Raw genomic sequence first — 144,179 nt, forward strand, 5'->3', positions numbered from 1 at the left:
TAACTCTGCGGGCATACATGCCTGAGCCCCGGGGCATCCTCTGAATCCGGTCAAACTGTCGGCCAACCCTGTCCACCAGCTGTCTCTCTAACACATAGGGCGTCCGCCCAATCAGGTACCTGCTCCGGAAGGTGTAGGGCAACTCAACTGCGTCATCCTCCCACTCCTCACAGCCCAGATATGGTCTCCATATGACCACATCAATGTCGTCCAACACTCGCCGCCAATGCTCTAACCTGCCAATCCGCGACTGTGATGTGATCATATCATACAAATGTACAAAGCTGTGTCCATGACCTCTGCCCCTGAAGTGTATCGGTCGGGTAACCGACAGATGCTCGTAGGCCCATACCTGCAACAATGTCACTCCACAGCCCAATCCCACTGATCCATGATAAACAAACTAATGAAGCTCATAATACAAATAGGCTAGCACACATGGTCCCCAAGTATATCTGGTGTGCTGCGTCACCAGTGTCTCCAGTGCTCCTCCCCAGCCCACAGCCAAACCCCATGTCACCCTATTCGGACACAGGAACCCACTGATAGCTCCTCCTATCACTGCCGACAGCGCTAGTCCTGTGGCTGTCATGGTGTCCCATGCCACATGTCCTGCCCTCATCTCCAGTCCTGGGTCCTGAAACACCCGTCTCAAGGCCTCTCTGTCTCCATCTCGATCGTATGGGATCAGCTCTCCATCGATCGGTACCCGCAGAATCTTGTAGACATCCTCCAGGGTGACTGTCATCTCACCCATCGGCAAATGAAACGTGCACGTCTCAGAGTGCCATCTCTCAACTAGCGTAGTCAGCAAACCCATGTTTGCCCGAAACTCAGGCACATACAGCACATGTCTCAATCCCATCTCCTCGATGGCAGCTCTGTCCTCAAACGACAACTCAGGTCACAACCTCTGCGTCGATGGGAATCTCTCCCATGACTCCAGCATCGACAAATACTCCTGCAGTCAAGCAAATCAAATCATGTCAGTCATAGTGGCATTCACTGTTTATCACAAAATGCTACTTTTTTATCTAAATGCATATGGCTATTTACCCTAGTGACATCACTGTTCATCACAAAGTGTTGTTATTTATCCTAGTGGTACTCCCTGTTCATCACAAAGTACTATGTGTGTGACTCCCTGTTCATCACAAAGTGTTACTCACATTTGCACTCCCTGTTTATCACAAAGTGTTACTCACATTTGCACTCCCTGTTTATCACAAAGTGTTACTCACATTTGCACTCCCTGTTCATCACAAAGTGCTGCTCATATTTTAGGTACTCCCTGTTCATCACAAATTACTCTCTATCTTGGTACTCACTATTCATCACAAAGTGCCTTGATCTATCCTAGTCTTCCTAGAGGACCTGCTTGAGTGTATCCTCTCAACAACTTATCTAATCGACAGCATATGTTCATCACAGAACTGTCGATTTGACCTAGAAGATGCAAATTCATACTTTTCAAACACAAACGCGCTTACATGACATAAACGCGCTCAAAGATTGCATAGACGCGCCTGAAAAACACAGACGCGCCTGCTTGACACAGACGTGCCTATGCTCTGCACAGACGCGCCTGGGAGACACATACGTGCCTTCTTGACACAAACGTGTCTGTCCATCACATACGCGACCGCAATTGACATAGACGCGGGTCCAGACATAGACGCGCCTGACACAAACATAGATGCGCCTAGCGAGCACAGACGCTCCTGGCACCAACGCAGACGCGCCTAAACGTTTTTTGCCACTTTTTGGACCCTAGTCTAAGCGCATTTATGACCTTATCTAGCATGCATTAATGACAAAATTAAATGCGTCAAAGTACGAGGAGGTTTGGTGGTACTTACCGGCTGTCCTGCCTCTACTGGCCTCTAGAGTTGGTGAACGCGGTCGAATCTGTGAGTGAAGGCCATCGCTGCTGACTGCTGCTGCTTTATTCTCACTCTGCAATTTGCTCTCGTGGATGTGTAGATGACAATGAGGATGTATTTTTCCCCGGTGGTCTATCTTATAGCCTACCCTAGCCCTAGCCTTCGTTTCCCGAGTCAGTCTTCATTATCCCGTGACTTTGTCACTTTATCCGGTCAGTCCATTCTAGCCTTTCTTTCTTATCGAGAGATTGTCTGCAATCTTTTTCAGACATTTTCATCCAATCTCTCGAGGGGGCATATCATTCCCATTCTGGGGCAATTCTGTATCAGTTCATCTTATCTTCTTTGGAACAACGCGACAAGCCACATTGTCTCAAAGAGGGGCAAAATGTAGACACCTAAAATTGTCATGTCTAATTAAATAAATATTTTATTTATTTAATTACTTTAGCCTAATTCTTCTATTAATTAAATAAATCTTTATTTATTTAATCCATTCATTTATCCTCTTCTAACCTTATTTCTCATTTAAATAAATACATTTATTTATTTAAATTATCATTTTCTTAAATTAAATAAATATTTTATTTATTTAATTATCCCACTTCTTCTATTAATTAAATAAATCTTTATTTATTTAATTAATTCATTAACCTTTTCTACCCATGACACATGTCATTCATCTCTTAATTCATACACTACCTACCCCTTTTATTATTTTATTATTTCTTTTACTTACCCTCTAATCATAGCCGACCTCCTTTTACATCTCTCAATCTTATCCCTCCATTTCATATTGTGTCTTCTATATAAGGAGATGCTTTCTTCATTATCAAACCTTAATGACCTAATCGTTCTAATGCATGCTAATCATCTTTTATGCAATTGACTACACTTCGATCCTACTTGCAACCACATTTCGTTCTTTGTTGAGCTCTTGTGCACATAAAATCTGAGAGCAAATATATCAAGCAAGATCAATGGAGATAGGAAGAATGGAGATCCAAACCCTATTGGACATGTGATGGTATAATCTTTGTGATTTCATTTGATTTGCATTGTCTTAGGTAATCTTCATATGTTATGGTGGATCTTTGTTGTTGTTAGGCTAGGGTTTTGTGGTTGAATCTATTTAGCCTTTCAATATCGTTATTATTGTTATCCATTTTCACCATATGCACTAGTAAATACTTTTCCCTTCAAATATCTCAAGTGTTATAACTATTATAACCTCTTATATTTATATGAAATCCAAAATAGATTAGTAGATCCTTTTCTCGTCCACTCTCCATTTACATTATAATTAGCTTGTCTTATTTTTTCAATGATAATTAAGTAGTTATTTTCATACCCATGTTATATTGAACACATGAATGTTCTCAATCTTTTCATTATATCTAAGTTTCAATTTTCTAAGGATTAACCTGGTACACTGTAGAAATGAAATAGGGTATTTTGTGCTCTAGGCTTTTCACCCATTGAACCAATGATCCTATAATCAAGGTTCCCTTACTTCACAATTTGTCTAAGAGGACGAGGATCAAATGCTTTAGTTTGATTGTCCCTCCTACCATTACTTGGTATCATATCTCTGGAGCAGACTTATGAGGAATTAGTTTCAGTGAGATTCATGTAGGAATTAAATTATTAATAGTCAAATATGACATTTAGTATATATATATAAACAAATATAAGTCACTTTGTTGTTGCATTTGCTGAAATGTTAATTAATATACAACATTTGGACACCAAAGATCATAAAGTCTTCATCTATACATTATAGTGTACAACCTCCACATAGCATAATTCAAATATAGTTGTTAATGTGCTATTCACCAAATATTTTATAATTATAGCCACATTAATGTTGCACTAAGAGAAGCCCTCATGTCACACAACAATGATCTAAAGTGGCCCAAACTTTGCATGTACTATGATAGAGTTTATAATAGACATAAAAAATACAACTCATGCATCTAATAGTAAAACTATTGGATGCTTGCACCATATAAATGCTATAAGACTTCTACGATTTGTAAAATAATCACTAATATATACCTACTCCCTAACAAAATGACATTGAACAACCAAATATTTGATCGTCGCATAGCAAGAAGGTTATCTACCAAAAAACTTATAATTTATCAAAGTCCAACACTATATTAGTTATATAATTAATAAAAAAATTCAATAACTATAACAAAAATTACTATTTCAACTACAAATCAAGAGGCAAGTACTGACCATGTCGCACTTTTTATTCTATTGAAATAAATATGCAAAATAATAAAATTCATGAAACCAAGAGAAAATTCATAACACCACCTCCTTTACAATATTCCTAAAAAATTTCAACAGCACTCACTAATACAAATTAACCGCATCCACATCCTTTTTTTTTTTTTTACACAAAGGAATACGGAGTATGTGCACCGATTTGGCCTATTATGTTCCAGAGACGTCAGTGGTAAACGAAGATGGAGTCCCGGGTGTACGCAGCACAATAATGCTTCCTACAGTAGGGTAGACACGTACAAGCCTGCACAAAGAAAACGGTGGTTATAGAACTTCACGCGTAGATGGCGGCTAGCTAAATGCAGCAAATTTCGCCATGTTTTGACGATGGACAACAGATATTCTAACTAGTGGTTTCCAAAACTTTTGAGCTGTACTAAATTTAGAAGTTTTCTGTACATTAATACATAATATAATATAAATTTTTACTGTAGATGCATTTTCTTATGGTTGCCTTCATTTTTTATTTGTTATGCTCACGATTCAGTTTTTTTGAAACTAGTACAGTTGAAGTAGGTTTTTTCTGTCATATATTATGTGATAGTGGATTTTGGAAATGGTATTTGGCCATTGATACGGAAGTCCATCTGTGTCAGTAAATATGGCTTACTCGTATCCTTGAATTAAAGGCTTAGCGCATATAAACAAGCATATATTCCAGTAATGGCAGAAAATGATTTCCTAGAAGGGTTCAAATCAAGACTTAATAACCAGATCAAAGCCAATTTGCTAATAATTTCATAATGTATTCATAAGTTCTATGAATCAAATGTTATTATGTTCTCTTATTTGCTTTAGTTAATTTGGTGTATTGTTGGGTGAGTACAAAAACACAGATATAATTCGTTTGATCTTTTTATTGTTTATTTAGAATAATTTGAAATATTAAAAAATACTACAAAAGATTTGTTTGACTGTCTTTTGTTCATGAAGGGCAATTAGTTTTTGACATTGCAGTCATCTGTATTTTTGATATCCCAAAATTCAGATCCTAGCCTGTCCCTATTTCCTAAAGATGGTATCCAGGCCTAATTTGGTTTTAGAAGACATCTAGGACTGCGATGCGGCTTAAATTGAGAGGAAAGATTTTAGTAAGTTCCACAATACCAAAAGCTGTACATACGATGTTTTATGATTCTTAATGGCAGTTCCAAAGGTACCAAGTACAGTTGTAGCATATCAAATGACCATGTATAAAACCAACTATAAGAACTGGCAGAAAATCTTGTACAGATGATTTATCTTCTATTCCATTTAATAGATCCATGTTTTACTATACAACTTTTGGGAGTTCGTTCTGAGTTTTACAATCATATTTTTTAAGCTTTGAGAAGAGGTTTCAAATCAGGACTAAGGCTGTGTCATGAACCTGTGCAACCATGGCAAATTTCCTAGAAAATACCACTGGGCCACAGCTATCAGGTTCATCTTAATCTCAAAGATACATGATACGCTGTTGCAAGGTTATTTATCCTTTTTACACGATTGTGGACTCAATTTCCAAATAGTCAGCAACTTCTTCATCATTGAGATTCTTTCTGTATTCGAAAGAGTTACTAGCCCACATCATCAACAGTGTTGCAACAAAACCTCCCATTGCAAATATCAGTGATCTGTTTGCTGTGGATAGCTTGTCACCAATGATACCGACAAGTACAATGGTTATGATATCACCTGTCAATATTCATATGGTTAGTAATAAATAGATACTGAATTCAATGATGTGTATAAACTTGGAAATTGCATTAATATACTTATGACACTAAGTGGGACAGAACAGAAACCTGCAGCTGATGTCAAAAGCCACACTGCCTGAACAACCGATTTCATGGAAACAGGGGCCTGTGAATAAGCAAATTCCAGTCCAGTGATACTAAATAATACTTCTGATGTTGTGAGCAATACGTACTGAGGTACCTGCCAAAGTATTGACAATTGCCTTGTGTTTCCATATGCATGTGTTGCATTAAACAATCCATAGTGAATTCTATTATCAAGCTTCGCATCTGTAATGGGGTTAGAATAATATCCAGTAGATCCAGATGTCGATATTTTATCAATTACTAACTGCAGTAATCCCGATGCAACAAATGCAAGAGAACATAAAAACATACCCAAAACCATTCTTTTCATTGGCTTCAGACCAATTCCATGTTTTTCTAAGAATGGGTAAATGATTTGGCTGAACAGTGGAATCAAAACGAGGATGAGGAGAGGATCCAATGCCTGTGAAAATCAATCCCAATCATATTAGACTTTATTTATGACTCATTCATGTTATTCTACATTTATATTGTATAATGAAAATGTCTTATGCTATATCGTCCTTTCAGTAAGATCCAATCAGACTGCTTTAAGGTGGTTTATGCTTATCAAGAGATTTGGCAGTGATTACAAAAGTAGATTCTGCCACATACAGTGATGGTGAACGTCTTTCAGCTGCTTCAAGGTTTCAAGCTAAGAAAATGAAAAGTTTGGAGCCCCGGAGGAATGGGGAACTTCTTAGTTCTCCCCATTGATCAGGATTCACTAGCTTAGACTTGGAAAAAGATTATAGTGCTAAGGACAGCTCAACGCTTATTTTTGTTATTTTAACATCTGAACTGAATTGCCTTTGTCTTGATATTGGTACTGTTGAAATCTAAGTATAGATGACGATAGAAAGAAGGTAGAGGATATGTAATCTAAATTCTGATTTGGTATGTATTAACTTTTAGTGGAAAAATGATAAACTAGGCAATTCTTGTCAGCTGTATTACATGAAGAATGATAGGTAGTAGGAAATAGAAATTCAAATATTATAAGTATTTACTATATAGGATATATCAGGAAACTGTGGGAATATGGAACCATGGGTGTACATCGATAGGAATAATGGGAAATGGGAACAACAGGAAACAACTTAAATGATATCAGAAAAACATTTGAAGCTTCAACAAATAAAAAGGAAATGAAAAAAATGGGAACACTAGGAAACAAAAATAATTCCCAAAATAGCATTCGAAGCTTCAGCAGAAGAACAATAAAACACAATTTCAAAGTTTTAGTTCTCTGTCACTTATAGAAATAGCATCATAAGCATCCTCTTCCCCTTACAAACTTCATGATCTAGTTAGAAATTATTTTGCTTGCTGAAGATGAAGCTTCAGAATATTTAGGATTGAAAGTGAAACAATTAGCCCATCTCCCTGCGCTGTTTCCAAGATTTATGGCATGTGCACCTAGCCCTTTACCTACATACAGCTGCAGCTAGATGCTAGAAAATTAAAAAATATATTACACGACCCCAGATGTGGACAGGCCTCGATAAACTTGTCAGCTGATGGGATGGATTATAAACATAATGCTTTGTCAATGAAGTAACTTTGAGACCATGTTAGAATCCTCCTGTCCAACAATAATCTCAAGTAGACCTGCATATCATATCATTTTTGTTTTTCTAACTCTTTCCTTGTGAATTTCTTGGTACACTAAATCTCACTGTGATAAATTCCTACCAAAACATTAGCAATAGGACAAACTACTTAGCTCCTCAGAAGAAAGTGCTAAGGTAATTTAAAATCTATGACAGAGTATTTAGAGGAGTTGGTTAAATAGTTAGTTCAACTTAGTTTCAACCTTCTAACAAGGTTTCATATCAGCTGTGGTAAGCCCAGAAAGCTTACTTCTGGGGATGTTTGTACTGATAGAAGGAGAACTGTCAGCAAAGAAATTGTACCCCAAAGACTGTTTGTAAATTGACGAAGGTTTTGGTGTGGGTAATGCCTCGTTGAAAATCTCTTTTTCATAATTGTTAAACAGCACACATCTGATTAGGAGGAGAATATTAATAAGAAATGAAATCTCATTTATGGATATGCCACCATACTATGTTGAGACTCTGTTTAAAGCTCCATGGTGTGAAAGGTTCTATATACAGTACACATCTCTCTGGCGTGAACAGCAAGTGTGATTATTCTTATGCATATCTTTATTTGAAAGTTTATGTAGTCAGATGTAACTGCAAATACGTGTAGTAAAATAAAAAAATTACCTGCATCTGGTCGGGCCTAATTATGAGGTCTCCAAGCCAGGACACGTGACCATTCATCTGCCTTGCCTGAAAAACCCACACGGAAGCCTTCTGACCAAATAAACATGTGAACATTGGAGCAGGCAGCAGGAAAACAATAAATCTCACCAAAGCCTTCACATCTTCAACTTCATGCTCACTGTTCCTGAGCTTAGCACAATCAAGCCAATGAGAAGCACTAGAATTTATTGGCGCATGATTATATTTACCCTTCCTCAACTTTACAGCATCTACTATAACTCTAACCACATTAGAAAAAACACTTCCTAGTGCTCCTCTGTCTATGTAACCTCCCCGCCCTGCCCAAAATATGAGCACAGAAAGCACCATGAGAATGGCGGGCATGCCAAAAGCAGCTGCGTAGGATACATTGGTCCTTAACAGTGGTGTAATAACCATGGATAGAAAGGACCCCACATTAATTGCAAAGTAAAACACTGAGAAAAACACCATTTGCAGCCTTTCTTTGCTTTGACTGGCAGGCATAGAGAATTCTATCTGATCCCCTCCAAATGCTGCCACACACGGTTTGATTCCTCCAGTGCCTATGGCAATTAATAAAAGTCCTGCTGTTGTGCCCAAAATTGCATGGTTTGAAGCTCTTTTAGTTACTGGGTCAAGGTCTGGTATTGCAGCCAAGGACATGATCCAGTTCCCTACTGCATATAAAAGTGATAGAGATAAAATTGTTCTGTATTTCCCCTGTCATACATCATGAAAAGTAGAGAATGTGACATACTACCATCTAACCCCATAACATTAGGCATTTGTACCCACAAATGTTTATAATTAAACATAATAACTTGAATCAAAACCATCAAGCCATGGAACAATTCCAGAGATGACATGACTTAGATGTTTGAAATCAAATTACAACTAAAAAATTACAGCAGTAGGAGAGATTAAACACGAATAATGCTGGAGCAATTTGGGACTGCAAATTTCATAATCAAATTGTGATCGTACTAATCTAAATAACAACTCTAGCACAGAAAAAACTACACACCAGCAGAACAGGAATAAACAATAAATTGATATTAATAAGACAGCAATTTATGGGAACAAGCTTCATATAGAAAGAAAAAATCTTTGATTTTCATATTAATAATGTAAAATGTATTTTTTCACGTGTATATATACAAAATATTCTAATAACTGAAATTAGTTCTATCAAGCTTTCCCTAATTTTTTATTTTTTTTTCCTATACATCATATTTTTCAATAGATTGGGTTTTCTGTATTTGAGATGCATCTTATAACATACTCTGGATAAAAGTTGTTACCTACTACAGTGGTTACCAAATAGGGTGGATATCAGTATATTTTTTCTCCTTTTTTATCCACAGCATAAAAGCATGTTTAAACTGTACAGCTATAGTTCCTTATTAAAAAAAAAACATTTAAAAGTGTACGTCAAAAACTATAGAATGTATTTTTATAAACTATGGTAAATAAATAGTTTTGATTATCTTGGAATGAGGTTCTCACAATCCATTAGATTAGAAAAAAGAGCTAAAACACAATGTATTGATTATGAATTATTATTTTCTCCTAAACCTTTCATATTTTCCCAATACATCTTTTTTCTTTTCTCCTATAGTTAGAATAAATCATACTAAACACTGTGTCAATGTTGCTATCTGCTACTACAATAATATGGTTGGACTCACCACCAAAATTTTAGACCAAAAAATACCTCTTGACGTGCGTTTTGTGACCACGCCCAACATAGAATAAAGTTTCCCAGGGGCTACCTTATCCTCTTTTGATCAAAGTCAAATGTATGCTAAGATTGCAGGAAGATCATACAATGACTCCAAGGTTCCGACTACGTACTAGCAACTTTATTGTGGATATAGACTCATTTTGCTTTGATGTTTGCTAGTAATCCAAGGAGACTTACGTTTGCATTCTTTCACTTCTTTTTTGTGGCTAGAACTTCAGCATCGGTAGCAATTCTGTGATGCTTTTGCTTCAAACAAGCTAAACTAGAATTAACTGAAATTAAAGGGGAAAGGGTTTAGGAAGACTAAGCTAAATCTAAGAACTCAATAGATAGCAATGATTCGGATGAGATCTACCACACTTCACTTCGACACCAGAAAACAACTACATGAAGTGGGTGCAATCTTCAGGGGTTGTGTTTAAAAGATTTTAAACTATTGATGAACACCATCAGACAACAATGTTCATCCAACAATTTAAATTAAGCGCACACATAAAATAGCTCAGTCCAACCTTGCACTATTGATAAAAATCATCTATCAACAAAAGGTATGAGCAATTGATTTTCACCTTAAAACATTGCAATCAACCTTGTTCATCTAAATGCTTGAAATAAAGCTACTTTAAGTGAGGAAAGCGAAACCATGCAAGCTATTAAATAACACAAGTGGATACCATCAGAGAACAATATATCACCGTTTATTACTCAATAGCTTATCACAACAATTTCATACAATTTCCTCCCTTTACAAATGAAGGGGTGAACCCCTTATATAGTCCTCCAAGAGGAAAATGGACGGCCTTGATTACAAACTGATCAACGGCTAAGATTCAACATGCAAACCCTAATTAGGGTTTGACCAATAAATTCCCAAATACATGACACCAAGTAGTGGGGAGAGTCATAAATGAGGAATCTCGCCCACTTTATATTAATTATCCATTACATTCAAAAAATCACCCATTATGTAATTAATGCACCATTGCCTCCAAATTCGCCCAATATGCATTAAATGCACCATCATGTCTAAAACTGCCCAATGTGCAATAAATGAGCTATCACTTCTTGGAATATGGTAACTGCCATGCATTAAGTATACCACTACTCGATCAGGATGTCCACTAGCAATAAATGTGCCATCATGCCGCCATGCACTCAATAGATTCTCGCCATGCAAATGGACCCTGCCATCATAGGAACCTTTATAATTTTCCGGGTTGTGCTTCACTAATATGGAATATCCTCTTTGCATGTCACCAACTCATCCTTTACAAGACTCTTTCCATTTCCGGCTCACAAAAGACATTTTGGAAGATTTTCTTGCCTTGGAAGAATTTTAACAATCTTTTCCACTTCTGAAGGTTTCTTGTACCTCTGGAATTCTAGGAGAGGAAATATTTGTAGAGAGATTTTTTGTCCTGAACGAATTTTTCTACATTCTAGTTCACATCTTGTTCTGTAGGAGATTTTTCCATCAACTAACCATCTCTTCCATGTCAGGGAAATTTTATCCCGTCTGGAGCTCTTGGAGAGAGAAAATCCTCTCTCTTAGCCAATTTTCCTTATGCCTTGAAATTCTTTACCTTGGGCACATTTCTGCCCCAAGGAAGGAATTTTTTGAAATTTTGAAATTTTCCTTCTTAGCCTTCAATTCCACGTTCTGTTTTGTCCTTGGGCGCTGTTTGAAGGTGGCAAATTTCTGGAAAATTAGACTTTTCTTCCTTGATGTCATTTTGACGCCCATTCCTTTACTAGAGCACATTTTCTCCACAATGGAAGAATTTTTGATGTGGAGGAAAAAATCCTCCTTAACCTCATTTTGGTGCCCAACCTTGACCTTGATTCTACTTTGCCCCTAAGGAAGGAATTTCTTCATGCCTTAGCCAAATTTCACATTTTCCAAGAATTCTATCCTAAAGGAAGGAATTTCCAACACAATCAATTTTTTCCTTTTTCCAAGAATTTTGTCTTGAAGGAAGGAATTTCCAACACTTAGTCAATTTTTCACTTCTTCCAAGAAGTCAATTTTCCACTTCTTCCAAAAATTTTGTCCTGAAGGAAGGAATTTCCACTGCTTAGTCAATTTTTCACTTTCTTGGAATTCTACATACTTGGCTGCACATGAAGAAAATTTTGAATTTTGAATTTTCCTCCTAAACCTTGATTTTCACGTTTTCCCCTGTCCTTGGGCGTAGCTTGAGTGAAGGAGATGAATTTTTTGAAATTAGGAATTTTCCTCCCTAACACCTCCTTGGTTCTCTTTACCTTACTTGGGCGCATTTCTTCATGAGGGAAGGAATTTTCACTTTGGAGGAAAATTCCTCCATGACACCATTCTAGCACTAGTCTTGAGCGGCATTTCCACCTTGTGGAGGAACTTTGGAATTTTCTTTCTTTTCCTCCACCCACTCACTTTGGCACCCCATCCTCTTCGGGAATGGGCTTTTATCTTGAGCTTGGAAATTCCTCTTACATCCTGTTTTGGCACCCATCTTCTTGCTAGGGTGGAATTTTGACCTTGTGGAGGATTTTTACACTTAAAGGAAAATTCCTCCTTCACCTCAATTTGGTGCCCTTCAATAGACTTGGGCGGAAATTTCACCATGCACAGGAATTTCTTGTTTGGAGGAAAATTCCTCCCTCATGCCAATCCAACACTCTAACCTCTGCTCGGGCAGCATTTTACCATGCAGGAGGAATTTGTCTTTGGGAGGAAATTCCTCCTTGACTCTTGTTTGGCACCTTGACCTAGATTTGGGCGGTATTTTCACTCTAAGCAGGAATTTGACCCTTGGAAGGAAATTCCTTCCTTAGCTTGATTTGGTGCCCAAATTTGACTTTGGGTGGAATTCTGCCTTGGTGGAGGAATTTGTTTCATGGAGGAAAATTCCTCTTGTACCTTAATTTGGCACCCACCATTCCTAATCCAGAGCACCATTTTGCCTTAGTGAAGGATTTTAGCAAATTTGGAAATTCCTTGTCTTTTTTCATTTTCCTGATTTGGATGCCATATTTGGATTTGAAGTGGATTTCTCTTGCGTTAGAAGATTTTTCATGCTTTTTCCACTTCAGGAAAGAACTTCATACCTAGCCATTTTTCTGACCACTTGTCTGCTTTTTCATTTTATTTAGATTTAGACTTAGATTTTCAGGAATGCTTTGCCTTCAAGTGTCCTAACCATTGCCCGAGATGGACCTGCCAAAAATAGATCTACTAAAAATAGTAAGTACTTCAAAACATCAAATTAGAGCAAACTGGGACAGGGTGACACTTACTAAAAATAGAAACTGCTAAAAATAGTAAGTTTGATTTTTTGCAAAATAAGGCCAATCCGGGACACAATAAAATTTACTAAAAATAGAAACTTACTAAAAATAGTAAGTGCTCAAAATTCGCTCAAATTTCATTGGTAGCTTCCTTGAAGGGTCCTGACTTCGTTGCACGTTCAGATTACCCAAAACCCTAAGGAAAAGACCTCAAACCTAAGTCTGAAGGGAAAAACCCTAAAATAGAGTATAGACAAAACAAGTTCCATACTTCGTCAATTTCGCTCAAAACACTTGTAGACCTGATCAGAATTCATCAAAAAAAACTGACAAACTTGTAGATCTGATCAAAATTCATCAAAAACACTGGGAAATTGGGGAGACCAAAGGGAATGCTGTAAAAAGACCCAAAGAAACAAAACCAAACGACCAAGAGGACCCAAAAAAGTAGGGGGTCCCCATTTGGAATGGGGTGATGTGTGAAACAACAATACCTAATATGGACATTAATGGGAACACTTATAACTAGATGATACCTTTGACAACTACTTAAAAAATTGACATTTGATAGAAAGGGACCTCAAAATTCATCTAGTTCATTGTTATGTAATATAATATTTTAATACAAGTGAGATGGTTTCTTGAGAACTGCTTCTCTGAAAGATTGGACTCATAGATTGAATCATACTATACATATAGTTGTGGTATAGACAGCAGTTGATTGTTGTCCTGTTCCCCTCCACTCAACCCAAGCTCAGTCTGCAAAAATATGTATCCAACTACAAAACAATGGGCAACAATTGTATGAGACTGAATTAGCAATTTCACGAAGTACATGCTCAACTTGTTTTGTGGGGAAGGAATTTTTTTTAAACTTAATTCATAACAACAGAAATAACAATATGAAAAATTACATACACCTAGAACACATGTATTGGTTTGAACAAAATTGGATCTGACTGATATAAGGATTAGTTTGTGATGGGTGTTCATTTTTATAGGGGAAACCATCACAGAAAGAGACATCATCAAACTCTAGACAAAATCAACATTTTCTTGTTTTGTACTGTTTAGACCTTTGCATGGACATCATAGAATTTTAATAATTGGAAGCTTTGGGATGTCTTATGGATGAACTTAAGTCATACTTTTTTGTATGGATGGGGGATCCACCTTCAGATTTTACACAGCAACATTTCTAGATGAGTTGTAACTATATTTAATACTGCAAAATGTGTCATTTCATCCTGCCTCTATGTGCTTGACCTATCATGCTCAACGTGGGAGATGAAAGCTCTACTGAATACTACCCACATTTATGCATTACAAAAGAGAACCAATGAGGAAATTGAAAACATTGTACTCTCCTCATTTTGTTTTAAAAAAAATGTGAAGAAGAATTAGAGAAGAAGGTAAGTTTGGAGGAGAAACAAAATATATATACCTTGTAATTTCATGATTAAAGAAAAAACAATACTCAAAAATTGAATAGCAGTTGATTGACTCCAGGAAATTGTAACTTTGTATTCATGTCAGGTCAATGTTAATAAGTCTGAAAGAGCAGTTTGGCAATGTTCCTTTTGTGGTTAGTGTAGAGCTATTTAATCTAATGTAGTAAACCAAATTCCCAAAGAGATATTTGCTCTATTGTCTTAATTTGTCAATGGAAAAAAATCAGAGTATTGTTTCTGCTCACTTTGATTGTCAAGGATTAAGAGCCTATGTGTTTTGAACTCTGTTGGTAGTGTAATCAATTAGTCTGTTAACAAAAGAATGGATATAACAAATGACCTACATGTTTGAAGTGCTTGAAAAATGACCTTCATGTTGCAGTGCTTGACAAATGACCTACATGTTTGCAGTGCCTGAATGAAAGATTCACATTGTCACTGGTTCAAATTGGACTAAATATAAAGATCAGAATTTAATATGTTGAAATCAAGTGAGTTTTACTTTTTCTAAGAGGGTTTAGCTATGCTGTAAGGATTAGGTGGCTCTCAATTGAAACCCCTTCCTTGACTGCATCAGTTTTGTGTGAAAGCAGGTTAAGCATTATATAAGAACAATGACCAAAGGGGATTTAATGTTGATGAGGTTATGGGAGGTAGAAGAGAGCCAAGGAGGGACCCCAATGAAGGATTTTTGAGATAAGAGGACTTGTGGGCTAGCCTACCACATGAAGAAATTGAGGATGAAATATAGGCACAAGGAATGCCCACTGTGGCTCAGCATCCCATGGAAAGATCGATTCATGTTATAGCCAAATAAGGGGCCAAGGTCAAGCCAACCACGACAAGATTAATGAAAGAATTAAACCCATGCCTCTTTGTAGATTGGGTAAGGAGCTTTATATATATTTCAACATGGAAAATTTAGAGGAAGATGATCCTACGAGAGTCAAGTATGCATCACCAAAATGAAGTCATGTGCTTCTTGTTTTGTGGCAACTTTCAGTTTCAACAATCCTAGTCAAGATAGAGTAAGGAGAAAGTAAGTAAACAGCCAAAAAATGATAAAGCATCTTATGCAAAGTTCATGCCCTCAGACCATGAACAAAAGATTGTTCAAGTGATTTCAAAATTTGAAATAAAAGGAGTTGTTTATGCAAGACTACATAGAAAAATTTTCATTCTTGCAAATTACAATAAGTATGCAGGAATAAGAGGAGCAAGAAGCTACAATATAGCTCAATGGACTAAGAATCCAAATCCAGGATTAACTAACTCCAATCATGATCATGATGAGTATTGTCGATGACTCATATCAATATGCCTTAAAGGCTAAGGAAAAGTTGTCTAGAATACAGTGAAGTAGAACAAGAGGTAGAGGAAGATTTAGCAAAGGGAGAATAAGCAAGGAACTAGGAGAGATCAATATTGGCAAGGAGGTGAATCTAGTTCTAAGAAGACAAATATCACCCATCTAGAGGAGGGGCATAGCCATCAAGAGGAAAATGGAGCTATAGTAGAGGACGAAAGAGACCATTTGGTGGTACTTATTTGAGATGCAGATGAGCATATCATAGGGCCTTTGTAATCTTTCCCACTCAAAAAGAGAAAATGCAGCAAACATACAAGTGGTAGAAGCTAAAGAGGCATCAATGTTATCTCTAAATAAAATTGAATAGCCCAAGCAAGGAGACAACCTCATGTTGAGGAAGATTGTTGATCCATAATCTCACCCTCAAGTAGTAGTAGAAATTAACAACCAGAACAAAAATGGATTGTTCTACTTATAATCAAAATATATGACAGTTAGGTAGGAAATAACATTGTGATGAGAGAAGTGAACACAGATTTTTATCCTTGAATATCCTCCACAAGGTAAAACCAATTTTGATAGTGGTAAATGCAATACTTCAAATTATTATTAGAAGCCAAACAAATGCAATGAGATGTGAAGTATTGTGGAATATAATCTACTCCTTGCTCCACTTGGTTATACACACTGTTAAATGTATGGCATGAAACACATTGGAATTTTACTTTGTGTTCTACAACACTCAAATCTAGTTCCCATGATACAATCCAACAACTTGTCATTATATAGATGTTGGTATGTCTTCATACACTACAAGGTCCCTGAGGTGAAACTAGGGGGATAATTGTTGCACTCTTCACTTCAAATTCTGCATTTCTAATATTGGGAAAAAACTGTTCCTTGCACAGACCAGTGGTTTTGAAATCATCATTTTAAGGAAACTGGCTATTTCAAAATCACATCTTGCTTGGACCAACAGTTTCCTCTTGTCAAAATCACATCTAAGAGTTGCAACTTGTAGAAGTGGTTCCTCTAATTAAGATTGCATCACACCTCCCTTCTTAAAAAGGCTTTTGGTTTCAAAAAAGCTTAATGTGATCTTTAAGTGAGGAAAGAGTTTCCCCACCTCTTCCTTCAAGTACAATTTGGCTTGTCTTGGTGTCTTCCCTTTTATTCCAACTTGCCAAGACATTTGATTTCCTCTAGCATTTTCCTTCAGCACCACATCCTTTGAAAGTATTCCTTGGTTTTCCACTACCAAGTCCTCTATTGAGGGAAGTAGCTACTTGTATCCTTCTACATAGTAAGCTTGGACACAAGATTCATCCAAGTTTTGTGGGTTGGTGGTGATTACCCTTGGTCTAATGTAGGTGCGAAGACCTTCGAAGTACCTTATGAGTTCATCCTCATCCCCCAAGTCCCCACACCTAATAATATGGCTTGTCTTCTTAACTTTGTGGTGTAATCTTGCACACTTTTCCCATTTTTCTGTTTGAGATACATCTACTTAATTTTCTTATTAGTCTTATGCCCAATACGATAGCAATTCTTGTGTAGAAATTCCTTAAATTCTTCCCCACTAGACACAACTAGTTTCTTTTTTCTTTCCAAAAGACATCAAATAATGCGCCCACCATACAAGAGCATGTGCTAACATTTTGAGACATAGAGAGATACCTTTAGTGTCAAACTAATATTGTGCATGGTGAAATAGACTTCCACTTGTTTGATCCAAGAGTAGAGAAATTCAGCTCACACTATACTTCAAATGATATAATCTCTACTTCTGTTTCAAGTTTTCAACCTTGAGTGGGGCATTTTTAGATTTTCCCTTCTTCGCTTGATTTTCCTTCAAGAAGGTTTCTTGGTCCTCTACGTCCCCACTAGCATTTCCAATACCTAATTTCTTGATGAGAGCTCATACTATGAGACACATAGAAGGCTGCTCCTGCATTATGTGCTTTTTTTGTTGACTCATATGTTCTTATTGTTGCTTTATCCCATTCTGATATTTCATTATTACCATGCTGCTCTCAAGGGTGACCATAGTTGTTTAGATTTTCAGGGTTTTGCATTCTCATCACTTTATTTCACCATTGTGTAGAGATGTTTGGGTTGCAAGGTAGCAATCCATTATTATCTACAAAGTTAGTCACTATCATACAATCACTCATAGTTTGCAGACTCAGACTCGGAGAGTACTCAGTAAGCCCAAAATTTTCAACTCAGCAAAAAACTTGACAACTTAGAAAGTAATAAAAATTAAAATCTCTTAAAGATATTTTTTTTGTAAAACTCAATTACAAAATGTATTAAATTGAAAATTGACATCTCGGAAGAGAATATGCATGGTTTTATAGCAAAAACATGTGAAAAACACATTTTAACCAGCATTTTACTTGGATCGACATTTTTACCCATTTTTTTTGCATCTATAAAAATACGAGAATTAAAATTGTGAAAACTCACCCAACAAAAAAAAAAGAATACTCGGCAACTCAAAGAGTACTCGCAAAGTTTGCAAACTATGCAATCACTACTATTTTCCACAAAACCCCAATGATTAGTATCTACTATGATACCAAATTAATCCATAATCTCATCCATAACTAGAAGTAAAAATTACTAACCAATTGAAAAATGGACTATGCTACTTATAACCAAAATAAATGACAGTCAGCCCTTGGATGTAGACCAAATGGTTGAGCCATTGAAAAACACAAACAATGGTCAAATTTGAAATGCAATTTTCTTGTGGTACAAAGAGGGGCAACATGTACCCAATAGGGGTTATAGGGTGCTTGTCCTTCTCTATTTGAGCCATTCCAAATTAAGGCAGCTCCAAGTTGCTAGGAATTCAATTCCCCTAACAAGACATGGCAAGAGTGAGTAGCAAGCAGGCTATCATGGTGGGTGACGAGCTGGAGGTGAGTGCAAGGAAGGAGAAGCAACATGTGATCACGAGACAAAGGAATGCACAGAGGAAACCTGTTGTGACCTTTATCACACATCACCCCATTGAGAATGCGGACTTCTTTTTAGGGTTTTGTTAGAGTCTTGCAACCTTCCCGGCATCAATTTTGTTAGTTTTGAAAGGTTCAAGTTTTGAAGAGTCATAAGTCAGTTTGTGCAAACCATGGTCAGATCAATGTCTCGACTTTGTCAGTGTGCCTAGAAAGTCCAAAGGATGAAGATTGCAATTGATTTGGGTCAATTTGGACAACTTTCTATTTTTGGAAAGTTTTTCTTTTTGTTTTTTCCTATTTTTTAGGAAGTTTCGTTTTACTTTGAGCACGATCCCCGAAATGGCTATTTTCAGAAAGTTTTTCCTATTTTTTAAGGAACCTTGTTTTTTCTATTTTTTGGAAAGAGGATCTAGGGTTTGCACTTGTGACTCTGACTTATATTGAAAATGATTGAGAATTTTACCCAAAATTCAAATTTTGTCTGAAAAAGCCAAGTTCCTAAATTTGTGGAGACCAAAGGAATCCAAAGGCATAATGGTGTGTGGTTTCAAAATTTCACAATGATCCGAGTAAAATTGGATAAGATATAAAGGTTTCAAATCTAACTTTCATGGAGAACGTTCTCTCCAAGTCCGCCGAGCAAGGATGGTCTTGATGCTCACGTGGTCAAGGTATCAATGAACTCCACCTTGGAGAAGATTTAGCATGGTCATGGTCCTAATCAAGTCTGCCCACCCTAGGAATACCTTCTATGAAGTCCGCTTGGCATGGTGCACAACTTTGATCAAGTTCACCATGTAGATTGAGAAGAAGTTCTATGAAGTCTGCCCCCAGAGCATGAGAAGAGGGAGGGAAGCAAGTGAAGTCTGCCCCCATGGGACGAGAAGAAGGAATGAAAGCTATGAAGTCCGCCCTAATTGGGGAGTGAATGTGACCAAGTCCACCCTCTCACTTGCAATATGGAATGAAAAGCATAAAGTCCGCCCAAGTTACAAGGGAATGAAAACTACCAAGTCCGCCCAAGGAAACATGCTAAAGTTTGAAGTGAAAGAATATTCTCATGAAATTTGCCTTGTTGTCAAAAGATTTGTCCAAGTTCGAACTAGGAAATCATCTTAGAAAGTTTTCAAATTGGAAGAAATTGAAGATTGAGTTCGATTCATGAATCAAATTAGAAACTTTCTGATTAGACTGAAATTCATAATCAGAACTTTCCTAAATGATTTCAACTCAACTAAAACTGAAAATAGTAACTTTCTTTTGGAATTCGAAGACTGAAGCATAATTGGAAACAAAACAAGTTCAAACTTGGAATGATTTGCTGTGTTTCTAAATTGAAAATTCGAACTTCTTGAAGTTTTGTACAAATAACCTTTCATTCTCTCATTTTTTTCATAATGAAGTTCGAACTTGAGAGAGAATTTGGAGAAGTTTTGAAGAGTTTTATGCAGGTTTTAAAATTTTTCAACAAGGTTTTGAAGAGTTTCACACAGATTTGAAGCGGATTTTGAACGTTTTGAAGAGTATTTCAACAATATTTCAAGTGCAATCACAGATTTTCTAAGACAAACAGCACCTTCTTTCTTCTTTCTTGTCTTATTTCTGAAGATGAAATGGGTTTCTAAGGCAGATTATCAGGGTTTTTGACCTGATTTTTCGAAGTTTTTAGAGAGAACTTATTTGTCTCAATTTTCTTCCTTTCTCTCTCATTTTCTGCCCTTTCAATTGGATTTTATTGCATACTTAGTGGAATTTGGGACTAGAATTTTCGTTTTCAGGGCTGATTTTGATTAAAATCAGTCCCAAAGTTCCCAAGTTGATCCACATTTTCAGTTTTCCTAAGAATTTTCAGAAAAATCTAAGTGTTGAGAACCTGTCCAAATCGCTAAGCATTGAAAAAGTTGAAAATCAGAATTTACTTAGTTGTCAAAACCCCTAGATACACATTTAAAACAAAGATTTTAACTTAATCTTTTTGATTTTTTTTGCAGATTTAGATGACCTTGGGGGCTGGATAACAAGAAAAAGTTCAGATGAAGTTCCAAGTAGACAAGGATTCCCCTTCGGAATCCAAGATGAACTCAAAGTGGAAGCAGGTTGGAGACAGCAACCTTGGACATATCAACCTCCGTGAATTCAAGAAGAGAATGCATGGCACAGACTCACAATTACCCACTCCGATTGCTCGAAGAATGATGAGGAACAAAATTGTGCAAGCTGCTGGTTTTCTTCCAGTAGTCCAGTGTAATGAGCTGATCGTTGAGTGTTCCAAACACTAAAACCCCGTGGAGAGAGAGATCGTAGCTCCGGATGGAAGAGTGTTGGCTAATATAGGAGAAGTAGCAATAAGAGAAGCCTTCCGTATCCCCGAATACCACAACATGGTCTATATGAGAAGGGAGGAGGCTGCTAAATTATATGAGGACAACACTGAAGAGTACAAAGCCAACATCAACCATTCATGGTTGGAGAAGCCAAGGAAGAGTGTGTCAAAAATGCCTAAGACCCTTCTCAGACCCTACTTCAAGGAAGACTATGGCGATCCAATTGTTTTGCTAAATAGAGTTATGGGCAGCCAGCAAGGTGCTCCATTTGAGCCATGGATGTACTACTTTATCCATGGGATTGCAGCAAGTGTGAAAATGATCAACTGGGCTAAGATCATCAGTGATAACCTCGATGATCAACTTCAAAACCTGGAGAGGAATAGGACCTTTTACATGAGTTCCTACCTGATATATTCCTTGGCTAGAACGTATAGATACAGAGGCCTAGTTTGCAGAGGAGAATTGGGGAACAAGGAGAACCAGTTCTATGTATATGACCACTACCCACAGTTGCAACTAGAAAAGAAGTTTCACTTCAAAAGGGTCAATGACGCCTTTCTTATGTACATCACAAGGATCCTTCAGGGAGGCATTCATCAAAGACTCTCTCAGGAGTCCAAGGATTTGATTAGCAGATTTGGATATTGGTATATCCAATACCCTAGATTACATATTTGTGAATCCAAAGATTTGCTGGACCCCCATACAAAGCTTCCCATGTTTCCCACAAACAAGATGATTTTGCTCGAAGTGATAAGGCAGTTGGAAACTTCCATGGTTGTGCAGAGAGGAAAGTAGAAGATAGGAGCATCTTTTCCCCTCAATATTTGAAAAGGTTTGGAGTCTTGTCTATCCGCTCAGGCTACCACACATGCAGATAAAGAGCTTCATTGGTACCCATTCCTGTAGTATCAAGCAAGGAGCTATTTTCATCCTTTTCACCAAATGGGAATGGTGAATGGAGTGAAGTTTGAGCATAGGTCGGACCTTGAAGAGTATTGGGCCAATGTTGTGGACAACTTCGAAGTGAGAAGGAGACTATGGTTCAGAATTCCACTCAGTTTGATCAAGTCATCTGAAGTCTTCTGTATAGCAGATCAACTTGAGGAAGATAATGAATATAAGCAGCCACACTATGCCAACCTGAAGAACGAGCCTCTTGCCCTAGTGGACTGGACAAATTCTAAGAGATCCAACTTGGGTGATTTAATGAGACCTGTGATTGAATACTCTAAGTGGTGGGCGGTGTTGTGACCTTTTCACACATCGCCCCGTTGCTAACGGGGACCCCCTTTTTTCCTGCTTTCTGTGTTGTTAGGTTAGGGTTTTAGCTGCTTAGTGGGCAATTTTGTGTTTCCCATGCCCGAGTCTCGGAGTTTTGATCATGCCTAGTGCCATTTAGGGTTTTGAGGTTATAGGATCAAGTTGCAAACGTTGGAATTTTAATGATCCTAATTTTGTCTTTGTTGACCCTTTTGAGTGTTAACATGTTTTAAACACGCACATCGGTGATTTTAAAGTGCCAAGGTAATTTTAGACCTTTTGGAGTTGTTTTCTCGCTCCTAGTGAATTATTCAAGTTGATTTGGCACTTTATCTCGACAAATTTCCTTGTGTTTCACTCAATTTTTTTATCAAGTTTTAGAGTTTTCTAGCGATTTTGAGTTGTTAAAATGTCAAATTCCTAAGGGAAATCCATATTCTAAGGGTTAAAAGGTCAAAATTTCATGCTAGAGGTGCTTTTCCCTTCATATTCTTGACTACCCATGGTTTTCCCCACTCAAAATCTGGACTACACATGGGTTTCCCTTGAAATCCATACTGGCTATGGTTTTCCACCACTGTTTATCCATGCCTGGGTCGTTTTTCCCCTGAAAGCATCAAATTTGACTAAGTGTCAGGCTTTTGTCCTGACTGCCTTCGTTTTTCCACCAGGAGTGCAGACTGGAGTGCGGACAAGAATGCAAATGAAGTTGAGGAGGATTCCATGCCTGGATCGATTTTCCACCAAGTATTTGTGACAAGTTAATGTGGATTTTTGTGCAGACTCTCAATCCATACCCAAGTCGATTTTCCACTGAGAGCAATATGATGAATTTTGAGTCCAGATTTTCATCCAGATTGAGGTCGTTTTTCCACCAGGGAGTGTTTTTTGCAAATGGAGTGAATTTGGAGTGTGGATTCTTTATCCATGCCCATATCGATTTTCCCCTGGCCTATTTTATGTGCATTTTGATGAATTTTAGCGTGGATTTTTATCCATACTGATATCAATTTTCCCTTGTGGGGAATATTTTGGTGTTTTAAGTGATTTTAATGTAATCCCTACCTATATCGATTTTCCCCCAAAGGCTCAATTTTGACTTAAATTGAAATATTTAATAAATGAGCCCCATTTTAATTGTTTTTAAATGATGATTGTTGATTATTTAAAATTTTAAAAACAAAATTAAATAACTTGCAGTGAGCATTTAATGTTTTTACCCTTCTAGAAGCAAGTTAGTTTTACCAAACAAGTGTTTTATCCCACATTGCTTGTGTGGTAAAAGTAAGAGGCAAAAGCAAGTATAAGAGAGGAGTCTCCAGCAATATTTTATTATTAAGTTTGCCAGGTGTCTCCATGTTTGGTGATTTTTCTCTCTTATTGGCGAGTTTTGGTGAAGTGTTGAAGTGAAGTGTTTGATTGAAGGCCTCCATTTTTTTTTCCAGCTTGGCAATTGTTAAGTTCTTTCAAAATTCTGTGATCAAAATAGAAGAGATGGAGATATGATCTAAAAGTTGTATTTTATCTGCTATAGTGTGTTTTAAAGATGCACCGCACTTATCAATTTCGGTGTGTACATCCTCCTCAATGTAAGCATGCTATATAAGTGGATGAGGGGTTACGTAGTGAAGAGATGTGTCTTCCCACATCTCTTCCCTACGTACCTCTCACCAAAGTATATAAACTAGTCACCGTTTACTTACCCGATCGGAAGGAGTGCGACTTGTTTGAGAATCGCTTTACCACCCGATACCATGAACGGTGTAACCGTTTGTCAAACGCGATAAGTTAACTTTGGTTTTATTTATCATTAGTTAACGTTAACATATTAGTATATGTAATCAAATATATATATATATATATATATATATATATATATATATATATATATATATATATATCGGAAGCATGAAATAGTACGACCGATATTACAAAATTAACACTCCCTCTTAACTAGGGAGGACACATTTCATGTTAGAGAAACCATCACAATTCATCCATTGATTGTGAAGAGAGGAGATATCACACCATAGTGATATTCAGAGATATGGTTCAACAATGAATATCAAGTCTCATGATACTCACCATAACTCATAGTTATCAAGTAAGGTATGTGCACTAGCATCAAGTCACATGATGCCTACCATATTTATAATGATTTCATGGCATGTCCATGAATATTATGTTCATAAAATTCACCATGAAGATCTCTATCATAATTAAGGTTTATTTAATGATATCAACCAACAGATATCTACCATAATGTCTCAGAGATATATATACTATCATGACATGTCCACAGATATCAAGTCACATGATATCCATCAAGATAGTTAAATTGATAATTGTAAAATCGTCACCTTACAATATCAATTTGAAAAAAGTGTTCATTATTGAAAAGTTGTCACCCTTCAATAATGTTCACAGAAGGCCCATGCAGTCATGGAGTCACACACATGACAAATAAAAGAGTTTACACACTAAACATCTTTAAATATATTAGTATATCAGAATAAATGAGACTCTATCTCAAAATTAAATAACATTTTCAACCATACCAAGTTTATCTCTAAAGTGTTCAATCTTGGTCCTGGAGAGAGGCTTGGTAAGAATGTCTGCAATCTGATCACCTGTACTAATACAATTCAATCGGATCACATTCTTTTCCACCATATCTCAAACATAGTGATAAGGAATCTCAATGTGTTTAGACCTGTCATGAAATACTAGATTCATTGAAAGCTTGATGCAACTCTGATTGTCACAGTAGATGATAGTAGGATTTAAGGGGTGACCAAACAGTCCTACAAGCAATTTCCGAAGCCATGCAGCTTCTCTTGCTCCCATGGAGGCTGCAATGTATTCAGCTTCTGTAGAACTTTGAGCAACTGAAGACTGTTTTCTACATATTCATGAGATCATTCCTGATCCTAAACTGAAGCAACATCCTGATGTGCTTTTCCTGTCAACTATGCTTCCAGCCCAATCAAAATCAGTGAATCCATGTAGGTCAAGTTCTACATGTTTATATTTCAAACCAAAACCAATAGTTCCTCGAAGATATCTCAGGATATGCTTTGCAGCAACAAGATGTATTTCCCTGGGTTCACACATGAACTAACTTAGTGCATTTACAGCATAACATATATCAGGTCTTGTGTTTACCAAATACATCACAGATCCAATAATTTGTCTGTAGAGTGTAGGATCTACAAACTTTGATTCTACATCTGTTTCCTTTAGCTTGTGCAGATTTGTCCCCATAGGTGTGGTCATGGATCTCCAATCCAACATTCTAAATCTCTTGAGTATATCAATGGTGTATTTTCCTTGATTAAGGATTATACCATCTGTCTGCTGCCAAACTTCCAATCCAAGGAAGTAGTGAAGAATTCCTAAATCTTTCATATCAAACTTAGAGGCTAATGCTTTCTTGCATTGAGAAATACAATTATCCTCTCCTGTGATTAGTAGATCATCAACATAAAGAATAAGAATTAATAATTCACCATTGATTACCTTGTAGTAGAGATTTGGATCTACTTCATTCTTGAAAAACCCTAATTCCAAGAGATAGTGATCAATTCTTTCATACCATGCTCTGGGGGCCTGTTTCAGTCCTGTTGTGACGTTTTCACACATCGCCCCATTGCAAATGGGGACCCATGTTTTTTGCTCGTTTTGTTCGTTTTTGCTTTGCTTTTTCTAGGGTTTTTTAGTTGTCTGGATTTAGGGTCAAGCCTTAGGGTTTTAATTACCGTCTTTTCGGACCAGAATCCAGTCGGTTTTGGGAGCTTTTTGATTTTCCTTTTCTAGAATGCAAATTTTGAATGCAATGAATTCGCCAGAATGGTCTAATTTTCAATTGGAATGTTGATGCAGAGCTTAAATTTGTCTAAGTGTTGAAGATGAAATGTGATTTTTTGTCCAATTGAATATTTTTGACCAAATTTTGACTTTTTTGAATTTTGATCCTAGGCATTTCAAATGATTTGTTTTCGCCTTGTGAAGTGATAAAATGTGTAAAATCATGATATTTTGGCCTGTAGGAGCAAAATCGCTCCTGTCCCTCAGTGAAGGACGGGAGCTCGTTTTCAAATATCTTACTATTCTTGCAGGGTCAAGATGAATTACGAATTGGAAGTGATGGAGAAAGGCGAGACCTTTCCATTGAATATAAATTGAAGATTTTCATGAGCACAGAAATGCCTCTAAGGGAAAAATCGCTCCTGTCCCTCAGTGAAGGACCGGAGCTTAAAATCAAATATTGCTTTGTCCTTGCAGGATTTTAACGTCTTGACGATGTGAAAAGGTCCAAGGAGGTACATTTTATCAAATGAATATAACTTGAAGTGCTGTCAGGGAGATCACATGGATAAGCAAGTCCGGCTTGAGTGAGGTCCTGATCCTGAAATTTGGCTAAGTCTGGAATGTCCTGACCCTGAAATTTGACTAAGTCTGGAAACTGAAAAAACCTCCAAAAACTAGATTTTGCAATATAACTCCTGGAGGTCTGAAACCACTCTCAAACATCCTGAAAGTATATATGGAATATAACATAAAGTATAAGAAAGAAGAAACATAGAAGGAATTGGCGCTAGAAGGAGGGCATGATCTCGATTGATGCTTAAGGAGCTAGACTTCAGTTTCTATCAATTTATGTTTGCAGGAGTCATCTTAAAGACTTTTTTTACCTTCCTCCACGCTCGACAAAATTGAAGGAGCGAACACGAACTCTTGAATCCAAGGAAGATCAGTGGAAAGCTTTTTCTCAAACAAAGAAGGAAGGTGATCGCTGGATCGTCAGTTGGACTTACGCAAGAAGGAATCAAGCTGGAACCAGTTGAACGTTCAAGTTGAATCCGAGATATTCAAGATCTCTCTTATTCCAGAAAATCAAAAAAAAAGTGAAAAATAGAAAATCCAAAAAAAGTGAAAAATAGAAAATCCAAAAAAATCAAAAAATCAAAAAAATCAAAAAAGAAAGATTTCTCCATGGAGCGGCAACAGTTTCACGAGGAGCAACAAGTTGATTTTCCTGAACTTTGGTGGAGGTTAGATACACAACTTTATCCACGCAGATTGTCCGAGTTTGCAAGACCAGGGCAGTGTCGAGTTCACGAGACAGAAAAACATGATGAGATGCATTGCTTGAAGTACTTATCAAGGATGGAATCGGCAGCGCAGGGAAAAATCTTCTTTTGGGATGTCCCCAGGCCAGAAACCGAAGAAGGCAACTTCAGTGTCCCAGAAACCAAAGATCCTCTTCTAAGCTTCATGTGGATGATCGAGAGTCAGCTCATTTTGGATGGCGAAATGCGTCTTGAAAACATATTACTACCATTGTGGTGTAGAATTCACAATTCACCTCACTCCGAATTTACTTGCTCAGTATGTGAAATGGCTATCAATCAAGTCAGAAACCAGTTTGGAATGCCAACTTTGTCCGAGGAAGAGTGTATTATGAACAAATCTTGGGGTGCTCATCTCGCAGTTGAATTTAGGAGAACTTATGAACAGGACATTGCTCCAACATCTGAATGTGAGAAGGATCAAGTGTACGTTGTCGATACTAGTGCACTTGATGATCAATGTATTACAATGGATAGCTTGCCATGCCTTGCACCTGAAAAAGAATACCATGAAACAAAAGTTGAAGAATCAATTGAGAATACTCAAACAGTAACAAAGGAAGATCTAGGAGTTGAACAAGCAATTAAAGAAGAGGACGACTCATTCCTTGAAGAATTCTCGCTTATGCTACAAAAGGAGATCCTTAAGATTGAATTGCAGGAGTTTTCAAATGGCCTCATTGAAGAGGACAATCAAGTTGACATATTGAATGAAGAATCACAGATCATCATAAGTGAGCCCAAGTATGAAGAACAATTCAAAGGGGCGCTTGAAGATTTCATCACCATTATGCTATTTGAGGAATCATTGAAGGATCTTATAGAGGAAACACAAATGGAATCACTGCCAAATTTTTTTCAAGATAAGCAAGTTACTATGAGTAATATGATCCATCATCAGCTCCGACCTCCCGAGACTATACTTGAAGAAGAAAGGCCACCTGAGATTATCTTTGATCGACTAGAGGAGATGTTTGAAGCTCAATCTATCAAGGAGACTCTCATTTTTGAGGATATGCTAACAAAATTTCATGAAGATGCTTGGTTTATGCAAGATATCTCAGTGAAAACAGAGAATCTTGAGCTATTCGAAGGGGCGCTGAGCTTGTTTCAAGAACTTCCTAATCAAGATCAACATATTGTGGATACTCGTGGAATGATTCATCATCAATGGCGACCTCCTGAAGCAGCTGGTGACCTCGCTTCCGACAATACAGTGTCGTCTGAACTTGAAATATGCCAGGTTGTCTCTTTCCTTAATCCTAGCTTTGAAAGTTATTATGATTTTGATTATGGGGATTTTGGGAAAACAACTTGCATCTGGATTGATCATGGTCCTAACGAATTACCTCAATTGATCATTTTGAGTGAAAGTTTGCTTGAGTATGAGAGATGCATGGTGAGAGTTTGCCTTTCTGTATTCAAGGATGAATTTGCCCGATTGAGAACCATCACGTTTGCCATGCTCCTGTTGCACAACCTGAGAAATCATGTAAAGTCATGTACATATTTTGCTTCTTTGAGTCGTGTCGAGTCTAGGACTCTTGTATATAGGTTTAGAGTAGGTTTTCTTTTTTTTAGGTTAGAGGTCTTTTGAGCCTTGTTCTTAATTTGCCTTGAGTCATTTGACTCATGATCTAGTGTGGCTCAGGTAGTTTAGTTGTTTGCTTTTGGTGTGCGTTTTAGTTTAGTTTGCTTTGGGTCGGTTTGTCGGTCGGTTTGCTTTAGTTTAGGTGTCTTGAGTGGGAGCCTCCATTTTGTGAGAAAGGTGTTTGTGTTGTTGCCCGCACGCTGGCAACATCCTGGATCTTATGTTAGACTCATTTCTTAGATATCTATTCATGAAGTGTTTGGAATCCGAGGTTGTTCCTCTTCAGCTTTATCATCTGATTAGGACCTGTATTTGACTTGGAAGGGAATCATTTTCTGTGTCTTGATGCTGACATCTGTTGATTACTATATCTTCACACATTAATAGACTCCGAGTCATTATGGTTTTCAGGCAAAGCTGTGATTGGTGAAAAATCTAAAATCTGGCTTCAGCGCCACCGCAACCCTCAAACCCTAGTAAGCTTCACTGCTTACGAGCCAAAGGAATTGACGGAGAGAAAAAGCAATATCAAAAGGGAAAAAATGAAAAAAAAGAGAAAACGAAAAAGAAAAATGAGGAGAAAAATGATGAAATGAAATATCAAAATTGGCTAAAGGGAATATGCGAATAACTCCATCGGGGCTATAGACGCCTGACTAGCAACGGAGCAATATTCGCGAGTTTGCGGCGATAACCTCGTCGGGACTATGGACGTCTGACTGGCAGCGAGGCTCTATCCAGGATGCTTTTGAAGTTTAGATAAACTACGTAGCTAATCACAGGGGAACCTGAAAGTTATAGTTGTCTTGTCGAGAGGAATGAATACACTTGCACACACCTGGGTAATCAAAGACTAAGTGTCTAGATATGGTTAAAGATTCTCCTTCTACTTTGAGTGCATTTTCTAATCTCTTGATGAGCTAGGTTGAATTTTCCAGAGGTTCTAGGTGTCGATTAAGTCTTTATCTCTGAAATGTTTTTCAACATTTATTCAAGGTGGCGCTAGATGTTGTGACGTTTTCACACATCGCCCCATTGCAAATGGGGACCCATGTTTTTTGCTCGTTTTGTTCGTTTTCGCTTTGCTTTTTCTAGGGTTTTTTAGTTGTCTGGATTTAGGGTCAAGCCTTAGGGTTTTAATTACCGTCTTTTCGGACCAGAATCCAGTCGGTTTTGGGAGCTTTTTGATTTTCCTTTTCTAGAATGCAAATTTTGAATGCAATGAATTCGCCAGAATGGTCTAATTTTCAATTGGAATGTTGATGCAGAGCTTAAATTTGTCTAAGTGTTGAAGATGAAATGTGATTTTTTGTCCAATTGAATATTTTTGACCAAATTTTGACTTTTTTGAATTTTGATCCTAGGCATTTCAAATGATTTGTTTTCGCCTTGTGAAGTGATAAAATGTGTAAAATCATGATATTTTGGCCTGTAGGAGCAAAATCGCTCCTGTCCCTCAGTGAAGGACGGGAGCTTGTTTTCAAATATCTTACTATTCTTGCAGGGTCAAGATGAATTACGAATTGGAAGTGATGGAGAAAGGCGAGACCTTTCCATTGAATATAAATTGAAGATTTTCATGAGCACAGAAATGCCTCTAAGGGAAAAATCGCTCCTGTCCCTCAGTGAAGGACCGGAGCTTAAAATCAAATATTGCTTTGTCCTTGCAGGATTTTAACGTCTTGACGATGTGAAAAGGTCCAAGGAGGTACATTTTATCAAATGAATATAACTTGAAGTGCTGTCGGGGAGATCACATGGATAAGCAAGTCCGGCTTGAGTGAGGTCCTGATCCTGAAATTTGGCTAAGTCTGGAATGTCCTGACCCTGAAATTTGACTAAGTCTGGAAACTGAAAAAACCTCCAAAAACTAGATTTTGCAATATAACTCCTGGAGGTCTGAAACCACTCTCAAACATCCTGAAAGTATATATGGAATATAACTTAAAGTATAAGAAAGAAGAAACATAGAAGGAAATGGCGCTAGAAGGAGGGCATGATCTCGATTGATGCTTAAGGAGCTAGACTTCAGTTTCTATCAATTTATGTTTGCAGGAGTCATCTTAAAGACTTTTTTTACCTTCCTCCACGCTCGACAAAATTGAAGGAGCGAACACGAACTCTTGAATCCAAGGAAGATCACTTATACTTAAATGTTATATTCCATTAAAATTGTCCTGATCGAGAGTGCGAAAAGTCAAATTTCGCTCGTGTCCTTCTCCAAGGGTCCAGAGCGAAATGCGCTCGTGTCCCTCTCCAAGGGACCAAGGCGAATCGCTCGTGTCCCTCACCAAGAGTCCAGAGCGAAAATGCTTAGTTGAGCCATTCTTGCCCTTGTTTGGACGAATCGAGACATCAAAGGCATGGTGAAGGACGAAATGAGCATGATAGAGCATCCAGACTTGATCAAAAACAATGAAATGATGAAGTTTTTGCCTAGAGGGTCAAATTCGCTCCTGTCCCTCACCAAGGGACCAGAGCGAAATTCTTCATAAGGTACGTCCTGAACAAAGACCAAGCAAATTTTATGTTCGAAGGCAAGAAAGGAGGTCAATCGAACCCGTTGAAGACAAATTGAAGATTATCAAACGTCAACAAAGGACCAAAATGCTTAAGTTCGCTCCTGTCCCTCAGGAAGGGACCAGAGCGATTTTTGTTGTAGATGATTTTCTCGCCAAATTTCAACCGATCTCAAGGCATGAATGAATGAAAGGAGGCATTGCGAATCCGTTGAACATAATTTTCGAAGGTGATGAAGTGAAATGAGGCCCACAAGAGCAAAATCGCTCCTGTCCCTCTCCAAGGGACCAGGACGAGGTACCTTGTAGCTCTCGTCCCTCTCCCAGGGACCAGAGCGATTTCCTTCATTAGACAGAATCCAGGCAAATGTCAAGACAAGTGTACGTTCAAAAGCAAGGAAGAACATGAGATGAACGCATTGAATACAAATGAAGATTTTTTGGACGTCCACAAAGGTCCTAAATGTCTAGTTCGCTCCTGTCCCTCAGGAAGGGACCAGAGCGATTTTTGATATAATTGATTTTCTTGCAAAGTTACAAACAATGTCAAGGCATGAACGAATGGAAGGACGCATTATGAACCCGTTGAATATAAATCTGGAAGCTAGCAAAGTGAAGTGAAGCATACAAAGCCAAGATCGCTCCTGTCCCTCTCCAAGGGACCAGGGCGATATGATGATTATATTGCTGTCCCTCCAAGATCAGGACACTCCAAGGCGAAGAACAAGGTACCAAGGACGTTTCGAAGCATCTCCATCAAGCACAAAGTTACAAGGATCGCCACATTGAGGGATTTGCTCTAAAATATCCTAATTCGCTCCTGTCCCTCAGGAAGGGACCAGAGCGAAATTTCCATAAAGACCAAGATTTTGAAAGTTTAACAAGTATCAAGCCACCAAGAGGAATCAAGGGACGTCATTTCACGCATTGAAGGTAATGGCAAGTTGAAGAACGCAAGGACAAGCTTAAAAACTTGAAGTTCGCTCCTGTCCCTCAGGAAGGGACCAGAGCGATATTGATTATATTGGCCAAGTCTCTCAAAATTTACGTCAAGCCAAGGTTTTGCAAGATGGTAAAAGGTCTAAGGCGTCTTTTGAAGGTGATATACCAAAGTGTTGAACGTTAAAATGCTACCAATTTGCACAAAGAGCCTATATCGCTCCTGTCCTTTGGACAAGGACCAAAGCGATTTTTACTAAAACACTCATGTTCCGTCAAAACCAAGACAAGGCAAAGATAGGCATGGTCAAGGACGTCCTTTGGAAGACAATGAATGAAGAACAAAGATCAAAAGTTTGCAAATTTGAGCCAGGACACTAGGATCGCTCCTGTCCCTCAGGAAGGGACCAGGGCGATATTTACATCCAAAGGCACTCATTCACACATGCAAGTCAATCTAACTCAAAGGACCCAGCTAAAATGGCGATTTGGACGTAAGGATGAAGACCTTGGACGTAAAAATTGCAAGAATCATGACCAAATTGATGGATCGCTCCTGTCCCTCAGTCAGGGACCAGGGCGATGAGGTACGTATCTTCTCACTTTTTCATTTTGGCGCTTAAAACACATTTTTTAAATTTATTTAAATGCTAAAAAAAAAAATCGATATTTAATTAAAAGCATTTAAATAGCGCATGGTATGTATTTATTAATTATTTTTTGCCTTTGTAAAAAATCGAAATTTATTAATTAAAAATAAAGGCATTTAATAATTAATTATTAATTTAATAAAAATCAAAAGGGAGCGCTTGGGTTTATTTTGTCAAGGTCGGCCTTTATTATTTATTTAAAAATCGTTTTAATTGCTATATTTTGCAAAAAGTCGGCCTAAGGTCAATATGAAGGTGAGCGCCTATAAAGGAAGGTGTTTATTTCATTTTCACATCATCATTTATCATCTCTCATATGCAACTTGGAGAAGGCAAAAGAGGAGCGAATTCAATCAAAGGTGGTGCGAAACTACTATCCAAAGGAGAGGCGAACTTGAAGTTTCAAGTTAGGCGAACTTGCCAAGGACATTGGAGATCACGTCAAGGATATACTAAAGGTGGCGAAATTGCTATTTTGAAGAGGAGATCACGTTGAAGACCATCTTACGTCAATTTTGCCTAGGCAATTTTATTCATTTTGCATTCTAGAGTTAGCTCTCTTCTGAGGTATGGCGATATTGGTTTTATTGTCTTGATTTTGAATTGTTCATCGTCATTTCCTTAATTTTGAATTTTGGAATTTTGTTTTTCCTTAGCTCAATCGTCTTTTTTAGGAAATGATTAATAAAGGACTTATCATTAAGTTTCCTAAAAAAATTGCTCTCTAATTTATGTTATGTATTGCAAAATCATGTTACTAATTTTGAAATGTTGTGTAGGCATCAAATGGAGATCTCTTCAAGGAAAATCAAGCCGGATCAAGGACGGTCTTCGCTAGGACGATCAAGCCAGGACAAGGGCGAACTCTTTCAATCCAGTGTTCCAAGGCGAGGTATATCATCTTCCTGCACATCAAGGACGCAAGGAGTTAGAACAAGGGCTCGTTGAAGAAGCAAATAGTTCCAGATGAATTAATTAAAGCAGGCTTCTCAACAACATCAAGTTGAATATCTACCAAGTTCCAAGTGTCAAATGAGGTGGCGTCCTAGTCATCATTTCTCCAATCAGTGGAGTCCATCTCAGCATGTCCAGATTCAATGTACTTAACTCATGGAAGGTGGCACAAACTCCGATGTACCTACCTCGGCTTTCCATTGGTCGATTTTTCTAAAAGGGACATGTGTCCAAGCAATACAATTTTATCATTGGTCAAGCATTAAATGTTATGTAATGGTTGTAACAAACCCTAATTAGGGTTTTCATTGTTGAATCTTGGCCATTGATCTTGAATTGATCTAAGCCATCAGATTGTATTTTGGGCACTATATAAGCCCAAACATTTCATTTGTAAAAGAGAATTAGAATTAGAGAGAATTAGAGAGAGATAGTTAGAAATAGTTGAAAGTAGTTAGTAGTTAGAGAGTAGAATAGGAGGACAAGGCAAGAAATTGTTGCCATTGATTGTAAACAAACTCCATTTTCATTGAAGTAATGGTGAAATATGTCGTTTTTCTTGCAATTTGCATGGTTTCTTGTTGAGTCTTCAATCTTAGATGGTAGATGATTAGATGAATGGAGGAAATGTGATTGATTAATGGTGGAATTCGTACATCCATACTACTAGCAGTTTGTTGATTGCAGACTTGCCTTGCGTAGTCAACTGGAATCGTTCAGCCTAAGCTCAATTTCAATTTGTCGCCTCTTCATTGATATGCATCAACTTGGATGGTATCTATGCCTACGGTGATGATTTGAACATCATAAAGCTTCCCATAGAAGATCGCACTAGTCTTGTGTAGATGTTCCATTGATGTCAAAACAAGATCTAGTTAGAGTTTCATCAAAAAATCAAGTCATTGCTCCTACATTCTTAGTATTAGGATTAGATCCTCTCTTCGCCCTTATCCTTTTTCATTTTTTTCAAATCTAAGTCAGTAAGAGCCTGTGTCCAGCAAAGCAGATCGGAAGTTCAATGTAAGTCCCCTTGTGATTCCAGCAAATCACATCATACCACTGGAGCTTGTCCACATGTAGAGACCCTACCAAAAGGAACCTTGGAGTCATCCTAACTGATCCTTCATGCGAATCTTCAGCAGTTAGAGGCTTTATTCAAGAGAGGATAAGATACCCTTAGGTATTTTATTCTGTGTATGATGGTGTACAAAATACACGTCAACAAGTCCATAAAGAGCTTTCTTTAATCTGCAAACATGTGATTCAGCCTTATGAATCACAAAACCTTCAGGTTGCTCCAAATAAACTTCTTCTTCAATCTTACCATTCAGAAAAGCAGTCTTGACATCCATTTGATGGACTTTCCATCCTTTGGAAGCTGCAATAGCCAAAACTGCTCGGACATAAGTGTAGCTGGCAACAGGAGCAAATGTCTCTTCATAGTCAATACCTTCTTTCTATGAGAAACCTCTGGCAACAAACCTTGCTTTGTGCTTCTCAATGCTGCCATCTGCTGCATGTTTGATTTTGAAGAGCCATTTAGAAGATACCACAGATTTGCCTTTAGGCCTAGGCACAATATCCCAGACATCATTTTTCAGAATTGACTGATACTCTTCTAACATAGCATCTTTCCAAACTTGATGCTTGAGCGCATCTCCAACATAGGAAGGTTCTGCATCAATGATCTCACTCATCAAGGCAGTATAACTGGAAAATAGGTTAGGTCTCTTACTTTCTCTGAAGGTCCCCTTTGGAGCAGCATAATTTTCAGCATCTTGAAGCATCTTATTAGCCCAAAGTGGTCTCTTCCTAGTTTCGGGATAATTTTCTTCTAAAGGTAAGCCTTGAACTTCATGCTCAGCATCTTCAAGGGTCTCCCTCTGAATCTCAGGGGTGGAATCCTCATCCAAGCTTGTAGGAGGATCTTGGTGTTCTAATTCATTAGAGCTTTTGGACCTCCTGAATGCTATGTCTTCCTCAAAGATGACATCTCTACTTAGTTCAATTTGTCTTTGACCAGATATGTATATTCTATAGGCTTTAGAGGTTTCACTTTACCCAACAACTACTCCTTTCTTTCCAGAATGTTCTAACTTTGACCTCTTTTCTTTGGGGACATGAATATAAACTGGACACCCAAAGATCCGGAAATGACTTATGTCAGGTTTGTTGCCAGTAAAGGCTTCTTCAGGGGTTTTATTGTCAAGAAGAGAATGAGGACATCTATTTTGAATGTACACAGCTGTCCTAGATGCTTCGGCCCAAAATGAGGTTTCTATATTTTGGTCAAACAACATAGCCCTAGCAGCTTCTACTATAGTCCTATTCTTTCTTTCAGCTACCCCATTTTGTTGTGGGTTATAAGGTACAGTTAACTCCCTCTTAATCCTAGCATTTATACAATAATCTTTAAACATATCAGAAGTGTGCTCCCCCCCATTGTCTGTTCTTAAGGTTATGATTTTCTTACTTGTCATATTTTCTGCAAGAGCTTTGAATTCCTTAAATTTAGAAAGGATTTCTTCAGACTCTTTGTACCTCAGAAAATATATCCAAGACTTCTTAGAATAATCATCTACAAATATTACATAACATAAAAATCCCCCTAATGAGGGTACATACATGGGTCCACATAAATCAAAATGAACTAATTCTAATACATTTTTGGATTTAGTGTTGCTAGAATTAAAAGACCCTTTAGTATTCTTTCCTAAGGCACACCCTTTGCAGGCTCCTTCAGATTTTTGACTTAGCTTGGGTAAGCCGATCACCATCTTCTTTATCTTAGGTAGGGCATGGAAATGAAGGTGCCCTAATCTTCTGTGCCAAAGTTCATTCGAATCTGGAGTCTCATGAATCAAGGCTAGAGGTGGAGTGGTGCAAAGTTTGTAGAGGCTCCCTTGTCTTACTCCAATGGTGTGGGCTTTCTTGATGGTGGAGTTCTTTGGCCAAGCAAGTACCTTTCCTTCCATAAAGGTTAATCTGTAACCCTTATCTTCAAGTGCAGAAACTAAGACAAGGTTTCTCTATATACCAGGTACAAATAGAACTCCAGTCAGCTGTAGGGATATGCTTGACTTTAGGTTGATATTGCAGGTTCCTATTCCCATAACTGGATAATTTGAGTCATCACCAATTGTCACTTCTTCATTTGAACTTTCCACAAGTGTATCTAGGTGCTCACGAAATCCAGTGATGTGTCGAGATGCTCCGCTGTCAATCACCCATGTGTTGAAATTGGAGGTGACTTGACTAGAAAGAGATAAGTAGAAGACTAGCTTCTCGGAATTACTCCCTTTCTTAATTTCTGCCATTGAAGCTTGTTGTTTGATCCTGTCTAGACACTTCATTGCATAGTGCCCATATTGGTCACATCTGAAACATTGTACTTCAGAAATGTCTCTCTTCTTCTTTGAAGACCTCTTCCCATTTGAGCTGTTGTCCCTCTTTCTCTTAAAGTTCTTCTTTCCTTTCTTGTGGGAATTAGAGTTTAGAACTTGAATGTCTTCATTACCATTGTTTTGTTTTATTCCTCTTGTGACAAGCCGAGATTCCTTTTGAATGCAATCGGTTTTCAATCTATCAAATTTAGGAAATTTAGAGCGAGCACTGATTCCTTGAATGAACGATTCCCATGAGGTAGGAAGTCCATTTAGAGCCATCATAGCAAGTTCTTTGTTGTCTACTAGATGTCCAATAGTAGATAGTTGATCCCTAAGCTCCGTGATCCTCAATAAATAGGATGTAATTGTTTCTCCTTTATTCATCTTTATATGGTGTAGTTGATTCTTTAGGGTGAGAACCCTGCTAGTGTTGTTGATTTCATAAATGTCAGCTAGTCCTTTGAACATCTGAAAGCCTGTCTCATATTTAGAAATAACTGGTACAATGTGGTCTCTTACTGAATCCACAATTATCTTAAGGGCCTTCTCACTGTCCTTGCTCCATTGAATTTTCTCTGTATCATCAGAGGGTTCAAGAATTTCACTTTTGACATGGGAGTCAATATTATTTTCTTTCAAAACAAGCATGATCCTGAATTTCCAAGATACAAAATTTGATGCTCCATCTAATCTATCTTCAAATTTAACTCCGGTTGCCATTAGGATTATGGGAATGTGATCTTAGTAAGAGCCTTGTGAAAGTTTATGAGATCGTTACAGAATTTTAATATGATCTTCCTTAACTTCGCTCTGATACCATGTTAAGTTCTTTCAAAATTTTGTGATCAAAATAGAAGAGATGGAGATATGATCTGAAAGTTGTATTTTATCTGCTATAGCGTGTTTTAAAGATGCACCACACTTATCAATTTCGGTTTGTACATCCTCCTCAATGTAAGCATGCTATATAAGTGGATGAGGGGATACGTAGTGAAGAGATGTGTCTTCCCATGTCTTCCCACATGGGAAGACACATCTCTTCCCTATGTACCTCTCACCACAGTATATAAACTAGTCACCGTTTACTTACCTGATCAGAAGGAGTGCGACTTGTTTGAGAATTGCTTTACCACCCGATACCATGAACGGTGTAACCGTTGGTCAAATGCGATAAGTTAACTTTGGTTTTATTTATCATTAGTTAACGTTAACATATTAGTATATGTAATAAAATTAATATATATATATATATATATCGAAAGCACGAAATAGTACGACCGACGTTACAAAATTAACAGCAATCCTCTCCATTGCTGCCATTAAGGTTTATTGCCTCCATATTTTCAGATTTTCGATTTTTTGTGAAGTTTGCCATTTTTGGTGAAAATCACGATTTTGTGAAGGGTGGCAATTTTTCCACCATTATTGCTTGATGTTCCAGATTTGAGTTGCAGATTGTTGGCAGATTGGAGGTGCATTGAAGACATTTTTTCAGATTTCCAAGGATGGCGCCACAGCTGGAAATTACGATTTTGATTTGGCAAGAGTTTTGTGCCATTATTTTGGTGAATTCCCTTCACACTTGGTGGCTGTCATCATTCCCAACTTGCTGATATGTTACAGATCTGAGTTTGTCCTCCACTATTGCAGCTTGTTTGGCCTCCATAGCTGGCTGGAAAATCAATTTTCAGACTTACATCTTGTTCCTAGCTATTTTTGTGCCTTAAGCGATTTTATCCAAGGAGCTGATTGGAGGCATTCTCAATCGATTTTCAGAGTTATCTTCCATTGTTGCAGACCTGAAAATCCATTGTAGGGGTGCTATCCTCAGAAAATAAGTTTTTCCAGCCACCTACCTACCTTGCAATTTCACTTGGGAAGCATTTTTTGCTTCATTCCGGAGTTTATTTCTGAGTATTTTATCATTCCTAAGGGTGTTGGTAAGTCTGAAAACTTCATTTCCAGATTTGTCTTCAGACTAAGTTTTCATTTCCAGCCCTACATTCATGCTTAGATTTTCTTATGTTTGCCTTGGAAGGTTGATTCTCATCAATTTGTGCATATCTAGGTGATTGCAACATGTTTTAAAAGTTTAATTTCTAGGTTGTCTTCAGATTTTGTTGACCTTCATTGTTGACTGCGAAAGGTGTCCTCAAACATACTTTGTGTGAAAACACAACCTTTCACACCTTTCCTTAGTCATCGTTGATCCGGTATACTCCTTTGCACTTTGGTTTGCATAATTTCTAAGTATAAGGAGGTGTTAATGAATTTCATAGAGGGTTTACATGCCCTAACGTTGTCACATTTCGAATCTAATTGTCAAGATCTACCAAGAGTGTAGACTATTTTCCTGACTTCACGCTCTAATTAGCTTAAAATCTTTAGAAAGTCAGAAATTTTATTTTATTTTCCTAAGTTCTAACTTCAAGCTTCGTACAGGCGTGATGTCAAAGTTCAGATTTAAGGAAAAGAAAGAACTACAGAAGATACTGAAAACTAGATTCTATCCAGAGCCCAAGATTTCATCCAGATGGAAAGAGATCACAGATACAAACATGCATTTTCTGGACCTGAACCAGATGTGACAGCAGATGTTCGAAGTCGGAGATCAGATTCCTTCCCCGGCATATGTGAACATTATGAAGAGTGGTATTTTTCATGCTGTTGGATTTCCACAGTCCATACAATATGTGAGCTTATCCTGGAGTGTGCACGATGTTATGATCCTCTTACGCGAATGATCAAAACTCCTAAGGGCGTTGTTATTGCCTATCTTGTTGAGGATGCGATTGCTGAAGTGTTCGGGATTCCACGCGGAACAAATATGAAAGGTGCGACCAAGGATGAATATAAAGAGCGATACACGAAAAAGATGGATGCGTGTAAGAATATAATAAACAAAGAGTGGATGATTGAGCCTAGGATTCATCATTCCAAGGCTCCCAAGACACTCATGTGCAGAGACTTCAAAGAGGAGTATAGTGACTTAGTATTCCTACTCAACAGAGTGACGGGGATGCCATAGGGTGCAATATTTGATGGATGGATGTTCTATTTCATCCAGGATTGTCTTAGAGGGACATTGGTAAATTGGTTTAAGATTATAAGTGATAATCTGGACTTTCAGCTGAGGAATGTAGAGCAGTCCAAGTCATTCACCATGACTTCTTACCTAATATACCTACTTGCACGGTTCGTTTCATACAAAGGATTGATATGCAAAGGTGAAGTCGGGAATGGGCAAGGACAATTCAGGAGTCATGAGTGCTACCCCCAGCTGAACATGTATAGAATTGAAGATTATAAGAGAGTGAATGATGTATTCACAATGTACATCACGTGGATGCTGCAAGGCGGAATCCATAGAAGATTGTCCAAGGAGGCAACAGAGCTAATAGAGAAATATGGATCGTGATATATTTAATTTCCCACTTTCACATACCTTAAGATTCATAGGTTTCAATCCAAACCCTACAGGCTTCCTAGGTACCCATCCGACAGAATGATCTTGTTGGAAGTGGTGAGACAACTTCTAGAGTCTGATGCCATTCAAAGAGAGAAGCATAGGATAGGCATGACATTCCCTATTTCAGTTGGGAAGACATTAGAGGTTTTTCAGTTTGCCTTAACCGCCAGCATTGCGAGTGAGGAGCTTGCATTTTATCGATTTGCAACCTTCAAGAGAAGAGAAAGATTTGATCCAGATAAGAAAGTTGGATGGATCAGGGGAGGGAAGTTCATCCACAAAGTAGACATAGAAGATTATTGGGCCAACCTGATGGATGAGCAAGTAGTGAAGAGACGAATGTGGTCCAGAATGTCAATGGATTTCATGAAGAAGTGTGGACTTTTCCTCATTCCTGATCAGGTGTTAGATGACAGGGATCATACGCATCCACAGTATGAGAATGAAATGAAGAAGGCAATCTTATTGCCTAATTGGTGAGAATCAAAAGAGATTGATCTGAATGTATTGATGAGTGTTGAGCGTGTATTTTGTACACAATCAAACACAAAATAAAATACCCAAGGGTACCTTATCCTCTCTTGAATAAAGCCTCTGATTGCTGAAGATATCGCGAAAAAGGATCAATCAGGATGACTCCAAGGTTCTCCGATGTAGGGTCTCTACGTGTGGATAAGCACCAGTGGTCGTTGTGAATGCTGTTTCATCAAGGGGGCCTTACGTTTCCGAATTGTAGGAACAGAATTTCCTAAAACTAACAAGTTCTCAAAAAGATCAAAAGGTGGAGTTTGCAAGAAATGGATTCTAATCTAATCCTAAGGATGACTCAATGTAGGCTAGACTTGGTAAGATTCTACCAATTTCAGTATTGCCAAGGAATAACAACTCTACTGAAATTGATGCGATCTTCTATGGTGACTAATGATTTCTTCAATTCATCAAGAATCATAGACACTACCATGAAGGTACATATCAATAGTTCAATAATGATTGAAAGTTTAAGCAATCCAAATATCTTCAGTTGACCACACAAGGCGTCCTTACAATCAGTAAGAAGCTAGTGGTTTGGAACGTGAATCTCACCAAAGATCAAGCCCAACACTTAGTCCTTCAAACTTAAATACTACTTCGACTGAGAATGATTCAAGAAAGTAAACAACCATGAAGATAGCCACAAGAATTGCAATAAAACACCATAACTTCAATATTTTATTGATCTCAAAGCCAAAATAGACAACAATTGCTTGAAATTCTCTCTTCAATGCTCAATCTTGTTACAAAATAACTTTCTGACTATCCAAAAGCTCTAATCTTCTAACTTCTAACTACTTGACTATATCAAAATGAAAAGGAGTGAGGGTATATATAGCATCCTCAATTACAATGAATGGCCCAGATCAAAAGAAGATCAATGGCTGAGATTTTGACACCTAAACCCTAATTAGGGTTTGTTACAAAAAGTCCCTTTTTTATTGAACAATATTAAATGCATAGCCAAATATTTAATTGGCACAAAAATCTAGAAAACATAGACCAATGATAATTAAGGTGCCACATCATCTACAACAACCTCTCTTCTAGAACCTTATTCCCTTTCCAATGCTCTTTCTTAGCATATGCAATGAATCTAGACACAATTCCTTCAATCTCAGCAATAGGAATCTTGGGAAGATTCCTCATTCATTCCTCCAAGTGGATAACTTGATCAAAAGCCTTGAGAAGAGCCGCATCCCATCCAGGTTCGAGTTCTTTGATTTTCTCAATCAGGAGCATAGTAGCGAACATTTGATCCCTTTGCTCATCTGTGATAACATTCTCATCTTTGCAAAAGATGACCTTGACTTTTTCTTCCAACTCTTGAAGATCCACATCTGTCTCAACTTCAATCCTCCTGCCAAGAATAGTACATAACACCTCAAACACCTTGTCCTGAATTGGATGGATGACTTCTTCAACTTGATTGCATTTGGTGCTGATGCCTTTGAAAAGAACTTCCTTCATCTGGAGTAGAGTTGACCATTGGAGTAAATTATGAGCTCCTCAATCCATTATCTTTTCTTGTGCTAGGATCTTCCTTGGTGTTTGTCTGATTACTTGTAGAACAGGAATGATAACATCTCTAGTGTGGGCAAAGGCGGCTACTGTTATCATTAGGTTGTGGATGATCTCAAGGACCTGGATAGCTCGATGGATTGTCTGCATCATTCTTGTTGCAAATTCAACGGCAACTGTGTGGGATTTGTCAATCCAAGAGCTCATAAGCTGAACCAAGCTCTTGACTCTCTCTGCCTCGCCAACTGATTCAAAGGGAAGTGCTTGCATAGGAGACACTGCTGGATCCTGACGTCCCAAGGGCTGATTGAGATGGCTAAAGTAGCCTCTCCAAGCACCGACCTCTCGCTCAAGCTTTCTATTCTTTTCCATTTCTTCCTTAAGTTTGTCTTTAAGTGCCTCAAATGAATCGGTTGCCTCATCCAGTGCCTGCTCAGCGGTGAGTGGACCAAGTTCAAATGTTTCTACATCATACTCCTCTGCAAGGATTTCACCTTCATACTTGTCCACTGCTCGTGTAGCTATCTGCAACTTCCTGGATCCTGTCTCATTTCTGATCATCTTGGTCATCTTAGTGGCCTTCTTTTTCTCCGTTCCTTCTTGAGAATTTCATACAAGGCTTTCTAAGTCAATCACATTATCTTCATCCTCGATCACAATCACCCTTGTTAGTCTCTCCTTCAACCAATCTGGAATGGCAGATCTTGTCTCTCTAACTTGTATCTCTTTAGGCAATGGTTCTTCTTCTCGGAGAGGAGATGTCACTTCATCATCATTCTTGTCTTCATGTAGCTCATTGACTTGGGGAGATTGACTTGATGAATGTTGAGATGCCTGCCCTTCTTCATGTTTATCATTTTATACCATTGATTCCATAGATTCCTCGACTTCAGGTACCCTCTTTTCTTGTCCTACAACTTGGCTCGTCCTTTTTTCATGTCGAGAAGATGTACCGGATGAGCGATCTCGATTGGCCTCTTGCTTCTTCTTGGAGGGTTCCCTTTTCTCAGGTCTTTCTTTCCTCTTCACGCCTCTAGGATGAGGATTGCCTTCACTTGCGCTTCTGGGATGAGGATTGCCTTCACTTGCGCTTGCTCCTCCTTCTCCTGGCCTTTCCTTCAAAGTAAAAGTCATTGGTATGTTCTGTTCTCTCAACTTTTGATGTTGTACATCTACCCATCTGCGAGTACATGACAAAACTGGAGCCATCAAAACTTTTAAGTCCAAAACCTCAGGCTCGTTCCAATCTATCCTCACTGCTTTGTCTTCTCGGTCATAAGATGATTGGAGATGTCTGCCACTATCCTGAGCTTGATCGGCCACTCTGTAAACTTTGCATCTCCTGATGAAATCTAAAGGCAATCTGGAATGCATCTTTCTTTTTACTTCTAGATCACTTGAGAGATTCATCCAAAAGTCCTCTACCTGAAATTCATGCCTATACTTTCTACCATCTCTTCTATATACCCATAAGGATCAAAATTCTCCCTCAAGGCAAAGAATGAAAATGAATATAAGGCCAACTCCCTTTCTGCATCATCCAAGGCTAAAGCATTAGGACATAACTCAACTGAATTCCCTAGTATGATAGGCACAGGAATTCCATTTCCATGCCTGTGTCTGAATGCCTTCGCATAAGCTGCCAACTGCCTAGTTACCTCAAGTAGCACTATCCTGTCTGTCGGATATCTCGGCAACATATAGGGAGGTGAAGGACACCCATGAACTCTAATATATGTAAACTTTTGGAATTGGATGAACCAAGCACCATACCTCTTTACAAGCTCTTGTGCATCTTGAGATAGCCGATTGTGAATCCCGCCTTGCAATATCCTGGTGATGTTCATCGTGAAGGTATCATTGACTAACTTGTAGTCACTTCCAGGTGGATGATGCAAATGAACATAAGAGTCACAAACTCTGACTTCCCCGGGTCCTCTTCCGATCACTCCTCTGTGAGGTAGTCCTGCATATTCAAAACTCCTGATCAAGGCATCTATGATGTACGAGCTCATGTGGAATGACTTGGTAGGCTTTAGTCTCCTTAACTGCACGTCCAAGCAATGGCTAATAATTCTAGCCCAATGAATTGTTCCTTTTCCTTGAACTATTACCTGGATGAAGTAGAACATCCACTTCTCAAAATAGAAGGCTTGAGGAGCCCCTGTAACTCGATTGAGTAAAGTTATCAAATCTTTGTATTCCTCCTGGAAGTCGATCCTATGTGGTGTGTTGGGAATCTTGCTCAGGCGAGGATGACTTTTGAGTAACCAATTCTTATTGATGATGCTCAAGCAAGTGTCTGGATCATCTTCATACATGGACTTGGCTCCTTCTAGGCTTTTGTAAATCATATCTTTATGTTCTGGAAGATGGAGAGCCTCACTTATAGCCTCTTCTGAAAGGTAAGCCAAAGTGTTCCCTTCCTTGGACACGATTGATCTTGATTGTGGGTCATAATGGCGAGCACACTCGATCATCATCTCATGGCACTGGACTGTTGGAGGGAAACCGGCCGCCTTGATGATGCCACATTCAATTATTCTTTTTGCGACAGGTGATGGCTTTCCAATGTAAGGGACCTCTCGAAACTTCTTCACACTGAAGTTTCCCAAGTTGGTATCTCCAATGTTGCTCCACTTTGACACGATCTTGGTCTCCAATTCTTCATTCCTCTGATCTTCCTTCATGAGAGCTGGACGACTAGTGGATGTTCCTGCCTTTGGGGTCGCCATCTTGACACCTACACAACATTTCATAATGAGCAATATATTTTACAACGTAGAAATATAGAGTAGAAAGGAAGATTTAAGCTTTTAATTAGGAAACTTCATGATAAATCTTTGAGTTATCATTTCCTAATTAACTATGCAATTTCAAAAAAACTTGAAGTTCAAAATTCAAAATTTCAACATTGGGACAAGGATGATCACGCCATACCTCCACTTGAGAATTAATTCTAAGAAATGATGCAAAAATAGGAGAATTTGCTAGGCGAAAGATAGATCGAAGTCCTCCCTCTAGCAAAATGTACTTCCTCTAGTCTTCACAAGCATCAATTCCACCACCTCTAGCCTCCAACAAAATTCGCTCCAACTAGACCAGTTTTCGCACTTCTTTCTTGCTCTTCCAAATCGCACTTGAAGTAATGAATGAATGATTGATTAAAATTGCTCAAAACACCCCTACTATATAGGCACTTACCACTTCATTTTCCATAGGCCGACTTGGTAAAATAGAACCCAAAATAAACAAAAATTAATAAAAGAAGAAGGCCGACTTGACAAAATATTAAAATGATACCTCAAGCGCTCTATCTTTTAATTTTAATTTTCAAATGCCTCAATTAATAAAAAAAATTGATTTTCTAAGCCTCAAATTAATTATTAAATACCCATGCAACTTTATTAAATGCCAATTTAATTAAAAATTTTAAAATATTTCGAAGTTTTTAGCGAACTTGGCATCTAATGCGATTTGGAGGATATTAATGCCCAAGCATGGTAAAAAATAACGAATGTCAATAACCTCGCTCTGGTCCCTTGGAGAGGGACAAGAGCGCTCTTGCACTTTAAACCTTGTATTCCTTGCTTTCACGTTCAAAACCTCATCCTTGGCGTCCAAAATGGCATTGTTATTTGGAACTTTGAGTTTAATTCACTTGATCTTTAGAAGGAGTGTGCCTTAGGACATTTTTGCCCTGGTCCCTTGGTGAGGGACAGGAGCGATTTTCTACTTTTGTCCTTGGTCTTTGTCTTTTAAATTGCCAATTCATGTTGTGGGGGTAAGCAATGATCCCCATTGTTCATTCTATGCATAATTAACTCATTTCCTCAAGGCAAAATAGGCTCTCCCAAGATTTTCGCCCTGGTCCTCCAGTGAAGGACAAGAGCGATTTTTGCATTTGAGCCCAGGATTGTCAATTTTTGGAAGCAATTCCTTGTTCACCATTTTTAAAAAGGCATTTCTCATCTTACACCACCTTGCCTTGACGTGATTTTGGAGGGAAATTGTTGATTTTATAAAAATCGCCCTAGTCCTTTGGTGAAGGACAGGAGCGTTCTTTAATTCATTGTACAAACTCTTGATCACATCAACCTCCAATTACCTTCAAAGCATAAAACATCATTCCCCACTCCTTCTTGAGTCTTGGAAACAAAAAATAGCATTTCAAAATGTTAGGCAAATAGGCATATTTGGGGATTTCGCCCTGGTCCCTTGGTGAGGGATAGGAGCGCTTTAGCCAATTGTCATTGAAATTTGTGGTCCTTGCAACTCCATTCCACCTTGAAGCACTTTAAGTATCATTCCAAACTTGTACCTTGGCCTGGATTCGTCCCAATTTGGAGAAAAGAGATAGTCTTTTAGGTTTTTCGCCCTGGTCCCCTGGAGAGGGACAGGAGCGATTATTGTCTTTTGGGTTGATTCCCTCCTTTGTGGTCCACTCAAGTTATATTCAACGGACAAAACACGCCTCCCTTGACCTCTTCAAATCGTAAAATCACTTTAATCTTAAAAGGATAATGCAAATTTTGAAATTCAAGCTCCGGTCCTTCAGTGAGGGACAGGAGCGATTTTGCCCTCTAGGCCAAATCTTTTCACTTTTCATCTCAAAATTCCTTTACTAGGGAAGATATCATCCTGTTACAAGCTATGAACAAGAGTTCAAGTCCGAGAAAGGTCTTAAAAGGTGTGTATAAAGAAAATCGCTCTGGTCCTTCAGGGAGGGACAAGGGCGAATTTATCTTTTTTAGGCAAAAGCTCCATCATTTCATTGCCTTTAATTAAGCCTGGATGCTCTAACATGTGTAATCTTTCACCATGCCCTTGACGTTTCAATTTGACCAATCAAGGCCAAGAATGACTCAAATAAGCCTTTTCGCCTTGGTCCTTCAGGGAGGGACAGGAGCGAATCTATCTTAATCCTTCAAATTTCATCATTTTCAAACCTTCAAAATCCTTAGAATCATCAAGTCACCTCCAATTATCTCCCCTGGAGACCTTGCACAAAACAATTTTAAAAAAGTCAAAGACAAATATGCACTAAATAACATTTTCGCCTTGGTCCCTGGGAGAGGGACAGGAGCGATTTCACCTTTCTAAGCTAAAATATCCACAATTTAGGTCTTCAATCATTTCACAAGGCATAATTAGGTCATCTTCAAGGCCAGGAATCAGTTATCTTTGAAAAAGTGGCATGGTCCTTCAGGGAGGGATAGGAGCACTTTCTCTGTTTCAGGGATCATCTTGCCTCCAAAATTTGATCAAAATTTACCTAGGCAAAAATGTACAATTTTATTTTCAAAATGCTAACACTTAGACAAAAGTTGAATTTTTCCAAAAGAACCCTGACTAGACCTAACCTGAGACATATCCGACTTCGTGACAGACTCACCTTACTTCAAAAATCTCAATCTTCGGGAGGATGCGTAATAACTTTCAAAATTTGACTGGACCCGGCTTGAAAATATCCAAAAGAAACCCCTAAGGCTTAGCCCTAGCCCAGACAACTCACTCACTCAAAATCCTAGAAGCATAGAGAAGAACAGGCAAAACAAAAGCAAAAAGAGGGGGTCCCCATTTTAATGGGGCGATGTGTGAAATGGTCACAACAGAGAGAGGTCTTGAGTTTCTCCCGTGCATGGGTAGATATTCAAATGAATAAGTTAGTTGATATGGGTGTTCCCTTCACTTATGAAAAGATGAAGCCGGAAGAGTCTACTTCCGAAGACGATCAGAGGACTATCAGTGATGTCAGGATTCATGCAGACGAAGAGAGTCAAACTCCCAAGAGAAGGAAGAACATGCCAGGAGTCAAAGCCAGAGGAAAGAAGATTGAGGAGGTGAAGAAGAAGAAACAAAAGACTATCATTCATCCACTTATCATTCCTTCACCACCTCTCAGTGTCTCATCAAATAAGGTGATTGAAATAACAAAGCAGAATAAGGAAACCTAGCAATGTTCCAACACAGTGATACTACGAGAGAATATTCAGGAGTTACACGCCACGACGACATCTGCACCTCCAAATGAGAATGATGATCAATCGGGATCCCCTACTGTCCTTTTGGAAGTTAGTTTGGTAAATGAGATATACGATTTGACCAGGAATAATCTTCATGATGATGATGATGTTATCTCAGCATTGAGAGAGCTTGATCGAGAAATGTGTCTTGATGATGGTATGGAGATGGCCGCTATTCCTGATTGTCTGATGAGAAGTATGGAGAAAAGTAAGAAAATGATAGAGGTACAGCCTATTGATAACATTGATGACTACCTAGCTAGGAGTGCTAAGGAGAAGGAACCCAAGAGAGCTGAGATTTTGTCGCACATAGCTAGAGATGAGACAAGAATGCAGATTGCACAGGTCGCTATTCCTATTGTAGGCATGACAACGAACATTGCTACTCCTATGGATTTCCAGATTACTTCAGTTGCCCTTGGTCGTACATCAAGAGAGAAAGAATTTCAAGGGGTTGGTGATAACCTCAAGGCGATCGACACAAGGTTAGACAAAGAAATTGTAGAGAAGGAAAGGTACAAAGAAGAGAATATCAGACTTAGAGAGTATGTTGTAGGGATAAGGCGTGAGAATCCTACCCTTATTTCTCCTATTGCAGTTGACCATGGAATACATTCACACTATGAGGCAGCAAGAGATACACTCTCAGAGGTGGAAAAGTGGATTGAGAGCACAACAAAGCATGCAGATGATTTCCTTACTCAATTTGTCCAAGCATATGATAGGACAACAAGGCTCGTGTTCAAAATCCAGTATTTGGAGGGAGTTTGGGAAGAATTCCGGCCTATTCAAGAGAAAACTATTACATGCCTCCAGGCTTTGAAGAAGATTCCCAATTCCACCTTGGTCAGCAAGAACATTGTGCATAGTGGAGACAGATATGATTTTCATGGCTGGTATTGTTCATTAGCCATGAAGAGATCAACTTATGAGAACGCCCAGTCGAGTTGTATGGAAATGGAGGGATTGATTCAGGACATTCAGATGAAGATCCTTTCCTCAATTGAGAAATTATTGGGTGTTGATGTTAGTGATGCTAGTGGTTTACACTTTAGCCGAATTAAGAGACAAGATGAAATTTATGTATTTTTGCTAGTTGGACTCTTTGAAGAAGAGTCAGATAGACGACTTGGTCTCTTTGTTGATTCATGTTCATAGTTCGCGGAAGCTCATGCCAGATTGGGAGAACACTTTGGATGCTTGCTCGGATTCAATGGACGTGATTGATTTACAACAGGATACCTTGCCTAGCATTTCCATGGAGTTAGATTCAGTATTGGCCTTTGATCTTGTATCAATCTTGGCCATCCATTTTGTAAGAGACTATATATACCTCCTTGTCTCTCATTTGTAAGAGAGTTTTTGTAAAATTGTTGGTATTTGCTGCAGCTATTTGAATCATAATCATTGTTCAATTGTTGGTGATTTTGCTCAAGTGTTGTATTTGCATTCATGTTCTCAATTCTTCCAAGTTAGATTAGAAGTTTAGATTAGAATTTATTTCCATGTATGTTAGATTGAGTGAAAGATTTGTTGAATATATTTGTGTGGAATCCTTAATCCATACCACTAGCCTCTTGCCGCTGGTAAGTGCGCCTTGTGTGGTCAACTGGAAATTTGAGTAAGCTTAACTTCAACTATTATGCATCCCTTGATAAGCATCAACTTGGATGGTGTCATCGTTTGATGGTGATAGTCTAAAAATCCTTGAGTATACCTTAGACGACTGCACTAAGCTTGTGTCAATACCTATTTGTGAGACCCTGCCTAGTTTGATTCCACTAAATTTGTTCATCATTTCCTACATTCTTGGGCTTAGAATAGATTTCTTAAACCCTATTCCTTTTGCTCATTTTTTTATTAAGAATTAAGTCCGGAGCTTCCTTGATAAATCCTAAGTTGTCAGTACACCTATTCCGCATTTTCATGATCGAAGAAGATAATCCAAACATTTGTGTAAGTCCCTAAGTGAACACAACAATTCACATCGACCATTGAGTTACCCACTCGTCAAGACCTGACATGTAGAAACCTTGGAATCATTTTAGCTGATTTTATCCTTAGCATCTGAGGTGATTTTGTTCAAAAGAGGGTAAATTACCTTTGGTATTTTATTCTAAATTGTTATGTGCATAAAACACACATCAACAGGCGCCATAGAAGACAAAGAAGCTCAAAGCGAGGAATATCTCCTTCACTTACGATCTTATGGGGATTGATGACTCCTTATCTTCTAATCATAGTGTGACATCCAACAATCCAAGGAACCTAGAAAGTGTCGGATCAAGGAAAAGGAAGGAACCCACTGAGAATTCTGTAAGGGCAAAGGGAAAGAAAGTCATTGGAGAGGAAGATGTAAGCAGGCGACAGAAGTCCAATGAAGGCCATTCAACTATTAGTGCTTCATCCACAGCTCCAGTTAGAATTTTGATTGATGAACATGAACTAAACAATGAAATGGGAGGCAACGAGATGGAGATCCCTTCTCCCATCATTGAGGAACCAATTCAAGAGCCCATCCCCACTAAAGTTGTAGAGGCAAAGAATCCTGAACCTAAAGGAGGATTCCTAGATGGTATAATTTCTGCACTAAAAGGAATTGAGGATGATTTTGATGATAGTGGCATAGAGCAGTCAACCATCCCTGACTTAGTTGAAAGAAAGGATGAAAGTTAAGGTTCCTGAAGAAGTTCGTCAAGAAGATAATACAACAGCACTCTTGGTTGAGTTGAATAAGCCAAATGAAAAGCGACCATCTAACCAGCCAAGAAGTTTTCTTTGATCCAAAGGAACAACGCGGGATTTAGGTCTGTCCAGGTGGCAGTGCCTAAAGTAGATAAAGCTCAGGATATCATCACTCCCGAGGAATATGAAATCACCACCATAAGCTTGGGCAAGACTACCAAAATTCAGGAAGTCCAAGAGTTTGATGATTCCTGCAACACCCTCAAGATGAGATTGAACAAGAAAGTTGAGAAGAGAAAGAAGCTGGAAGCTGAAAATGAGAAAGAAGCTGGAAGCTAAAAATGAGCAGTGGAAGAGGTATGTCCAGCATTTGACAAACCCCATTGATCGGGAGGAGGTAGTAGTTAGTCCACCCTTGCCCCTTCCACGGGATTCCATGAAAGATTACGAGGACATGAGAACAACTTTCAGAGAAGTCAAAGGATGGACTTCTGATGCCATAGAGCGTGCTGATATACTTGTTGAGAATTTAGTATCAGCATATGACTCCACCTCATCTCTCTTGAGTAGAATCCAGGATATATCTGAAGCTTAGGAGGATATTGAAGACATTCGGACCAGAATAATCCCATTCTTGAAAGCCATCAAAGGGCTTCCCCAGCAGGATTTAATTGATGGAGAGGTTATTCAGCCTAGTGACATATATGACTTCAACACTTGGTACTTTTCCTTGACTACTAGGGTTGGATCTCTGAAGAAATTAGAAGCTAAGTGTGTGGAGAGAGAGAGAGGATTATCCGGGGTATTCAGGACAAGGTCTTCCTTGTAGCAGTTGAGGTATTGAGGCAGGATGAGGTGCGCGAAAAGCATTTACGTGTAGAGAATCTGAAGGCCAAGATTCAAGGAAATTTCAAGCTTCTTGCTCATTGATGAGAACTTCTTAACAAGGCCGCTAACTGGGAAGGCACTCTCGCCACATGTACTAATAACATGGATATGATTGATTATCAAATTGGTAGCTTGCCACATGTCACCATGGAGGAGATTCAGCCACTCGCATCTAGATACATTGAATTTGTAGCTTCCGGATGGGAAAGTGGACGCTCACTTCCTTGAAAATAGCAACTTGTGCCACTTGTCGTTCTCTTTTGTTTGAACTAGTTGAGTTTTGGGAAACCCTAATTAGGGTTTTGTTTATTCGATCTAGGCCCATGATCAATATTTGATCTTAGTCGTTCAAAACTTGTGTGCCTATATAAGGTCTCCTCCTCTCATTTGGAGAGTGTGAGGTTTTTGATAAATTGATGCAAGAGGTCATTTTGGATAATAAATTGCTTGTGTGCTTCTAGGCTTTGTAATCTCTATTATCCAAGTGATTGGCATGGTTTACAATTTCTTCAACACTATAGATTAGAATTTGCTTTAAGTTGTTAAATGGAATGCGAGATTTGATAAGTGTTGATTCAAGGTGTAGCTATTTGCTCATACTTTTGATGAGTGGATGATTTTCATTCATCGTGCAAAGTTAGCCTGAGCTTGTCTATGTGGATGCTTAACTTCTATCTAAGTATATATTGTTCAAATTGATGATATTTACTTTAGATGTGAAAATTACAAACACAAACCCTTGAAGATTGCACCTTGCTTTGTCTAGTTGATTTGGTGAACCAAAGTAAGGTTTCCTTTGCCTTAATCAACACCGTCTCTCAAATTTCCTAGGAGTAGATAGAACCTCTAAACCCTTATCCTTTTTATCCTTTTTGAGGAAGTCTAAACCTGAAAAATCACACAAAAAAAAGAGAGAGCAATTACTGTTAAATCTTTCTATGTCCAAGCTTGAATGATATTTTTGAGTGTAAGTCCACCTTGTATTTCAGCATACATAACCAAGGAAGCTACCCAACACAAAGTCACTTGTTCGCATATAAAAACCTTGGAGTTGCCGTGTGGTCTTTCTTGTGCAATCTTGGCATACGTAGTGATTTTGATCAAGAGAGGGTAGAGTGTCCTTGACATTTTATTCTAATGTTCGGTGAATGACAAAAACGTACACCAACAGAACCAAACAAAGGAAAGTCTGTTGGAAAGCCTTGGTCAAACACTGCTGCTAGGGCATTTTTCGAAAGTCGTGGGTTTGACCAACTTGCGTAGGACTCTCATGAGTGTGATGGCCTCCCTCATTAGTTCTACTTTTCCTTCAACAGAGACAAAGGAGACTGTGCAACAAAATTTCGAGCTATGCAAGGATGCATATAACCCATTTCATGCTTGCAATGACTTATGCAAATAACAGATTTTGAAGGCTAATGTTGAGGTAGATTTAGGGCTTGTCGCACAAGGTGCATCTCCTCCCGTGTTGCCAAGGGAAAACATTTTTCTTGCACCTGATCCCCCCCATCTCCAACTTCAAATTCTAGCACTTCCATGTCTTTGGGTGACTCAAGGGTGGAGTTGGCTTCTAATCCTATGGATTTTCATTTTTTAGACGAATGCATTGCAGAGGTTTATTCAGATAATGGATCAAGAGCATTGGTTTTTAGAGTTGTGGGGAAGAGGCCCTCTGTGGATGATTTTTTAGATTGGAGCAAGAGTAATTAGGGCAGCTTGTCTACTATGGTGGAGCTACAAGATCACAGTTTCTTCCTGATTTCCTTTCTTAATTCTGAGGATTGCAGGTTTGTTGGACAACATGCCTTGGTTTTATGGCAGATCTAGGTTACTTATGACCCCTTGGTCCCCTTTTTTTGATCCGACAAATGTTCTAATTTCATCCATTCCGATCTGGTTGCATCTCTATAATCTGCCTCTAGTTATGCAGAATGAGGGGCTCATTAAATCATTGATCAATCAATTCGACACTTTCATCAAGATGGAGGATGCTTCCTCTATGGCTCCAAGGCAGTTCACTAGAGTTTGTGCCCTTGTTGATATCTTTAGGTCATTGCCTCACATGGTAAGAATCAACTCCTCTTTGGGCTCTTGGCTACAATATATTAATTATGAGAGGCTTCTAGAGTGGTGCTTCAAGTGCAATCAACTAGGACACAAGATTGTTGGTTGTCATGCAAACAATGTCAATGGTGGTTTTTGTGCCCTAAATCTCAAGAGATGGGTTCATAAAGAGGGCAATCTAGATGCTGATTTCATAGGGAGAAATCATGGAATGTTCAAGGAACACTGTTCTTCAGCTCCTCCAAACAGGGTGATCAAAGGAAGAGGCACTAGTGTTGGTTATAATTAGGGATGGCGGATTCCAATTGCCTTGGGCAACATTGGAATCCGCCTCCTTAATATAGGGCCTGGCCCATTGCCTTTCGGTGCACACAAAAGGTTCCACGCTTCACTCAAACCCATTCGCCTCCTTGATAGGGCCGACCCTATCTCACTTCACCTAAAAAGAAATTAAAATAAATAAAAGATTTAAATGCAAAGAAGGCCGACATAAAAAGGGAACATGACTCATATAAAGATGGCGTATACTTCTCAATATCCACATTCAGTTTTATGTATATGCAAGACATATTTGGTGAAAGCGAAATTAATGAAAGGGAAAACTAGTAACAGTGAACTCCAATAGAAGGTAGCAGATCTTGAACTAGGAGGTAGCGAACTTCACCCAATTAGCAGCAGACCTGTGATAGAAGACAGCGAACCCAATTAGCAGCAGATTTCCAATTGAAATGAGCGAACCATTGAAGGACTTCATTGAAGGGTTGTAATCTACTCAAGGTGCTGTTACCCTAGCTACACTCAGAAATTCCAATGAGAAGGACTGCAAATCATAAACTCATCAACAACCTAATTGTGAAGTCTCCTATCTCTTATTTGTGACTGCAACCTCTATGCTCCAGATAAGTGTGTAATATTTAGTTTATAATCATAATCAGATCTAAGGATCCTTTGGCTGGGTTTTTCCTCCTAGGAGGTTTTCCCAGGGTAACTATGTTTTGTCCTTGTGCATTTCATTTTCATTTCATGCTTAAGTCTAGAAAACTATGGATTAATTAACCTAGCTTAATCTAATTCTGATTTTTCTAAGTTTATACAATCTGAAAGTACTTAATTTAACATGGTATCAGAGCTAATTGGTTAGATCAATCTTCAGATTTAAAATTCATTACACTTTCATTTTCAGATTGCTGTAGCTTTTGCAGATCAAGTCAATGGGGCTGAAAGTTGAAGATAGGCTCGATGGGAATCTAAATTTTACTGCATGGAAAGTTCGAATCAAGTTGGCTCTTGAGGAAGATCTCCTCCAATTCATAGAAGCGAAAGAGCTAATTGAGCCTTCGGATGCAGCTGAGTTGAAACAATTCAAAAAGGATGCTATCAAGGCCAGGAAGATTCTCATTGTTTCAGTCAAAGACCACCTCGTCACCTCTATTGCCTCATTCACCACTGCAAGGGAAATGTTCAGCCATCTACAAGGTACATATGAAGTTAATAATCTTAGTCGGGCAATTACGTTAAGACAACAACTACTTAATATAAAAATGGCTAAAGAAGATTCTATTATTTCCTACTTCATGAAAATTTTAGAACCAAAGAATCAGCTAGGTTTAATTGGCCATAACATGGAAGACAAAGACCTTGTCATGATTACCCTTAATGGTCTACCTCACTCATGGGAGTCATTTATCCAAACCATAAGTGGTTGGTCTGAGTTACCTTCACTTGATCGCCTTAAGAATGATTGCATCCAAGAAGAGTCTCGCCTCATCACAAGGAGTCAATCCAAGAGCCCCCATGTAGATGACCATCACATGCTTGCAGCTCAATGCAAGAAAAAGGGAAATTGGAAGCAACCTTATCCTAAAAGAAATAGGGAACCCAGATCTTTTTCCCAACACCCTTGGAAGAAACCCAGAGATACTTCGCGTGTGCGATGCTTTAGATGTGACAAATTTGGTCACTATGCTAAGGAATGTCAGTTTAACCCTAACCAAAGTGAAGCAAACCTAAATGAAGTCGCAGAACAAAATGATGACTTCTTATTTATCTCCGCTCTATCTAGCAGTGTTCCCTCAGATAGCAATACATGGTTGATTCACAGTGGTGCCTCCAGACACATCACAGGTTACTGTGATCATCTTTCAAGCCTAGTCGAAAAGGATACCAGCCTTCACGTGGTAATTGGTGATGATGCTCGTTATTCGGTAAGAGGTTCTGGCTCCACTTCTCTAAAATTAGATTCCGGTATTTCCTTACATCTCAGTGATATATTGTTTGTTCCTAGAATTAAAAGAAATCTAATTTCCATTTCTGCTCTAGAAGATAAAGGTTATCAAATTGCATTTTCCGAAGGAAAAGTCCTTGCTTGGTCTAAGAAAGATAGTTTTAAATCTGCTCGTACAATTGGACATAGATATGATAGTCTTTACAAGCTCTCCTCTAACCCTATTCAAGCCCTCATTAATGAGGCTCCAGAATCCTGTGAGTTATGGCATAGAAGACTTGGTCATCTACACTATCAAGCCCTTCCTTCTCTTGAAAGGTTAGTTAAAGGTATGCCTAAACTTAGCCAAATTCATGATAACACTCATAAAGGTTGTGCGATTGGTAAAAATGTTAAAAGTCCATTTCATAAAAGTGAAAATAGAGCTAAAGACAAACTAGAACTTGTTCACTCTGATTTATGTGGTCCTATGTCCATAGCATCTCCTAGTGGATTCCTTTATTATGTAATCATCATAGATGATTTCTCTAGGAAAACTTGGATCTACTTCTTGAAATCTAAAGAATCTGATGAAGTCTTAAGTAAATTTAAGGAGTTTAAAGCATTAACTGAAAACTTCTATGGTAAAAGAATCAAATGTTTAAGATCTGACAATGGAGGTGAATACACCTCCGGTAGCTTTCATGACTTTTGTGTTCCATACAATCCTCAACAAAATGGTGTTGCTGAAAGAAAGAATAGGACCATTGTGGAGGCTGCAAAGGCTATGATCCACGATCAGGACTTGCAGACCTTCCTATGGGTTGAGGCTTCTAGAACAGCAGTATACATCCAGAACAGATGTCCTCACCGTGCTCTAAAGAACATGACCCCGGAAGAAGCCTTCACAGGATCCAAACCAGATATTAGTCACCTCAGAATCTTTGGAAGTCCCGTCTATGTTCATGTGCCTAAGGAAAAACGATCAAAGTTGGAACCCTCCGGAAAGAAAGGCATGCTATTCGGATACAGTGAATCCTCCAAGGCATTCAGGATTTACATCCCAGGTCAAAGGTACGTTGAGGTAAGTAGGGATGTTAAATTTGAAGAAGATATTGCTTTTAAGAAATCGAAAGGTTCTTGTGTGTTGGATTTTGCCAAGATCAAGAGGTCAATGAAATGTACAAGATAGAGACATAATATGGGACAAGAATAAACTGTATTCTCATCAATAGAAAATGATCAACAATTGTTACATACAATGTAGATGAGCCTGCTTATATAGGCAAGGCTAGGGATATGTATGAGCACACAAATATGACATGTGGCTCAATAAGAAACAAGGGTAGGTAGGAAATAGGTGTGGGTAGGTAGGAGAAATAATATAATATTCCACATGAGGTGGATCACCCACTGAAGGTGGAATTATCACTCCACAATAAGTGGATATGATAGTGTAATAACAAGATCAACACCATAAGAGGTGGAATTTCTCCTACACACACTATCCCAATGTGGCACAAACACCCAAGTGTCTCATATCCAAACTACTATGAAATGCATTATCCTAAGTAAACTTAAGTAAGTGTAATAATATCCATGATGAATAATTATTTACACCAACATTGTGTTATTGATGAATCTAATGATAATCAAAATATAGACGTTGATTCTAACCCTGAGATTCAGAGGGAGCAAGTTGAACCTCCACCTCAAGATGATCATGATGATCCTCCAGAACCCATGAATCCCACTGATATTCCTAGTGACATTGTCGTTACCAAAAAGAGGCCACTCTGGGTAAGAAACACCATTCAAGAAGCTGAGAGATTTGCTGCTCCAAGTGGCACCTTTTGTGAAACTAAGAGACCTCAGGTATTTTCCAACTACGTTTCTTTAATGTGTAATCTTATTGAAACTGAACCTTGCAATGTTGAAGAAACCTTAAATCATCATGCCTGGAAGCTTGCTATGGATGAAGAATATTAGTCAATCATCAAGAATGATGTGTGGGACCTTGTGCCCAGACCCAAAGGTAAATCTGTTGTTTCATCTAAATGGTTATTTAAAATTAAACATAATGCTGATGGTAGTATTGAAAAATATAAGGCTAGATTTGTAGCACGTGGCTTTTCCCAAAAGGAAGGCATAGACTATGAGGAAACTTTTGCTCCTGTTGCTAGATATACTTCCATTAGAACAATAATTGCTATTGCTGCCTCTAATGGTTGGAAACTACATCAGATGGATGTTAAGATTGCTTTTCTCAATGGTGTCATTGAGGAAGAAGAAGTCTATATTGAGCAACCTGAGGGATATGAGATTCAGGATAGATTAACCCATGTGTGCAGGTTAAAGAAAGCTCTGTATGGTCTTAAACAAGCTCCTCGTGCTTGGTATGAAAGAATTGATAAATATTTGCTAAGTCTAGGTTTTTGTAAAAATGATGCCGACCCTAATATTTACTTTAAAGTAACCAATGATGAAATGCTAATTCTAGTCCTTTATGTGGATGACTTATTTCTCACTGATAAAGATGAACTTATTATTAGATGCAAGAAAGAACTAGCTTCAGAATTTGAAATGAAAGATTTAGGTCTAATGCATTATTTCCTAGGTCTAGAAGTATGGCAAAGATCTAACGAAATCTTTCTAAGTCAAGGGAAGTATACTATTGACATTTTGAAAAGATTTAGAATGATGGATTGTAAACCAATGTCTACTCTTATGTAATCTAACTTAAAGAAGTTAAGTGTTTCTGCAGCTAACTCTGAATTTGCAGATCCATCCAAGTACCGATAGTTGATTGGATCACTGATGTATCTAGTTAACACTAGACCAGACATATGTTTTACTGTAAATGCTCTCAGCCAATTCATGAGCTTGCCCAAGCATGTTCACCTTGTTGCAGCCAAGCATATCCTAAGATACTTGCGAGGCACAGTTGGTTTTGCGTTGAAGTATCCACTTAACACTCCAATAACCCTGGAAGGTTATTCTAATGCAGACTGGGCTGGAAGCGTCAAAGACAGGAAAAGCACCTCTGGTATTTGTTTTAGCTTGGGTTCTGCAGTGATCTCTTGGGCTTGCAGAAAACAATCCTCAGTGGCATTGAGTACTGCTGAAGCTGAGTATATTGCAGCAAATGTTGCATCCAGAGAAGCAGTGTGGCTTTGTAAGCTTCTTGCTGGGCTGTTTGGTCAGCCATGGGATTCTACAGTTATTCACTGTGATAATCAGAGTTGTATTAAAATGTCTATCAATCCAGTGTTTCATGACAGGTCAAAACATGTGGAAACCCATTATCATTTTATTCGAAACATGGTGCAAAGAGGTGCTATTCAGCTGAAGTATGTCAGCACTGATGAGCAGGTTGCAGATATCCTCACCAAGCCTCTATCCAAAGTGAAGTTTGTGTACTTCAGGGATAGGCTTGGGATTGTGAAAAATGAAACTCCGATCGAGAGGGAGTCTCAATTTCAGTGATACTTTGTATTGTATAAAACCACCCTCTGCGGGCAATGTAAGGTGGTATTGTAAAACTTCTCAGGGAGAAGTATAATTCTTAACCATCCTCTGTGGGCAATGTAAGATGGTATTGTAAATGTTAACCACCCTCTGCGGGCAATGTAAGGTGGTATTGTAAACTTCTCAGGGACAAGTATAATTCTTAACCATCCTCTGCGGGCAATGTAAGATGGTTTTGTTAACCACCCTCTGCGGGCAATGTAAGGTGGTGTAATTGTTAAACCATCCTCTGCGGGCAATGTAAGATGGTATTGTAACCTTTTGGCCATCCTCTGTGGGCAATGTAAGATGGTAGAAAAGGATCCTCTCCACCCTCTGTGAGCAATACAAGGTGGATCCAGTCTATGCTTGTGTGCAAGCTGGAAGATTATGATTATGATTCTATTCCCTAATTAAGAGGGAGTGTTGGTTATAATTAGGGTTGGCGGATTCCAATTGCCTTGGGCAACATTGGAATCCGCCTCCTTAATATAGGGCCTGGCCCATTGCCTTTCTGTGCACACAAAAGGTTCCACGCTTCACTCAAACCCATTCGCCTCCTTGATAGGGCCGACCCTATCTCACTTCACCTAAAAAGAAATTAAAATAAATAAAAGATTTAAATGCAAAGAAGGCCGACATAAAAAGGGAACATGACTCATATAAAGATGGCGTATACTTCTCAATATCCATATTCAGTTTTATGTATATGCAAGACATATTGGTGAAGGCGAAATTAATGAAAGGGAAAACTGGTAACAGCGAACTCCAATAGAAGGTAGCAGATCTTGAACTAGGAGGTAGCGAACTTCACCCAATTAGCAGCAGATCTGTGATAGAAGACAACGAACCCAATTAGCAGCAGATTTCCAATTGAAATGAGTGAACCATTGAAGGACTTCATTGAAGGGCTGTAATCTACTCAAGGTGTTGTTACCCTAGCTACACTCAGAAATTTCAATGAGAAGGACTGCAAATCATAAACTCAACAGCAACCTAATTGTGAAGTCTCCTATCTCTTATTTGTGACTGCAACCTCTATGCTCCAGATAAGTGTGTAATATTCAGTTTATAATCATAATCAGATCTGAGGATCCTTTGGCTGGGTTTTTCCTCCTAGGAGGTTTTCCCAGGGTAACTGTGTTTTGTCCTTGTGCATTTCATTTTCATTTCATGCTTAAGTCTGGAAAACTATGGATTAATTAACCTAGCTTAATCTAATTCTGATTTTTCTGAGTTTATACAATCTGAAAGTACTTAATTTAACACCTAGGAGCCTAACACAACCAATTGTTGTGGGCATCACCACTTTTGACTAGCAAGATCATTTTGGCTTGGATCTACAAGATAACATTTTGGCCTCTGATGAGGAGGAGCTTTGGTCGGCTCTTGCTAAAGATCATGAGCATCTTTTGGACCAAGCTGATGTTTTGGCATGTTCACATATTCGCACCATATCCCAAACTGTTGTTATAGTATATTTAGCTATTAGTTGCTTTCTTACAACTATTATGCATTTTTGCTTAAGTTCACTCAGGATTGCTTATTTTAGTTGTGCACCAAGTTCAGCTTTTATGCATCTATTTTAGCTAAAGTTGAGCTTTATTTATCTCCCCATGCTTGCACTTTAGTTCCCCTAAATTTAGCTATGTGTTTTCTTTATAAGCATCTCATTGTACAATTGTAATTCATCCTATAATTTTGTTTCTTTTCTTTTGAGTAATATTACATTCATTTGTGCAGCTCTCGTTTGTGGAATGTGTTCTTGTTTGTCGTTTGATCTTGCAGGTGCTTGTGTTACAAAATTCAACATGGTATCAAAGATTTGAAACTTCTATATGGTATCACAACATGGATTTGGAAAACCCCTTAAGTTTTGAGGGTTTATTTGCTCAAAAGCATTGCAAGGTCACATTGTTTTTTTGTGGATATGGAGGTGGGCTAATTTTTCATAAATTTTGGAGAAAAATGGGCATCACCATCGCATCCACAACCTCAAAAAACCGTAAGATCAACTATCATTTCGTCAAAATCCGAGCAATTGAAATTCAAGGTCACATTTGTTGAGGGCATGTTTTTTGAGGTGAGTTCTGAGGGTAGCTAAAAAATATAGTCAGTTTGGGGCAAAACGAACATTACCATCGTGCTAAGGAGGCTCGAGAACCCTAAAATCGCTTGTCAATTTGTCAAAATCAAAGTTTGGGGAATTCTTTGCAAAAAAATTTCAACAAGTTTCCATTTTTGGAAAGTTTTTGTTTTTGGCAAGTTTCCATTTTTGGAAAGTTTCTATTTTTGTAAAATTTCTATTTTCAGCAAGTTTCTATTTTTGGAAAGTTGCTATTTTCGGATATTTTTCATTTTTGGAGTCTCTTCAAGCCTTCCAAGCCCTAAAAAGCAATCTTCAATGTTTTGCTTATAAGTTCGTCATACAGAGTCAAAATCAGGCAAACGAGACATCATTGGAAAACTGGTTCAAAGGGCTATCCAATTTTGCAAGTGGTTTAATAAGATTCTACACCAATTTTCGGTTAAGGCCTCCAAAGTCAACCTTTAGTTTCACTCTTCTAGGGCCATAACTTGAGCAAACGAACTTTGTTTTTCAACTTCGACACATCGTAGAAAAGCTCCCAAAGTCCTCTATCCAAATCTATAGTCAATTTTCCAGAATATTCACTAGGTACTCAGTGATCTCAGTTTTTCTCATTTCTAATTTTTGTGATTTATCGACTTATACAAGTGCAGAAGGGTTTGTTTTTCTTGCTGTGGAGGGGTAGAATCATCATCTTTCAAATTCCTATATTTCTCTAATGCTAGCCTATGGTGAATCCTTCTATTGAGAAAATCACCCCTCATAACTATCATAGTTGGAAGACTACAAAGATCAAATTGCTTCGATCTACGGGTTTATGGTCTTGTTTAGATCAAACCCAATCAACTTGACTAGTGAGTATGAGATCATTCAGCATAGGGACAAGATGGATCAGGCTATGGGTTTGATTCGCCTACATGTTTCAGATAGTCTCCATTTCCATATTGATTCCTACACCACTCCTAGGGCTATGTGGCTCAACTTTGAGCAAATTTTTGGGAGTGTTAATGAGTTTCGTGCACTTCAGCTTGAGACACATTTGACATCATTGACACCTGATTCTTTTCCTTCCATTGAGGACTTTCTCGTGAAGTTCAAATCCATTAGATCACAGTTACAGGGTTGTGGCAAGCAAAAGACTAATAAGGAGTGCATCTTCCTGATTCTATCCAAGCTTCGAGGCCAATTTCAATTATTTGCTTCATCATTCAATTCCACCATGGATTCTTTAGGTACTACATTCACTATGCCTTCATTTGGGGTTTTTTGTGAGTGCTTGACATGGGAGCAGGCCAAGCTATCATAGCTTGATTCAGTTTCTGGTTCCAAATCTTAGGCCCTGGTTGCTCAGATTACTACATCTACAGGGAAACAAAAGAAGAAGAAAAATAGAGGACGCCTACTCAACCGCCTCTAGCTTCAGAGTCTCATGGACATGATTTAGATTCTTCCACCTCTTCCAAGAGGTCTTCATCAAGGAAGAAAAAGCCTCAGTGTGTTTATCACACCAAGCTAGGACATGAGCATCGGTGTTATGCAAAGAAGATTGATGACCGTTGGATAGTTGAGCAATCTTCTATGGCACACATCATGAGACTTTTCCTTCCATCTCCTTCCATGTAGTTGTTTCAACCTTGGCCACTTGATTTGTTTCTTCCCAAGGAGAGGAACATAGTTTGCTGCTCTTGGATCTTCATCAGCATTTGTCCTCGAGCTTTCATCTTCGGTATTGGAGCTTCTTCATTATAAGGGGATACATTGTCTCTTCTTTTCTCTCCTATGGGGGAATCTTAATTGTACTTATGTGACTGATTTATTACTTGGGGGCCACTTGGAGTCTTTCATCTTAGTCCCATGAAGTACCTTTTTCATTTAATTTCATCTCGCTTTTAGAGGGGTTTTTTCCCGAGTGGTTTTTCTCCTTTTCTCCGCTTAGAGAGAATTCATTGGTTTGTACATGGGTACCTAATTAGGCCTTTTGTTGTTGAGACCCATTTCTGCATTCATGCATTTAGATTTTTTCTACACCCTAAGTTTCACTTAAGGGGGGGGTGTTAGAGAATATTTAGCTATTAGTTGCTTTTATAACTAGTTATGCTTTTTTGCTTAATTTCACTCAGGAGTGCTTATTTTAGTTGTGCACCTAGTTTAGCTTTTATGCATCTAGTTTAGCTAAAGTTGAGCTTTATTTAGCTCCTCATGCTTGCACTTTAGTTCTCCTAAATTTAGCTATGTTCTTTCTTTATAAGCACATCATTGTACAATTGTAATTCATCTTGTAATTTTGTATTCTTTGCTTTTGAGTAATATAACATTCATTTGTGCAGCTCCCATTTGTGGAAGGTGTTCTTGTTTGCCAATTTATCTTGCAAGTGCTTGTGTTACAAAATTCAACAACTACAAGCAAGATTTCAAAGCCAAACTTTGGCAAGTCTGGCAAGCGAAGGGGTAGAAAATCATAAGTATAAAAACTGAGGATGGAAATTTTGGATGCAATCGATGATGGAAACCAATGGACCATGGAAGCGCTCCTCACTAGGAGCAAGCGGAATTAAAAGAGAGAATGATCTATTAAGCACTAGCATAGTTGTTTGATGATGATTTCTTGAGTTGTTAAGTTGGTCTTTGACTCTTTTTCTCTTTGTGTCTCCTTTGCTCCCCGTTCTCAGGTCTGAAGCATTCTTATTTTTTGGTTTCTATGTTATATGAGAGTGGGCCCACATCCCACAACTTACCCCAAAAAAATTTGATTCCTCTAACAAAAATAAATAAATATGAAATGATAATAAGGAAAAAATATTGTGACAAGAGTACTGGACATACAAATTTTATCTTAGAAACTCCTCAAAAGACTAAAACCAACTCTAGTAGTGGCAAATGTACCGTTACCAAATTATTGTTAGAATCTAGACAAATACAAGATGTAGAGCATTGAGTAATACAATCTACCCCTTGCTCCACTTGGTTTCACATACACTGTTAAGTCCATGGCATGTAATACAATGAACTTCTACTTCTTTTAAAACATTCAAATCTACCTCCTATGAAAAAATCTAGCTCTCTTGTCCTTATATGGATGTTGGTATGTCCTCCATCTGAAGTACAAGGTCCCATATTCAGAACTAGAAGCAGAAATATTGCACTGTTCACTTCAAATTCCATATTTTTTATCCTAAGAAGAAATCGCTCCTTCGCATAAATCAGCAATTTCATAATTGCTGCAGTGGTTAGAAAACATTGATCATTTTGTATTCATCATGATTGATATGAAACCCCATCAGTTCCATAATTATTGTGATAGATATGAAACCCCATTGGTTTCAAAACTACCACTTTGGGAAAACCAACAGTCTCAGAATAGCCTCCTACATGGACCAATGGTTTCATCCTATTGACAAAATTGGATAGTTTCTTAGAGCTGCAAAATTTGGAAGTGATTTCTCTAATGAAGTTGGACTCTTGATCCTTATGGATCAATCATACTCACACTCGAGAAGGAGAAAGAACCAGCGCAAAGGAAAAGTCTATTGAAAATTATTTAAGTCAGAATATAAGTGTTGCAAACTTATTATTGATTGCATAGTACACATAATTTGGTGTCAAGTGAAATGGTAGAAAAACTTGTGTTGAAATGAATAGTACATCACAATCCTTACAAAGTGTCATGGCTTCATGCAAGTCATCAATTGGTAGTGAATGGTGTAAGCCCCACAGATGTCTATGCCTTCATTTCTTGCTATGTAGTTTTCTATTGGTTATTTATATGTTGTCTTTTTATCATTATCGATAGTTGATATATGTATACTTAAGATATATCATGTTATATTATGTTTGAACCAGTGTGATTTATTCAACTTCATTGTTTTCATTATTATCATGTGATGTTGGTTTGATTACTTCAGTGGTTTAATATTTGTGGCTTGAATATGAGTAGTGTAATAATCCTTATTGTGCTTAATTCAAAGATTAACATTGAGATAGATGTATACGATGCAATGTGAAATATGTGTTCCTTGCTTGATTTATGCTCATTTTGCAGATAGGGTGAAACTAATGCTTGATGTGTGAATTAAGTGTACATGAATAGGGTGAAACTAATGGTGGTTAATTCAAAGGTGCTCACATGGGTGTGTTTGACTATGTTAACTCATCCTGATCTATTGTGATGCATTTAACCAGTGAAACCACTATCCTAATTGCTTGTGATTCAGGACATCTAGTGTGTTAGATGAAGATCCATGAAATGTATTCTTCCTTCCGATGCTTTAAATATATTCCTTATGGGTATCTTGTTTCCTATCAGCATGGGAATGATTTCATAACTTTTGGGAATGATAAATTCCACTTAAAAATATAAGAGGGTCGTTTGGGTTTTAAAGTAGTATTTTTTAATGTTAGAAAAAGAACATTTCACTTTTTACTTGTAAAAATAAGGAGGGTTTTATATGATATGCTTTTGGTTTTGTTTTAAATTGTGCAAAAGGTTAAAAAAGACTGACCTAGCAAGTTTAAAGGTCATTTTTTGATATTTTGTTTCAAAATATATTAGCTAAGTAAGTTGTGAATGTGAACAGGAGAAAAGGGATATTTATTTTGAGTTTTCCCAAATATGCAAAAAAAAAATTATGCAATTTTTGGAAAAAGAAAGCAAGGGTTTTGTATTCAAAGTTTCAAACCCTTGGAAGTGTGTTTAGGATTTTGAAGAAGCTTTTGTTGAAGGGGGTTGTTCGTTTGAAGTTGTTTGTTGAGATTGAAGAATCTACAACCTTTTAAGTGTTTGATTGTGCAAACTAAAGGTATTTTTCTTGTGGTTTTGTGTAGTTTAAGAAAAGATCATATGTTTCTTGCTCGTGCAAAAGAAAATAAAAGATTGTTTTCTTGTGTATTCCAAGTTTATATAAAAAGATTAAGAGACATTAATGGAGGTCATGTCAATTCTATGAAATTCATTGAAAAAATTTAAAAGTTAAATTTTGGAATTTATGAATGAGTTTTAGGATTATTTTGTGAATGTTTACAAAATGATATGGCTTAGGTGTGGGATATGTGTGTGGTTGTTTGAAACCCTATTGTTCCTTCCTAAGAGCTGTGATGTAAGTTTTGGCTTTCTTAGTGTATGTATGAAATGAGACTTAGTGAAGGAATGGAGTGGCCTACCTTTTCCCAACCTCATGGAAATAAAATTAATGGTTGTGGCAAGGGTGAGATTAATTAAATGTATTCCAAAGAATTGAGATTCATTTAATAAACCTTAAAATGATAAACCACAATATTTGTTGCCGAATTTCTTCAAGATTGATGTAATATTGTGAAGGAACATTTTGCTAAACTCCATGATTTGATGTTAATTTTCAAGAGAAAAATCTATAGCGGGTAAGTGTTTGCTTGAGGTTGTTTCACATACTCAAATTGATTTGTCTTTTGGATGACCAAAGTGATGAAACAACTGTTAGTTTTTCTTCCTCATATGAATTGGATCTTGTTGTAACCAAATTGTTTAAGAAAACATGGTGTTTGTCAATCCCATGTGTTTGATGTAAGTGTGTTTGGTTACACATATATTCTTCTCCTAGTCTATAGGAACAAACTTCTAAGATCCACAAATTTGGGTGCTGATATTGTCATTGGTCTATGAGATTATAACCATGGAGGAATGAGTTGGAAAAGGTTGGAGAAGCTTTTAAGTTTCTTGGTCTCATTTATGCATTGTAATTGAGAAGAAAATGTAAATTTGAGAAAATGTATTTTAAAGGATGTAAAGGACTTTGAAACATATCTATCCATGTATTGATTCGATGTGGATATAAATTTTTAACTTCATTTGTATAGTTTAGAACAAAATTAAATGTGCAAACAGGAAATCATAGTCGAGTAAATAGAATGTTATTTCCTTTGAAAATTGAGAAGTATGAAATTGTAATTTTTTATCTGATGATCATGACCTTGTTAGAATATGGAATTCCTTCATTTAATTTCAATTTATATCATACAAAATTATGGACAAAAATGTATTTAGAGCTATTTGCTTGTGGTGGTGATATTTATATTTTGTGTGCAAATGGTTATGGGAGAGTATTTTTGAGAAAATGTAGTCTTGTAGGCTTGAAACCATAGCTTTCTTGAACATCGTCCCAAAACATGTTACAAAAATTGGGAGAAATTGGGTCGATCCTCTTTATTTTTGCTTCCATTCTATCTCTATTTATTGGTTTCCATAGGTTACATGTGTGAACATACATTTGCTAGGGCTAACATGTGTCTACTTGGGTGAATGCATGTACATCAAGTCAAACATAATTCTGTTAGGAGTGAGTATGAAACCCTTTTTGGAAAACTTTCCTAAATGAAAACTAACCTTTGGGGTCTTCCTTTTCACCTCCTATGCTTTGAATATGTCTAATTATGCTTCCTTAATTGGTTTTAGTGTGTTTTGTGTTGTACTTATACTATTGAACGGATTTGGTCATTCTTTTACAAGAACTAGGTGAGCTTTTTGATCTCCCTAATGATCATCCGCTTATGTAAGCAATTGTGATTAATTTGATAGTTGTTATCTCATTTGATTATGATGTAATATTTGCATCATGATCTCATTTAATTATCATGCAATAACATGTTCTTGTGCCAACCAAGCTAACAAGTACTACATCATGATCAAATGAATTATCAAGTACCCTATACCGGTGAGCTTTTGGATTTCCCTACTGATCATGTGATAGGTGGCAAGTATCATATCATCAATATAAGGTGAGATCTTATCTACCCTATTGTTTTGTATGATGATATCATCTCATGATGGTTTTCAAGTCTTCCATTGTGCATTGTTTTGAGATTGAGTGTCTAATTAGGTTGTGCCATTACATCCTCGGTGTGTACGCATGCATTGTGACATGTTTATGTTGCAATTGTTAATGCAAAAATATTCTTAGCCATGTTTTTCACTCATCAAAGTCCTTAGTAAAATTTGGATACTACAAATGAGCAATGCTTAATTAATATTCAGATTGGTTCATAACGTCATGATGTATAGTGTGGGATAATGTCCATGGTCATATGTCATGTCTTATTTGGTAGGTTGTGGTAATATGAGCATAAAGTTGTACATGATGGAAGAGTGAACACCATGAATATTAAGAAAGAAGGTAAAAAGTACCCTTTGAGTCCTTTGAAGGAAAAGGAAGATAGAGCATTGATAGCAAAGTTATCTTGGTAATGAGTAAGATTTTTTCAAAACAGCAAAGAGGGCACTGGAATTAATGCTATCAATCCCAAAAAAAAGGCTGGGACGGTAGAGAAGACAAGTGCCATAGGATGTAAGTAACCTACTCCAAAAGTACAAAGAAATCATTTCCAATGACATTCCAAAAGGTTTATTGCTAATAAGAAGTATATGTCATTTCAAGGAATTGATACCATGATTGATTCTTCCAAACATGGCAGCATATTAGTTGACTCCAATGAAAAATGAAGAAAGTAAATTAGCGAGTGAAAGAGGTCCTTGACAAAGGATTAACAAGGGAGAGCCTCGGTCTATGTGTTGTACTAGTATTACTAGCATCAAAGAAAAACTGCAAATGCATTATGTGTGTTGATACCTAAATCATCATCACAAATTCGATGACAAAAGATTAATGTTACATGAAAAAGTGGGGCTAATTTTAGGGAAGAATCTCATTAATATTTTAATTGTTATCTTTAAGAGAGAAATGAGGCTCACTGGTGCCTGTTGACCTTTGACACACCTACTAATCTATTTAGTCTTTTTTATCATAGTTTGAGCCTTGTGTTCAATTATCGGAATTACGAAAAAAAAACCCTTGGATGCTAGAGATCAAAAGATGAAACCCTCCTTAGTTTCCTATAGATTGGACGACAAAACCCTTTTTATTTCTTCACGGAAATCTCACATAGAGGTTGTATTTGTGTAATAAACCCCCCTAATTGTTTTTTGATTTTTTAGCAAGATTACACACACAACCACACTCATAAGGGTTAGAATAAGAAATCCAAAACCAGCAAGAAGGAAACCTACACCTTTTGATCACCGAGAGCCAGAACTGGGAGGGTGAGAGCATATAGTAACAAGGGATCGTTAGAAGTAAACTGCTGAAGTACGGAATACAATAATGGGCGGCAAGTCAGCCCCTTCCGCTTATCCAACGGGTGAACAAAGGAACTTGGACGTAAACCAGCCAAGTGAACAAACACTCCAAAGCACGAATCACTCCACAACAATGTTTCAGCGGGAGGATTGAACACACATAACTAAGTTCAACTCAACCGCTTATGCAGCAAGAGGATCATTACAACAAATATCACTCAACCACTTATGCAGTGGGAGGAATGAGTTACAAATATCAAATATAGGCGGCAAGCCAGCCTCTTCCACTTTTCAGCGAGTATGCTTGCAATCCAGAAATGGTTGATAGTACTACCATTCAACCTTACAAAAGAGAGGAAAGATAGAACAGAAGAATAATGCTGATCATAGAAGATAACTATCACCAAACCAGCTCAAACACCAACTTCCTAAAATCTGATATAGATAACAACAAGCTGGAAATGCATAACCAGCAACACAAAATCACACTAAAATGCTTCCAACTCGCTCCAACTCACTCAAAACACCCCACAACTCACCCAAATTGACACTAGGCACAAAGTGACTATGAACAAACAGAAACTGAGCTTCTAAACACCCCCAAACAACTAGCACGCATCCCAATGCACCCCCAAAACCCACGCCTAAGTTGGAAAAGTACGATTTGCATTATAAAATCAAAGACTCCAAATTAGGGGCTACAAACTTACAAAACATATCACCCAAAACATAGAAATAGTTCGAGCCAATACCCATAATGATAAGTCGCACAGGCAGGGAGGTAGGATCGAATCTTTGTTTCAACCACACCAAACCAGCAACACTGAAAAATCACAGCAGCAAAACAAACTCTCCAAATCCACAGACTCAATCCACTAGAACGCCACGCAATCCACACAATCAAACCACAGCTAAGAGTGATGTCTCACACTCGAAACTGCAAAGAAATAATCTAGGAGGTTTTCACCCTCGAAGAAGTCTGGAATTATTCCGACAGCATAACATTATAATTTCTCTGGATAATGAAATGAGGAACCAAGCACCTGTATATATAGATTTCCAAGTCTGAAATTCAAATTCAATTGCCTCCAAATTCACCCCTTCTAATTTGCATTTCATTTCCAAGGTGGACCCAATTATGGCGTCCCCTCCTTAGGTCAAAACCCCGCCTAGCAAAGGGGACCACGATTTTTGGCATAAAAAACACTTTGTCAAATAAAAATAAAATCTCCATATTCACTTTGGCGTCCTCCTTCATAACACAAATAATTCGCCTAGCAGACTTGGGAAAATCATGTTATGCACAATTCTCAATAGCATTAATTAGTAATAAAAATAATTAAATATTAAACTAAGGAAATAATATTTAATTAAATAACTTGCAACTCCAATACTAATTATCTTCAAAATCAAGGATGAAGTTGTGCAATGAAAACCACTGAACTGAACTGGATCAGGACCCTATCCAAGACTACCAAAAATAGAAATGCTCAAACTGCCACTTACTAAAAATAGTAAGTCATGAAATACTGCTCTGAAAAACATGATCTTCACACCCAGAGAAAGAGCTTGGAAAGCTCAGTAAAACTGAACCATCCAGACAACTAAACCCTAACTTACTAAAAATAGTAAGCTCACACTTCATCATAGAATCAATTGCATGTTATGCCACCCTAGAGTTCATGGAAAACCCAAAAGGAAACCACAAGCAAAACTGAAGAATTCCCTCCTGACAAACCCTAAAAAGCTCGTGCATAACTCCACAAAAGTTGGAAACCCTAATTCTCCTTTCCATATAGCCTATAGGTCTTCGGAATAGGCCACTAGACCACTGAATGAACATCACTAAGAAGGGGGCATTATAGTCTGCACTTCCCAAAATTGCTTGTCCTCAAGCAATCACAAGCCAGGATGTTGTAAAATCTCCTCATTCTCCCATGCAACATCCTTCCACTTAACCAAATACTCTCTGATGGTCCTCCTCAACAATCGTTCTCTGACATCAAGGATTGCTTCTGGAACTAGCACCAATTCTCCCTCTTCATCCAAAGGAGACAAATCAGAAGAGACTATCACATTGTGCCCAAACGCCTTTTTTAGGAGTGACACGTGGAAGACATTATGTACTCGAATACTCGTTGGTAGCTCCAACTCATATGCCACAACTCCCACTCTCCTGATGACCCTGAATGGTCCATAAAAACGTGGCTTAAGTTTTTCCGCTCCACTCTTCTTAAGAGTAGACTGTCTGAAGGGTTGTAGTCTCAAGTAGACCATATCACCAACCTCAAATGAGCGCTCAATATGCTGCTGATCAACGTACAACTTCTGTTGGTTCTGTGCAATCTGGAGGTTGTCCTTCAATGCCTTCAGAATATCCTAACACTGTTGAACCATATCCCTAGCTTGGGGTGCTCTGCTATCTCCAAACACCAAGTCAACAAAGCTAGGGGCCTCGTAACCGTAGAGTGCCATGAAAGGAGACATTCGGATGGACATGTGATAAGTGGAATGATAGAAGTATTCACCAAGATGTAACCATCTTACCCACACCTTTTGCTATTCTGAAACATAGTTTCTCAAGTAACCTTCCAACCACTTATTTACTATCTCCATTTGTCCATCTGTCGGAGGATGGTAACTCGTGCTTGGGGTGAGCACAGTCCCACACAATCTAAAAATCTCTTGCCAGAAAGAGCTTAGGAACTTGTTGTCCCTATCACTCACAATGTTTTTAGGCAGCCCATGTAGTCTAAACACCTCACGGAAGAACAAATCAACAACCTGAGCTAGTGATAGCAAAAAAATGAGCAAATTTTGTTAATCTGTCTACCACCACATAGATACAATCCTTCCCACTAGCTCTCGACAACCCAATGATGAAATCCATAGAGATACTTTCCCATTTTTGACTAGGAATCGACAATGGTTGCAACAAACCGGCGAGTGCACTGTGCTCGTCCTTGTTCTTCTAACAAGTATGGCATTCCCTAATGTACTTCAAGACATCTTTCTTCAACCCTTTCCAAGAGAATCTCTCTCGGATCTGCTTGTAGGTCTTGAAAAACCCTTGGTGACCAGCAAGAGGAATGTCATTAAAAGTCTATAATACCTTCTCATTCAACTTAGATTTTGGTAGAAGAAGGATCCTCCCCTTGTACAAAATCAATCCATCAACCAAACTATACTTTTCATCATGAAAAGTACCTTCAACAATGCTGGTTGCAAACTGATTTTTTGGCATAATCAGCAAGCAGCAAGTCCCTCCAATCAGCAATGAGCTCACATATAGAGCTCAAATGGGGTCTCCATGAAAGTGCATCTACCACTATGTTGTTTTTCCCCTTGACATACTCAATGTCAAAGTCGTAAGCCTGAAGCTTACTAACCCACTTTTGTTTCCTTTCATTCAAGTCTTTCTGGTGCATGAAGTGCTTAAGACTGTTATGATCAGTCTTAACGACGAACTTACTCCCCACAAGATACTGCTTGAACTTCGCAAGGGCATGCATTATGACAAGCATCTCCTTGTCATATATTGAATATAGCCTTCTAGGTCCTCTCAACTTCTTACTTTCAAAGACAATAGGATGCTTGTCTTGCATAAGGACCGCACCAACACCTTCTCCTGATGCATCACACTACAGTTCGAAAGGCTTGGTGAAATCTGGTAAGGCCAAAACAGGGTATGAGCTCATGATCTCCTTGAACTGATCAAACACCGTTTGTGCCTTTTCTGACCACTCAAAGGCTCCTTTCTTAGTGAGATCTATGAGGGGGGCATCCAATTAAGAATATCCCTTCACAAACCTCCTGTAAAAACCGCATAGACCCAAGAATACCTTCAAGTGAGTTATGTTCTCAGGTGGTGGCCAATCAAGGATAGCTCTAATCTTTTCAAAATCCACCTTCACACCTTCTGCACTGATGATGTGCCCCAAGTAGAGAAACTCCTTCATTCCAAACTCACACTTAGATTCTTTGGCAAACAATGATTCAGACTCCAGAATGCTAAGAATGTCATCTAAGTGTTGCAAGTGCTCCTTCCAAGACTTGCTGAAGATAAGGATGTCATCAAAGAATATGAGCACAAACTTCCTCAACTGCTTTTGAAAGATCTTGTTCATGCAAAACTGAAATGTGGCAGGAGCATTAGTCAAGCCAAAAGGCATGACTAGAAATTTGAAATGCCCAAAGTGGCATCTGAAAGCAGTCTTCTCAATATCAGATGCCCTCATTCTGATTTGATGGTAGCCCGATCTAAGATCTATCTTGGAGAAGCACACGACACCATGCAGCTCATCAATGAGCTCATCAATCCTTGAAATGGGGTACCGATTTTTGATGGTTTTCTAATTTAGGGCTCGGTAATCCATGCACATACGCATGGTCCCATCCTTTTTCACCAATACAACAGTCGAAGCAAAAGGGCTCTTGCTTGGCCTAATGTATCCCATGTCTAGTAGCTCCTTAATGGCTTTCTCAATCTCGTCCTTCTGCTTCTTTGGGTATCGGTAAGGAGTAGTCATGATAGGCTTAGTGCCTTCTTCCAAGTCAATGATATGTTTAGTACCATGCTCAGGCGGCCTACCCGAGGGTGGATTCTCAAACACCTTACTCCTCTTTAAAATCAAAGCTTGAATGTCATCAGAATAGCTTCTCTTTTCTTCAAGTGAGTTAGATGGCATGACCATACACTCAGGAGCTCTTCTAAGTGGTGGATTTCCAAGGACCTTGCTCTTGTTTGTGATTAGAGCTTGAATATCAGTAGTGTAGCTGTCCTTGTCTTCTAATGCATTTGACGGCATTACCAAACACTCTGCTGCCCACTCCACTTGATTATGACGGATCAGCGTCTCCATCATCTTCAGGGATACAATCTGTAGGCCTCCACTAGACATCCCTCGCAAAACCACCTTCTTTCATTCAGACATGAACTTTAACTCCATGGTTTGCAAGTTAAGAGTGATCTCACCAAGAGATCGCAGCCACTGAATGCCAAGGACCACATCATCAGTCCCTCCAATATTGACAACATAGAAGTCATCCTTGACTTCATAATTACCAAGCTTCATTGACATGTTTGACACCATCCGTTTGCAACAAATGGTTGATCCATCAGCCACCATGACCTTGAAGTCTTCAACTCATTAGTGATAAGGCCTCTCTTGGCAACAATTCTAGCATCGATGAACTTGTGAGTTGCTCCGGTATCAATTAGAGCAACAAGTCGACGCTCTCCCAATGCTCCTTGAACTCTGAATGATTCATTCTTGTGGAAGCTAGAGAGTTGGGCAACTATACCTCTATCTTCATGATCACTTTCAGGCCCTTTTGGAGCCTCCTCATACTCACTTCCCACCGAATCAAGCTGTTGTTCTGAATTTTCAAAATCTAATCCATCAGCTGAATATGCTTCCATTTGATGAGCATTACTCTTCCCATGGCATCTATGACTCGAAACCCAAGGTTATTTGCAAGAATAACACAGGTTCTTTCTCCGAAGTTCTTGACGGAGCTCATCATCCATCCGGGAGGGGAACTTCTTAGGCTGATTAAAAAATTTCTTCTCGTCTTTACGGAACAAGAAAGGCTGACTGAAATTTAGACTTAGGGGCAGCCAACTCCATGCTCCTAGCCTTCTTGATTGCATCAGCCAAGGTGAGCGGGTCAAAGGCTTTCACCCAACCTTTCAATGGTTCTTCAAGTCCCTCAGTAAATAGGACCACTAATCTCTTCTTAGAGATACTACTAACCATAACTAAAAGACTTTGAAACTCAGTTATGAAAGTATCCAAAGAGCCATGTTGTTTGAGTTGTGCAAGCTCTCTAAACTTGACCTCCGGATCCTTGGTATCGAATCTTTCAATCAAATTGTTGGTGAATTCAGCATGTGTATTGATCAAGTTATGACCAAGGGTGACCAAACCATGGTACCACCATTCATGAGCAGCTCCATCTAAGTGCAAGGTGGCGAACTTGATGGCCTCTTCTTTGGGCATAGGCCTCAAGGACAAGTAATTGTCCAACTTTTGCACCCACGCTCTAGCTGTGCTCATACTGCTTCCATCAAATTGTGCTAGAGTAACCTTCCCAAGAGCTTGATAGTCTCTTGGAGTGGAGTACCGATTGTCATACCTTCCTTCCCTCCTCTTCTTCTGATTCATGTATTGATCAAGAGACAATACATTTCAAATGTCTTGGGGAAAAGCTGCATACTCCGCGAAACTAGCCCGGATATCCTCAACTACAGGGGTTTCAACTTCAGGAGGTGGCATTTCCCTTGGAAAGAAAACTGGTTGCAATGGCCTCGTCACTAATCCAACAAGCATTCCACTACTATTGTTGCCATTGTTGCCGCCATTTCCATTACCACTGGAGTTGTTGGAAGTGTTGGCATTATTACTACTCATGTTCTGATTCTGATCTTGGGCTTGCCCTCCTCTAGGACTCTGTCTAAAAGTGGCTATCATTTGGGACGTCATGTCCATCGTAGTGTCAAACTTCTTTTCCATTTTCTCCACAACCACTGCTGCCTCATTCTGACCAAACAACCTTTCTCCCATTGAATCTGCTGAATCAATCTCTTTCTCTTTGTTTCTCAAGACCTCTAAAAAGGTCTCTTCCACCGGCATTGACGGTATCTGCTACTGCTGCCTTCTTTGTTCCCGGTTGTAATATCTGATATCTCTGTTACTCATGGAACCCCTCTGTCACATAGGCTGGTAGGATGTGTGGCTCTGATACCATTGTAATAAACCCCCTTAATTTTTTATATTTTTTTTAGCAAGATTACACACACAACCACACCCGTTAGGGTTACAATAAGAAATCCCAAACCAGCAAGAATGAACCCTACACCTTTTGATCACCGAGAGCCCAAACTGGGAGGGTGAGAGCATACGGTAGCAGGGGATCGTTAGAAGTAAACTGCTGAAGTACTAAATACAATAATGGGCGGCAAGCCAGCCCCTTCCGCTTATCCAGCAGGTGAACAAAGGAACTTGGCGGTAAACCAGCCAAGTGAACAAACACTCCAAATCACAAATCAATCCACCGCAATGTTTCAACGGGAGGACTGAACACACATAACTAAGCTCAACTCAACCGCTTATGCAGTGGGAGGATCATTACAACAAATATCACTCAACTGCTTATGCAGCGGGAGGACTGAGTTACAAATATCAAATATAGGCGGCAAGTCAGCCTCTTCCACTTTTCAGCAGGTATGCTTACAATCCAGAAATGGTTGAGACTCTGAGAGTACTACTATTTAACCTTACAAAAGAGAGGAAAGATAGAATACAAGAATAATGCTCATCACGGAAGATAACTGTCACCAAACCAGCTCAAACACGAACTTCCTAAAATCTGATGTAGATAACAAGAAGCTGGAAATGCATAACCAGCAACACAAAATCACACTAAAATGCTTCCAACTCGCTCCAACTCACTCAAAACACCCCACAACTCACCCAAACTGACACTAGGCACAAAGCGACTAAGACAACTGAAAATGAGCTTCTAAACACCACCAAACACCTAGCACGCATCCCAATGCACCCCCAAAACCCACACCTAAGCTGGAAAAGTACGATTTGCATTATAAAATCAAAGACTCCAAATTAGGGGCTACAAACTTACAAAACATATCGCCCAAAGCATAGAAATAGTTCGAGCCAATACCCATAATGATAAGTCGCACAGGCAGGGAGGTAGGATCAAATCTTTGCTTCAGCCACACCAAACCAGCAACACTGAAAAATCACAGCAGCAAACCAAACTCTCCAAATCCACACACGCAATCCACTAGAACGCCATGCAATCCAAACAATTGAACCACACCTAGGAGTGATGTCTCACACTCGAAACTGCAAAGGGCAATCTAGGAGGTTTTCACCCTCAAAGAAGTCTGGAAATTCCGATAGCATGACATTATTATTTCTTTTTAATATATTAAATATTAATTACATTTCAAAAGAATATAATTTCCTCTCTTTTTTTTATTTTAAATATATACATTTCTTTTAAATATATTCGATATTACATATCAAGAATATATTTAAATACCTTTCCATTTAACTATTTAAATAACTTTCCCTTTATTAAATAAATTAAATATATTTCCTTTAGATTATTTATTTCAATTCATTCCTTTACCATATCCTTAACCCCGTAGGTGATATCATGGGGGTTATCACACTGACCCTTCCAAAGGGTCCAGAGCGAATTTTCTCTAAATCACCTTTTTTCCCAATTTTGTGCCAAGCCAAGTGCTGACTAGGGCAAGTTTTGATGGGAGAGGTCCTCAGGAATGACTTTGACTTAGACATGATTATCAAACTTGAAGGAATTGAGCCAAAAAGTGATTTTCTCTCTTGACCCTTCCAAAGGGTCCAGAGCGAAAATCTTAAAACCACCTATTTTCCTTACAAGTCTAGACAAACGTTAGGTTTTCATGGCTTGGATGGGTGCGAGGAGACATGTTCTTGCCTTTTGAAGTTAATTGGTGTTGAAAAATGATGGAAATTAGCCCAAACCGAGGATTTCGCTCCTAACCCTTCCAAAGGGTCCAGAGCGAAAATCTTAGGATCACCTACTTTCTTTGCAAGACAAGTCAAAATTTTTATTTTTATGGCCTAGTTAGGAGTGAGGCAATGTGTCCTTAGTCTTGGAGGTGAATTCAAGTTGAAATGATGGAGGAATGAGCCTAAAACAAGATTTTCGCTCCTGACCCTTCCAAAGGGTCCAGAGCGAAAATCCTAAAACCCATCATTTTCTCCAAAATTTGTGCCAAGCCAAGCCTAGACCTAGGTAAGATAAGCCCTTAAGATTGCCCTTGAATGGATTTTGGCCACCAAAAATGTAGATTTTGAGATAAGACAAGGATTTCGCTCCTGACCCTTCCAAAGGGTCCAGAGCGAAATCCTAGAGAGGTCCTGTCCCTGGCCATGATTTTGAGCGAATTTTCCCTTTTAGGCCTTCCGGGGATCAAGCAAATGTTGTCAAGTTGAGAGATAGATCCAATTGAGGGATTCAAGGGGAGACAAAGTGAGAAGAAAGGAATTGAGTGAGGGAAGACAAGCTAAGAATGAATTTCGCTCCTGACCCTTCCAAAGGGTCCAGAGCGAAATTCTTCAAATCAACTATTTTTTCCCTTGTACGAGGCCAAGACTTTGATTCTTAGGGCATGGTTGAGGATGGAAGGATGTTATTTAGCCTTGCAAGATAGATTGGAGTGAAGAAGATGAAGGATCAAACTTAAAACTTGAATTTCGCTCCTGACCCTTCCAAAGGGTCCAGGGCGAAATTCATAAAATTTCCTTTTCCTTCAAGATTGAGCTAAGCCAAGACGGTGATCAAGGCAAATTGGACCTAAAGATGGCCATAGGCATGTGTTTCAATAGGTTTTGAGTCCAAGAGGTAAGGATTTTGAGCTAAAGAGTGGATTTCACTCCTGACCCTTCCAAAGGGTCCAAAGCGAAATTCCCAAAATCACCTAGTTTGCCCATGAGGAAGGTCAAGTTGTGGATTCCTAGCCTTTGGTGAGGAGAAGGATAGCGTATGCTTGCCTTGGAAGGCATTTTGGAGTAGAGACGTGGTGGAATTTGTCAAAAAATGCAAAATTCGCTCCTGACCCTTCCAGAGGGTCCAAGGCGAAATTCTTATAGGGCCTATCCTTGGAAAGAGTCTTGAATTAACTTCAGTTTAATATCTTTTGTTGATGATTTAAGGTGTGAAATACTATGTTGAAATGAATTTATTATGTGTCCTTAATCATCTTTTGATTTGTTTTTGCAGATGAAAGAAGATCAAGCCAAGACAAGGACGACCTTCTCCAGTCCAACATCAACAAGGACGGCCTTCTTCTGTCCAGCATCATCAGGGACAACCTTTTCCAATCCAGCATTTGAAGGAAAGGTACACCATCTATCCTGCACATCAAAGACAAAGGAGGTTAAAGCAAGGGTTCGTTGAAGAAGAAGACAGTTTCAGAAGAGTTAATTAAAGTTAGCTTCTCAGCATCATCAAATTGAGCATCTACCAAGTTACAAGTGTCAGACAAGGTGGCATCCCAGCCATCACTCCTCCAGTCGGATTGGTCCACCTCAACGTGTCCAGATTCAATGTACCCAACTCATCAAAGATGGCACTAACTTTGATGTACCTACCCTGGTTATCCATTGGTCGAATATTCCAGAGACGACATGTGTCCAAATAATGCAATTATTTCATTGGCCAGAATTGAGTTGGTTGTAACAAACCCTAATTAGGGTTTTCATTGTAAAATCTCGTCCATTGATCTCAAGTTGATCTGAGCTATTGAATTGTATTGAGGGCACTATATAAGCCTTGGCTCCTCATTTGTAAAGGCTAATAGTTAGTCAGTAGTTAGAAGGTGAATAGTTAGCTAATAGTGATTAGTCAGTTGATAGAATAGCGATTAGAGTAGAATAGAAAGAGAAGGCAAGGATTGTTGCCAAGATGTTGTTGTAGAAGACATGTAAACTTCATTGAAGAAATGGTGAAATCTATGGGTCGATTCAACAATTTGCATGGTCTTTATACTTCTCAGATTTGATTTCATGTTATTAGATGAGTGGAAGAAATGTGTTTGATTGATGGTGAAATTCGTATATCCATACTACTAGCAGTTTGTTGATTGCAGACTTGCCTTGTGTAGTCAACTGGAATCATTCAGTTTAAGCTTAACTTCAATTGTTGCTTCTTCACTGATATGCATCAGCCTGATGGTGTCTATGCCTATAGTGATGATCTGAACATCATAAAGTTTTCCTCCGAAGATCGCACTAACCTTTGTGGAGATGATCCTGGGATGTCAAAACAAGACTTAGTTAGAATTTCATCAAAGATTATTCATTGCCCCTACATTCTTAGTGTCCGAATTAGATCCTTTCCTCGCCCTCATCTTTTTCCTTTTTTTCAAAAAATCTAGACTAGTGAAATCCTGTGTTCCAGCAATATTCAAAGCAAATCAGACATTCAATCATCAAGTGTAAGTCCCCTTGTGATTCCGCAATCACATCGTACCGCAGAGAGCTTATCCATGAGTAGAGATCCTACATACAAGAACCTTGGAGTTGCCTCGACTGATCCTTCGGCAAGATCTTTAGTAGTCGGGAAACTTTGCTCAAGAGAGGATAAGGTACCTTTCGGTATTTTATTCTGTGTTCGCATGTGCATAAAAAACGCATCAACAGGACCCCCTACTTTTTTAGGTCCTCTTGGTCTTTTGGTTTTTTGTTCCTTGGGTTTTTTCACAGCAATCCCTTCAGTCTTCTCGGTTTGCAAGTGTTTTTGGTGAATTCTGATCAGGTCTGCAAGTGTTTTGAGTAAATTTGGCATAGTCTGGAGCTTGTTTTGTATATTTTAGGATTTTTGCCCTTCAAACTTATATTTGAGGTCATTTCCTTAGGGTTTTGGAAAATTTAAACATTGCAATGAAGTCAGGACCCTTCGAGGAAGCTACCAATAAAATATGAGCAAATTCTAAGCGCTTTCTATTTTTAGTAAGTTTCACTGCATCCCAGATTGTCTTTATTTAGCCAAAAATCAAACTTACTATTTTTAGTAGTTTCTATTTTTAGTAAGTTTCTATTTTTAGTAACGCCCTGTCCTGGTTTGCCTAGATATGATGTTTTGAAATACATACTATTTTTTATAAGTCTATTTTTGGCAGGTCCATCTCAAGCGGTGGTCACGACACTGAAGGCAAAGCATTCCTAAAAATCTTTGTCTAAGTCCGGAAAGAGGAAAAAGCAGGCAGTTGATCAAAGAAATGGTTGTGTGAAATTCTTTCCTGAAGTGGAAAAAGCATAAAAAATCTCCTAAGGCACAAAAATCCACTTCATCCTGAAATGGCATCCAAATCTGGAAAATGAACAAATCTATCACAAGTCAGGAAAGAATGACCAAATTCGAATGAATTCCTTCTCCATGGCCAAAATGCACTTCAAATGAAGAGTGGGCGCCAAACTTGGGTCATGGAGGAAAAGCAAGAATTATCCAAATTCCTCCACAAGATCAAAATAGCGCCCAAACAAGGGGTCAAATTGCCAAATCAAGGTGTCTTCAATTCCAAAATTCCTCCACAAGGTGGTTTCAGCACCCAAGGTCAGAATGATGCAACTGTGGTTGTGGAGAAAATGGAGAAAAAATTTGATGCTACGATGGACATGATGTCCCAAATGTTAGCCATTTTTAAACAAAATGCTAGAGGAGGTCATAGTCAAGACCAGAATCATAATACCAAAGGAAATAATGCCAGCACTTCCAACAATTCTGGTGGTAATGGGAATGGCAGCAACCACAGTAGCAACAATGGGGGAATGCCTATGGATCAATGTCAAGGCCTTTGCAACAAGTTTTCCTTCCAAGGGAAACACCACCTCTTGAAGTAGAAGTCTCTATGGCTGATGAGATTTGGGCTAGGTTCATGGAGTATGCATCACTTCCCCAAGAGATTCAAAATGTCTTGTCTCTTGACCAGTTCATGAATTAGAAGAAGAGGAGGGAAGGAAGATATAATAATCGATACTCCACTCCAAGAGACTATCAGCAAGCTCTTGGGAAGCTTACTCTAGCGCAATTTGATGGAAGCAGTAAGAGTACAGCTAGAGAGTGGGTGCAGAAGTTGGACAATTATTTGTCCTTGAGGCCTATGCCTAAAGAAGAAGCCATCAAGTTCGCCACCTTGCACTTGGATGGTGTTTCTCATGAATGGTGGTACCATGGGTTGGTCACCCTTGGTCATAACTAGATAACCACATATGTGGAATTCACCAACAAGTTGATTGAAAGGTTCGATTCGAAGGATCCGGAGGTGAAGTTTAGAGAGCTTGCACAACTCAAACAGCAAGGCTCCTTGGGTAATTACATAACTGAGTTCCAAAATCTCTCAGTCATGGTCAGCAACATTTCAAAGAAGCGGCTAGTTGTTCTTTTTACAAAAGGTCTTGAAGAGCCCTTGAAAGGATGGGTCAAAGCATTTGATCCGCCTACCTTAGCTGAAGCCATCAAGAAATCAAGAAGTATGGAGTTGTTTGCCCCTAGATCCAAATTTCAGTCCACGCCTTCTTCATTTCAGAAGGACAAGAAGAAATTTTCCAATCACCATAAAAAGCTTCCTTCCAGGATGGATGATGAGCTCCGGAGGAAGAATCTTTGCTACTCTTGTAGATAACCTTGGGCCCCAGGACATAAATGTCATGGGAAGGGCAATTTACATCAAATGGAGTCATATTCAGTTGATGGATCAGATTCTGAAAATTCAGAACAGCAGCTTGATTCAGAGGGAAGTGAGTATGAAGAGGCTCCAGAAGGGCCTGAAAGTGAGCCAGAAGATAGAGTGGTTGCTCAACTCTCGAGCATTCACAAAAACGATTCCTTTAGAGTCTGGGGAGCGATAGGAGAACATCGTGTCATTGCTCTCATTGACACAGGAGCGACTCACAATTTCATTGATGAGAGAATTGTTGCAAAGAGAGGACTAGTGGTTGAGGAAGTAGAAGGCTTTAAAGCCATGGTAGCTGATGGCTCCACTATATCATGCAACAGAATGGTTTCCAACATGTCTCTGAAGTTGGGAATTTATGAAATTAAAGATGACTTCTTTGTGGTTAGCATTGGAGGGACTAATGATGCAGTCCTTGGGATTCAGTGGCTGAGATTGTTGATTTTAAGGTAGTGCTCGTTAACCACAGGCAAACATCAGATTTGTTGTCTTCTCAACCATAGACAATAAGCTCTTATCGTCAACCCCAAGCACGGTACATAAATTTCTCACCATCAATTGATCTGCTTGTACATGAATTCGATCTGCCTAATTATGATCGAACTTGCTGTCTCATCTCTATTCCAAAGAGGGAAGACCACGTCCATATATATTCGTCGAAAGGAGATATCCAAGAGTCGGCTCTCATCAAGGAGGCACGACCTTCATGAAGCATCGCATGCCTTCAAATGAGGGGTGGCGGACTTTAACCAAAAGTCGGCCCCTTTGAAACAAATCCGATAAGTCAAACTCGATAATGTATGTTTAATCATTAAACCTAATAATGCATATGTAACTTAATAAAGATATTAAAGGATCAATATAAGTTGATAGATTCATCAAATGTGTAAGGCCAATAGGCCATTCACACATTTGATCTTGTTGAGTCGGCGTGTAGGATTTCTACCGATGCTATATCATCAACACTCCCTCTTAGCTAGGGAGGAATCCTTCTTAATCTCTACAAGTCACATCACCTCATCGTGATGACTAACATAATGACTACACTCATGTAAATGAAAGAAGCTTGTCACCTCATCGTGATGTTTGACCATAATGGCTACTCCTAGAGGATGAATACACACAAATGCTAAGTCATGGAGTCTCTCACATGACATCCACCATACCTACACGCAGAGGGTGGAACAAGGGCTGGAACCTCAAACTTCTCTCACAGAGAAGAATGCACAACAAGGGCCGATACCTCAAACTTCTCTCACGGAGAAGAATGCATAACAAGGGTTGATACCTCAAACTTCTCTCACAGAGAAGAATGCATAACAAGGGCTGAAACCTCAAACTTCTCTCATAGAGAAGAATGCATAACACGGGTTGATACCTCAAACTTCTCTCACAAAAAAGAATGCATAACAAGGGCTGATACCTCAAACTTCTCTCATAGAGAAGAATGCATAACAAGGGTTGAAACCTCAAACTTCTCTCATAGAGAAGAATGCATAACAAGGGATTGCACCTCGAACTTCTCCTCACAGAGAAGAACTCATTAACAAGGGATTTCACCTCGAACTTCTCTTTCTCAGAGAAGAACTCATTAACAAGGGATTGCACCTTGAACTTCTCTCTCACAGGGAAGAACTCATTAACAGGGGATTGCACCTCGAACTTCTCTCTCTCAGAGAAGAACTCATTAACAAGGGCCTTCACCTCAAATTTCTCCATCACAAAGAAAAATGCATTCACCAAATCTTCATGATGACGTGGCTCCCTTTGAAGCTGAAATGTCAGGCTCCCTTTGAAGCAAATATCAACCTTCTGACCTCTTTGTCCAAGGTTACTTCTGATGATATGTCAGACTCCCTCTGAATGCCGATTCTTCCTCTGCGAAGAAATGCAAGCAATCTTCCTTCCTTGAATAGAGATTCGTCAGTGCCTGAACCTTGGGTAGAGGGACCGCCAATGAACAGCATCATTCTGGCAGTAGTACCAAGCACACAAGCCCCAACCAGCTCCGCGGCCAAGCTGAGAGCCGTGCCAGTGCAACGTGCAACTCTTGCATCTGTCTGTGCCACCCACAGATCCTTTTGCAGCTCTTCCAAAACCAAATTCAAAGTGAATTCACACTGGGAAGCTAGCAACAAGAATCGAGTGATGCTCTAAGCAGAGAGGTCGTCCTTGATGTTGATTACATCGTCAGCAAACTTGCAAATAGCGTCAAGCGTTCTATCAATCTGCTGCTGCAATTTAGGATTGGGAGCAATACTAGACTTACTAAGCCAATAACGCTCGACCATGTTGCCCTCGTCTGGATTGGCAATCGAAGCAGCCTCAAGCTCTTCCAAGGCCTTAAAAGCTCTTTGAAACTTGGGTTCCATCGCCTCCACGAATTCATCCGTAAACCCGATTCGGCTGATATCGATATACAATCTGAGCTCCTTGTGTTGATAAAGCCAATCCAAGTACCGATTCCACAGGGCTACGGGCTCCATCTCTAGCCCTTTATTCTTCTTCAAAGAATTTGTATCGAGCACAGAAACCTCTGGAGCCACAGCAGACCGAATTCGAGTCACAAGCCGGCATCTTTCAATGTTGACAATGTCGAGCTTTGAAATCTTGGGCGAAATCCTGTGACTGGGCAACAGGCAACTTTATTTTGCACAGGTTGTTGTTTGCGTTTCCCCACGGAATTTCAAACGCAAAGGATTTTGGGCCATCATATTTGTTCTCGAGGCCAAGGGAGACTTAATCCCCTGATTGGCACTTGATTTGTTTTGACGCCTGACCGACGCCACTGTGAAGGGCGGAGGTCAGCGAGTGTAATTGTTGCATTATCCTTTGTAGTCAACTTTTGATCTAGAAGAGATCTTAAATCTGCAATTGTTTCTGATTGAATTTCCCTTGAGAGCACAGGATCTACCTTCAAGCGGTTAGGCTCTATAGAAGGAACCCGCTCTGATACCATGTTGATTTTAAGGTAGTGCTCGTTAACCACAGGCAAACATCAAATCTGTTGCCTTCCCAACCATAGACGATAAGCTCTTATCGTCACCCCCGAGAACGGTACATAAATTTCTCACCATCAATTGATCTACTTGTACATGAATTCGATCTGCCTAATTATGATCGAACTTGTTGTCTCATCTCTATTCCAAAGAGGGAAGACCACATTCATATATATCCGTTGAAAGGAGATATCCAAGAGTCGACTCTCATCAAGGAGGCACGACCTTCATGAAGCATCGCATGCCTTCAAATGAGGGGTGGCGAACTTTAACCAAAAGTCGACCCCTTTGAAACAAATCCAATAAGTCAAACTCGATAATGTATATTTAATCATTAAACCTAATAATGCATATGTGACTTAATAAAGATATTAAAGGATTATTATAAGTTGATAGATTCATCAAATGTGTAAGGCCAATAGGCCATTCACACATTTGATCTTGTTGAGTTGGCCTATAGGATTTCTACCGACGCTATATCATCAACAAAGATCTCTTGGTGAGATCACATTAAACCTGCAAACCATGGAGCTGAAATTCATGTCAGATGGGAAGAAGGTGGTGTTGAGAGGAATGTCCAATGGTGGTCTGAGAGTTGTATCAGAGGATGGAGAGGTTGATCCGCCATAACCAAGTGGAGTGGGCAGCAGAAAGCTTGATAATGCCATCAAGTCCACTTGAAGACAAGGGAAGCTACTACGCAAACATTCAAGCACTAATCACAAATAAGAGTAAGGTCTTTGGAAAACCACCTCTTGGTAGATCTCCTCAGTGTATGATCATGCCATCCAATTCACTTGAAGAGAAAGGAAGTTATCCTGATGACATTCAATCTTTGCTTACAAAAAGGAGTAAGGTGGTGAGAATCCACCTCCTGGTAGGCCTCCCGAGCATGAAACTAAACACATCATTGAGTTAGAAGAAGGGACTAAACCTGTCATGACTACTCCTTACCGGTACCTGTTGACGTGTATTTTGTACACAATCATACACAGAATAAAATACCCATAGGTACCTTATCCTCTCTTGAATAAAGTCTCTGATTGCTGAAGATGTCGCAAAAAAGGATCAATCAGGGTGACTCCAATGTTCTTTTATGTAGGGTCTCTACGTGTGGATAAGCACCAGTGGTCGTTGTGAATGTTGTTTCATCAAGGGGGCATTACGTCCTCCAAGCTGTAGGAACAAGATTTCTCTAAACTAATAAGTTCTTAAAAAAGATCAAAGGGTAGAGTTTGCAAGGGATAAATTCTAATCTAATCCTATGAATGACCTAATGTAGGCTAGACTTGGCAAAATTCTACCAATTTCAATATTGCCATGAAGTAACAACCCAACTGAAATTGATGCGATCTTTTAAGGTAACAAATGATTTTCAATTCATCAAGGATCATAGACACTACCACAAAGGCACATGTCCAAAGCTCAATAACGATTGAAGGTTTAAGTAATTCAAGTCTCTCCAGTTGACCATACAAGGCGTTCCTACAATCAGTAAGAAGCTAGTGGTTTGGAACGTGAATCTCACCAAGATCAAGCCCAACACTTAGTCCTTCAAACTTAAATACTACTTCGACTGAGAATGATTAAAGAAAGCAAACAACCATGAAGATAGCCACAAGAATTGCAATAAAACACCATAGCTTCAATATTTTATTGATCTCAAAGCCAAAATAGACAACAATTGTTTGAAATTCTTTCTTCAAACTCAATCTTGCTACAAAATAACTTTCTTCTCTCCAAAAGCTCTAAACTTCTAACTATTTCTGATTGCTCTATTTCTAATTACAAAATGAAAATGAATGAGGGTATATATAGCATCCTCAATTACAATGAACGGTCCAGATCAAAAGAAGATCAACGGCTGAGATTCTAACACCTAAACCCTAATTAGGGTTTTATTACAAAAGTTCCCTTTTTATTGCACAATATTAAATGCATAGCCAAATATTTAATTTGGCACAAAAATCTAGGAAACATAGACCAATGATAATTAAGGTGCCATGTCATCTATAACAACCTCTCTTCTAGAATCTTATTCCCTTTCCAATGCTCCTTTTTAGCATATGCAATGAATCTAGACACGATTCCCTCAATCTCAGCAATAGGAATCTCGGGAAGATTCCTCATTCGTCCTTCCAAGTGAATAATCTGATCAAAGGCTTTGAGAAGAGTTGCGTCCCACTCAGGTTCGAGTTCCTTGATTTTCTCAATCAGGAGCATAGTAGCAAACATTTGATCTCTTTGCTCATCTGAAATAACATTCTCGTCTTTGCAAAAGATGACTTTGACCCTTTCTTCCAACTCTTGAAGATCCACATCTGTCTCAACTTCGATCCTTCTGCCAAGAATAGTACATAAAACCCCAAACACCTTGTCCTGGATTGGATGGATGACCTCCTCCACTTGATTGCATTTGGCGCTAGTATCCTCAAAAAGAACTTCCCTCATCTGGAGTAAAGTAGACCACTGGAGTAAATTATGAGCCCCTCCATCCATTATCTTTTCTTGTGCTAAGGTCTTCCTTGATGTTTGCCTGATTACTTGAAGAACAAGAATGATAACATCTTTAGTATGAGCAAAGGCGGCTACTGTTATCATTAGGTTGTGGATGATCTCAAGGACCTGGATAGCCCGATGAATGGTCTGCATCATTCTTGTTGCAAACTCAACGGCAACTGTATGAGATTTGTCAATCCAAGAGCTCATAAGCTGGACCAAGCTCTTAACTCTCTCTGCCTCACCAACTGATTCAAGGGGAAGTGCTTGCACAGGAGATACTGCTGGATCCTGCCGTCCCAAAGGCTGACTGAGGTGGCTAAAGTATCCTCTCCAAGCACCGACCTCTCTCTCAAGTTTTCTATTCTTTTCCATTTCTCCTCTAAGCTTGTCTTTAAGTGCCTCAAATGAATCAGTTGCCTCATCCAATGCCTGCTCAGTGGTGAGTGGACCAAGCTCAACGGTTTCTACATCATATTCATCTGCAAGGATTTCACCCTCGTACTTGTCTACAGCCGGTGTAGCTATCTGCAACTTCCTGGACCCTGTCTCATCTCTGATCATCTTGGACATTTTGGCGGCCTTCTTCTTTTCTGTTACTCCCTGAGAATTTCCGACAAGGCTATCTAAATCAATCACATTATCTTCGTCTTCGATCACAATCACCCTTGTTAGTCTCTCCTTCAACCAATCTGGAATGGTGGACCTTGTCTCTCTAACTTGTATTTCTTTAGGTAGTGGCTCTTCTTTCCGGAGAGGAGATGTCGCTGCATCGTCATTCTGGTCTTTATGTAGCTCATTGACCTGGGGAGATTGACTTGATGAACGTTGAGATGCCTGTCCTCCTTCATGTTTATCATTCTGAACCATTGATTCCATAGATTCCTCCACTTCAAGTGTTCTCTTCTCCTGTCGAGAAGATGTGCCGGATGAGCGATCTCGATTGGCTTCCTGCTTCTTCTTGGAAGATTCTCTTTTCTCAGGTCTTTCCTTCCTCTTCGCACCTCTAGGATGAGGATTGCCTTCACTTACGCTTCTAGGGTGAGGATTGCCTTCACTTGTGCATCTAGGATGAGGATGGCCTTCACTTGCGCTTGCTCCTCCTTCTGTCGTCCTTTCCTCCAAAGTAAAAGTCATAGATATGTTTTGCTCTCTCAACTTTTGATGTTGCACATCAACCCATCTGCGAGTACAGGACAAAACTGGGGCCATCAAAGTCTTTAAGTCCACAACCTCGAGTTCATTCCAATCTATCTTTACTGCCTTGTCCTCTCTATCATATGATGACTGGAGGTGTCTGCCACTGTCCTGAGCTTGATCGGCCACTCTGTAAACTTTGCATTTCCTGATGAAATCCAAAGGCAATCTAGAATGTATCTTTCTTTTTACCTCTAAATCATCTGAGAGATTCATCCAAAAGTCCTCTACCTGACATTCATGCTTGTATTTTCTACCAACTGTCTCTTCTATATATCCATAAGGATCAAAATTCTCCCTCAATGAACAGAATGAAAATGAATATAAGGCCAATTCCCTTTCTGCATCATCTAAAGCTGGAACATTAGGACATACCTCAACTGAATTCCCTAGTATGATAGGTACAGGAATCCCATTTCCATGCCTGTGTCTGAATGCCTTCGCATAAGCTGCCAATTGCCTAGTCACCTCAAGTAGTACTATCTTGTCTGTCGGATATCTTGGCAACATATATGGAGGTGAAGGACACCCATGAACTCTGATATATGTAAACTTCTGGAATTGGATAAACCAAGCACCATACCTCTTTACAAGTTCTTGTGCCTCCTGAGATAGCCGATTATGAATCCCGCCTTGCAGTGTCCTAGTGATGTTCATTGTGAAGGTATCATTGACTAACTTGTAGTTACTTCCTGGTGGATGATGCAAATGAACATAAGAGTCACAAACTCTGACCTCTCCAGGTCCTCTCCCAATCGCTCCTCTGTGAGGTAGTCCTGCATACTCAAAACTCCTGATCAAGGCATATATGATGTATGAGCTCATGTGGAATGACTTGGTAGCCTTCAGTCTTCTCAACTGCACGTCCAAGCAATGGCTAATAATTCTAGCCCAATGAATTGTTCCTTTTCCTTGAACTATCACTTGGATGAAGAAGAACATCCACTTCTCAAAATAGAAGGCTTGAGGAGCCCCTGTAACTCGATTGAGTAAGGTTATCAAATCTCTGTACTCCTCCTGGAAGTCGATCCTATGTGGTGTGTTGGGAATCTTGCTCAGGCGAGGACGACTTTTGAGTAACCAATTCTTGTTGATGATGCTCAAGCAAGTGTCTGGATCATCTTCGTACATGGATCTTGCTCCTTCCAAGCTTTTGTAAATCATGTCTTTATGTTCTGGCAGATGGAGAGCTTCACTGATAGCCTCATTTGAAAGATAAGCCAGAGTGTTTCCTTCCTTGGACACGATCGATCTTGACTGTGGGTCATAATGGCGGGCACACTCGATCATCAGCTCATGGCATTGGATTGCAGGAGGGAAGCCGGCCGCCTTGATAATGCCACTTTCAATTATTCTCCTTGCGACAGGTGATGGCTTTCCAATGTAGGGGACCTCTTGAAACTTCTTCACACTAAAGTTTCCCAAGTTGGTATCTCCAATGTTGCTCCATTTTGACACGATCTTGGTCTCCATCTCTTCATTCCTTTGATCTTCCTTCATAAGGGTTGGACGACTGGTGGATGCTCCTGCCTTTGGGGTCGCCATCTTGACACCTACACAACATTTCATAATGAGCAATATACCCTGGAACGTAAAAAATATAGATTGGACTTTAAGTTTTGAATTTAGGAAACTTCATGATAAATCTTTGAATTATCATTTCCTAAATACGAATATGCAATTGGAAATTCAAAATTTCAAAAATTTGAACAAGGGAGATCTTGCCATACCTCTCTTTGAGAACTAGCTCTAAAAAGCGATGCAAAAATTAAGAAATTCGCTAGGCAAAATGAAGATCGAAGTCTTCTAGCAAAGGCCCCTCTTTCATCAACTTCACCACGTCTTTGGGTCTTCAACGCCTTGAAGGATATTCGCTCCACCTCTAACAAAGTTCGCACTCCTTCTTGGGTTGAAATTCGTACCTCCCCTTGGATCAAAATTCGCACCTCTCCTTGGATGTGATTTCGCTCCTTCTATTGCTTCTCCAAATCGTATGTAAACAATGATTGAATGATGGATTAAAATGCCTCAAAGTACCTCCCATATATAGGCGCTTATGCTTTGCAATTGCCCATAGGCCGACTTGGAAAATAGGCGAAAATAACAAAAATTAAATAAAAAGGAGGCCGACCTTTATTAAAATATTAAAATAAAACCCCAAGCGCTCTCTTTTTTATTTAATTTAATAATTAATTAATTAAATGCCTTTGCAATTAAATTTCGATTTTTTTTTAAAGGCTAAATTATTTATTAAATGTCTTATGCGAACTCATTAAATGCCCATTTTAATTAAAAATATTTCACGTTTTAGTAAATTTGGTATTTAATGCAATTCAAAAAATGTTGGCGCCTAAACATGGGAGGAATAAGGGACATCTATCAACATCGCTCTGGTCCCTGGGAGAGGGACAGGAGCGCTCCTTCATTTTAGTCTTCCATCTTTCGTTTGAAACTTCATCCTTGATGTTCGAAATGGCATTTTCGCTTGGAATCTTGGGTTTGATTCATGTGATCTTTGGAAGGGGCGGACCTTGGAACATTTTCGCCCTGGTCCCTTGGAGAGGGACAGGAGCGATTTTCACATTTAGCCTTGGTTCTTGTCTTTTCCAATCGCCAATTCATGTTGGAGGGCAATCGATGATCTTCCTTGTTTGCTTTATGCATGCCAAACTCGTTTCTTTAATACCAAATGAGCTCTTCCAAGGATATTCACCCTGGTCCTTCAGTGAAGGACAGGAGCGATTTTTGCTTTTGAGCTTAAAATTGTCAACTTTTGACGTTAACTCCTTATTCATCGTCTTCCTAAAGACATTTTGGACCTTGCATGACTTTGCCTTGACGTGGTTTTGGAAGGAAATGATTGATTCTATAGAAATCGCCCTGGTCCTCCAGTGAAAGACAGGAGCGATCTTTAATCCATGGCACAAATCCTTAATCATATCAATATCAAATCATCCTCAAGGCGTATAATGTTGTTCCTTAATCCATCTCGAGTCGTGCAAACGAAAGTAGCACTCCAAAATGTTAGGCAATAAGGCAAATTTGAAGATTTCGCTCTGGTCCCTGGGTGAGGGACAGGAGCGCCTTAGTGCAACTTGGGTTGATTTTTTCCATTGTGGTCCATTCAAGTTATATTCAACGAATAAAACGCACTTTCCTTGTCCTTCTCAAATCGCGAAATCATTTAAATCTTGCAAGCATAAGGCGAACTTGGAATTCAAGCTCCGGTCCTTCGGTGAGGGACAGGAGCGATTTTGTCATTTTAGCATATTTCCTTGTTAGTTGGTCGCTCAAATTATATTCAATGGACAAAACATGCCCTGCTTGATCTCTTCCAATCAAAAAAATGTCTTGGTCCTGCAAGGACAGTGCAACTTTGAAAAACAAGCTCCGGTCCTTCAGTGAGGGACAGGAGCGAACTTGTCTTGCTAGGCCAAAAGTTCAATCTTTCATTGCCAACGACCAAGTCTGGATACTCCTTTATGCTTGTTTCATCCTTCATTGCGTCCTTATTCTGTCTGTTCGATCGAATGAGGCCCAAAACGATCTAGATGAGCCATTTCGCCCTAGTCCTTCAGTGAAGGACAGGAGCGATTTGGCTTTAAACTTTTAAAAACTTGTCATTTTGAGTCTTCAAAATCTTCAAAATCTTCAATTCACATTCGATTGTACCCCCTGGCGACCCTGCACAAAACAATTAAAACAAGTCAATAACCAAGATACACAAAATATCAATTTCGCCCTGGTCCCTGGGAGAGGGACAAGAGCGATTTTGCCCTTATAAGCCAAAATATCAAAAATTTAGGTCTTCAAATCACTTCATCATGGAGGGCTAGGTCGTCTCCACGGCCAGGAATCAGTTACCTTGCTTCCAAAATTTGGTCAAAATTCACCCAGACAAAATGCATAATTTAATCATTAAAATGCTAACCCCTAGACCTAACTTGAATTTGCCTTCAAAATCCTGACTGGACTCATCCTGAGACACACTCAACTTCCTGACAGACTCGAGTTATTTCAAAATTGCAATCTCAACGAGGATGCTTAATAACCTTTCAAAATTAGACTGGACTCGGCTTGAAAATATCAAAAGGCAACTCCTAAAGCTTAACCCTAGTCCAGACGACTCACACACCTACTCAAAATCCTAAAAGCAGAGAGAAGAACAGGCAAAACAAAAGCAAAAAAAAAGAGGGGGTCCCCATTTTAATGGGGCGATGTGTGAAATGGTCACAACAGTACCCCAAGAAGCAGAAGGATGAGATTGAAAAGGCCATTAAGGAGCTGCTAGACATGGGTTACATTAGGCCAAGCAAGAGCCCTTTTGCTTCGGCTGTTGTATTGGTGAAAAAAAAGGATGGGACCATGCGTATGTGCGTGGATTACCGACCACTAAATCAGAAAACCATCAAGAATCAGTACCCTATTCCAAGGATTCATGAGCTCATTGATGAGCTACATAGTGTTGCGTACTTCTCAAAGATAGATCTCAGATCGGACTGCCGTCAAATCAGAATGAGAGCATCTGATATTGAGAAGATTGCTTTTAGATGCCACTTTGGGCATTTCAAATTCCTAGTCATGCCTTTTGGCTTGACTAACACTCCTGCCACATTCCAGTCTTGCATGAACAAGATCTTCCAGAAGCAATTGAGGAAGTTTATAAGCATATTCTTTGATGATATCCATTTTCAGCAAATCTTGGAAGGAGCACTTGCAACACTTGGATGAAGTGCTCAGTATACTGGAGTCCAAATCCCTATTTGCTAAGGAGTCCAAATGTGAATTTGGAATGAGAGAGCTGCTCTATCTTGGTCACATCATCAGTGCAGAAGGTGTGAAGGTGGATCCTGAAAAGATTAGAGCTATCATTGATTGGCCACCGCCTGAGAACATAACACACTTGAAGGGATTTTTGGGTCTATTTAGTTTTTACAGAAGGTTTATGAAGGGATACTCTCAGTTGGCTGCCCTCCTCACAGATCTCACAAAGAAAGGAGTTTTTGAATGGTTAGAGAAGGCACAAACAATGTTTGATTAGTTCAAAGAGATTATGAGCTCGTGCCCTGTTTTGGCCTGACCAGATTTCACCAAGCCTTTCGAGCTGCAGTGTGATGCATCAAAAGGTGGTGTTGGTGCGGTCCTAATGCAAGACAAGCATCCTATTGCTTTTGAAATTAAAAAGTTGAGAGGAGCTGAAAGATTATATTCCATATATGGTAAAGAGATGCTTGCCATAATGCATGCTCTTGCGAAGTTTAGGCAGTACCTTGTGGGGAGTAAGTTTGTTGTTAAGACTAACCACAACAGTTTTAAGCACTTCATGCATCAGAGGGACTTGAATGAGAGACAACAGAAATGGGTGAGTAAGATACAGGCTTACGACTTTGACATTGAGTATGTCAAAGGAAGGAATAACATTGTGGTTGATGCTCTATCTTAAAGACCCCACTTGAGCTCTTTGTGTGAGCTTACTGCACATTGTAGAAAGTTGTTGCTTGCTGATTATGCCAAAAATCAGTTTGCAACCAGCATTATTGAGGGTACTTTTCGTGATGAAAGATACAAATTGGTTGAGGGGCTGATCTTATACAAGGGAAGGATCTTCATTGTGGCTGAATCTAAGCTTAAGGAGAAGATTTTGCAGACCTTCCATGACATTCCCCTTGCTGGTCACCAAGGTTATTTCAAGACCTACAGGCAGATCCGAGAAAGATTTTCTTGGAAAGGGTTGAAAAATGATGTCTTGAGATACATTAAGGAGTGTCACACATGTCAAAAGAACAAAAATGAGAACACTCTACCAGCTGGTTTGCTACAACCTTTGCCCATTCCCAGTAAAAAATGGGAAAGTATATCCATGGACTTCATCACTGGGTTGCCACGGGCTCAAGGGAAGGATTGTATATATGTTGTGGTAGATAGATTGACTAAGTTTGCTCATTTCTTCGCCATCATCAGCCCATTTACAGCAGCACAAGTTGTTGATGTGTTCTTTTGGGAGGTGTTCAGGTTAAATGGATTGTCGAAGAACATTGTAAGTGATAGGGACAGCAAGTTCCTAAGTGCTTTTTGTTCAGAAGATCTTCAGACTATGTGGTATTGTGCTCACTCCAAGCACAAGTTATCACCCTCAGACTAATGGGAAGACCTATATAGTGAATAAGTGGTTAGAAGGATATCTCAAAAACTCTCTCAAAGCAGCAGAACGCATGGGTGAGATGGATTCACCTAGGAGAGTATTGTTACAACTCCTACCACATGGCCATCAAGATGTCACCATTCATGGTACTATATGGTTATGAAGCTCCTAGCTTCGCTGATTTGATATTCAGTGACAGCAGAACCCCCCAGGCGAAGGATATGATGTAGCGGAGTCAAGACATTTTGAGGTCTTTGAGGGATAATCTTCAGTATGCACAGAATCGGCTGAAGTTGTATGTTGATCAGCAACGGATTGACCGTACCTTTGAGGTGGGCGACATGGTTTCCTTGAGGTTCCAACCTTATAGACAATCTACTCTCAAGAAGAGTGGAGTTGAGAAATTGAAGCCACGTTTCTACGAGCCTTTCAGAGTTAGTAGAAGGATTGGGGAAGTGGCATATGAGTTGGAATTTCCGGCGAGCAACAGGATTCACAATGTATTTCATGTGGCTCTTGGACATAATGTTGTAGCTTCGACTGAGTTGCCTCCACTTGATGAGGAGGGCGAGTTGGTTTTGATTTCGGAAGCTATCATTGACTTCAAGGAGCGATCTTTGAGAAAAAGGGTGATCAAGGAGTACTTGATCAAATGGAAGAACTTACTAGTCGAGGATGCCACTTGGGAGAATGAGGAGATCCTGCAACATTGAGGCTTGCGATTGCTTGAGGGCAAGCAATCTCGCAGAGGGCGGACTGTAATGTCCCCTTCCAGCCAGTGATCACTCATGGTAAAGAATAGCCTATTCAGGAGGCCCGTAGGCTATTTTTGGCAAAATTAGGGTTTCCATCTTCCGGGAGGATTTTGAGTGGGAAGCAGTTGGAGTTTGGTAGAATGAATCAAAGTTTCCTTCTGGATTATTTGTAAGCTTCGTAGTGGTATGACATGCAATCAATTCAAGGGAGTTTGCAGAACTTACAATTTTTAGTAAGTTGGTGGCAGCTGTTAGGGTTTTGAGATTATTCTGAGTTTTCTAAGCTTCTTCTCACGATTTGAAAAACAGGCTGTTTGGAGTTGTTTTGGGGACTTATTATTTTTAGTAAGTGTCATTTCAGGCAGTTCTATTTTTAGTAGTGCAGTTCAGAGCCCTGACCTAGTCTAGTTGTTGGTTTTTGGCATTTTGACCTTTCAATTCAATTTGGCACAATCAGTATTTGATTTTCAGTGATTTATTAAATATTATTACTTTATGCTAAAGTTAATATTTAATGTGTTTTTGGGACGACTTATGGAAAATACTTTGCACCTAAAAAAATATTATATTTTAACTAAGTCAATGGCATGAGAGAAGGAGGCATTTTCATGAAGTTTATTATGTTTTTTAGTTGTAAGTCTTACACCAAGGAAAAGTTTGAACTTTTTGCCTACGAGTTGGACGCCAAACACATGAGGGAGTGGGAAATGAAATGCAAATGCAGAAGTTGTAATTTGGACGCCATTTGGAGGTGAATTTGGGGTCTTAGGATCTATAAATATGAAAGTTTGGTCTCTCATTTGTCATCTTTGAACATTTTCATAATGAAGTGCTGCCAAAATTGTGCTAGACCTTTGCTTCGAAGGTGCGTGCTTCCTAGCTTGTACCAATTTCGTGCTTGAGAGATAGCACCTAACTGTGAGAGAGCCTATTTCTCATCCTGAGGAGTAGATTAAACTTCAAAGTGATGGAGTTTGCTGCTACATTTTCAGTTTTTTGATCGTTGTTGTGTTTTTGGTGTGTGCTGGGCGTATAGTGTTTGAAGCAATATTTTGATCATACCTCCTTGTCTGCTAAGCGTATCAACATGGGTATTGGCTCTGATTTTATCTATCCCATAGGCGATGATGTCCTCCAAAGGGGAGATGCTAGTTTGCTGATTTGGATTTTTTATTGCTGATCGAATTTTTCTGTTGGGATGCCCCTTCCCTAGCTGCCTTGGGATGCATGCAGTTGGTTGCGAACTTCGGAGTTGCAAGTTTGAAGTTTTGAAATGGTCGCTTATGCCATGTTAGTCATTTCCCTTTGATTTGGTGTGATTTGGAGTAGATTTGTGTTAGTTATGAGCATTTTGGTGTTTCCAGTAGTGGTTGGTCTGCGTGTTATGCAATTTCAGAATTAAGGACAGCAATAGATGCTTAATGTTTGAGTTGGTTTTAGAGGTAGCTTTCATTGTAATCACATTGTTCTACAATTCTCATCAATTCTCTCTATATTGTAAGGTTGAATAGTAGTACTATCAACCACTTTTGGATTGTAAAGCTTACCCGCTGAAAAGTGGAAGAGGCTAGCTTGCCGCCTACATTTGATATTTTAATTTTGTCCTCCCGCCGCATAAGCGGTAGAGTGATACTTTGTTTGTAATTTTGTCCTCCTGCTGCATAAGCAGTAGAGTGATATTTTTGTTGTAATGGTCCTCCCGCTGCATAAGCGGTTGAGTTGAGCTTGTTGTAAGTGTTCAGTCCTCCTGCTGAAACATTGCGGTAGAGTGACTCGTGCTTGGTTTTGTTCTTGTTCTTCTTGGCTGGTTTACCACCAAGCTTTCTAGTTTTCTATTTCCGCTGGAAAGCAGAAGGGGTCGGCTTGCCGCCCGATTTTTTGTAATCAATTTCAGTTTTCAAGCACCTAACGATCCCCTCAACACCGTATGCTCTCACCCTCCCAGATTGGGCTCTCAGTGATCAAAAGGTGGAAAGGGTTACTTTCAGCAGCATTTGGTTTTCATTTCCTAACCATAACAAGTGTTGTGTTGAATGTAATTGTAAAAAAAATTGGAAAAAATTGTTGGGGATCTTACAAGGAAATACCCAAGTCATACCCAGAAAGTTCCCTACATAATCTTTGTTCTTAATCCTACATATTTTAGCTTCAAGACTATAAAACCTAGGGATTATCAATTAAAAACTTTCGATTATAGGAAAAAATTTTACCTCTATTTATCAACTCACCTTTATCTAAGAACATAGAAAAAATTCCATCTCTATTTATGTACATTACTTATTACAGAAATTACTTCCAGACTTGTTATCTTAGCTATCCTTTGTTTGGCAACATAATAATAGATTAAAAGCCACTTTCTTGGCCTTATGGCTAGACATCAGTAATGGCTTTTTTGTCAAATACCTATACAAATGATAAATGAAAATCTGAAATAGTACAATGAGGTAATATAAAGTCCATTGGAAAGGATAAGAAAGCCCATGAATCTCCTAATCAAGCAAACCCAAGTAACAACGTTATTGATAAATGTGGATAGTAGGTATACCTTGATTGTTTTGATGAAGAAGAATATGAAGACTACTAAATATTGTAGTTTTGAGTTTTCATTGTGTAATGACATTTTGGGACTTGAGTACTTTCATTTTTTCAAATTGTGAATATGAGGTATTTAAATACTCTATTTATTGGCAATTATGAATAGAGGTCATATGTGCAGTAGGTTTAGTCCTTGGTCGAATGATAACTTTTGGGGCAAGGTGCACACTAGATACTACTATTGTGTTTGCAATTTATTTATTTTCATTTGTACTCAATCTTGTTAAGGATATCTCTAGGAACACCCTTCCCAGCCTAATTGAACCCGAAGTAAAGGAGAGATTGTCCACTCTCAACAATAGACCTATCATCACTCACTCCTTATTGATGAGTTGATCTATCCACCCTTCAAGAATGAAATCTACCTAGCCTTGAAGTGGATTAATACTTCTAGAAGTGTGAGTAGCGATTTCAAGACCCAATAGGTGTCAGTTTATAATGAAAATATTTTTTATGGTTGGGTCTAAGATGACAGAAAAGGTTTTGGAATCCTTGAATGATGCACCCATGGCAAGACAGCTTGGATTTTGCAAGAAATATATGCAAAGTGGAGAAAGGTTTTCTTGGAAGGGCCTTAAAGATAGTGTACTTTGATACATCAAGGAGTGGACAAGTTGTAAACAAAATAAGATAGAATAGGCTTCTCTTGCAGGATTACTACAGCCATTATCTATTCCCAATCAAAAGTAGGAAAGTTTATTCATGGATGTCATCACAAGCCTTTCAGATGTAAATGGAAATGATTGTATGTATGCTGTAGTGGATAGATTAACTAAATTGCACACTAATTTGTTATTCCCATCAGATTTAGAGCACACCAAATAGCTGATTTATTTTTCAATGAAATGCTTAGCCTACATGGATTGCCTAAGAATATTCCTAGTGACAGAGATAGTAGATTCCTTAGCTTCTTTTGGTAGGAATTGTTTTGTTTGATTGATACCGAGCTTATTCCTAGAACTAGTTATCACCTACAAACAAAAATTAGTCAATAAATGGGTTGATAGATATTAAACAAACTTTGACATAGATCAAAAACACCATGAGTCAAGTGGTTGCACCTTGGAGAATATTGTTACAATACCAACCATTACATGTTAATTGATAAGGCTCCTTTTATGGCTTTGTATGGATATGATGTGCTAAACCTCACAGATTTAGTGTTCACTAACAGAAAGGTACCATTATCTAGTGGCTTGATAGGGCATAGAAATGATATTTTAAGGTCCCTCAAGGATCACTTACAACAAGCTCAAAATCAACATAAGTTTTATGTAGATTAACACTATATTGAAAGATCTTTGAGATTGGAGTTATGGGTTTTTTATGTGATGCAGGAGCACCCTGCCTCTGTGCCAAAATAGGAGCGTCAAAACAGGGTATGGATATCCAGCGCAGATTTTGTAGCCACGTGGGTCTTTTGACCATTCAAAACTTGAAACGATTTTCCACCTTAATGCAATGAGAAGGGAGCATCAATGGGAGAGGAATCAGCTGAGAAGATGGAGGAGCAATCACAACAATGTGGAGGCAAAACAATATATACTCTTAAATATATTGAAGTTCATCGAATGATGGATACATTTTGTTGCAAGAGAGGAGTGTGTAATGTAACTGAAGAGGCTGCAGATTGAGAATATGACTCGATAAATAGAATGGCAGATAATAATTGGCAGGAGAATAAAATAATGGTGGGAATGAAGTAATGCAGAGAGGAGGTGGGCTGCATAAAGGAGTAGTAACACACAAAGAGGAGGGTGGATAGGGAAGTTAGGAGAGGGCAATTTTTGGCAAGGCTTCAGGGAATAAGGAGAGGGCAGCAATTAATGTTTTGCAGAGAGGGAGTAAGGAAAGCAAGGTGCATGCGAAGACTCCCTGATAGCAAACAGAGTGAAGCTGCATGGTAGTGTGAAGAGATTTTGGGCAGGAAGGCAGAGTTGGGTGTAGTTTTTGTTTGAGGATTGAATAACTCATTTTTGTTGCAGGTGAAGGGAGGTATTTGCAGCAGCGTATTGGCTGAAGATGTGTGTTTTGTATTCTACAGAGTTGATTTTGTATGTTGCAGGTTACAGAGCTGGAGATGTTGAGGAGTGTGATTTTGAATAAAGAACTTTTGTGGTTTGTTTCTTAGGTATTCTTGCTGTTGTAAATCAGTTTATTTTCTGTTTTGAATGCGTATTTCTCAGTCTTAGAGGCTGCAATTGATGTATTCTCAGTTGAGGGGTGGTTGTAATGATTTATTGGTGAATATTGAACATTTCATGAGTTTATTATGCATATTTTAAATCTGTTTCATTGTTCATCGTGGCATTTGATTTGGGTTATATAAGTTTGTGTGTGATAGAGGCTTTTGTGTGTATCCCCTGTATTGTATCATTATGCCTATAGACTTATAGGAAAAAAAATTATTAAGTGACAAAAGGCTGTAAAACTCAAATCTGCTTCTAATGGATCTTACATAGTTATGAGAAGGGTTGGTAAAGTTTCTTTTGAGTTGGAATTGGCAGAAAATGGTAGGAATCACAATGTTTTCCATGTGTCTTGCCTCGAAAGAGCGCTTGGACAACATCATTGAATGATGAAATAAAGCTCACTTTGGTGTCAAAAGCCAATTATAGAGTTACATCATTGAATGATGAAAAAAAGCCCACTTTGGAGTCATAAGTCATCATTAATACAAAGGAGAAGAAGCTAATGAACAAAATAATTACAAAATACTTGGTTTGCTTGAGGCACTGTTGTGACGTTTTCACACATCGCCCCATTGCAAATGGGGACCCATGTTTTTTGCTCGTTTTGTTCGTTTTCGCTTTGCTTTTTTTTAGGGTTTTGTTAGTTTGTTAGTTGTCTGGATTTAGGGTCAAGCCTTAGGGTTTTAATTACCGTCTTTTCGGACCAGAATCCAGTCGCTTTTGAGAGCTTTTGAGTTTCCTTTTCTAGAATGCAAATTTTGAATGAAATGAATTCGCCAGAATGGTCTAATTTTCAATTGGAATGTTGACGCAGAGTCTAAATTCGTCTAAGTGTTGATGATGAAACATGAATTTTGTCCAATTGAGTAATTTTGACCAAATTTTGACTTTTTTGATTTTTGATCCTAGGCATTTCAAATGATTTGTTTTCGCCTTGTGAAGTGATAAAATGTGTAAAATCATGATATTTTGGCCTGTAGGAGCAAAATCGCTCCTGTCCCTCAGTGAAGGACAGGAGCTCAATCTCAAATATCTCATCATTCCTGCAGAGTCCAGACAAATTTTACGTTTGAAATAATGGAGAACGACGAGATCTTTCCATTGAATATAAATTGAAGATTTTCATGAGCACAGAAATGCCTCCAGGGGAAAGATCGCTCCTGTCCCTCAGTGAAGGACCGGAGCTACAAATTCAATTTCGCCTTGTCCTTGCAAGATTTTGAAAGCTTAATGATTTGAGGACGTCCAAAGGAAGATGCTTTGCCAAATGAATATAATTTGAGGTGCAAAAACGAAGGAGAATGACCTATATTGACCAAATCGCTCCTGTCCCTCTCCAAGGGACCAGGGCGAGGTACCTTGTAGCTCTCGTCCCCCTCCCAGGGACCAGAGCGATTTCCTTCATTATGCAAAATCCAAACAAAGGTCAAGGCAAGTTTACGTTCAAAAACAAGGAAAAACATGAGATAAATGCGTTGAATATAAATTGAAGATTTTTGGGACGTCCATAACAGTGCTAATTGCCTAAATCGCTCCTGTCCCTCAGTGAAGGACCGGAGCTACAAATCCAATTTTGCTTTGTCCTTGCAAGATTTTAACGTCTTGACGATGTGAAAAGGTCCAAAGAGGTACATTTTATCAAATGAATATAACTTGAAGTGCTGTCGGGGAGATCACATGGATAACCAAGTCCGGCTTGAGTGAGTTCCTGATCCTGAAATTTGGCTAAGTCTGGAATGCCCTGATCCTGAATTTGACTAAGTCTGGAAACTGAAAAACCTCCAAAAACTAGATTTTGCAATATAACTCCTGGAGGTCTGAAACCACTCTCAAACATCCTGAAAGTATATATGGAATATAACTTAAAGTATAAGAAAGAAGAAACATAGAAGGAAATGTCACTTATACTTAAATGTTATATTCCATTAAAATTGTCCTGATCGAGAGTGCGAAAAGTCAAATTTCGCTCGTGTCCTTCTCCAAGGGTCCAGAGCGAAATGCGCTCGTGTCCCTCTCCAAGGGACCAAGGCGAATCGCTCGTGTCCCTCACCAAGGGACCAGAGCGAAAATGCTTAGTTGAGCCATTCCTGACCTTGTTTGGACGAATCGAGACATCAAAGGCATGGTGAAGGACGAAATGAGCATGATAGAGCATCCAGACTTGATCAAAAACAATGAGATGATGAAGTTTTGCCTAGAGGGTCAAATTCGCTCCTGTCCCTCACTGAAGGACCAGAGCGAAATTCTTCATAAGGTACGATCTAGGCAAAGATCAAGCAAATTTTATGTTCGAAGGCAAGAAAGGAGGTCAATCGAACCCGTTGAAGACAAATTGAAGATTATCAAACGTCAACAAAGGACCAAAATGCTTAAGTTCGCTCCTGTCCCTCAGGAAGGGACCAGAGCGATTTTTGTTGTGGATGACTTTCTTGCACAGTTTGAACCGATCTCAAGGCATGGATGAATAGAAGAGCACATTACGAACCCGTTGAATATAAGTTTTGAAGGTGACAAAGTGAAATAAGGCCCATAGAGCTAAAATCGCTCCTGTCCCTCTCCAAGGGACCAGAGCGAAATTCTTATGAAGGCTTAAAATTTGAAAGTTTATCAAGCATCAAGTGATCACGAAGGATCAAGGAACTTTATTTTGCACGATGATGGTGATTGCAAGTTGGAGAACGCAAGCATGAACCCAAAGACTTGAAGTTCGCTCCTGTCCCTCAGGAAGGGACCAGAGCGATATTGATTATAGTTGCTAATTCCTTCAAAAATCACGTTAAGTCAAGGTTTTGCAAAGGGGTAAAAGGTACAAGGTGTCTTTTGAAGATGATATGCAAGAGTTTTGAACGTAAAAGTGTTATCAATTAAGTTAAAGGACTCATATCGCTCCTGTCCTTTGGACAAGGACCAAGGCGATTTTTACTAAAACACTCATGTTCCGACAAAATCAAGACAATGCAAGGATAGCTAAGGTCAAGGACGTCCTTTAAGAGGCAATGAACGAGGAACCAAGGATGAAAGATGACACGTTTTGGCTAGAGCTTCAGGATCGCTCCTGTCCCTCTTCAAGGGACCAGGGCGATATCACATCTAAGGGACATTTATTTGCAAGACAAGTCACTCAAGTTTGAAAATCCTAGCGAAAATGCCAATTCCAACGTGAGGTTAAAGGCTTTGAACGTCAAAAGTGCAAAAAATCAAGACCAAGTGATGGATCGCTCCTGTCCCTTAGTCAGGGACCAGGGCGATGAGGTACATATTTTCCATGTTTTTTAAAATTTTGGCGCTCAAACGCATTTTTGAATTTATTTAAATGCTAGGAAAATCGATATTTAATTAATGGCATTTAAATTTAGCGCTTGGTATTAATTGATTATTTTTGCCTTGTAAGAAAATCGAATTTATTAATTAAAAATGAAGGCATTTAATAATTGATTATTAATTCATTAAAAAATTAAATGGAGCGCTTGGTATTTATTTGTTTTATGGAGGTCGGCCCTTGTTATTCATTTAAAAATCATTTAAATTGCTTTATTTTTACAAAGTCGGCCTAAATGGTGGTGAGAGGTGTGAGCGCTATAAAGGGAGGGGTAGTTTATTTCATCATTTATCATCTCTCATATGCGACTTGGAGAAGGCAAAGGAGGAACGAATTTCATTTCAAGCTAGAAGGCACTAGTAACTTCCAAGGTGGCGCGAATTTAGAGTTTCCATTTGTGCGAACTTGTCAAATCCATTGGAGAACACATCAAAGATTCCAAGGGTGGCGAATTAATAAGGAGGACGTTCATTATCCTTCAAGATCAAGTCAAAGGCTTTAAATTTTGATTTTTGCCTAGGCAAATTCCTCATTTTGCATTCTAGAGTTAAGCTCTCAAGTAAGGTATGGCAAGATCTCTTGTTTTAATTTCGAATTTTGATTGTCATTGCCTTAATTTTGTTATTTTGTTTTGCCTTAGCTCGGTTGTTTTTAGGAAATGATTAATAAAGGACTTATCATTAAGTTTCCTAAAAATTGCTCTCTAATTTATGTTATGTATTGCAAAATCATGTTACTAATTTTGAAATGTTGTGTAGGCGTCAAATGGAGGTCTCTTCAAGGAAAATCAAGCCGGATCAAGGACGGTCTTCGCCAGGACGATCAAGCCAAGACATGGGCGACCTCTTCCAATCCAGCGTTCCAAGGCGAGGTACATCATCCTACACATCAAGGACAAAAGGAGTTAGAACAAGAGTTAATCAAAGATAGCCTCTCAACGACATCAAATTAAATATCTAGCAAGCTTCAAGTGTCAGATGAGGTGGCGTCCTAGTCATCATTTCTCCAATCAGAGAAGTCCATCTCAGCATGTCCAGATTCAATGTACTTAACTCATGGAAGGTGGCACAAACTCCGATGTACCTACCCCGGCTATCCATTGGTCGATTTTTCTAGAAGGGACATGTGTCCAAGCAATACAATTTTATCATTGGTCAAGCATTAAATGTTATGTAATGGTTGTAACAAACCCTAATTAGGGTTTTCATTGTAAAATCTTGGCCATTGATCTTGAATTGATCTAAGCCATCAAATTGTATTGTGGGCACTATATAAGCCCAAACATTTCATTTGTAAAAGGAATTTTTAGAAAAAATTTTAGATGATTAGAGAGAGTTGTAAATAGTTGGAAGAGTTAGAATATAGTTGATAGAATAGCAATTAGAGTAGAATAGGAGGACAAGGCAAGAGATTGTTGCCATTGATTGTAAACAAACTCCATTTTCATTGAAGTAATGGTGAAATATGTCGTTTTCTTGCAATTTGCATGGTTTCTTGTTGAGTCTTCAATCTTAGATGGTAGATGATTAGATGAATGGAGGAAATGTGATTGATTGATGGTGGAATTCGTACATCCATACTACTAGCAGTTTGTTGATTGCAGACTTGCCTTGCGTAGTCAACTGGAATCATTCAGCCTAAGCTCAATTTCAATTTGTTGCCTCTTCATTGATATGCATCAACTTGGATGGTATCTATGCCTGCGGTGATGATTTGAACATCATAAAGCTCCCTTAGAAGATCGCACTAGTCTTGTGTAGATGTTCCATTGATGTCAAAACAAGATCTAGTTAGAGTTTCACCAAAAATCAAGTCATTGCTCCTACATTCTTCGTATTAAGATTAGATCCTCTCTTCGCCCTTATCCTTTTTCCATTTTTTTTAGTTAGAGCCTGTGTCCAGCAAAGCAGATCGGAAGTTCAATGTAAGTCCCCTTGTGATTCCAGCAAATCACATCATACCACTGGAGCTTGTCCACACGTGGAGACCCCACTAAAAGAACCTTGGAGTCTACCTAACTGATCCTTTACGCGAATCTTCAGCAGTTAGAGACTATTTTCTCAAGAGAGGATAAGATGCCTTTAGGTATTTTATTCTGTGTATGATGGTGTACAAAATACACGTCAACAGGCACCTACCTACAAAAAATGCTACATGAAGGAGACTAGAGATTCTTGAGCATCCAACTTTGCATTTCTTGTTGATAAACAATTTAAGGATGGACTTGTAATATCCCTTTTTCGTTTATTACCTTATGTGGACCATCCTTATTTTGCCAATTAGGACATAAAAATATTTATATAAAGGAACCATGGTTAAGTAGCAACAAATAAATTAACAATAAATAACATAGGGATGTGGATTTGAGTAAAAGGTTGTTGTAACGCCCAAGACATTGGCAGCTTCTTTACAACAAATTCTATGACAAAAAATGAATGAAAAGTTACAAGACAAAGTGAGCTAATATTAGGAAAGAATCTCATTTATAATTTAGTTCTTATCTTTGAGAGGGAAAATGAGGCCTTTTGATGCTATATGTTGGGGTTTGGTCTTTGAGATTTGTATTAATTTATTTAGTCTTTTTATCGTAGTTTGGGCCTTGTGTTTAGCTATAACATTTGAGAATGAAAACCCTTGGATTCTAGAGATCAAAGGACAAATCGTCTTTGGTTTCCTAGAGTTTGAAGGATGAAAATACTTTGATTTTCCAAGGGATATCTCTCAAAAATGTTGTATTTTTACTTCAAATCTTTGTTTGGATTTCAGCATATACTTTGGCATTTTTGCATTTCTTTCAAGGAAGTATATATTAATCATTGATGCAACATTTTATTGTGGAGAAAGCTTTATTCATATTTAAGTCTTATTCTTTGAGGCTTCAACATATTTATATTATTTTTGAAATCCATTGTTACATCTTTCTAAGCCTTATATATATATATATATATATATATATATATATATATATATATATATATATATATATATCCACCATATGCTCTCAATTTGCCCTCATAGGATATGGATGATCTAAAAGTGATGAACAATAATATTTACTCACCATATGCTTTCATCTCACCCTCATGGGATTGTGGTCATCAAAAAGTGGTAAGTGTTTCATATTAAAATTTGTTAAGGATACTACAATCAAAGTTCCCAGACTCGGACTCGGCTCGGACTCGGCAAGGCCGACTCGACTCGTGACTCGGCTATGACTCGGCAACGACTCGGCAATGACTCGGCAAAATAAAAAACTGTTGAAATCAAGAGATTTTTAACAATTTAAAACTTGTTTCATGCACCCATTATTGAATAAAGCCCAATTATAATGTGTGCTAGCTTGTTATGCCATGAAAGGCATGCTGGTAGAGTATCTACTTGTTTGGGGCTTCCTGTTTAGTATTTTCTTTGGCCAAATTGAAATTTTGGGAGCACCAACATGAGACATCATGAACATCTTCACTTGGAACCTATAAGGAGTGCTTGCGTATGGTAGCATTAAATAGTGTGCTTGTTGAACTTAGGTTTTACCTTGGGACTATAGTTGACCTTGGTCTTTCTTGGACCTCTTAGTTTTTAGGCTATATATATGTTGGATGGAAGGGAGAATTGTGAGGCCAAAAGGGTTTGAAAATATGCTCCTCAGAGACATGTCCCTTGCCAAAAATAACCTTGTGCCCCATGGGGGGATTTTTTGGGATGTGGGGACAGGTAGGAAATGACCCCAACTCACCCCCTTTTATCAAAATTTTAAGAAACATCCCTGTTGTGAGGTACTCATACATCGCCCCATTGCAAATGAAGACCCCCACTTTTTGCTTTCTAGGGTTAGCTCTTTTAGTTTTGTTGTTGGTTGTTTTAGTGTCTTAGCCTTTGCATTGAAGGGATTGAGTTTCTCAAAGGTCATCAAATCAGGTGGATCTCCTCAAGGTGGAGTGAAGGAGGTTAGGTCAGTTGAGTGATTAGGGGTTATTTAGATCATTCCTAGGGTTTTTGTGTACTATTTGGTCACGCTTCAAGTTGCTAAATCAAACCTTGGTTGAATGCATGGTGTCCTCCTAGGTCCCGTCCCTTACATCAAGGTCAGAGTGAACTTGCCTTAAAAGTCTGGAATGTCATCCTGATCCTGAAATGGCTTGAAATTTGACTAAGTCTGGAAATTTGAAGGATCCTCCAAAAACTAGATTTTGCATTATAACTCGTGGAGGTTTGAAACCACTCTCAAACATCCTGACAATATATATGGAATATAACTTAAAGTATAAGTGTCACTTATACTTAAATGTTATATTCCATATATGAATCCTGGCGAAGAGACTAACTTCTCAAACAAGTCAAAACATTGACCTGTCGTGGCCGAGTCTTGGAGCTTGGACTCGGCAAGTTATGGTCAAAACTCGCCGAGTTCGAGTCCGAGTCTCGAGTCAGCAAAACTCGCCGAGCTTGGCTCGACTCGCCAACTCGGCAAACTTGCCTGACTCGCAGCGAGTTTGGGAACTCTAACTACAATACACATATATTGGTTCAAGAAAACTTAGAAAAGGTAACTGATCTAAGGATTGATTCAAGATGGGTCTTTTCTTTTATAGGTGAGGCCATCATTAAAAGGGACTATAGAATTGAAAATTGCATACCCTTTGCAATTTTACCTACACTTTTGTGTCCATTTTAGTGTCCACTCCTCTAGCATTTGTGTAGGCTCATTTCAGCCCTTGCATCAGCGTTTTCTCTCTTAGGATGCTCAGGGTCCTTTTCAGCAGCTACCCTTTTGCGTCCATTTTGCATTAACTGCATGTTTTTGTCATCTCCCATCGGTTTCATGATTTGTTTGGACACTAGCCTGTAGCAGGGACGTCCACACAGTACACTAGTATCTTGTGACATTTTGTCATTCAAAGGTCTTTTTTGAGAATTCTGCCATTTGTCACCTACCCCAATTAGTGGAAATGGCTTGGAATGTTCTGAAATGGTTTGAGGGCCTTTTCTTTCCCTCCTCTTCTCGCTTTTAAATCCATCCTTTCACTCCCCGCAATCTCTCTTGGATGTTCTCTGAAAATCTCTTGGGTTCTCTTGGCTCTCACAACTCTCTCTCTCTTGCTCACGCACAACACTCGACAACTTGCTACAGTTGTCTCAAGCTCTCACAACACTCTTTGCAAATCTCTTGACTTCCTCAAACCCTTCTGGTAATATCTTTTTGCGTGTCTTATGTCTTTGAGCATCTTGGGATTCATCACATCCCTTGTCTATTAAATCATTTTATCATTTGAGTCTATTTATCTGTCTGTCTGGCTGTTGTGGAGGCAGAAACACCAAAACAGGGACTTGACCGCAGCAAGTCTCCAAACAACCCCAAACAACCCCCAAACAATTTTCCTCCTGTGTGTGCAGGTTTATTGGAAGCACTCAAGTGCACGAAGGTTTTCTTGTGTCTATTTATTTCATTTCTATTTATCTCTATTATCTAGTATTTGTTGTTACATTTCTGACTTCTAGGTTTTGCAAATTAGTTGAAGCACAGAGTTGGGTTTTTCCTACTTTATGAGTGTTTTTGGTCGCGGTCCATACAAGACTACAATGTGCAGCCTAGACATCTACATGGCGCGTTGTTGTCCTTTACCAAGATGCTTAGATTCTAGCTGAAGACTCTCTGTCGTCTATACTTTTAAGTCCTGCAATCATAAACTTTATTTTATTTATCTATAATTCGATATTTCCACTAGTTTAACTAGTTGGATATTTGAATGTGTTGTGAAATTGGCTTTCAAAGGAACATAGTTTTCCTTTTGTAGAGTCACATTTCCTCCATTACCAGGACATCAACAACCTCAACCAAAACAATGTTTATTTGTTTTAGACTTTTATGTCATTTTAACCTCTACAAGGATATCATGGTGTTCTAACGATTGGAAGCTTTGGGATGTCTTCAAGAGGAACTATAGCCATTTTTTTGTGTGTTTTTTTATAACATGGAGCATCCACCTTTGGATTTTGCACAGAAACACTTTTGGGCAATGTACGAGAGTATTTAATGCTCCAAAACATGCCATTTCACCCTGCTCTTCTGCATTTGATTTGTTATGCTCGTCATGGATGACACGAGCTATATTGTATACCACCCACATTTATGCATTACAAAGAATTCATTGTGAGGTTGCCAAAATTGAACTCTTACCTCTTTGACTTTTTTTTTTAAAAAAATGTGAGGAAGAACTGGAGAAAATGAGAAGGTTAGGGAAGAAATGAAAGACATATTCCTTGTGGATTTTCCATGATAAAAATTAAAATCACACACGAAAAATTTGAACAGCAGCAAATTGACTCCATGAAGTCAAGATGTTAATAGGTCTGTGAATTGAATACCCAATACAGTTTACTGAATCCTCAAAGTGTTAGAGGTGGTAACATTCTTTCGTCTCTGTTTGTTGACGGAAAAAAAACAAGTATTGTTTTCTGATCAAGCAGCAAGGCTTAAGAGCTTTGGAGATCTATTTTGGTTGTGTAATAAGATAGTCCATTTTTAAGAAAGCACAGATATAATAGATGACCTGCATGTTTGGAGTCCTTGAGTGAAGGATTTGTATGGTGTAGAGTGGACTATGTAATAGATCAGAAATTAATGTGTTGAACTCATGCACATTACTTTCTGAGAGAGTTTAGTTAGGATGCAAGGATTAGGCAGCTCTTAATTGGAACCCCCTCATTGACTGCATCACAATGGTCCTTTGTTAACCATGAAATCCCATGAAAATTGAATTTAGGGATGCATGACAGCTCTAGTTTCTCTACCATTTTAGAATATAACCTACATTTTTACATAAGCCACTCTGAAAAATGACTTTGCATAGATAACTTACCTGGGCACTTGCATCAGACCTTGAAGGCACCTTTTTCTTCTCCAACAAGCTTCTGTACTGTATATTGTTTCCCTTTACTTGAGTTCTTTATATTAGTAAGCTCTTTCCAGCTTCAGCTTCAATTTTGTCCACTTGGGATTCTTCTTGCGCCATTATTGCTCTCTTAGCTCAGGTGTCTTAAGGGCAGTTTTGTGTTTTATTTATTGCAATGGAAATATGACAATTTAATGGTCTTCAACAGTCATTTTGTTGACTGTCCTCTATTTCTACACGTGAAACCAAATCTTCCCCCTTTTGCATCGTTACAGTTCTTCTCTTTGTTTTATTGACACCTTTCTCAAAAATTCCTTTTCTCTTGCATTTGACTCCATGAAGTCAAGATGTTAATAGGTCTGTGAATTGAATACCCAATACAGTTTACTGAATCCTCAAAGTGTTAGAGGTGGTAACATTCTTTCGTCTCTGTTTGTTGACGGAAAAAAAACAAGTATTGTTTTCTGATCAAGCAGCGAGGCTTAAGAGCTTTGGAGATCTATTTTGGTTGTGTAATAAGATAGTCCATTTTTAAGAAAGCACAGATATAATAGATGACCTGCATGTTTGGAGTCCTTGAGTGAAGGATTTGTATGGTGTAGAGTGGACTATGTAATGGATCAGAAATTAATGTGTTGAACTCATGCACATTACTTTCTGAGAGAGTTTAGTTAGGATGCAAGGATTAGGCAGCTCTTAATTGGAACCCCCTCATTGACTGCATCACAATGGTCCTTTGTTAACCATGAAATCCCATGAAAATTGAATTTAGGGATGCATGACAGCTCTAGTTTCTCTACCATTTTAGAATATAACCTACATTTTTACATAAGCCACTCTGAAAAATGACTTTGCATAGATAACTTACCTGGGCACTTGCATCAGACCTTGAAGGCACCTTTTTCTTCTCCAACAAGCTTCTGTACTGTATATTGTTTCCCTTTAATTGAGTTCTTTATATTAGTAAGCTCTTTCCAGCTTCAGCTTCAATTTTGTCCACTTGGGATTCTTCTTGCGCCATTATTGCTCTCTTAGCTCAGGTGTCTTAAGGGCAGTTTTGTGTTTTATTTATTGCAATGGAAATATGACAATTTAATGGTCTTCAACAGTCATTTTGTTGACTGTCCTCTATTTCTACACGTGAAACCAAATCTTCCCCCTTTTGCATCGTTACAGTTCTTCTCTTTGTTTTATTGACACCTTTCTCAAAAATTCCTTTTCTCTTGCATTGAAGGTATTCAAATTCAACAATTTTGAACTCCTTCTTGTACTTGGTGCTTTCTTAACAGTTAACACCGTTGCTCACCATTTTCTCCTTTTGTTAAGTCAGCTTTTAAAGCATATTAGTATGTTTTATCTACTGAATGCAACTTCACCAAAAGCCAACTCATCCTTGCATGGTAATGCAGACTGATTGTATACTTAAATGCTACTTCTTCATCTTCTTAAAGGTTAATCTGTATTTAAAGCCTAAAAACAACAATCCCCTTTTTCTCAAATTCTCGAATTTGGTAGTTAGAGGGAAAAGAATTTTTTTTCGATATCAAAGGCCAAAATCTTATTCTATTTTGGCCTATCTTCTTCTCCCACACTGAAAAATTATCCCAACAAAGGGCAGCATAATCTTTCATTTTTGCTACTGGAAGCTTCATACTCCAAGGGCCATCCTCCTCAATATTCTCCATTTCAAACTACCTCTCCAACTCTGCTGCCAAAATGCTGAAGACAACAAGCCAAAAGTAATTTTACAATAATTATGAACCGACCCTGAACTGAATATTCCCAAAACTACTGATATTCTCTTAAATTCCAGTACCCAAGAAAAACAGTTCAAAATTTTATTCTTCTTCGAAACCTCTGCTTAACCTCTCCAAAGGTTCTGCAAAGCCTTCTTTAGTTCCTCTAATATTCTATATCAAGACGGTTCAGATTGCAACATACTTCAAGAGCTTCTAATCTCCTCAATAAATCTTCAGAATATTCATTCCATGACCATCATACCCCAGTCCATCGCTCCCATGTGAGACATTTTCCATGCTCTGTCCTTGTCTCCACTATGAATATCCCAAACAGACTTCATTTTTTCCCCTCGTCGGAGCTTTCCGTTACTCTGATACCAACTGATATAGCCCATTGGTTGCTGTCCTTCTCCTTCCTTCTCAATCCAACCTCAAAATCGGCAAACTAATGCATCCAACAACACCACCCAACCTCAAAGTCAGCAAACCAATGTATCCGACAACAAAAACCAACCTCAAAGTCAGCACGCTAATGCATCCAACAACAAAAGAGCATACTACAATAAACTAGAAACAAATATAGGAAATTGAACTTTAAAAGAAGCACCATGAACAACAGGCACAGCTATTTTATTTATCCACAACAGCAGAAATGTCAATACATCATTCACCACCGTTTAGCATAGTTTCATTCCCCTACGCTAATTTATATTGTACTCTAGATTAAAATTAAATTTTAAGGGTGTGGGGTATTTGGTCCAGTGGTAGATAAATGGAAACTTACTGCCACTATGGCAGGTTTCGGTCAAAGGGCTGCCTGTAGGCTGTGACTCCCAGGAATGACATCCAATTCTTGGAAAACTCCACTTTTACTGTTGTGTGCAGACTGGCAGACTGTGACAACAAAGATCAACACCTAATCCTTTAATTGTACAGACTTTTACGGCCACCTGCAGGCTGTTATATCTGTGAATGACTTAACACTGGATACTGCTAGATGCAGACTGAGTGAGTCTCAGAAGAATGACACCCAAATCTTGGGAGGTTGGGCTTTTGATGGCCTTTGACTTCTAAGAATAACACGTGATCCTAGGTGCTTCTAGCTGCAGCCTGCAGGCTGTAACTCCCTAATCCTCCTGAGTTTGGACTATTACTGTTACATACAAGCTGTGATTTTTAAAGAACACTTACTCCTGATGAAGCTCCAGTCTTAGGAGTGAGCGCAAGGCTGTGATCCCCAAGAATGACATCTATCCTGTGTTTCCAGCCTTCTGAGACCCCTTCCAAGAAAATCCATATTTGCTTATTAAAACAAATTAAATTGAAATGAACTACCAATTCATAATGAGAATTTTGGGTTTCCTCATAAAGTGTAATTACATCATTTTTTTCCCAAATTGCCCAAATATTGTCAACTTATTATACTTTCCAAGTCAAATCTGTACTTAGAAGCAAAAGAATAATTAAGCAGACGAGTCGCATGATCTGAAACGTGTAAATAGTTCGAAATTAATTACAATTTTGTCCATAAAACATTTTAACCATTATTTGACTGACAAAGCCTTAAATGCTCTAAAATGAATTATTGTTTCTTTTACCAGGTAGGCGTCGCTAAGTATGGCTCCGAGAATTGGAGTGCCATAGCACGCCATGGTGAAAAGATGAAGCATTTCTGTCGCCTTCAGCTCAGAGAAGCCCAGACGATCTGCGAGGAATAAGGCCAGAATTGCCTTGAGGCCATAGAAGGAGAATCTCTCACAGAATTCATTCCAAAAAATGAATTTTATCGAAGGTGGGAACAGCTTCCACTCTCTGAAGGCTTCAATGGGAGTCTCTGTTGCTTCTAAAAGTGGTGTCTCTGTGGAATTGTTCTTGATGTTCGCCATGGCTTGCTGCAACTTTTGACACCAGTAAGAAAGATGCATGAGAATTCAGGGGAGAAATTCCAAATTATTGGGAAGTGCGACAGAAACATAATTATTGTCGATGGGTCGATATCATCAAGCCCAGAGTAGTTCTACAGCAAGCATCTTAAAATCCGTGAACAGTAAAATTGAAATAGAGCAAATGTTTTTTTTTAAATAAAAAATGGTACCTAGTCAACCTAATTAAATAAAATATGGATTATAATTATAAATGAAATCTAAATTAAGATAGAAATTTAGTATAATTATAAAATAAATAAATAATAATAATTCTTATGTCAAGTTGCATAACCAATTTTAGTTTCAATCAATTTATCATATACAAATAAAATAAGTGCACAAATCTTGATATTTTTTACATATATATTTCTTAAAAAATAAATATGTTAATAGTAAATACAACTTGATGGTCTTAATAGTAGAAAAGTTGTGCATTGCACACATAGTGAAGAGGGCCCTATAGTGAAGCGGGGTCCAATAGTGGGGATGATCGTGGGACACAATTAGTCTATGTGTGGAGCAAAAAAGTGTCAAGTCAATCCTTATCCCCAAAAAGAATCCAGTAAATATGAAAAAGCAACCATTCTGTTATGCTACATCAACACACCAATAAACATGATGTGGCATCATATCTAACCATATGGACTTGAAACCAATTTTTTTAAGTAGGGGTCTTGACATGTGAGCAGCTCTACAGAACTCAAAGTGATTAGCAATATCTAAGGCAGATTTTGAGAGGCCCAAAGGTAGGGTGCTCCACTATAAGGCCTCTCCCCTAATTGTAAAGAGAAACAATTTGTGAGGGAGCCCACACTCTACAAAGAATTATATTTGAAACATAAGTCACTTATTATGCTCATTTGTACTACAAAATTTTATGAATGTGCTCACTTTTAAAAAAAAATTATTAACTTATTTAAAATATTTAATTAGTATGACAATTTATACTATTATTAGTTTTTGTGGATATGTAGATTCTTAATGCGTTTATATAATTAAACTAGCATACCTATCTTTAAACGAGTCTACGATCTCAATCCACTTGCAAATTTTTTTATTATATAATGATATTTTTCAGTACCAAATTATTATTATTGTTTAATGAAAATTATTATGAGCAAGAGATGAGAGGTGGAAGTAAAGATATAATTAACCTTAAATAATGAAAAAATATTTAATTGAGCGCATGAGAGGTAAAAATAAATAAAATGTTTAAAAAAAAAAAAAACTTTTCATACAAGTGTCACAAACACGTCAAAATAAATACTTCTAGTTTTTATTGACAGACGTCTTTGCATCCATATGTGAGTATAATGCGCTTCGGCATAATTGTTTTTTATCATTAAATTAATGATTTTAAATTTTAATGATATTTTTTAATTGTTTAAGATTATATATTTTGGGTTATTTTTTTATTATGTTTATATTGATATTATTAATTTGTGTTTTATTGTTTTTATAAGGAATAGTTTGATTTCTTTTATTTAAATATATGACTTTATTTTAAGGTATAATTAAAAGTAATACAATATTTTTATAAATGAATCAATTTCTATATTTGTAAGGTTGGAAATGACAATATAAATGTCTTTTTTCTTTAAGCTTTGGCCCCACTTAGACTAGAGTAATTCTATATGTAATTTAACAAGTTTATATAAGCGATATTTTCTTATGTGAAATTTGGTTCATGGTCTTATCATATCATGTCCCTATCATCACTTATCCTTGAAAATTGGTCTTGATCCATAAACCTCTCATTCACTACCTTGGATCATATATGTAGATGAGGACCCCAAAATATTTCTATAGTCGTAAAGCTAACCTCAAACTTTTTAAATTCATACTATAAATTTAAGCACTTGTCAATCTCTTCACTAGCCATTGTGAGTCAACCTAGTGCATGTTTGTGTGGATTTGTGTGCTCTATTACTATATTTAAGGGCATTCATTTTTCCATTTAAAACCATGTTATATACCTTAGTCCATTTGTAAAACATTATAGTAACATCATTATGTATTCTAATGACATTATCCAATCATTAATCATTCTTGAATTCTTGCTTTTTGTCTTGATCACTATTCTAAATTCATTGAGTTGGTCTACCTAGGTGCTTGATCACAGGATGGTAAATATTTACCAATCAAGTTCCCAAATGGAGTATGTAGACGCCACCCCCTTAAACACTAGTACAAGAAGTTAAGGTGAATCTACTATAGTCACCCATACCTTGTTAGTTATCTTATGTAGGTCTAGGTCCAATTATACATATCAAATCAATTATATAAATGTGGAGATAAATTCCACAAACATAGATTTAAACCGAATCATGTTATAATCAACTTATAGATTCTGAGTGTTCATATGATAGATCTTGATTTTTTGGCACCTTGACTATTTTATTCTCAATATCTTCAATATCATATTCCCCCTATTAAATTCTAACTAGGTCTCTCATTTGATTTATTTGAATTTCATAAAGTTAATTTTACATTTACTATTCTAGTCTCAACTCTAGATCCTATGATTTTATCATTTTATGCTTATTTGCTGAGTTAAGATATTTAAATGTAAGGTGTTATTTTTCCTTATATTTATTGGTGATTTGACCTTAACATTTATTCTTGGAAGCCTCTGGTTGCTCATGGCATTGAGCATTTCCCTTGTGCTAAAGGTTTTTTCGTTGCTTCCTTTACCTCTACTCATGATTGTGATATGATTTTGGGAAATTTGTGGACTTGGGGGGATCACTCTCTCTCTATTAAGCCTTGGACTCCTTCTTTCAACCCCCTTATTGAATCTCTCTTTGTTCGTCTAGTTTGGTTTCACCTCCCCAATCTCCCTCTCCATTTTTGGGAGCCCTCTTGTTTTGAGGTCATCAGTAACTCCATTGGCAGCGTCTTGAAGGTTGATGATGCCACATTCTCCATGGGTCATTCTACCTTTTATCGCCTATTAATTGATGTCGACATATCTATGGCCCTCCCCAAGGATGTGGTTCTAATGGTTGGGGATGGACCTTGGACTCAACCGCTGGATTATGAGGGCCTCCCCTTTCATTGTCGAAGGTGCTTCTCAACGGGTCACCTTGCTTCAGAATGTTCTCTCTCTCGTTGCAGAGGTGTTGCTACTTGGTGGAAGGATGCTACATAAGATCACTTGACAATTAATGCTTCAGACTCTGTTTTGATTGAATCCTCTCAAGATGAGGTGCCCCTTCCTGTTGATGAAGCTTTTGTTGATGTTACTGCTACTGTGGACTCTTACGCCCCCTTAGCTCCTACTTTTGTTGCTCCTGCTCCACACCTTCACTCTTCTCCTAGTGATTTTGCTCTTGTTGTTGTTCTGAAGCAGCAATTTGACAGTGACTCTGTGGGGTCTTCCCCACCTATTTTTTCTTTAAAATTTTCTAATGATAGTGTTGCCTGGACAGTTATTTGTCGTAAGCGAAAGGGAAAATCTACCCCCCTTTCCCATCCCCCCCATTGTGAAGTTTTGGGTATTTCTCCCCACTCTTGAGTTGGGTTGGGTTGTTGCTGGTTTGACAAGTTTGTTTGGCCTGTCCGACTTTGTTCTTTTGGGGTTTGCACCCCTGTTTGGTCTTTTTAAAATTGATAGTCTTTCGCTATGTAAAGGGTCAGCGCCCTAGTTAACGCTTCTTTTTTAATCAAAAACATTTATTCTTCTTTTATTAAGGTTTTCAAAGCTATTTTTTATGAACATATTTTAATTTTTTAGATCACATCAATATTTGAATCTAGAGCTCTCCTTATGTTTCAATGTCATACCTCCTCTAGGGTTTTATGATTCATTATGTTTTCTCATTTTCATCCTACCTCACCCACCTTATCCATCCTTATTTTTGCCTCTAGGCTTTCATTTGCTTATTTATTTAATAATAGATTTGATTATTGGTTAATTTCTCTTATCTTATATCAAAATCTTACTTTGTTTATATAATTTACCCTTTAGGCTTTTTTGATTTGTTTGCATACCAAGGTCTCATCCACATCATACACATTCTTTTAAGAATAAATCTTCATTTGAATCCTCAAATAGTATAATCTAGTGATAATGGTGTTTCAAATGACCTTGATATGGGTACTATTGTTAATACTAAGTATACTATTGAGTGTAAGATTAAGAAGTTTTATTGTGAGGGATATTCAGAACAATAATACTTTACACATGAGCTTGATGGTTTTGCTAATGTGGCAAGTCCTACACATTTAGTTCAAAGATTTCACTATTTTTTTCTTAGAAATGCATTTGGTTTGGAAATGCTTGAAGACATTGGTACTAAGGTTTACTCATCTAGTTATTTGAATGGTGCATCCTCCTCACAATTTCCTCCTACTTTTGTTCCTTGGTTTGGCATGCCACCTCTCTCCACCCCTCCCCCTTTTATGTTGGATTTTATATAACGTGAATAACTATATAATCAAAAAATTAGCTTCACAAATAATAAGATTATGATTTGAATTTAGTGGAGTAAATGATTTAATGCGCTATCCAAATCCCTTTAAAAGACATAGAGGTCTATATCTATTAAATACTATTACAATAAAAATTAATCAATCTCCACCATAATAACTAAATCAATTAGCATCATAATATACCACAATGACAAAGATTGATCACTACACAACAACTATATGATAAAAGAATTAAATTTTCTTCACAAACAATAATATTTTGACTTGCATTTAATAAGGTACATGATCTAAATAGATCTTTCATAGTTGAAATCTCTATAAAAGACATAAAGATCACTGTCCATTAAACATTATTATAAAATACATCAATCTCCATCTTAATAATTAAATCAATTGACATCTTCATATATTATAATAAAAAATTAATCACTACACAACGATTATATATAAAAGATCAAATTCAACTCCACAAATAATAAAAGTTTAATTTAAAATTAATAAGAAACATGATTGTAACTACCATTCACATTTAAAATTCCTCTTATTACTGGTAAAGTTCATATTTTCCCCATGGCTAAGGGCTTTTTTATTGCAAAGTTTGATAACGCTCAGGATAGAAATAAAATCTTATGTGATCATTATTTTAGCTGGGAGGATAGAATTTTGTTGATGATTAAGCCTTGGCACTCTTATTTCAACCCTTCTTTTGAAACGTTAACAAGATCCCGATTTGGGTTTGGCTTCCTAATCTCCCCCTTCATTTATGGGCTAATCCTCTTTTAGAGGAAGTGGGTGCCCTTGGAGATTTTTTGATGGTTGATGATGAATCATCTAATATTTTTCACTCCACCTTTTCTCGCATTCTGGTTGAAATGGATGTTTCAAAAGGGCTGCCTGCTGAGATATTACTCAAATCTTCTAAGGGTTGTTGGGTTCAATCTTTGGATTATGAAGGGATTCCCTTCTGGTGTAGAAGATGTTTTAAAATAGGTCATGTGGCTGCACAATGTGGATTTGAGAAAAAGGCAATGACGGCTACGTGGTGGAAAGGTGCTTCTTAACAACATTATACGATTGACAAGAAATCTGAGCAACATAGGAGTTTTTATCAGGTGGTTGTGATGGACTCACAGGGTCTTGGGGCATCCTCTCTGAATGCCACAAATGGTGGGGTTGATGAAGTTCTGCAAGATTATCATGTTGAAACCCCTAAAGAGAGAGAATAGGCCTCAGGTGCAATTTTTGGTGATAGTGTTTCGGCTATCAAATTTGGTGGCTTTTCTGACAATGCCATGCATGTAGGGAGGAAAAATGGTGATATCTTTGAGACAGTGGAGACTCTTTCTACAAGAATTCATTCTTAGGATAATGGTGGTCTTTCGATGGCTTGGCATGGTAAGGTAGCGCAAGTGGATGAGGGTTGGATTTCTGTTTAAGCCCTCTTTTGACATGACTCTCTGCTCCCACAAGAGTAGCTCTAAATGTAAATCTTGATGGTTCTTGGTTGGGGGTTGGCTTTAGGCTGGCTATTGGTTGTTCTTTTTGCAGCTTTTGTTTTTGGTTGTGGGAGCCTATTTTTAAAACCCATGTATATGGCTATAGGAGTCAAAATCACCCATGGTTGTCTGCTGCTTTCATGTTTCTTTTGTTAGGACAACTTTTTGGTTGAGGGTTCTAGATCCATTCAAAATCTGATTGTAAAGGGTTTCGGGTTCCTTCAAAACCTATATTTGCCTTAATAAAAAACTAATCAATCAGCATCTAAATACTATCTCTAAGAAAAAAACAATCAATCTACATCTTGATAGTCATACATTATTCTTTAAGAAAAGAAAATTAAGGAAGCCACTAAAGGCAATGGGTTATTAAATGCGCTTTCTTTATTTAAGGTAATTAAGTGTTTCTGAAAAAAAAAATCTAAATTTAACAAGGTTGCATAGTGACGAGTTTTTGGTGATGGCTTTATAGTAATTTATGTAGTTTAAGCCATTGATTTAAATATAACTAGGTATATATTTTGAGAGGTTTAGAAAAGATTAATTATTAAATTTATAAATATGGTTTATTTTTATAATAAATATCTAAATAAAATAAGCTTATAAGATTAAATCTTTCAAATATCTAAAAAAAATAGAGTTATTTTATTTATTTGAAAGATATTAAATTGTGAGATGTGTTATATAATGGTATTAAAAATTCATATATTATGATTATGTAAATAAAAATCTTTTAACTTAAATTTATCAGCTATTTACACATCAAATAACTTATATTTAGTAATAGAAATAATAGTTTTTTTACTAATACACCTAGGCTAGATACCTAAGAATTGCAAAAGAGAGCATTAAAAAGCTCAAATTACCAGTAACCATGAGGTTCACTAGATCCATTAAAGTTCAACAATATTTCAATACATTATTAGTGAAAACTGTCTTTAAATCATAGCTAGAATAAGGACACCTAACAACATACAAATCTGGCACTAAAATCCTTCAAGTAGTCTCTCATATATTCTCAAATACACTATCCATATACAACATAACAAGTTCCTCAGGCCAATGGTATTGCGCCTCTAGCTGCTGCCTTTGATTTAGGTGTTGCTTTGCCTCAGGAATGTGTGGATGCTTGTGGTGGCATCCCAACTGATCATTTGAAGGACGCTGGATCTTCTTCTTTGATGGATGACCTTCCCGCTTCCCAGATTGTTGTTGGATCTTTGTCTGATTCTCATATTTCTGTTGTCCCTGCCTCTCCGGATGCTGGCTCTGTTCCTCCTGGTGATGGGAGGTCCTTTGTTCTGGACCCATCTTCTTGGCAAAAGGTTGTTGCTAGGGTTGAGGAGGGATGGATTACCATTAAAAGTAAGAAATCTAAATCGTTCCAGTCCTCTTTTGATATGACCCTTCGATCCCACAAGGGTAGGTCAGATTCTTGATTCGTCCTGGTTGGGTTGGGGTTGCTGGTTTTTGCAGCCCGTTGGTTTTTGTTGGGGGTCCTTCTTGTGTTGTATCCCATCTTTTGTATGGTTGTGTTGAGTCTCATTTGTGTTCTATTTCTTAGGGTGGACTTTCAGGCTTATCTTTCGATTCAGATTGTAGGTCCTTCCAAAACCTGTTTTGTATAGGGTTTCAGGTCCCTTCAAAACTTTTTTTCCCTTAATCAAAAACATAGAACCAAAATAATCTCATTACTACAAGTCATTATTGAAAATATACATATGGCCATGTTTCAAAAAATGACCTACCAATTTCTAAAATATTGACTAATCTTTAAACTATGTACTTCCTATCATACTAACACATCAATCTTCAAAACATTGAGTCTATATCAAACAAAATATCATTACGAAGTAATAGTAAATTACACAAGCCCTCCTAGCACATGTTATTTCTTACGGCATTTCATTTTTGTAGCCTTCATCATATTGAGATGGAATCAACCACTTGCACATCTTTAGATATCTTGATATAGCAACAACCAAGCACATTAAAGCTAGCCTTAGTAAATCAATTCACATTCAACCCTTCACCAATTCCAAAACCACCTAGTGAAGATGATACACATTCTTAATTAGCCCATAAAATTTCCAAGATGACGTTAAAAAATGCTTCAACCTAGTTCTCAATGCCATTAATGTCATCATGAAGAAGATGCATTCTACTAGTAGTAGTAGAAGATAACAACATTATATCTTGGTATATACACAACCTAAAGCCTATGTGACATCACATTACATCTCTCCATCAATCATTTAGAATCCATAAGAATCCTCAACATTAAAGTCTTAATCCCTACACCTCCTTGGCCAATTCCCGAAATCTCATGATCCACAATTGCAAGTCTAGGTTCCTAAGTTCTTTTTGCAAAAACCCAAAGAAATTATCTAGCATGTCTTCCCCGTACCCCTCTTACCATCTATGCTTCTCCTTCCCCACCTATCCACACTCCTTTGTCAACTTAATTTCTAAAGCTTCATGGGAGCATCCATGCAAATATAAAATACACTATAAAAATAAGCACTCAAAGCTAACTCCATGACACTTAACACAATGACTACTATAATCTAGAACCTTTATCCTTTAAGTCACCTCAAGCAATATATATTAATTTCATAGATCCACATGACATCAATCCCATCATAAGATTTCATCATTATTACATAAGCCAGATTTATTTTTCTATTTCTCCTTGTGTCCCATCACACATTCATCAATCCAACTATCTTCAAAATCCTAATTTCATAATTCACAATATCCCTACCTCTTATAGGGCCTAATAAACATGATATTGATGTCAATATATGTTACAATCTTAAATGCATCTATCGAAAAAATATTGAAATTTACTTCATAATTTTTTTATTTACTTTGAAACTCTTTTAGATCATTTGTTTAAGAGTAATTTTAGTTTAGTATAGAATTATTTAAGATTTTTAGTTTTTGTTAAAATAATAATATTTTATATATTCCTTCTATAGACCAACATGCTTATCTTGAGATCTCATTCTTAAGGCACCTTATTGCACTAAAATCACAAATCTAACTCTTGAATGTTGAGAATGATATTGCTTAACATTTCTTATATATATTTTTCTAAAAACATAAATACTAAATTTATTTTATTTTACAACTATTTAAGAATTATTTTCTTTTGTTTATATTGTTTTATCTGCTTAAAGATTTGTTTGTTTTACTTTAAAACTATTTAAGAATTTTATTTTTTTAAACATTTTTAAACTTTATTTTTTATTTGAAAACCTGTTTTTGTTCATTAAAGAGTTATTTTATTATTTTAATTTTTTAAATATATGTTTATTGTATTTTAGAATGTTTACATAATGGCCATGCCATCATGTTTCATTGATGTCATTGTAGAACATCTCTCCATACAATAAAAGAATTGAGTTTCGATAATATGAATTTTATAAATTTAAAATTGAAATACAATTAAGTAGTATAAATGCAATATGTACATGGACTTTGATTAAGGATACTGAACTGACTATGACACAAGATAAATACTTGCTATATGAGATTGAATATAAACATAGAAGGTTATGATGAATATATTTTGTGAAAACTAAAATTATGTGAACTCTTTGGTTGAGGTTGCAAGAGTGTCCTTATCTTCTTGAGGGCATCTTGGACCTTCCAAAGTATGAATTTGAATTTTTTATGTCATACTAAGCTTTAAGTTTTTAAAACTTTAGTATGTCCAAAAAGTGGCTCATCTATCTTTGTACTTACAATAAAAGATGTTGGTATGCGTTAAGTGATCATGCTATTAGACTTAAATTTTGGTGACTTTGACAACCATGTTTTGACCCCAAATTAATTAATGGGGGAGTGTAGGGGTGTGGGAGGGATGCAAAGCCATGCCCCCAATGGGAGCTACTAAGGACTACGCCATGAAGCAAAAAATATCGATTATTTAATAAAGGATTTGGTTGTTTGTTATGTAAAACAACATTGTAAACCACCAAAAAGTCTTGATAACAAGTGGCTATGGAATGTGAAAGGCCAAGAGTTTCGAGGCAATGTGAGTACTTTGATGCAATGCATAATAGTAGGTTATGCTATGCTATGAATATTGCAATTTCTTTATCATTGGCTAATTAAAGAAGTTGGATGATTCTTTCTTTGTGGATGTAACCCATATTGTGTGAACAACGTTAAATTTGTATTGTGAATTCATGATTTTGTATTTAATTATTATTATTATTATTATTATTATTGCTCTAATATACCTAAATCCTAATAGAGAACTCAATAGTGTTGTGGAACACTAACCTATTTTTTGATAGTAATGAAGACTCCTTAAGACTTCATTTATTATTGTCAAACTACTTGATCATTTTATTAATTTTTTGATATGTTGAAAGACATGCTAAGTGTAAACACATAATTTCATAAATTAATAGAAATTAACCATTTATAATTAAAGAAAGAATGAAAAATCATTCATATCAAATGAATCCATATATAAAGCTATTGCTAAATATAGAAATGGTACTCTTAAGTATTTATAGCTAAGAAATTGATCGTTTTTATTAATAATGATAAGGGGTTGGAACCTAACCTTAATTTAAGGAGTTAAATTGACATAACTAGTAGGCTCAATTAAAACCTAAGGGTTGATCTATATAAAATAGAAAATAACATTAATGGTTATATTGATCCTATTACATGCCTTCCCCTTCAATAATATTTGACCACAAAATGGGAAACTATTGTAGATAATCATCTAGTTCCAAAGTAGCATCTTCTATTAGCAAGTCCTTCCACTTTAAATAAATAGTTCTTGCATCATCCATTCTCTCAACCACTTCTTACACAAATAATTTACTACTTTGTGTTCCAACCTCAATATACTATCATCTAGTTTATAAACTTGATCAAAACTAAAAATTCTTTCACAAAAATAAGGTTCATGCCAAAATACATCAAAAGATATTTTTGGAGCTTTCTTAGATCAAGATCTAGTAGTTGCAGACATTAATGGCATTGTAGAAGAGGTAGGTGAGATAAAATATGTCATTTGGAGCATTCAAAAAGCTATTAGTAGAGTTGTGTAGCTTCACTATCATTGTGTCCACTAGACCTAATAGAAGTGCATTAAAACCTCTAATGCCGCATGTTGGGCATTGAACCTCAAGCTTCCCTTGGATTCCTTATTGATTGAAACTAGGATGAGACAATGTCTATCTTCAATGCCTAAACAAGGAACTCCTTTGTCAATCATTGGGTTTTGGGGGATTCTCTTTACTGCCTATCATAGAAAAAAGGGAAAGAAGATGATGATGTCAACATGATGTCATAGAGAAGATGACGATGTCAATATGATGTCAGCATGGATGAGATCGCCTTGGGATTGATGATGGTGATACATGGATGGTAGAGTTTTGGGTTTTTAATGATAGTTGAAAAGCTATAAAGGCAAGGAAAAGTTTGAATGTTTGAAGGATGTAGAAGAATTTTAAAAAGGGGAAGAGAAATGTTGGGTATCAAGAATCAAATATATTTCTTGATAGATGCAAAAAGTGGTAGAAAGGAACGAGAAATTCCAAACTTTAAAATATTCACTGAAATGAAGACAAGGGGGATGTCAAACTTTCAGGTATGGTCATGCTAGAGGGACAAGTCTAATGGGTCATGGAAGGATAAAGAAGTTTGAAAGTCCAAAACAATATTTTGAGCTTTGGAAATTAGAAAGACAATGGAAGAGAGGCTTAAAGAGGTGGGGAAATAAGGGAAATGTTGAAACTCAACTCCGAAACATAGACATATTTCAAGCAATGGAGATCGAAAGTTGGAACCTGAAAGGAAGATCAAAAGGAATTATGTGAGGAAGGACTCTAAAATGCTGATGGGGATGATGATGTTAACATGATGTCATCATTAAGGATTGGGGTTAGGAAGATGAAAGAAAGGGTGTTTAAATGGAAATGGAGCAAAGGAGTTGCTGATGGGCCAAAAGTTTGACAAAAGAACACTTAAGCATTTAGAGACTTTGGAATTAAGTGATTGGAGAATCAAGAGAACTTCAAAGAGGCAAACAAAAATGAGAACCATTAATGACTTGGTGGACTATAAAATACAATACATAACTGCATTTTGAAGGACTAGGGCAAGGAGTCAGAGCTGATAGGAAGAGTATGTAAGTATGAGTTATACTAAAACATCAAAACTTTGATAAGATTAAGAAAGTTAATTTTGGTCTTCTCAACTTGGTATATTTAACTAAACATGAACAATGGAGGTTGGCATTGAATGATAACATAATCCATCTCGACATATCACAAATCACAAGTAAACTAACTTATAGATAAAAGTACATTTATTCAAGTTAACACAACTTATTCCTCAGTTGTGTAAAATTCTATATGTGCACAATATGTTCCTCTTTTGTCTTGCTCAACCTCGGAATAAAGTCCAAAAAACACTATAAATCTATCCCAGAATGATATAAAGACTTTCTTCATCAACTTCATAAAGGTACTCAACAAATTAGTCAATACTCAATAAATTAGTCAACCCAAATGTCATGACCAACCACTAATATAGTTCATCCTTGGCTCTAAAAGCTATCTTCCATTCATCTCCAAGCACATATTATAATTTAATGATAACTATTGTTGATACTCCTCCCTTATTTGGTGCAAGTACTACAAGCATAGTGCTGATGAATAATGATGAACTACTAAGGTCCTAACCGATACTAAGAGAGGGGGGGGGGGTGAATCAATACACACAAAAACTTGTTCAGACACTTTGACAAATCAAAACACAGTTGTTCAGATGTCTTCACCACTGAACTTAGCCATAACAATACCGGTTAAACAAAAGTACTTCAAACAGCTATACCGGTTAAACAAAAATACTTCAGACAACATACAACATATCTCAAATCTTGATGACTGCTTCACCGATATAATCATGCATGAGTTGTATCAATAATACCACAACCATTTAACACTGCATGCATATCTAACTTAATGTGAATCACACAATCATCACATGAAAAATTTACAACCCATAACACACAAATTTTTCACGTGGAAACCCAAATGGGAAAAACCACGGTGGGGATGAATACCCACAAGCTTGTTTGTGAACTCTTTTGAAGTCCACTCTGTTAGGAGCCTAGTCCGGTTAAAGACTTTACAATAAAGGTTTTGTTAGGAAGCAACCCTGTTAGAGATCACTCGGTTAAGGGATGGCTATATACCCTATTAAAGGTTGAAACCTGTTAAAGGTTACCTTGCTAGAAGATTTAAAAAACTCAATGAACTTGATGTTACAAGCTAGGGTTGTCGTTGCACCAAAAGATCGACCTGTCAATGCCCGATACAACCACTAGACTTATAAAATCCACAAGAGATTGTTAAACCATGTCGTGAATCCCTGCGAGGGACGCTAGCCCACTGCCAACAATCCCCCTCCCAGTGTCACTCGCCGCGATCTGCGTGATTCAAACCTGTGACCAAGCTTCGATACCACTTGTTACAAGCTAGGGTTGTTGTTGCACCAAAAGATCGATCTGTCAATGCTCAATACAACCACTAGACTTATAGAATCCACAAGAGGTTGTTAAACCATGTCGTGAATCCCTGCAAGGGACGCTGGCCCACTGCCAACACTAGAGCCACCTGGTTAGAGGATTTACAACAAAGCCTATTAAAGCTACCTGGTCAAGGGATTTACCTTCTGTTGAAATGGTTAGAAGACAATAGGTAAAACACTCTGATCTGATAACAACACTTCTTGCTAAGGCAGATCCTTTTCAGTTCCTCTCTTCTGCAATCACACTCTGCAGATTCCTCACTCTGGTTTGGCAAGTATCAAAACATGCCATTCAAGTATCTATAGCAAGAGCTTACTAGTAATAAGTTTGACAAGATTTCCATCACACTATTCCTTCAGGTTATCACACAAGGATCCAAGGATCTTCAAACAGATACAAGAGGACACACTCTCTAACTCTCAATGCACAAATAATAACTTGCAAAACAAGCCAAGAAAGAAAGAAAACATATTGTTTTAGTCGATACGAGATTACTAGTAAACCATAAATGCTCTTGCATAAGTGAATGATGGATTTGTTGTGATATATGCAATTTTAGTATTCAAATCTATATGCAAGCCTATGTTAATAATGGATCTTGTTGTGGTATATGCAAAATTAATTTTTCACGGCTATGTATAGCTCCATATCAAATATTTTGTTAATCGTGAGAAAACACTTGATAGATTTGATCTTATTATAATTTATTGATTATGGGATGTAATTTATTCCTTTGCCACTCCTCTCACTAATTTGCAAAACTATGTGAACTTTTGTTTTATTTTAGCATTTGTTTTAGTTGTGAGTGCATATATGTTCTCTACAGTCTACCTAATATATGCATGTCTATTTGTACTTCCAAAAAAACCTTAAAAATCTTTAGATGAGATCTATAAATGTTGTTTTGAACGCAACGATCTGAAAAATACTATATTGCATTTTTTTCTCTCAATATTCTTAAACCCCCCAAATTCATATTTGTAAATACTAAAACATTTGTATACAACTTTCTTCTTTTTTGATGAGGGAGATACACCCTAAGGAAAGTCATACATAATTTTTCAAAAAGATTGAGGTGACATTTTTAAGCACTAACATATCTTAAAAAAAACGCATGTTGGCCCTAAAGAGGGGCCATTATCCCTATATACTTCAAAAGAAAGTACCCATACAACAATTTTGTTGTGAATTGGGCTCAATGCACAAGTTTTAAAGGATGTCTTACCAAAAGTGCACTCTTTTTCACTAAAATATGTAAACCAAGTAAACACAAAGGGAATATTTAAGGAACATATCCTCCATTAACTTTAATAAGTCATTATACTTCATGCAAAAGGTAAACCTACATATGGTAATATATCCTTCATTAACTTTAATAAGTCATTATACTTCATGCAAAAGGTCAACCTACATATGGTATGGTACAACATTACCCCAGGGATCAATCTTCTTGATCCCATGCATGCTTGTGTCAAGTTACATCAATACCATAATTACTCATGCTACAAAAAAAAAATGACTCACTCACACAGCCCATTCCTAGACACCTAATCAATCTATTGTTGTTCCTTGAGATGGTTAGACTCAAATTCACATTGCAAAATTCAAGTACCCAGCCCTTGCAGCAACGAACTTCAAAGACCTCACTACCTGCCTCCACATGTAAATAGCATCTTCCCCTTTGCATGTCTAAGGGGAATTCCTTCACAAGACAATCAACAGCATAAACCCCCTAAGATCATGTCAATAAACCCCATGGTTGAAACCAATATCCTATCAACCATGTCTTATAGACATGATGAATGTAAACATCATCACATCCCAACTCTTCCCAACAAATCTGAATGTTGAATGGCATGCTAATATATGCACGCGTGCCTCAATATAAGCCCACATCTACAGGCACGGGCATTATCAAACTTGATGATGACTTTAACATTGTCTCATAATAGGATCATACATCTTTATTTCTAGGTTTTTGTAAAATAAGTTATAGCCTTTAGTGAGTAAAATAATCTGCATAAAGTGAGATTTGTGTGGAGGGTTCTACGAGTCAAACACAGCCTCTATCATCCTCCTAGCTCAACATTTTCAAACCCAGCTTACCAACCAAAGCCTTGCTAAAATTGATATTTTGTCTATGTTAAAGAAGGCTACCAAGCTGATCATCCATACCAATATGAATTGATGCCTCACAATTTCACTATGTTGACTTAATGTTCATTGTGAACTTCAGGTTTGCATGCCAATGCTCTTTATTTCGACTAGGCATACATACCATTATGCAGTTAACTAGGATATTGCATGACTGATCATCTCAGTTTCTTAGGCCATCCCACAATATGTGTATAGGCCTGTAATCAATATAGAAAGGAGCTGGAATGTATCACTATTTTTACACACATACATATGTATATACATCACCAACCAAAGCCTTCCTGACACTGATAGTTTGTCTATGTCAAAGGAGCCTACCAAGCTGATCCTACACAGCAACATGAATTGATTCCTCACAGTTTCACTAATTTGAAATAATGTAAATTGTGAACTTCAGGTTTGCATGCCAATGCTATTTAGTTTGACTAAACATACAAACCATTATGCAGTTAACTACGATATACATGACCAGGCCATCACACAATATGCACGTATGCCTGTAATCAAACATTTTCCCAATCAAAACAAAAAGAAAGCAAAAGCTCGTCACTCATCTACTAATCAACCATATGGCAGGCAGTATCTCCAAGTACTCATTAATGCATGCAACCTTCTCTCTCTCTCTCTCTCTCTCTCTCTCTCTCTCTCCCACACACACAGCCCACACAGAGAGAGAGAGAGATGTGCCATCATACAATACGCACGTATACCAGTAATAGGTACAGAAAGGAGTTGTAACACATCACTATTTTTACAATATATACATATTCCTTCAAATTAATCACATATGTTGGCCTTCATTGCCGACAAGGCCAATGGAAGGGGCATACCTGCCGGAAACCTTGGGAATCTTCCCAACCTTGTTGCTTAGAAAATCTTAAGGAACCATTATTTAAGTTCCTACAGAAAATGCTGAAATAAACATTCACAATGAGTGCTAATTATAGAGCCTTCGATCATTAAACAAATGACGTTGCCAAAAGAAAATCGGCTTTGTAAATATATCAATACAGAAATAGCTCATATTAGAATAAGATTGTAACTTATTCTTCAATATGGTACAGAATTAACAATGCAGAAATAAACATTCACAATGAGTGCTAATTATAGAGCCTTCGATTTTTAAAACAAATGAAGTTGCCAAAAGAAAATCGGCGTTGTTAATATATCAAAACAGAAATAGCTAACATTAGAATAAGATGGTAACTTATTCTTCAATAAAAAACATATATTTTATGGTACAGAAGCAACAATGCAACTTTATACATAAACATACATTGTAGCTCACTCAGGGCCACTCACTTGTACTCCTGAAGTATCGGAAGTTGGATGCATACTGATCAATACTATGGAATAATTCTTGAGGCCTTCATTTTGTCAATCCACGACAAGAAGGAAGATTCTGAATTGCGAAACCCAAAAAAACCATGTTCCTTGCTTTTGTTCATGCTATTTACATTCTCAGAGGGAGCATTTAGTATACGATCTGCAAACCACCAGTTTCCAACTTCTTCAAATTCTGTGGGGCATAGATTATTTTCTTTCACAATGGCATCCCAAACAAGAGATTTGTCTTTCATTGCTTCAGTCAGGCTAAAACCTTCTCCTTCATATGCTAACACTTCCAGTTCAAATTTTTCTGCCATTAATTTCCACATCTTTTTCCATCTGAACACATCTCCATTGGCACAATTGAAAGCCTGGTTCTTTGCATAAGGATTTGTAGAAGCCCAAATTTCTTGTTCCGCAATCAATTCAGCATCAGATGCATCCACAAGCTGTTCCCACACGTTTTTACTGCCTGGGAATTTGAAAGGAAGCCCCTCATATTTGCAAATGGCAGCATAGACACACAAAGTACCAATGATGTTCATCAGGCTCCAAGGAGAGAAGCCAAATATGACTGTAGGGCGGTGAATGGACCAAGTTAATCGTTTCTTCTTCTTAGCAGCATCAAATAGTATATCTTCAAGAGTGTAGTAGAAATTAGGCCCAGGGAGCCTAGGTAGCTCTTCATGATATGGTGATTCATGAGGCTGGATATTTCGATTCCTTGCCCCACTAGCAGCTGGGCCTATGTAGTGCTTCCCACCAGTCTGAAGACAAATGTGCTTGAGACTCTTAGCATTAGGCAGTAGTGCATCTAAAACATTAATGAACATCCTTCCATTGTCTTCACAATTCTGCTCCTCTGTCTGTCTATTAACCCAACAAACCCAGAAAAGAGTAGTTACATCCTTCAGGGCAGAAATCTTTTCTAAGGTTTCTTCTCTGTTTAATACATCACATTGTATGTACTGTACTGGAGTGTCTTCAGCCCACTCTGGCTTAGGCCTCCTAGCAACACCGTAAACTTTCCAAGGTCCACCAGAAGTATCAGGCAAAGGTAAGATTTCTGCCAAACTATTACCTACAATTCCTGTGATTCCTATAACCAGGGCTACTCTTTGCTTCTCAGACTTGACTTCCAAGTTTTCAACATTTTGCTCGACTCTCCTCTGCATGTAAAGGAAAAAGTCAGAAAACAACATTGCTAGGCAACAAAGCAATAGGAGGCTTATTTAAATGGTTCATCACTGTTTTTGAGGGGGAAGCAAATCTACTGACCAAATGAGACAATTTCAAGAGCAAACAGAGTTAATTTCCTTCATCAACACGAAGAACTACCAATAAGTCATCTCTGCACGGCCATTTATAGCCCTATAGGTATGCAAAACAAGTTGAAAGATCTCGCTGTTAGTTTTTTAACTAAGATACTATACTTTGTTGTTGACAGGTTATGGTACAGCAGGCAGCTATAGTCCCATAGGTTTTCTTCAGTAATCAAACGCAACTGTTCAGTATTTATAAAATTAAGCTTCTAGCAACTTGATAATTTCGCTTCCAGCTGACATCCAATTGTGTGGGGTAAACCCTCTTGTACGATTGCTGGACCAGTGTGGTACCTCCTGCAAATATGTGTAACCCCCAGATCATGAGGAGCACTTGCTGCTAGTGTCAGGGCTAGCGTGTACGATCTGCTTGAGAATATCCGCAGCCATGTCTTGGACTCATGCATCCTAATAAGCATGGGCTAGCATTAGAGTTCAATCAGGTAGGCCAAGATCTCTTGCTGGGCAGACAGAGATGAGAATTTTGGTCGTTTAACCATTTGCAGGGCTGGGATAATTCCTCATATAATTAGGTGAATCCTCGGATCATCAGGATTTCATCCCTCCAAGGAATAGTGCTGGTGCTGGGGTTGGTCTCACCTGCTTGATTTACTATCTAGTCAAATTTTGAATTCATGCAATCCTGGTAGCCATGGGTCATCGACCTATGAGCCTCACTAGTTCAAAATCAATACTTCTGTTATGACAAAAATCAGAGATAAACCAATCGACATTCAATCACGGATAGCAGTAATTATTTAACAATAGTTTTCTCCTTCTTGAGATCCCTTCCACTCTCATTCCCCTAGACAATCCCAATTGATGAATCTGGTTCCATTACCTTAGTTTCATAATTGTATGCTATTTATAGCACCCTAAGTTTATTAATTTGAAACCAAAATACATAGGCGACTAAAAAGCTTACCTCTCTAGGACCAATCGAACCTGTCCACCACCACGAATACCAGCTCATTGTGTGTGATCCAACAAAATACCCCAATTGCCAATCTGCCATAACATACATTATTTTAGATGGATCAAGAAAGAGAAAACAGTACATATCATATCCTAAGAAATTACCTACGCCTCTTCATCTATCTGCACACATAAATAGAGCTCATTCTCTACCCAATGACATGGAGATGGATTGAGAGCACAACATCAAGATTTTCCTTTTATAAATTAAAATTTATAACCAGATTTAAAAACCCCAAAAAACTACAATATGCCCTTGTTAGTGAATCGCTTGATTAACCCCGGGCATAACAGAGATTGACAAGCATCCAATGTAAAAAGAAATTCATTTGAATCGTTGTAATCTTTTACTGCAAATTTCAAAATTCAGACAGAGAATACAAATAACCAAGGACACGCACAGATTTTTCAGAATCTTACCTCAAAAATACTTGAAATCTGGAGAATATCTTGTTAAGAATATCTGCAGCCTTGATTCAGAAACGGGTGTGTCTATGTCTATGTACTTTAGGTTAATGTCTAACGGTTTAAGATTGCATCTTCATTGCTTGCCGAGGTCCGGTGCGAATAAACTTGCCCAGGTCCGTGAAACAGTTAAATAATCGTTTTAGGATTTTTGGGTGGGCCCAAGCGTTCACGAAAGCAGCTCAAATTCCCAGACGTGTAAGGTGCAGATTTCTCCCAGTGCGCTTGGAGTCCATTTTTGGAGTTAAATTTAAGCCTGTTTAGTCACTTCGAATTTGGACTAGAGAAGTTCTAGTTTGGATTAATGCTAAGTGGCAGGCCAGCGGCGGTCCACCACCAAAACGAATATTGGTGCGTGTCAGATACTGGTAGGCTCCCCATTTTTGTTTTTTCCTGGTTTAGGGCAGATCTCTTTGTAGCCTTCATGTTGGCTAATATTTTGTTGTCTTGGAGTCTATTGATCAGGGATAAAAAATTTCATTTATGGGCATTTCTTTTACATTTCAAGTGTGTTAATTTAAATTGAAGAGTATGTGATCGATAGAAAAAGTTCGCTCATTGGATCATCAAAATGTTTCTCAAATAGATTTCAAATTTGTTCTAGTATTCTTTATAGTAGATTCTTTCAGTGTTATATTGCAAGCTTGATAGAGATTTTGTGGGACTTTCTCTAAGCTCGTTTAAATTGTAATTAGGGTTTTTTCTATGGTGTGTCAGTAAAAATGGTATAAATTTCTAACAACTTTCATAATATAATATTATAATGATGTGTAAGACATGGAGTAGATGATATTCAATAAGAACCTACACTATATAAATAACTTTCATTTCAGAAATATAGTAAGGAAGTACATTACAAAGTGTAGGGTAGATAGGTGACTCCTCAACATGCCAAGATCCCTCCAAGAATAAAATAACTTCTACAAGAAAGAATGACAAGATAACTTGCACAACAATACATAGATTGATAATGATTGAATATGAATACAAATGTACAATATACCTACTTCTATAGGCAAGGTGATAAGGTAGGATGTCAACTACCCTTGATTAAATGTGTGATGCAAATATAAAATGCCCATGTATAAAAGTTAATAATGAGACATGCCCCCATTATAAGAAAAATTTCTAGATTGCCACTTAGGAAATTAAGATAACTAACTTAGTATTATGACACCTAACTTAAGATGCAAGCTAGGACCTAAGTAAACTTAACATGTGAATAGGTTCTCACTAATAAGTAGTTAGGAAATAGTCTAATTCACACTAGCACCTTGTCCCAGAATGCAATTATTATGTATGTACAAGAATGTGACACTCTATCTCAATGTGTCTACAAAAGAAAGTGTTTATAAAAGATGCTCAAATGATCCATAGGACACAAATGTTTTATATACATATGAAATAGCCCAAATGAAGCCATCCCACACAAACAAATGAGTTCCAAGTGCCAAAATAACCAAGTAATTAGCCAGAGTGTAAAAACAAAAAATATTGAATTGATTGTACCTAAAGAAGAATTTGGAAAAAATGCATGGATAGATTGAAAGTGCTTTGAAAGACCTTTCCAACACCGCAAGAATCACAAAAATTGGAGAAACTAGTCAAAAGTTATGAGTTCAAGAGCCCAAAACACACTTTGAACTTCAAGTGGCTACAAAATGCACTAACAACAGAATCTTTAAAAAAAACCTACACCACTAGATAAGTAGATAGGAAATAAACTCATTTACACTAACACTAAGTAAATCTAAAGTACTTTGTAATAATATGAAAGTCTCACAAGTACATGCCTAGTACTCAACAATGAAGATAATTTCATTATAACCAAGATATACAATGGATCAAAACTACAACCCCCATCTAGAATAAGACTATAATAGACCGTGAATCCAAACACATATACAAGTGGTCTAAAATAATGTACATCATAATTAGTATCCAAAGAACTCCAACTTCAACTTTGCAAGCTAATCCTCCAAGATCCCATACTCTTGTTGATCAAGGAAGGGTTGAATGCACCATGAGGATGTCTCTTTCCTCCCCATCCATCAATCAAGGTGAAGAAGCACCATCCATAATCTAAAGGTGTGATGTACAATATAAGAGTAATGTTTTTCTCTTTTTTATTTCATCCCTTTAGTTACAAACAACATACACATGAAATCATAGATATGGAATAGAAATCATAATGCACATTCTCAAAAATAGACACATGACAAATAATCATTCAAGGCAACCAATATTCATAACATGACCTTTTCAACATCTAATACACATATGAATACAAGGAATGAATAAATGCCCATCAATAAAAACTAGAATGCCTTTCAACCATATAAGGTTTGACCTAGTAACACAACTAAAACTATATAAAACATCCACATGAATAACTGCTTGCATCCCACACTACAAAAGATTTATCCAGTAATGTCATATGTTTTCTTAACAATTCATGTTGAAGACACTACTTCATGCATCTCATACTATTAATGCAAAAAGAGTCCAGGGATATGCCTGGACTCTCAACACAACACACTAGTATACAATTTCAAATAAAAACAATACAACTTCAATTCAGTCAAGATAATATCAAGTATAATGTGATTCCTCACATACAACCTTCTTACCACCAATATCTTCCATAAGTGGATCAAGTTTGTGGCCTTCTCACAATTTTTCTATCTTTACTTTCACAACTCTTAATTCCCTTTATTTCAGTGTTCTGGGGGTCGTTAGCAATAATAATCAAACTGAAAATTACAATGCATGGGCGGCAAGCCAGCCCCTTCTGCTTATCCAGCGGGATAGAAACCAAAGCTCTTGGCGGTAAACCGACCAAGGGAAAATTACAATAAACTGAAGTTCAATCACTCAATCGCGTATTTCAATGGGAGGACATTACATTAAACTATCACTCTACCACATATTTCAACGGGAGGACCATTGTATTGAACTTATCACTCGACCACTTATTCAGCGGGAGGACAAAATACAAAAATTGAATTACAAAACTTAGAAGGCGACAAGCCAACGTCTTCCACTTATGCAGTGGGAATTACAAATGAAAACAGAAAGAAGGGATGATCAGTACTACCGAAACAACCTTACAATATTGAGATGAGATGAGGAGAATAATTGCAGATTTCTACAGCAAGACTGTAATTTTCTGTTACACTGATCTGCAAGCTGAAAGTACAGTTTCAGCAGCCCATGGAAACATCAAAACACTTATAACTCACTCAATTTTTACCCGAATTGATTCAAATCAATCCCAATCCCACCGTACATCAAATGCAATGACAACCAATCAAAGCCACATCCCAAACAAACCCATTTTTATTTTGCATGCATCCCAATGCAAAACAAAAAAACCGCGCCTAGCCTATTAATTTTGATTTTATCTATTTAATTCATTGCTTAGTTTAAAATGCTAAAAAATCACACATTGTATCGCCATGGCATGGAAGGAAGGATGAGCTGGTACCTAGATGGATGGAGTCGCCTGGTTAAGAGATATGAGAAAATTTCACTTTCAGCAGTCCCGCGACCAGAAACCAAAAACAATCAAATCCAACATCAATCACTCCATAATCTGCAACTCATTAACCAATCTGCAATGGGAACATGAGGGCACTGCTAGGAACTATATTGCAAGTACGAAACTGAGACTCGATTGGGAAGCCAACTTCAAACCTGAGATTTTCAGTAGCCAAATCGGCAGCATAACGATGAAATTTTCAAAGATGGTGCAAATGGGAGCCCAAGCCTCATATTTATAACTTCACTCTTCAAATTCAAATGCCATTCCTCCAAATTCCACGCCTTGCATTTGAATTTCATTCCACTACATGTGGACCCAAGTGTAGCACCACTTTCTCCTAAGTCAAAACTCACGCCCAAAAAGGGGGAGGACCCACGTTAAACACTTAGGAAAATAATGGAGATGCCATGTGAAATAATAATCTTCTAAAATATTTCTACATCCCATAGTACACCTGAATTTTGCCAAAACTTAGGATAAAATAGGCATTAATCCCAAATTTAATAAACCAGTAGCCAATAAACAGATTAATTAAATATTAACCTTAGAATAAGGAAATAATATTTAACTATGTCGCAAATGACTCCCGTACTGATTATTATCACAACCAGGATGAAATTAAGCCTGGACGACCACATAACTACTGCAGAATCAGAACCCTGTCTACTGCCAAAATTAGAATTGTGCCACACAGTCACTTACTAAAAATAGTAAGTCAAGAACTAATGCTCAGAAAAGCATGATCATCACGTCCAGAGGCAAAACATGGAGAGCTCAGTAGGATAGTAACTCCAGAATGGTCATTCCCTGACTTACTAAAAATAGTAAGTCCTTGTTTCATCAATGCTAGACCCTCATTCTTCATTCCACCTAGCCTACGGGTCTCAGGAATAGGCTAATGGACCACTGAAAGAGCATCAATGAGAAGGGGACATTACAAATTCCTTCTTTGTGGCATACATGATTTCTTACTTTTTTCCCTACACCAATACTGACTTTTTGCAACTAAACCAATTGGGTTTTCTATGTCTTTATGTCCACACTCTCATTGTCTTGTTTTTTGTTCAAGGCATTTCAAACTTAATGCTCACCTTTCTTTTCAATGTGGTCCCTTGTAAGCTAATGTTGAGTCTCCCATTCAATTCTCCATATTGAGGGTTACATTGTCTTTTTCTTTATTGAGCATTTTCTTAGGATTTTAAAAACTACAATTAAAATAAACTACTCATTTTTGTGTCATCTCCTATTTTATATTTACTTCCTTTCATAACCACAAAATGTAGATCTTCTCGTGTTCTTAGCGTTGTCTCTCCTTTCTTTCATGTTTGGCTAAATAATTTCATTTGCAAACTATTTCTCCTCTACTTTCATTCCTTCATTTGTTGCATATTGAATAATAGAGCCTTCATTCTCTTTTTATGCTACCTGCAATGCCCACTCTTGTCTCTCTCATCGTGTCATTCTATTGAGCCTTTATAAACTGCAATATTAAAAAGCACATTCATTGTTGTGCCTCGTTATCTTTCCCACCCATGGGGGCTTCACTTAGTGAACATGGGTTATATCACCTATGTTCATGGCATACTAAAGAATCCCCCTATTTTCAAAAAATATTGCCCTAAACAACCCCCCAAAATGAACACACGTGATATGATATTGCCTATTTAGTGAAGACCCTGTGATTTTGCCTTTGTTCAAAGACCGTGCATTGTCTTTCTTTCTCCCATCTGAGTGCACTTCCCCTTGACTCTAATCTCTACAATTTAAAGTCTATTATCTTCTTCTCTTGCACACTCTTTCATAGTCTTAGCACCCCATTGTGGACTTTATAAATTCTTTGTTTTATGCACCCCCTCATTCTTTATTCTCTCCCTTATGCAATGCAACCTTTTTGATCTTCTTTATTCTGCCTTTTAATCTTGTGTGGCTTCCTATCTTCCTTATGCCCCTATTCACTTGTATTTTAGTGTTCTCCTCCTCTATTTTAATATTTCCATTTTATGGTGAAGGTTGACCTTTTTCTTTCCCTACGATTCATCTCCCACATGTTTATCTTCCTCTCTTCGCTTTATTGTGCCTCTTTCCATCTTTGTTTGCATTTTTTTTATTTTTTTATTATGTTTGTCATTCAAATGTTGGCCTCCCTTGTGCAAGCATATGCATTGATTGGGTGATCTAATGACGAAAAGATTTTTGATGATTACTTGCCTTGGAGAATGGTGTTTCTCCTTCCACTGCTAGATCCTCCTACATCATACGCGCCCAGTAGAAATACTGTGAGCATAGGCTTGCAAAAGTGGAGTTGAATGATAGAATCACCCTTTGAGATTGCAAATAATATGCAACAAACTCCATTGTTTTGACAAGTGCACGTGAAGTCATAATTTATTTTTCCTCTTCTTCTAGCATCTCACCAAAACAACTATCATCCTTCTCTCACAACTCTGTTGACTACTCTTCTCTCCTCTCATGGACTTGTACCCATCATTTGCCATCCATATCCACCAAATTCTTTCTCCTCTCCTCTTCTCCTTTGTGGAATCTAACCCACTATACACCGACCACCTCCACCATAATCTTCCTATCCACTCATCCACACACAAGTCAATATGAACAAATTTAAGGAGATTAAAGATTTCCATATCTTCTTCTTCCCACTCCTTCACCTTTACCAAATTTCCATCAACTATATCATAATTTGTTGCATCCTTATATAAAATTTCACTCATTATTCCATGTTATTCTTCACACTCTTCAACTCTTATCATCTCAAATGAATCAAACTCAAAACTTTAAATTTTTACCTTATTTTATTTTCCTGCTCCAACCTCCTTTCCTTCATTTTTCACTGCACCATTCAACTCCTCAGGTTCATCTGTCCAATTTCCTTCCAACAATATGTTGATGTTGTTTGTCTCTTCTTTCCACTAAAGCTTATTCTCCTCTTCACCCATTTGTCAAATCTAGAGCCTTCTAAGTTTCTAACTCTATCAACTTAGTTTCGCTATTTGTTACAACCTCTTCAACTACTGTAATCTCATTCTTTTGTTCTTTATTTTTGGCCATAGATACACTTATCTCCTCATCTTCATTATTTCTTTCATGTCTTCCAACAGACATGTCTTCACTGCAAACTCATTGTCTTCTACTTTGTTTTCACTTCTTTCAATCAGGAAAATAATTCTTTTCCAAAGCATCCATTTTGCATGACTATAGAGACCCTCAACTAGAGGTTTCTCTTTATGCATATCATATTATTTGGATTCATTATGCAGAGTTAAACCAGGAAGTAAAATGTCTTTAACAAAACCTACTGCTAGTTAAGCGACTTGACCATAGATTTGCAGAAGGTCTGTATCATTAGATAAGAAACAGGATATTACATGAGACATGAATAGAAGCCTTGGTGAAGTGGTGTCGAGGATATATTCCCAATGACGGTGCGAACCACATGTTCAACCTTATTACATGGTAGTTTGAAGACTGACTTGAGCATTGCCAAAGAGATAATTCCCAACTTTGGGAGTTCTAATTTCATGAAAGGGATCGACATTCTCCTATTCAACACTTGGCACTCCATGATTAAGAGAAGCAGTATAAAGCCAAAACCAGCCAAAAAACCCAAAAACTAGCAATAGAAAAGATTAATGGCATTTGATGGTGTGCGAGAAGAGTTAAATAACTCTTTGCATGCTTTGCATACTACAAATTGATGGCACTACCTGCCACGACATCACCTTTGTACTCTGGGAATAACAAAATCCCTCAAGGTTAGATTTTGGACTTGAGGAAATAATAACGATAGGAAGGAAATAACGAATGTCACCAGTATTGCAAGTGTTTAACATCATAATTATGATGTAGGCAAATCACATCTGATCCCATGCAATGATTACATTGAAAATCAGGATATTTCCAAACTTTAGCATCTGAGTAAATGCGTATATTTAATACAAGCCCTGCACATTCAAAGCACAAACCATTAGTTTAAACTGGGTAGGAGTCAGGTATTGGATGTGGGATGTGAAGAGCCACATTAGACAAATTGCACCCCAAGTTTGCTAGTTCATCTACCACTGAGTTTTCCTCTTTGACGCAAAGATTTAATTTATAGGAATCCAAGTTGTGGAGTAATGAAAACACCTGATATAAAATATAATGGAGAGCCCATCTTGGGAAATTTAAGTTTTTACAAGAATTTATAGTGTTAATTGAATCTCTTTCAATCAAAATATTTGTAATCTTCAATTCTTTAGCTAATTTCAATCTAATTAATGATATCAAATTTCTACAATCCATGATGATAATTGCAAAATTGTTTCTAGATTCAATTGTCAGATTTTTTTGCATCAACGTTTTGGATCACACTTTGTGATCCATCATCAGGATGACACAAGAGCGCATAAGGAGAAAAATAGATAAGTTTCAGACCAAGAATCTACTAAAAAGGCTTCGAGAGAGGAGAGAGGGGGTACACAAGGAACGAGGAACTTAAGTAGACCTAGAAAGAGAAAAGAATTAAAAATAGAAGAAGAGAAACAACTAAAAATCACTAAGAGAAAACATCTA

General features: G+C 37.9%; 2 protein-coding genes across 2 annotated transcripts; both read right to left on the reverse strand.

Annotated features, from left to right (window-relative positions):
• Positions 1-5,391: 5,391 nt before the first annotated feature.
• On the reverse strand, positions 5,392-116,454 carry LOC131051439 (uncharacterized). Its single transcript, XM_057985961.2, has 4 exons — positions 115,995-116,454; positions 8,212-8,952; positions 5,963-6,404; positions 5,392-5,852 (listed from the first exon to the last, which is right to left on the reverse strand). The coding sequence occupies exons 1-4, from the start codon at positions 116,319-116,321 to the stop codon at positions 5,656-5,658; spliced, it is 1,707 nt and encodes a 568-aa protein (XP_057841944.1). The 5' UTR covers positions 116,322-116,454; the 3' UTR covers positions 5,392-5,655.
• A 16,602-nt stretch (positions 116,455-133,056) lies between these two features.
• On the reverse strand, positions 133,057-136,238 carry LOC131051441 (3-oxo-Delta(4,5)-steroid 5-beta-reductase). The gene is made up of 3 exons (XM_057985962.2): positions 136,022-136,238; positions 135,552-135,634; positions 133,057-134,473 (listed from the first exon to the last, which is right to left on the reverse strand). The coding sequence occupies exons 2-3, from the start codon at positions 135,597-135,599 to the stop codon at positions 133,322-133,324; spliced, it is 1,200 nt and encodes a 399-aa protein (XP_057841945.1). The 5' UTR covers positions 135,600-135,634; positions 136,022-136,238; the 3' UTR covers positions 133,057-133,321.
• Between the last annotated feature and the right edge of the window lie 7,941 nt (positions 136,239-144,179).

Source organism: Cryptomeria japonica, chromosome 5 (assembly GCF_030272615.1).
Source record: "Cryptomeria japonica chromosome 5, Sugi_1.0, whole genome shotgun sequence".
Lineage (NCBI taxonomy): Eukaryota > Viridiplantae > Streptophyta > Pinopsida > Cupressales > Cupressaceae > Cryptomeria > Cryptomeria japonica.

Coding starts and splice junctions, on each gene's coding strand:
- LOC131051439 (XM_057985961.2), bottom strand. CDS start 116,321: ATGCATCTTTCTTACTGGTGTCAAAAGTTGCAGCAAGCCATGGCGAAC. Junction 8,953..115,994: donor TACTTAGCGACGCCTACCTG/GTAAAAGAAACA, acceptor GATGTATGACAG/GGGAAATACAGAACAATTTT. Junction 6,405..8,211: donor TTAGGCCCGACCAGATGCAG/GTAATTTTTTTA, acceptor TGATTTTCACAG/GCATTGGATCCTCTCCTCAT.
- LOC131051441 (XM_057985962.2), bottom strand. CDS start 135,599: ATGAGCTGGTATTCGTGGTGGTGGACAGGTTCGATTGGTCCTAGAGAG. Junction 134,474..135,551: donor GTTCGATTGGTCCTAGAGAG/GTAAGCTTTTTA, acceptor CTTTACATGCAG/AGGAGAGTCGAGCAAAATGT.